At 32.7% G+C, this 144,179-nt stretch overlaps 13 protein-coding genes, 1 long non-coding RNA gene and 1 other non-coding gene across 21 annotated transcripts in view; 9 read left to right on the top strand and 6 right to left on the bottom strand.

Annotated features, from left to right (window-relative positions):
- The window catches only part of LOC144561995 (putative RNA helicase SDE3), a 14,788-nt gene extending 4,667 nt beyond the window's left edge, over window positions 1-10,121 (bottom strand). The window contains exons 1-3 of one of the 2 annotated variants that reach the window (XR_013513952.1): window positions 9,168-10,121; window positions 8,218-8,460; window positions 7,129-8,110 (exon numbers count right to left, since the gene is read on the bottom strand). Coding sequence is in view for 1 of the 2 variants with exons in the window: in XM_078311114.1 (XP_078167240.1) it covers window positions 7,244-8,110; window positions 8,218-8,460; window positions 9,168-10,034 (1,977 nt within the window). In the remaining variant the exon portion in view is untranslated. Of the gene's footprint in view, window positions 1-7,038; window positions 8,111-8,217; window positions 8,461-9,167 lie in introns of those variants that run through there. The other variant, XM_078311114.1, reaches the window with a different exon arrangement.
- Window positions 1-19,011, bottom strand: part of LOC144561994 (putative RNA helicase SDE3) — a 23,567-nt gene extending 4,556 nt beyond the window's left edge. Inside the window, exons 1-3 of one of the 3 annotated variants that reach the window (XM_078311112.1) lie at window positions 17,912-19,011; window positions 17,003-17,245; window positions 15,820-16,895 (exon numbers count right to left, since the gene is read on the bottom strand). In XM_078311112.1, the coding sequence (XP_078167238.1) occupies window positions 16,020-16,895; window positions 17,003-17,245; window positions 17,912-18,961 (2,169 nt within the window). In that variant the 5' untranslated portion in view covers window positions 18,962-19,011 and the 3' untranslated portion in view covers window positions 15,820-16,019. Of the gene's footprint in view, window positions 28-15,819; window positions 16,896-17,002; window positions 17,246-17,911 lie in introns of those variants that run through there. The other 2 variants (XM_078311111.1, XM_078311113.1) reach the window with 2 other exon arrangements.
- Window positions 19,012-19,269: 258 nt separating this feature from the next.
- On the top strand, window positions 19,270-19,341 carry TRNAT-UGU (transfer RNA threonine (anticodon UGU)). Its single transcript has one exon. It is a non-coding gene; the product is annotated as a tRNA-Thr (tRNA).
- A 6,987-nt stretch (window positions 19,342-26,328) lies between these two features.
- On the top strand, window positions 26,329-28,817 carry LOC144562057 (uncharacterized). Its single transcript, XM_078311187.1, has 4 exons — window positions 26,329-26,429; window positions 26,513-26,659; window positions 27,134-28,165; window positions 28,478-28,817. Exons 1-4 carry the CDS (start codon window positions 26,354-26,356, stop codon window positions 28,504-28,506), a joined length of 1,284 nt encoding a protein of 427 aa, XP_078167313.1. The 5' UTR covers window positions 26,329-26,353; the 3' UTR covers window positions 28,507-28,817.
- A 3,078-nt stretch (window positions 28,818-31,895) lies between these two features.
- LOC144562375 (uncharacterized) lies at window positions 31,896-36,289 on the top strand. The gene is made up of 3 exons (XM_078311596.1): window positions 31,896-33,420; window positions 34,579-34,821; window positions 34,936-36,289. The coding sequence occupies exons 1-3, from the start codon at window positions 32,065-32,067 to the stop codon at window positions 35,878-35,880; spliced, it is 2,544 nt and encodes an 847-aa protein (XP_078167722.1). The 5' UTR covers window positions 31,896-32,064; the 3' UTR covers window positions 35,881-36,289.
- Window positions 36,290-52,393: 16,104 nt separating this feature from the next.
- LOC144561396 (uncharacterized) lies at window positions 52,394-53,553 on the top strand. Its single transcript, XM_078310362.1, has 2 exons — window positions 52,394-53,026; window positions 53,182-53,553. Exons 1-2 carry the CDS (start codon window positions 52,394-52,396, stop codon window positions 53,434-53,436), a joined length of 888 nt encoding a protein of 295 aa, XP_078166488.1. The 3' UTR covers window positions 53,437-53,553.
- A 6,561-nt stretch (window positions 53,554-60,114) lies between these two features.
- On the bottom strand, window positions 60,115-64,476 carry EMB1586 (P-loop containing nucleoside triphosphate hydrolases superfamily protein). Its single transcript, XM_078310860.1, has 3 exons — window positions 64,324-64,476; window positions 61,241-62,972; window positions 60,115-60,447 (listed from the first exon to the last, which is right to left on the bottom strand). Exon 2 carries the CDS (start codon window positions 62,942-62,944, stop codon window positions 61,277-61,279), a length of 1,668 nt encoding a protein of 555 aa, XP_078166986.1. The 5' UTR covers window positions 62,945-62,972; window positions 64,324-64,476; the 3' UTR covers window positions 60,115-60,447; window positions 61,241-61,276.
- Window positions 64,477-75,484: 11,008 nt separating this feature from the next.
- LOC144561753 (myosin-1-like) lies at window positions 75,485-84,204 on the top strand. The gene is made up of 23 exons (XM_078310844.1): window positions 75,485-75,966; window positions 76,063-76,164; window positions 76,291-76,434; window positions 76,675-76,825; window positions 76,908-76,935; window positions 77,018-77,183; window positions 77,274-77,337; window positions 77,494-77,507; window positions 77,625-77,709; window positions 77,837-77,940; window positions 78,592-78,730; window positions 79,193-79,311; window positions 79,703-79,855; window positions 79,939-80,028; window positions 80,254-80,331; window positions 80,434-80,592; window positions 81,085-81,288; window positions 81,856-82,061; window positions 82,148-82,283; window positions 82,367-82,496; window positions 82,606-82,752; window positions 82,849-82,940; window positions 83,377-84,204. Exons 1-23 carry the CDS (start codon window positions 75,757-75,759, stop codon window positions 84,022-84,024), a joined length of 3,369 nt encoding a protein of 1,122 aa, XP_078166970.1. The 5' UTR covers window positions 75,485-75,756; the 3' UTR covers window positions 84,025-84,204.
- A 2,590-nt stretch (window positions 84,205-86,794) lies between these two features.
- LOC144562121 (uncharacterized) lies at window positions 86,795-88,723 on the bottom strand. Its single transcript, XM_078311282.1, has 2 exons — window positions 88,293-88,723; window positions 86,795-88,030 (listed from the first exon to the last, which is right to left on the bottom strand). Exons 1-2 carry the CDS (start codon window positions 88,624-88,626, stop codon window positions 87,132-87,134), a joined length of 1,233 nt encoding a protein of 410 aa, XP_078167408.1. The 5' UTR covers window positions 88,627-88,723; the 3' UTR covers window positions 86,795-87,131.
- Window positions 88,724-93,712: 4,989 nt separating this feature from the next.
- LOC144561395 (F-box/FBD/LRR-repeat protein At3g26920-like) lies at window positions 93,713-95,570 on the top strand. The gene is made up of 2 exons (XM_078310361.1): window positions 93,713-94,675; window positions 95,451-95,570. The coding sequence occupies exons 1-2, from the start codon at window positions 93,713-93,715 to the stop codon at window positions 95,568-95,570; spliced, it is 1,083 nt and encodes a 360-aa protein (XP_078166487.1).
- Window positions 95,571-100,271: 4,701 nt separating this feature from the next.
- On the top strand, window positions 100,272-105,131 carry LOC144562248 (uncharacterized). Of its 4 annotated transcripts, none has more exons than XR_013514019.1 (4): window positions 100,272-100,611; window positions 100,662-101,656; window positions 102,229-103,071; window positions 104,889-105,131. It is a non-coding gene; the product is annotated as an uncharacterized LOC144562248 (long non-coding RNA). The 4 variants fall into 4 exon arrangements; XR_013514020.1 differs by having other exon boundaries at window positions 100,272-100,859; window positions 100,979-101,656; XR_013514018.1 differs by having other exon boundaries at window positions 100,272-101,656; window positions 102,933-103,071.
- A 3,339-nt stretch (window positions 105,132-108,470) lies between these two features.
- On the top strand, window positions 108,471-111,807 carry LOC144562032 (FBD-associated F-box protein At5g60610-like). The gene is made up of 3 exons (XM_078311154.1): window positions 108,471-109,470; window positions 110,604-110,774; window positions 111,154-111,807. The coding sequence occupies exons 1-3, from the start codon at window positions 108,547-108,549 to the stop codon at window positions 111,334-111,336; spliced, it is 1,278 nt and encodes a 425-aa protein (XP_078167280.1). The 5' UTR covers window positions 108,471-108,546; the 3' UTR covers window positions 111,337-111,807.
- Window positions 111,808-122,838: 11,031 nt separating this feature from the next.
- Window positions 122,839-123,553, top strand: LOC144562419 (alpha-amylase/subtilisin inhibitor-like). Its single transcript, XM_078311638.1, has one exon. It carries the CDS (start codon window positions 122,916-122,918, stop codon window positions 123,549-123,551), a length of 636 nt encoding a protein of 211 aa, XP_078167764.1. The 5' UTR covers window positions 122,839-122,915; the 3' UTR covers window positions 123,552-123,553.
- A 641-nt stretch (window positions 123,554-124,194) lies between these two features.
- On the bottom strand, window positions 124,195-124,815 carry LOC144561394 (miraculin-like). Its single transcript, XM_078310360.1, has one exon. The coding sequence runs from the start codon at window positions 124,813-124,815 to the stop codon at window positions 124,195-124,197; it is 621 nt and encodes a 206-aa protein (XP_078166486.1).
- Window positions 124,816-133,767: 8,952 nt separating this feature from the next.
- LOC144561706 (GEM-like protein 4) lies at window positions 133,768-134,673 on the bottom strand. The gene is made up of 2 exons (XM_078310771.1): window positions 134,371-134,673; window positions 133,768-134,253 (listed from the first exon to the last, which is right to left on the bottom strand). Exons 1-2 carry the CDS (start codon window positions 134,558-134,560, stop codon window positions 133,799-133,801), a joined length of 645 nt encoding a protein of 214 aa, XP_078166897.1. The 5' UTR covers window positions 134,561-134,673; the 3' UTR covers window positions 133,768-133,798.
- Window positions 134,674-144,179: the final 9,506 nt, after the last annotated feature.

Genomic DNA, 144,179 nt, shown 5'->3' with positions numbered 1-144,179 from the left:
AGTAGTGATTAGAGAGTTTGGGTGAAAATAAGCCGAAAGGAGACTGGTAGTGGGAGGCTGTTCAGCTTTCTTTTTGCCTCTCTTTATTCCTCGCTTTAGTTGTCAGTTTGTCACCTTAACTCCTTAAGGCTTAAGTAAACCAAGGGGGAATTTCATTTTTCCCCTCAAAAACATCAATATTATGTATTTCTCTCTCAAAAATTTATAATATCATATTTACCCTTGAAAATAGTAAATACTCGTATATTTACTCCAGTTAACTCTACACAATATTTGACCACTATATTCTTCTACCCTTCCTTTTCTCATTCTTTCTATCCGATACATTCTCTCTATCTAATGTTCGCTAAACACTCAACTCTCCCGTCAAATTCTCTTCTCCCCGTGCTCAGGGGTGAACCCAAGATTTAAACTCATTAACTAATTGGATACTTGATAAAAAATAATACTTTGACTTATATTTTCCAATGCTCTGATTTATAATTTATAATGCTTTAACTTATAATTCTAATTACCAATCATAATTCAATAAATTTATTTTGATTTTAACAGTAAATTTAACTCGAATTACAAATCAAACATCCAAAGAGGAGCAAAATTTTTTTCAGAGGAACAAAGTCGATCGATACCGATATATCACCACTAAAACTCGAAATCCAAAGGAGAGGGGGCGGCTGCCCCCCTCGTTCTATACTGGATCTGCCCCTACCCGTGCTCGCCCTTCTCTATTTGTTCCACTACCTTAATTTTAGTTATTCTGTCTAGCACCTCTCTAATACGGAGATATAGATGCATAAAGCAAATCAATTTTTTTTATAAGAAAAATAACGAGCTTAATAAATTCTTCCATTGATCATAATATATTTTGTGATAAAATCTCTATTTGAATAACAATATAACAAATAAAGTACATATTGTCAATTGGAATTATTTTTCGGTTGTTAGATCCCAGAGTTTAGTACAAAGTAGCAGTGCCATGAAATTTTACATTGTGTTAATAATATACCATCATTTTATCAGTTTTCTTTAGATCGTGTCGAGTATTGATCCTTAATAAACTTTAACAAAGTACATAAACATATATATCATGGAAGGCCTGATGCTGGACGATCTGCAAGGAAAGAAATGAGAGAACCTTCGCGCGCGCGGAGGAAAAATAGCGCAAATAATTATAAATGAAACACTGCTTCAGATTGAACGATGGAAGGCAAATTGTTAGATGAGAAAAACTGAGAAGAACCCACTAGGTTACCTTCTCATTGTTCATAACGATCCTGTGTAATATTTAAAAGGAAACATTTAATTGTCCACAGAAAAACTATCATTTGATTTGTGCCAATCCAGTAAAATTACTAATTCAATGCTGTAACTTGAGTAAAGCTAGCGTATGACATGTTCACCAAGAAAGTTTGGTGAGCATAACTCCAAAAGTATATCGGATCGACGTCAAATGCTAAATCCAAACCGTTGAAATTCATGTACTTCATGAGTGATGCATATACATGCAAAATTTTGAAAGTTTCGAGTTTATTTGCTACACGGTCAAGTGGTCAAAGAAATAATAAAAATTGAATATATAAAATAACTTATAATAAAATGTTCATTTCTTTGACCACTTGACCGTGTACCAAATAAACTCGAAACTTTCAAAATTTTGCATATATATGCATCACTCATGAAGTACATGGATTTCAACGGTTTGGATTTGACATTTGATGTCGATTCGATATACTTTTGGAGTTATGCTCACCAAACTTTCTTGGTGAGCATGTCACACGCTAGCTTTACTCCTGTAACTTGTATAACAAATCTTATAAAAAACACACTTGTAAGTTTCTACTATTCAGCGGGACAACTTTGTGTACTTGCAACATGCACAACTTGTCAAACTAACTGTACTTGATGCAGGATCACTTGATGTACTTCTCTAACTTACAGTTAATGACAGTTTTAAAACCTTCCATAATATTTTAAAATTGAACCACTCATCAAACTTGCAGTTTTTTCAAAATAATTTCGAAAATTATACAAAATTAATTTTTTTGAATAAAATTTTCTTTTTCAAAATTAAAATTAATTAATTTTTTTTTGAAAGAAACATCATAAATTTTTTCTTCAATTATTAATATTTATATATGCATCTATATCTTATAAATTAAAACTACACATACTGTAAAACATAAAGATGCAAACTATAGAACTTCAATATTGTAAAATTTTCAAATGTATAATATAAAACTAACAAATGCAAACTATAAAACAATAAATCTAAAACCTAAAACACTATAAAACTGAGATAAACATACTGCAAAATTCAATACTATAAATTTAAAAGATGTAAACAGTAAAACACATAGATACAAACTATAAATCATCAATACATCAAATATTCACAACCACATTGTTAAACATTAATAACTGTTCATAAGATAAATACTGTAAAATTACAAAATGAATACTGTAAAATTAACAAGCTGAATACTGTAAAATGACAAGATCAATACTCCATATCGCATCTCTATCATCATTTTTCTCAAGATATTCACAAAATAAATACCGTACAATTACAAGATGAATACTGTAAAATTAGGAGGCAGTTCAGCCTTCTATTCATGTCTGTCTTTATTCATCGCTGTCACTTGATTTATTATTAAAAAACAAAGGACTCCATTGACCCCAAGTCGTTATTTTGGTCATCTCTAGTATTTTAGAACCAGATCATCTCAAGTTAATTACTTACCCGCAAAGATATCGAAATGGATTATTAATTAACACAATTAATGGATGAATTAATATCTTTTTCGGTAATTAAACAAAAGCCCGTATAGCTCAGTGGTAGAGCGTCAGTCTTGTAACTGAAGTTCGATCCTGCACGTGGGAATAATTTTTGTTTTTTTTTTATTATTTTTAAAATTTTTTAAATTGGTTGGCTATATATAGTTTATAATACATTATATGGAATATAAAAAGAAAAAAGAAGCAAAGAAGAATATAAAATATTTAACAAAGTAATAAAATTGTAAACAATATGTACTGCAAATTGAATCCAACCAAACTATACTAGTTAAAATAAAAATTCAAGTCGATCCATTCGTAAACACACTCGATCTATCTAATTTTCTAACTACGAGTTTTTGGGGTTATGCGGATTAAACTTGTTATAAGTTTGATAGAACTTTCTCAAATATACTTTTTGTTTTTTCAGATTTATAGACGGTGAATAAAATAACGATAATTATACGTGAAGAAAGATAAACAGTAACTTAGTCAATGATTATTTACTCGAGGAGAAGGGTTCAAATGCATCATGATTTTGTGTTCTAATATGCTTTACAATTTTTTTGTCTTTGTTTTCAAACTCCAAATTGCTTAACATAATCTTCATAATAAAATATGATTAGAGGTCAAATTTTATATATTTTAGAATTATTTTACTATTTTTTTAAATAGATACAAAATCACTATTTTAAAGAGATTCTGGACTATCCAAAAAAGTGATATTGTATCTATGTAAATAAATAGTAAAAAAATTCTAAATAATATAAAATTTGGTTTTCAAGAATATTATATTATGAAGATCATGTTGAGCGGTTTGGATCGACTGTTCGTACTTTGAAAATAGAAATAAAAGATGTGAAACATATTAGAGCACAAAATCATAGTGCATTTTAACCCTCCTCTATTTACTGTATATTAATTATTTCAAATTTATAACAATTTGTCATTAATTAATTGCATGTTCATGTAATTATTTATATTCTATTGACTAATTAGAGATGCAAATAGTTAAGAAATATATGGGGAAATTTTACAAATTGTCCTACCTTTCAAAATTTTCAAACAAAATATCATTCCTCTAAAATAATTAACAAAATGTCCTTGTGAAGCTCTCATTGCCCCTTCTCTTCCCCTCTCAATCCCTACCTCCTATTTACTCTCAACAAGTTTGATACATACTTATCTCTTATTAAACTTCAATGAGTGCATTAAAGATTTTTAAAAATATATAATTCAAACAAATTAGAAAGATAAACTCTTAAATATATATTTTACTTGTTTGAGGAATAGGATCATATATTTGTTATTTTTTTTAAAAAAATGCTCAATATAATAATCATATTTTGTGAAATTTAAATTATTTGATTACTAATGAGCATACATTAATTTTATGTATTGTGATTCCAAGTTTACAAAAACGATTCTATCATGAATGCAAGAATTAAACACTAATATATATTTCTATTTCTATCTACTAATGACATCATCAGTATCGGAGATAATTGTCATTTTCATATAAGTAATGTCTTATATTGTATCTCATATTTGGTACTTCTTATTTACATCTCAAAAATATTTATATTTTTAAAGTAAAGTTTTCACTATTTTTTTAATGAATATAAGAAAGTCTAATTAAATATGACATGAAGTAAAAGACCAATTTAAGAATTTATCTTTCTAATAATGTACTGTATAATCGTGTAAATAATTTCATCGTGATGCAAATTAGTATAAATACTTAAATTTTTTTTTATTAAATATATATGTTATATAACTGAAAATTTTGGTGCATGTTTATAAAAAAAAATTGTTTGAATTACATATTCTTTAAAAAAATTTATGCACTTATTAAAGTTTAACGAGAGATAAAGAGATGTCAAATATGATGAGAGTAAACAGGAGGTAAGGATAGAGAGGGGGAGAGAGAGGAAAGTGAGGGTCCACAAGGGTATTTTGTTAATTATTTTAGAAGATGGGTATTTTGTTTGAAAATTTTGAAAGATAGGACAATTTGTAAAACTTCCCAAATATATAGTTTAATTTGTCTCTCCTTCATTTTGTTCTCTTTGAGAGCAAGTCCCTCCTCGAGTCTCATCTTTAGTAGGAGGAGCTCTTTCGTTTCGCATTCTCTCTAATCTCTTCTTGAGGATTTGTCTCCCCTTCGTTTTGTGCTCTTTGAAAGGATTCATCTCTCCTTCGTTTCGCATTCCCTCCCTTACATCGTGGCCTGAATTCTCACTCAGCAAAAGAAAGAGATGTGAAGAGAGAGGGAAATAAAACTGCTACGATCCTAAGGGGATTGTAGGGTCCTAAAATTCTAAATCCAACTTTTTATTTTTTGAGTTGTACAAATTTCTATAAAAACTGTTTTTTATGCACGAATCTCAAAAATCAATGAAAGATTGAATTTGAAATTATAGGACCCTACAATTCCCTTAGAATCGTAGCAGGTTTATTTTCGAGAGGGAAATGAAGGTGAGTGTCGTTCTCGTGAATATGAATCGATTTTATATTCAGTGACTGTATAGCCGAAAAGATGAAAGAAGATCTCGCGCATGACAACAAAAGATTTCAACAAAATCTCATCAGTGTCTGTATATTTTACAAGAAATGTTGGCTTTCAATTTTACTGAACCGTCCTGTCCAAGTCAGATACTAATAATTACACCGTATCATATATCATATACAAAAATAAAATTACTAATTTATTATAGATAAATATTTTATATAAAGATAGGAGGTTAGCTACTCTACTTTCATAAGCATATGATTGTAAATCATTTTTACGTTTTCAATATTCAAATGATTGATCTGAAGTGCTCAACATGTTCTCCATATTAATATGTGTTTGGAGACCGAATTTTATATTTTTTGAATTTTTTTTTACTATTTTTTCATAATTTTTCAAAACAATCATAAAAAATACTAAAAAAAAAAAAAAAAATCCAAATTCTCAATCCCCAACTTACCGGTTCGGTTGAGTGCTTCAAATAGACCATTTAGACATTAAAAACACAAAAATAACTTATAAGCATATAGCCTCAAATGCTTATGGAAGTAGAGTAGATAGATTCAAACATCGTTCACATATTAGATATGATCATGTCATATAAAACTAAAACGGTTTTTAAGCACAAGTTTAGAATCTAATTTGAATGAACAATATCATAACTAAATAATAAAAGGATTGAATTGGATACGTGGAATGAGTTGGATTTAATTTTTTTAAAGCGCTACGTCAACGGAAAAACCTAGCTACCGATCTGCCACACCCCTCCGTTTTTTTTTTAAGTACCACCCCAATAAATCAGAATTAAATAAATACCACCGGATTTCATAAATTTAAGATTCCGTCACATTCACAAAATGAATTTGCGCACCTACCCGTTCCCGACTGACCCATTTCCTGACCCGTTCACAAAACCATTCTGCGAACCGACCCGTTCCCGACTGACCCGTTCACAAAACCATTTTGCGGACCGACCCGTGGACCCGTTTTCGACCTGACCCATCCACCGGTACCCGTTCGCGACTGACCCGTTCCATGACCCGTTCACAAAACCATTTTGCGGACGGATCCGTTCACAAAATGGTTTTGCGAACGGGTCATGGAACGGGTCAGCCGGGAACGGGTCGGTTCGCAGAATGGTTTTGTGAACGGGTCAGGAAACGGGTCAGTCGGGAACGGATCGGTGGGCAAATTCATTTTGTGAACGTGGCGGAATCTTAAATTTATGAAATCCGGTGGTATTTATTTAATTCCGATTTATTGGGATGGTACTAAAAAAAAAACGGCACACCCCTCGTTCCCTAGTCTCAATTCTCATTTTAATAGCACAATTATTATTACTTTTCATGGCCTTTGCAATTTTTTTTCCCACTATCCGTTCTCACCTAATATGCTCAGAATTTTTAATTTAAAGAAATTTTATAAAAATAATATAAAGTATTAGATGAAATTGTATTCATATTTGGATTTCCTTTATTATTAATAATAAAGGATAAAATGAGTACTTATAATTTATAAAGTTATTTTGAGTTTTAATAAAAAAAAGACAATAACTTGTGTAAATTTTTGAATTTGTAAAATTTAGGTCGTGATGATATTATGAACTTTAGTACGGGAATACGTAATTTTAAGATATTTGAAGAGTATACGTGAAATTTCCCCTTTTATTTTTTGTCAAGTTCAAAACAATGTGTGATCCAAAGAGAAGCAGAAGTTGCTTGGATAAATCAATGAAAAGATAGAAGCATCCATAGAGCCTAACAAACCTTTTATTTGATATACATATGTGAACATATAGTATAACATGTCTCAAAGTAGAACAAGAATGTAATAATTTCAACCTTAATAAAAGATCCCATGGTTCAAACATCCAAATTAGTAACCAAACAATTGGCTGATCTCACTGGTGATCTTCATAGCTCAAGACAACACTAAGAAGATAATAAAAATGTTTTCTCAGATATTGGTTTTAAGAAGCGGGTTGTCAGACCAATACGGCTCACTCCTACGAAGCCTCTCAAAGAATGACTCCTTCAAACCGTGTTTTCTCCCGATATCGGATCTGACCCACCGTGGTTGATCCTGTACTGAACCTGTTACCACAATAACAGTCTCTTCACTTACCAAATCCACTAAGGCCACTATTGTCTCAGGCTCGATAGCAGAAGAAGCATCCAACAAAAATATGTGGGAAAAATGACCAGCCTTTAGCCCTGCATTATACAATCTAAAGGTGCTAACAAAGGTTGATGTGATTATTCTAAAACGCTGTAGTTCATCCAAAGGTGGACAAGTGAAGCATTCTCTACCAAATATGCATGCTTGCATTATATCATCGGCAACAAGTTCTTTCTCCCGAAAAGCAGCATTAGCACGAAATATATCAAATTCGCAAACCTTTTCCATTATAAGCCTCACTAAGTCATCACAAGTCCTATTTGTCGGGGTGCAAATTAGGATTCGGCTTTCTTTACATGACTCGTAAATTTTGAGGACTATATTCTTGATTAGAGAGGTTACTGTAGATGAGCGTGGGCGGCCTTCATATTCAATGAGGTATGGAATTGGGGCTAATTTGTGATTGAGAATTTGATCCATGGGAGAAACATTGCCCCTTTGTGTTGGTAAGGAGGTTATTTTTGGGAAAAGGATTTTGCTTAAGAGAGGGCTGGTCGCCGCTGAGACTGCACGGTGGGCCCGTTTCAGACAAACCCTGTTGAAGGAGAAGCTGACATTGTATCTCGTTGATGATTTGTGCTGATTGTGAAAGTCATCCTTAAATTGTGCTAAAATAGTGCCACGCTCAACATGAGAGAGAACTCCCTATATATATTTTTGGAAAAAAGAAAAGATAAATGTTATACAAAAAAGAAGTAATATAATCGATAATTCTGAATTTAAGATTTATATTAAAAATTAATAAAACTTACATGAAAGGGTTCAAAATCTCTGCCTTTATCAACTGGCCTCAAGTGAACATGATCTCTTGAGAGGAGGTACGGTCTTTTTTCACGAACCTCCTTGATCTCAAATGCCACAAAAGGATAATCTTTCTGTGTCTTTGAATCTGAACCCCTTTTACTCTTCTTTTTATCAGATTGATCCTGCAACCCTGAGTTAGGTTTTTTCCGCAGTTCTAACGCGACATCCTTGAGCAAATAATCACTGTATTTCTGTAGTATGAATGAAGCCTTGTTAGTTCTTCACATTATAGGGGTTAAAATGATTTTCAGGTAAAAGACCACTGAAGAGTGTGTACTTATAACTTAGTATATGATATTAGATCAAGTGAATAATAATAAAAAAATAATTTATTTTTTATTTCTATCCCACTATGTAACAAATTGAAAAACAAATGTATGTTTAGCACCATAATTCATGCCTCTGGTGTATACTGGTACATAACCAACCTAATGGTTTAGAAACTGAACTCTCTTTGAAACTCTTCAACTCGAAGTGTCAACAAAATGTCTTAAAAGTTAAAACTGTTTCTTAGTCCCATAATTTTGAAAAAAATATATATATATATTTAAGTTGAATATCCAAAAGATTTGAGTGGTAATGTGAACCTGTATGATACAATTAAATATAACAATAAACATATTGAGTAATGATTTTCTTGGTCTATTTGTTAGTGAATCAAAAGTATATTTCAGGAACTAAATTTTCGACCTAAGTTTTCTAACACGAAACCATACTTTGCAATCAAGTTGACTTAAAATTTCAACAGTTTGAAATCAACAACTTTTGATGAGCAATCAAATGAGACCAAAATTAGATGTACACTAAAATTACTCTAATAATATAGGACAAAAATATAGAAAGGGAACTGGTAAAAGACCTGGTTTTAGTTTAAACAAAAATGCAACAAATGAGTTACCTCACAGTAGAAATCCTCTGCATAAAGCAGAGCTGCAAAATAGTCTGCATAGGTATGCGGTGACAACGGCATTTTTAGCACTGGTGGTACAATGTCGTTCTTTATCATCTGCTCTATGTTTTTTGGTATCTCATATCTCTGAGTGCCACCCTTTCCAACTCCCCTTGGATCTTCAATTTCACTCGGACCAGATCCAGCATTTGACGAAGAAGAGGCTATAAACTCTGCTAGTAGAGGCTTTGAAGCCTGAGAATTCTTAGGCGAGTTCGATTTGACATCATATCCAGTGACAATTACGGGTTTAGTAATAAAATTATTAGACAAAGAAGTAGCATCTGGCCTAAGAGGAGATGAAGATTGTACAGTTTTTGTGGAGAAAGAACTCGTCCAAGGGTTTGATTTGATATTTGATTGCTCATAAACAATACCTGGCCTTTGAGGAGATGAAGATCGTACAGTTTTTGTGGATAAAAAACTCGTTGAAGTGTTTGATTTGATATTTGATTGTGCAAAAGAAACAGCACCTGGCCTTTGAGGAGATGAAGATGACACAGATTTTGAAGGAAGATAACTTGTACATATGTTTAACTTGCCATTTGATTGCTCAGAAGGTGATTTGATTTGATTAAACAGAAAAGAACTATTGGATGCATCTGATCCAATATTTGTTGGTTGATGGCGATGAAGGTTTACTTTGATACTGTCATCATTATACTGATAATGATTTGGTCTCTCTGAATTTGCCCTTCCATTGATTTGTAGGTGATCATATTCATTGTTACTATTGGATTGTAAGTGATCAGAATCAGTATCATGATCGCCAGAAGAGAAGACTGTTCCTAGGAAACGAAAGAAGCGACCGATCATGGCGATGAAGGTTTAGTAGTGATAAGAGAATTTGGGTGGAAATAAGCGGAAAGGAGACTGGTAGTGGGAGGCAGTTCAGCTTTCTTTTTGCCTCTGTCTTTATTCCTCTAGTTGTCACCTTAAGGCTTAAGTAAATTAATAAGGGGGAATTTCATTTATCCCCTCAAAAACATCAATATTATGTATTGCTTCCTCAAAAGTTTATAATATCATTATTACCCTTCAAAATAGTAAATACTCACATATTTATTCATTTTAACTTTACACTATATTAAATATATCTAAAACTAATTAAATGACAATATTTAACCACTATATTCTTCTACCCTTCCTTTTCTCTGTCTAATGTTTGCTTAACACTCAACTCTCCCGTCAAATTTTCTTCTCCCCGTGCTCGCCCTTCTCTATTTGTTCCACTACATTAATTTTAGTGTTTCTAGTCTAGCCCCTCTCTAATACGGAGATATAGATGCATAAAGCAAATCAATTTTTGATAAGAAAAATGACGAGTTTAATAAATTCTTCCATTGGTCATAATATATTCTGTGATAAAATCTCTATTTGAATAACAATATAACAAATAAAGTATATATTGTCAATTGGAATTATTTTTCGGTTGTTAGATCCTAGAGCTTAGTACAAAGTAGCAGTGCCATTATTATCATAAGAAAAAACCACAATAAAAATGATGAGAGCATCGATCAGTATAGTTGGGTACAAATAGGGGTGCAAATGGATTGGATATGGATCAGATAGTGGTAAAACCATATCTTTATCTGCTTTTAATTTTCGGATATGGATACAGATCGGATAATAGACAAATGCATGCAGATACGGATTAGATATCGAATTTTCATAGATATATACATAAATATTTTCATAATTTATGATAAACTATATATGGCATACATCTACTATTCAGATATGGATAATTAAAATTCAAAATCATATCCGTATCCGGACGGATATTCGATATTGTATATCCATATCTAATTTCCGGATACGGTTGGATAATATCCGATCCATTTGCACCCCTAGGTACAAATCATATTACCAGGTAGGTATTGGGTAGAAGGGTATGATAGTCAGATATTGTTATTTAATTAGTTTTAGATATATTTAATATATTGTAGAGTTATAATGAGTGAACGTGTGAGATTTCACTATTTTGAAGGATAAATATGATATTATAAATTTTTGAAGAAAAAATACGTAGTCTTGAAGTTTGTGAGGGGAATACCTGAAATTCCATAAAGACTAGTGGAGTTAAGTATTCCATATTCCATGGAAAGGACCGAAAGGAATTTATTCAAAAATAAAGGAATCCATTACCCCGAGTCGTTATTTTTGTCCTCTCTAGTAGTTCAGAACCGGATCATCTCAAGTTCCTTATCCAAAAACTACTCGGAAAGAAATCGAAATCATGATCTAAATGGAGATGATAACAAACGCGCTCCATACTAATTATTAATTAGGTATCAACTAACTATCCCAATTAATTTTTCTCATTCATCATCAGTCAATAACTACATGTGGGGATCACTCATTAACTAGACATCATTAATTACTTGAGAGATCATCTAATATTTGATAGATTTTACAACTGACACGCACAAATATGGATACCTATGCGCACAAGTGTTAATATATAATATATCAAGTATTCATACCTAAGATATCAAGTATTTCGAAAAAAAAATGGACACATCACACACTCATCTTTTACATATTTTTAGAGGTGGATTTTTTTTCTCCGTTCAATCTCACAAATATTTTTGACAATCTATGAGAAAATTTGCAAATCAAATACCATGACCATCTTCTATGCAATATATTTTCTCTTTCAAATGAGATCCATGATGATGTATTTTCAGGTTGTCCGTCGTACAAGTATTTCTATCTTGTAATGTAAGTATTCATACATCGTCATGGATACCTTGTTGTGTAATTATTCATACCTCATCGTGCAAATATTCATATCTCGTAATGCAAGTGTAAATAATTCATGTATGAAGTGTTTGTACCTAACATATTTTATCATTTCTTTTCCATATGGCATTGGATGACGTATAAAAATATTAATATTAAGTATTGAAAGTATTTATATATTATCATGCAAGTGTAAATAGTACATATGTCAAGTGTTAATAACTAATAGAATCTATGAAATTTTTAATTTTTATTTTCATATGGCGCTAGATGATTTATGAAGTATTAATTTCAAGTATTGCAAGTATTCATACATTGTTATGCAAATGTTAATAGTTTATGTATCAAGTGTTTTATCTAAAAGATTTTATCAATAGTTTTTTTTCCTTGTGGTACTAGATGACATTTGAAAGTATTAATATCAAGCATAGTGACAAATAAAAAGTTCGGGTTTGATTCGGAGAGTTCAAAAGTTTGTGATTCGGGTATAATTTGGGAATGATTCGCTACAATAAGGAAGCAAAAAAAAATTCCCAAAAAAACCTTAGCAAAAAAAAAATCCAAAAAGATTTTTCGGTGTTTTTTTGGCGTTCTTCTCATGAATAATATTTGACTCACGTTTTATTTGCGAATAAAATGCATTATACATTTTTTTGCGTTTTATTTGGAGTTCGGTTTGAAAATGTCAAAAAAACGTTTAATACACGAATATCTCGCGTACTACGTCACTATGATATCAACTATTATAAGTATTCATATCTCGTAATGTAAGTATTCATACTTATAACTGAAATATGAATTATTATGTTGAAAACTATCTTAATTTAATTTTTTTTTTTACAAATTACTCTGTTTGTTGCTTGATAATATTTTGAAAAGTAGTGGTTATACTACCAATTTCATATAAAACCCAAAATACCTCATATATGGGATACAAATTGGATACGAAATACAGAGGCACACAAGTCATACATCTGTTTGCTATCATAGTGTATACAAAATTAGCCAGATTATAACAAAAACAACTACAAGTATCCTATAAAACATGCAATCAAAAATTCTAAGTAAGAAGACTATGCCAAAGCATCCCAGTTCACCTCATTTTCTTCACTCAACTCTGCGCCAGACGTTGGATTTGGGTGGTTGCCATCGCCACCACCCTGATTTGAATCACTATGGTTCTCTTTGGCTATTGACATCAATAGGCCCACTGTTTGGGCAATGTCCAGACTGCTTGTCTCATCTTCCTGAATTAAATCTGGGAGATTCTTAACATCAGATGGCAACATTAGACTTAATTTAAGTAAATAGTTACCAAAAATAGAATGACACCAAAAAATGCTAAGGAAATAATCTTAGAACCTATGGTCCTAATAGGAAGGGGAGCAGAGTCATTAAAACATACTCTATTTCTCTCCAAGCAAATTGTCCAAAGAACATATGCCCTTAAAAGTACCACTAGGCATGTATTTTTCAAAGGTATACATGCATCAATTAGCCATAGATCATCTAAGGTACCACAATCAAAAATAAAATTATTGTAAGATACAACCCAGTTCCAAATCAACTTAACATATAAGCAACTAACAAATAGGTGATCTGCACTTTTAGGTTTAGAACAAAATTCACAAGTAATATCTCATGGCCAGCCTTTAGCCATCAAATTAGTCTTTGTAAGAAGTTTATCCCTTCTTAACAGCCATAAGAATATTTTAACTTTAAGAGGTATATATGATTTCCAAATGGAATTATACTCAGAATTTGGGATACCCCCATATTCTAAGCACTTATAAAATGAATTAACAGTAAAAATATAATTTTGAGACCACCTCCAAATTAATCTATCTTCTAATTGAGAAGATGGAGTAAAATGCTGAAATCTATATTTTAAGGATATCCATTCTTCTAAATAAATACCAGTTAACTGTTTATTAAAAGACAACTGTAAATGAGAAAAAGCAAAAGGCTCAGCCACATAAATAAACCTATTAGAAACAATTGAGAATAAATTAGGAACTTGGTTTTGCAAAGCATGCTCTGTACACCATCTGTCAATCCAAAACTCTGTAGTAATGCCATTATCAATTTTCTTATTAAGACCTAAATTAATCACTACATAATCCTTTAGGATTTATTTCCAAAATAGGGAACAAATAGAAGGAGAAGTCCTCCTTCCATATTTACTTAACAAAATATATTTCCACCATTTTGCACCATTAACTAAATTATCATTGAATCTAATCCACCATTTTGCTAAAAGAGATTTATTCATTAATTTCAAATCCAACACACCTGAGCCACCTTAATCTTTGCTTTTGCATACTATTTTTCAAGCTACTAATGAATATTTTCTTCTTGTAAAGTTACCTCCATACCATAAAAATTTCCTTCTAATCTTATCTATCTTATGTCTAATCTTAGCTGGCATTCTATATATAGAAAGCCAATATAAAGGAATGGTAGAGAGAACATAATTTAGAAGGGTGATTCTATCCCCTAAAGAGAGTAAAGAACCCTTCCAACTCTGTAACCTCTTCTCAATTTTATCTATTATAATTTGCCAATCAGTCACATATAATTTAATACTATTAATTGGAACACCTAAGTAAGTGGTAGAGAGGCTACCTTACACAGTAAAATTGATGCTAATGCCTCACTTTCATCATTAGTAAGATTTAAAGGGTACATTTCACTTTTCTCAAAATTAATTTTGAGACCTGACATATTTTCAAAAGCAACAAGCAACCACTTGACATGTAATAAAACCTATTGATCTGCTTTAAGAAATAAGAATGTATCATCTGCAAAATGTAAGTTCAAAACATTACCAATATTTGGAAAATTTCCCAAACCCTCTACATATCCTGCTGATGTAGCATTGGTAAGAATTTTGTTCAATGCATCAGTAACTAAGATAAAAAGAAAAAGGGAGAGGGGATCACCCTACCTCACCCCCATTTTGCATGAAAAATAAGGTCATAAAATACGATTTAGATTAACACAAGTTCTACTCCCCTCCAGAGTTAACTGGATCCATGTGATAAATATTTGTCCAAAACCTATTGCCTTTAAAATTTCTAATAAAAAAATCTCAACTAACATGATTAAAAGCTTTTTCAAAATCCAATTTAAAGAGAACCCCTTTTTTATTTTTTAACCTTAACTTGATGAAGTATCTCATGTGCACAAACTACATTATCTAAAATTAATCTATCTTTAAAATAAGCTATTTGGGAGGAATCAATCAAAGGTCCCATGACACGCACACAAGCCAATCTATCAGCTAATAGTTTTGTAATTAATTTATAACTACAATTAATTAAGCTAATAGGCCTAAAGTTCTAACTGTTGTTGTGGCATGTTCCTTTTTAGGAATTAAGCAAGATTAAATTTGAAAGCATCTAAACTATGATTATAAAAAGCATTTAAGTATATCCTCCTTAATTACTTCCCATAATGAATGATAAAATTGAAAAGACATTCCATCTAATCCAAGTGCTTTAGATGGATTATATTAATACGTAATATAGAAAGTATTAACACCGATTCATTTATGTACTAATATTTACGTTGTAGACTATGTTACATGGATACGGGTACAGATATCATGTCAAATAAGATACGGATATGACGATACGGTAATTTTCAAAATCTAGAATACAATACAGCTCATTTATATATTTTTTTATTGTTTTTATTATATTATTAATTGAACACAACATTACAAATACCTAATTACACATAAGTTTAGGCGCTCTCCAATTTTACCAATTATTGAATAACTTCTTCCTAATACCTAAGCCCAGGAAATCAGAAGTTGCTTGGATAAATCAATGAAAAGAAAGAAGTATCCATAGAGCCTAACAAAACTTTTATTTGATATACATATATGAACATATAGTATAACATTTCTCAAAGTAGAGCAAGAATGTAATTTCAACCTTAATAAAAGATCCCACGGTTCAAACATCCAAACTAGTAACAAAACAATTGGCTGATCTCACTGGTAATCTTCATAGCTCAAGACAATACTAAGAAGATAATAAAAATGTTTTCTCAGATATTGGTTTTAAGAAGCGGGTTGTCAGACCAATAAGGCTCGCTCCTACGGAGCCTCTCAAAGAATGACTCCTTCAAACCGTGTTTTCTCCCGATATCTGATCTGACCCACCGTGGTTGATCCTGTACTGAACCTGTTACCACAATAACAGTCTCGTCACTTACCAGATCCACTAAGGCCACTATTGTCTCAGGCTCGATAGCAGAAGAAGCATCCAACAAAAATATGTGGGAAAAATGACCAGCCTTTAGCCCTGCATTATACAATCTAGAGGTGCTAACAAAGGTTGATGTGATTATTCTAAAACGTTGTAGTTCATCCAAAGGTGGACAAGTGAAGCATTCTCTATGAAATATGCATGCTGGCATTATATCATCGGGAACAAGTTCTTTCTCCCGAAAAGCAGCATTAGCACGAAATATATCAAACTCACAAACCTTTTCCATTATAAGCCTCACTATGTCATCACAAGTTCTATTTTTCAGGGCACAAATTAGAATTCGGCTTTTTTTACATGACTCGTAAATTTTTAGGACTATATTCTTGATTAGAGAGGTTACCGGAGAGGTTACCCTAAATGAGGGTGGGCGATCATATTCAATGAGATATGGAATTGGGGCTAATTTGTGATTGAGAATTTGATCCATGGGAGAAACTTTGCCCCTTTGTGTTGGTAAGGAGGTTATTTTTGGGAAAAGGATTTTTCTTAAGAGAGGGCTAGCCGCGGCTGAGACTGCACGGTGGGCCCGTTTCAGACAAACCCTGTTGAAGGAGAAGCTGACATCGTATCTCGTTGATGATTTGTGCTGATTGTGAAAGTCGTCCTTAAATTCTGCTAAAATAGTGCCACGCTCAACATGAGACAGAACTCCCTATATATATTTTTGTAAAAAAGAAAAGATAAACGTTATACAAAAAAGAAGTAATATAATAGATAATTCTAAATTTAAGATTTATATTAAAAATTAATAAAACTTACATGAAAGGGTTCAAAATCTCTGCCTTTATCAACTGGCCTCAAGTGAACATGATCTCTTGAGAGGAGGTACGGTCTTCTTTCAGGGACCTCCTTGATCTCAAATGCCACAAAAGGATAAAATTTCTGTGTCTTTGAATCTGAACCCCTTTTACTCTTCTTTTTATCAGATTGATCCTGCAACCCTGGGTTTGGTTTTTCCCGCAGTTTTAACGTGACATTCTCGTGTATATAATCACTGTATTTCTATAGTACGAACGAAGTCTTGTTAGTTCTTTACCTTATAGGGGTAAAAAATGATTTTCAAGTAAAAGACCACCAAACATTGTGTACTTAGTATGATATTAGACCAAGTGAATAATAATAAAAAAAATAATTTATTTTTTATTTCTATCCCACTATGTAACAAATTGAAATACAAGTGTATGTTTAGCACCATAATTCATGCCTCTGGTTTATACTGGTACATACCCAACCTAATGGTATAGAAACTGAACTCTCTTTGAAACCCTTCAACTCGAAGTGTCAACAAAATGTCTTAAAGTTAAAACTGTTTCTTAGACCTATAATTTTGAAAAAAAAAATCATTTAACTTGAAAATCCAAAGGGTTTGAGTGGTAATGTGCACCTGTATGATACAATTAAATCTAACAATAAACACATTGTCTGACCGCAATCCAATTGAGTAGTGATTTTTTTTGGTCTATTTGTTAGTGAATCAAAAGTATATTTCAGAAACTAAATTTTAGACCTAAGTTTTCTAACACAAAACCATACTTTGCAATCAAGTTGACTTAAAATTTCAACAGGTTGAAATAAACAACTTTCTCTAATAATATAGGACAGAAATATAGAAAGGGAACTGGTAAAAGACCCAGTTTTCGCTTAAACAAAATGCAACAAATGAAATACCTCATAGTAGAAATCCTCTGCATAAAGCAGAGCTGCAAAATAGTCGGCATAGGTATCCGGTGACAATGGCTTTTTTAGCACTGGTGGTATAATGTCATTCTTTATCATCTCCTCTATGTTTTTCGGTATCTCATATCGCTGAGTGCCACGCTTTCCAACTTCCTTTGGATCTTCAATTTTACTCGGGACAGATCCAGTATTTGACGAAGAAGAGGCTATAAACTCTGCTGGTAGAGGCTTTGAAGCCCTAGAATTCTTAGGCAAGTTCGATTTGACAACATATTGCATACAAGAGCCAATTGCGGGTTTAGTAACAAAATTATTAGACAAAGAAGTAGCATCTGGCCTAAGAGGAGATGAAGATTGTACAGTTTTTCTGGAGAAAGAACTCGTCGAAGTGTTTGATTGCGCAATAGAAACAGCGCCCGGCCTTTGAGGAGATGAAGATGGCACAGCCTTTGATTTGATATTTGATTGCTCAGAAGGTGATTTGATTTGATTAAACAGAAAAGAACTATTGGATGCATCTGGCCTAACAGTTTTTGTGGATAAAGAACTCGTCGAAGTGTTTGATTTGATATTTGATTGCGCAAAAGAAACAGCACCTGGCCTTTGAGGAGATGAAGATGACACAGATTTTGAAGGAAAAGAACTTGTACAAATGTTTAACTTGCCATTTGATTGCTCAAGGGGTGATTTTATTTGATTAGACAGAAGAGAACTATTGGATGCTTCTGATCCAATATTTGTTGGATGAAAACTTCCATGAGCATTTGATTGAAGTTTTGACTGAGAGGACCAATTAGAAGCATTTGATGATTTTACAAATGAATTTACAGATGTGGGAGAAGGTGCAAAGTGGTTTGCTCTGATACTGTCATCATTATAATGATAATGGTTTTGTCTCTTTGAATTTGCCCTTCCATTGGTTTGTAAGTTATCATCATATAATTCATTGTAATAATAGAATCGTAAGTGATCCCGATCATTATCATGATCGCAACAAGAGAACAAGACAGTACCTAGGAAGCGAAAGAAGCGAACGATCATGGCGATGAAGATTTTTAGTAGTGATTAGAGAGTTTGGGTCGAAATAAGCGGAAAGGAGACTGGTAGTGGTAGTCAGTTAAACTTTCTTTTTGTGTCTCTGTATTCATCGCTTTAGTTGTCACTTATTTATTCAAAAATAAAGGACTCCATTGAGCCAAAGTCGTTATCCAGATCATCTCAAGTTACTTACCCGCAAAGAAATCGAAATCATGTTACAAATGGATATGATAATGAACGCGCTCCATTACGGATTATTAATTAACACAATTAATGGATGAATTAATAACTTTTTCGGTAATTAAACAAAAGCCCGTATAGCTCAGTGGTAGAGCGTCAGTCTTGTAAACTGAAGGTCTGTAGTTCGATCCTGCATGTGGGCATTTTTTTTTTTTTTTTGGTGAAATTGGTTGGCTATATATAATTTATAATATATTATATGGGAAAACATAAGAAAAGAAGAATAAAAAAAAATATGATTTAACAAAGTAATAATATTGAAAAATAACAAATACTCCAAATTTAATCCAACCCAATTATACTCCGATTTTTTTATTAATAAAAAATAAAATAAAATAAATATCACGAATTGAGATTGTTTTGTTGGAAAATCAAAATATAGGAAAAACAAGATTGATTATCCCGTCTCCTGGTACAAAATTTCCCATCCAAATTAGTGGCCCGCTAATCTAAATCCACTCCACTAAGCAGGAAAAAATCAAAAAAATCTGGACAGGATAGATTATCACGTCCAACACTAGCAAATTTTTATTTTTAAGTTTGTTTTCATAATAGAATGAAAATAAAAAACTAAAAAAAAACTACTACAGTCATGCACAAGGATGGTTTATCCCGTCCATTTTTTTTAGTTAGATTGCTAATTAGGATAAGATTAACGGGACGTGATACTTTATCCCGTCTAGCTACAGTGTCAGACGTGATAAACCATTCCGTTTTTCCTATATTTTAATTTTTCAGCAAAACGATTTCCTTTCGTGATATTTTTTTATTTTTTTATTAATTAAAAATCAACAATTATACTAGTTAAAATAAAAAAAATCAAGTCCATCCATTCGTAAAAACACTATCTAATTTTCTAACTACGAGTTTTTGGGTTATATGGATTAAACTTGTAATAAGTTTAATAGAACTTTATCAAATATACTTTTGGTTTTTTCAGATTTATAGATGTTGAATAAAATAACCTAACGATAATTATACATGAACAAAGATAAATAAATAGTAACTTCGTCAATAAATATTCACTGTATATTAATCATTTAAAATTTATGGACAACAATTTGTCATTAGTTAATTGCATGTTAATGTAATTATTTATATTCTATTGACTAATTAGAGATGCATAGTGTTGCTCATGAGCTGAGTTGAGTCCAAGATGAGGGCAACTTGAATTCAACTCGTGAGCTCATGAGACGAGTTGAGTCTTAGTTGCTAATCTAATTTCGAGTTAGAAACTCTAACTTGGATTCAACTCGAGTCAACTCGTGACTTGTAGATAATACATAGTTTATCAAATTATAAATTACCAAAACAAGGTCTAACAAAACAAATAGTACATAGTTTATCAAAATAGTACATAATTTAAAACTTTGCATAATGAAACAGTGATAAATACATAATTAAATAGTACAAAATTTACCAAATTACTAAATAGTGCAGAGTCTAACAAAATATTACATAATTTACCAAGTCAATGAGTTAACCGAGTTGGAGACATCTTGGATTCAACTCATGAGACAACTGAGTTAATGAACTCGAATCAGTTTCAACTCGAGTTTTTTTTTTTTTTTTTATGAAAAACTAAAACGGTTTTTAAGCACAAATTTAAAATCTAATTTGAATTAACAAGTTAACTAAAGTTCAAATTTGTATATGGCCAACAATATCTTAACTAAATAATAAACGGATTGAATTGAATACGTGGAATGAGTTGGATTTAATTATTTTAAAGCCCTATCTCAACGAAAAACCTACCAGTCTACCACCCCTCGTTCCCTAGTCTCAATTCTCATTTTAATAGCACAATTATTAGCATTTTTCATGGCCTCTGCAAAAAAATTTTCCCACTATCCGTTCTCACCTAATATGCTCAGAATTTTTAATTTATAGAAACTTTATAAAAATAATATAGAGTACTAGATGAAATTGTATTCATATTTGGATTTCATCGAAGGAACTAATTTTTTTTTTCCGGTTCTTTTAGGGACAAATATGATTGAGATTAGAATTCTTTGCAGCAGTGTTACTAAAACTAACTGGATCGGACAGTTGAACCAAAATAACACAATAAATCGGATCCGAGTTCTTTTTTGGTTTGGTTCGCTTAATAGACCATCTTTATTATTGAACCAATAAAAATAGATGAATTGACCGGTTTATGATAAAAAAAAAATCAGTAATTCGTTTAAAAAAACGGTTTTAAACCGGTTCAGTCTTTGATGTACTTTTGGTGCATTAAATGAGAGAATAATAAATTATGTAGGCTTCTAATTCTAAATAAAATATGTAGGCTTCTAATTCTTTGATAACTATGTAGGCTTCTAATTCTAAATAAAATATTTTAGATGTTATAAAATAATCAATTATGCATATTATGAAAACTCAAGTACATTTAATTTTTAAAAAAATAATAATTGTCATTATTTTATTATTCATTCTAATTCACGTTATTTTGTTTAAGTCCTTCATCTTTTATTGAAGACTCAATTTATTGTTATTACAAAATGGTTAAAAATAAAAATATTGATCTATTCTGTTCTTTTTCTAAAGAAACTATTAATAAATTAATATTTTTTTTGGATGTTAAGTTTTAAAATATGTAACACTATGCAAAAATACAAATATGATATTAATAACTAAAGGTTATATAAGAAATTCTGGTATGTGTTTATAGAAATAAAATATATAACATTTAACGAGTAAATAGTATTTTCTGAACAGATGAATAATTTAGAATTTAAATTACAACAATCAAATATTGTGAATATATAATCAAAATAAAGAGTGTATAATGTTAATTTGGAAATTTGGAAATATTTACAAATACATATTTGAAAGGCAAAATTTTATATAAGATTGAAAATTTATATATAGTAATGTTTATATTTTTTTTAATTAATTAATATTGGAAAATTATAGTGCCAAATAAGAAGTGGATAAATTAAAACTGAAAATTATAAATAATGTAGTTATATTATAAAGTATGGTTAACTTTATTCATTTGTATATTTTGTTTTTCTTTTCTTTCTTAGTGTACATGTCAGTTTTTCCTCTGTCCTGCCTATATGCTGAGTGTGGTGCTTGTATTATCTCTATATGATTCTTGCCCTCTCATATAATTAAGGTATATTATATCTCTCCCTTTATCAACTAAGAAAATTCCAAACAAAACCTAAACGGTGCCAGCAGTGTCCTTGATTCATTGTAAGAGTATGGGTCTACTCTCACCCGATAGATCAGTTATTATTGTCTGTTATTCGGATTGCTTAATTGGTGGTATATATACTTGCTCATTCTCTCATCGCACCCAGTACTATTAATTATTAGGTGTATGCATCCTTCTCTGTTATGTTTCTTTTTAATTTGATTTAAAGTTTCAGAATTTGTTAAACAACTCAAGTCGTGAATAGCTATAATTTATGTAGTGATTGAAATAAAAGGAAAACTTGTTTAATAGTTGAAATTAAGTGTATTTGTTAAATTCTTATGAATGGTTAAGTTCCCATGTCAAGGGATTGAGATGCTAAAACAAAAATATCGCTTAGGTAAAACCCTCTTGTCAGAGGGGTTAAACTACAAAATAAAGAAGTTAACTTTCGGCAGAAAAGTTAGAATATAAACTGGAATTAGGATGGTGAGCCTTTAGGCTTAATTAATTCATAAATTAAATTGGATATTTAAGGTGTTTGAATTGGGCTTCCGGGCTTAGTGAAAAAAATAAATTAGTTAGACTTTACTCCAGGACCCTTATGCACATATGGTGAATGGCCCCAACTGAACCCAGTACCGGTTGGGTAGGGGATATTGAATAAATTGTGAATTGTGACTGTGAGACTAATGAACTGTGGTAACTGTCTTATCATTAATTTTCTTTCTGATAATGACAGTATTGTGATATTGATTTCGTCTTGTTTCCGTTAACAAGTTGTCAAGATAGTTAGAATGGTATAAGCCCTGACACGACATATACATGTTATGGTATCTATCAGTGTTACCAGACTAGAAATTGTAAAGTTAAGAAACCAAACGTTACTAGACTTCGTGGTTGTAAAGATTAGGTCTCAAACATTACCAGACTTAAGGATTAAAATATTTTGACCCAAACCATTTATTATGATACGATCCTTAGTATTCTGATTTATTTATTTAATTTTTGTTGTTCAATTGGATATTATTATTGAGCATTTGCATTCGTCATTATGAAATGAACTGTATAGTTCTCGTGCGGTGATTTAATTCTAAATATGGATTTCCTTCGAATCCAATAATCTGAGTAGCAATCAGCACTGAGAAATAATTTATTACTCACTCGTTTCCTCTTGTGGGTTACAGGTTCATTATGCGAAGTCAGAGAAACGTTTCCGGGTTATAATTGATAGCAGGGTCACCTAAAGGTATGGGATTTGAGTTTATTTTATCTGACATGGTGCAGAGAATATAAAGTGTCAGATAATTATTATTAATAAATTGGGATGTGGCAAAAATAATGGATGCTATTGGCAATTCATAAAAAGATCCATACCTTGTGTTACGTATATTAAATGGTAAATAGATGCGGTAGCATGGTTGCACCTCTGAATCAGGGTATGACAAAATATATCTATAAATTCAATTTTATATGGCAATATTGAATATATATTTGAGAATTTTTGCAAATGTTGTATAAAAATTATGTATATTTCAGAAGAATCTTCATATCTAATATATATGTAAGTATTTAAATAAATTAGTGACTGAACCGGTTGATCTGAAAATTTATGGTCCGGTTTGATTCTAATAACATTGCTTTGCGGTGTTGCGTAGTAAGAATATAATTCATAAAGGAATCAAAACTTTTTTGGGAACTAAAAAAATCAGTTCCTTCTATTGAATCAAAATATTTATACAATTTATCTAATATCTTATATTATTTTTATAAAAAATATTCTGTAAATTGCTTTTGTTCATGGACCCACAAAAAGGTTTAAAGACATAAAAAAGGCACATTATGGGCTAAACAAGCTGATGCCGAGTCACCAGTTCGTCCTTTACAGATACCATGTCAAATCAATGGTCATGGACATTTGCCTAATTGGTATTTTCTTTCTTTCTATTAGCTTCAGTTGTAGAGCTCATGATTTTATAAGTACAATATTGGTGCCTCAAAATTAAGTTCTATAAAGTGCCAAAAGAAGTCAAAAGTAAGTACATTATTGGTGCCATAAAAATTAAGTTGTGTTTGCACTTGGTCGTTTCACTAGCTAATTGAACTATTTTGTGAAATTATTGTGCCGCGTGTTGCAAGTAATAATTCTTTTCATGTATCAATGAGAATGCCAAAATTATTTGCCTTTGTTTTGAACTTCTGGTGCAATCGTTTTGTTTAATTCTCAGTGAACTTCTGGTATAATAAATATGAACTTCTAATTTTCCAGTAAAACAATTTTATTCTTTCTCATTTATACTGGAGTTCGTTTTTGTTTGCTGGATGAAAACCTCAGGTACCTGGGCGTAAAAGGAGGTACTAATGAGACCCATTTTAATTTTAAAATGTATCTCCAAAGTATTTTATTTGAGTGAGTGCTAAATTTCTCAATTTTACACAGTAAAATTAATTGTCGGATCAGACATTGTAAAGGTTTTGATTCCATGAAAAACTTTTTCATGGCTATAGCTTCAATTCAAGTATTTTTTTTTTTTTTTTTTTGGCCTTCAAAACTGTTTCATCTTAAACCCCTTCTAGACAAAAAATTATGTTTCATCACATTATAACTCCCCTTCCATGCAAAAGATGAATCAATGGAAGAAAATGATGAATATTGAGCATACATGCATGTCATAGGAGAACAATTAATCCTGCAAACCTTAATTAATGATTTATGATGAGATCATTAATTTATCTGCTTGCCAGTAGGTATATGGACATATTTGAAATATTCTTAATCAAGGCAGGGTTCATTCTATTGGCAGTACACCGACAGTATAGGTTATTTGTTTCCAAGCTTGCAAGCTAAAGGCAATAATCAATCATTCCTTTTTATTATCCGGAGAAGGCTTATAGATTGGAGCTTTCTCATTTTTCTTATGTCTTATTTTTTATCTATCTTATTTTAATTTATTTTACTGTATTATTGTTTTTTAGGTATCCCTAAATTTCATCTGCTAGGTGGTAACCGGGAAATATTGGTGACTAATTATTAAGATAATTTGGGACTTTGGGCTTAAGGTTTAATGCTAGTGCAGATGATTATTATTACTATTACTACTATTACTATTACTATTATTCTTATTCTTATTCTTATCATCTTTTGATTGTGAGAGTGCACATTATCCACACTGTTTGTTTTTTTATTTGAAAGAAATGAGGATTTTCACCGATTTCCATTCAACATGAAAACCATTACATTGTTTGTGAATATATAATCCATACTGTTATTGTCATGTGTTGTTCAAAGAAAAGCTAGTCATGAAAAATAACATGCAAATAAAAGTAATATTTTAATATTTTTCTTACAATAAAAAGAATACATAAATAACAAAAATACTCACTAATTATTGTTCAAACATTATCATATTACTATTATATTTTATATAATTACCTATAGGGGCAATGTGTACAAAATAGCATTTACCTGTACCCTTTATCATTTAGCTAACGCAAAAAATTCCTTATTTATACCTATACCCAATAAGTTAACGGAAAAAAAAAAAAAACTTATCCATACTCATTTTATCGAATACGGTACGGGTCGGGTCGGATAAACGGTTAAAAGGATTATCATTGACACCCCTATTTGCACGCATGAATAATTATCGTTATTCGTAACTTTTTTTTTATCAAGGTTCGTGCTATAAAAATCTTTTCCAGATAAATAGGCTCTTTAATATAATTATATGGAAAGACCTTTCTACTGCCGAGTTTATGTAACGCCTTGATTACCATCTCCAGTTTCTCTTCGAAATTATATAACTGCATGTTGTCTTGGTTTCTCTTTGGTTCGGTTTTGGATAAGGAACTTGAGATGATCCATTTGGGTAGTTACATGAGATGACCAAATCACAGACATTGGGTCAATGAAGTCCTTTCTTTTTGAATAAATTTATATTATTAGTACAGGTTATAATGGAGTACTTACTCCACAAGTCTCTACTTTAAATCAAGTGGCAACTAAAGGAATGATTAAAGGCAGAGACAAGAAAAGCAGAGGCTCAACTTCCTACCAGTCTCCTTTCCCCTTCCTTCTAATTCAGTGTCAGTCTCTTAATTTGATCAAAACATCTCTAATTACTACTAAATTTTCATTGCTGTGATCGATTGCTTCCTGAGTTTTGTAGGTATTATCATTTTTTTTTTTTTAAATCTTGTTCTCACCATGCTACAACCCAATAGAAGAGCAAATCGTAAGAAAAAGGCACCGGTACCATGCGCAAGTTTTGAATCTCCTGCTGGATCAAATGCTTCTTTGAACAACAATTTGGCAGGTGAATTCACTACTCCCCCAGTTGTGCTATCTTTAATTGAAACATCAAATGCTTCTAAAATCTTCCCTCTTTCAAGAATTGAATCAAATACTCTAACAGTTCCTATCAAACAAAAATTGGATTAGATGCATGTAATGGTTCTCTTCCATCAAAAGTTGTGTCATCTTCTGTTGAGAAATAAAACATGAGCCTCAGAATATTCATCATAGGAATAGTTTAGGCAACATATAAACTAGCATCCATTGTATAGCTGTCCTAGTTTAATTCTAATAATCAAGCAACAATCCAACAGATTAGGAAATGAGCCAACGGCTAATTGTATAGCTTGTTTTATAAGTACCATGCAACAGAGCATTGTAAATTACAACAATCATATAATTCTTCTTCATCTAAAAAATCTTCATGGTATCAGAGCCATAAGATACGTACCAATAATCGGTACAAAATAACAATCCACAATAACAACAATGACAGAAACACCCACAACAGAAGCAAGAAAAGAGGTATCAGTCATGATTGATGCCAATACCTCCTTGAAGCTAACTCCCATGCTACTCAATGGAAAAAATTACCAGTTATGGTCCAAAGGGGCGATAATCTCTCTTAGAGGCAAAGGTAAATTCGGGTATGTCAATGGCGAGAAGAAAAAACCAGACAAGAACTCAGAAGAATGGGAGATTCACGACAATCTGGTAATGTCATGGCTCCTAAATTCTATGGAGCCCCAAATTAGTGAACTGTTCATGATTGGTGCCGAAACCTCAACAAAATTATGGACCGCAATCCACAAAATGTATGGTAAACAAAACAATTTTGCCCATATTTTTCAGATCAAACAAGATATCACTCAAATTAAACAAAACCAGAGATCAATCACACAATATTTTGGAGCAATGAAAGCAAAATGGGATGAGTTAGACATCCACCAACCCGAAATCACAGATCTACAAAAACTCAAAGAAAGAAAAGACCAAGATCGAATTTTTCAGTTTCTAGCAAACCTGGACCCGAGTTATGAACAAGTCCGAACCCAGATTCTCTTCGGAGCCAACCTCCCACCACTTGAATCCATTGTTGCAACCCTAGAACAGGAAGAGTCAAGGAGAAGCGCCATGAACACCGACACCCAATTTGGCGACCAGCCAGAGGGCCAAGCGTTCGGTGCTTTCACCAAGAACCCTAATTCGCACAAGGGAAAGAACCAAGAAAACAGCAACGAGAAGTGCGACAATTGCAAGAAAATGGGGCATACCAGGGAGAGATGTTGGTTTCTATACCCACATCTTCATCCGAAGGCGTGGAAAGGAGGAGACAATCAAAATAGGGAGAAAATAAAGGGAGAGGACGAAGAGCGCCCAAGAGGCTATGCGGTGCAAGGAACCGGGTCGGGTTCTGAAAAAAATGGTCCAGGTGAACCAAGTTCCAGTCATGAGGCATCGGATTCTATGCGGCAGCTGATGGAGCAATTCACTGCAATGCTTGCCAAACAAAATAGCAACACTTGTGGTATTGCTTTAAACTCAGTTAGAATTTTACCCAATAATCAATTAATTATAAACACAGGTGCTACTGATCATATGATATGCAATAAGAATTTTTTTGAGACCCTAGAAATGGTACAGTATGACCAATATATTTTAGTTGCTAATGGAATCAAGGTACCAATCACTGGTGGTAGGAACCATTAATATCTTCTCAAAGAAAATTATAAATGTATTATACATAAAATCTTTTACGACAAATTTAATTTCAGTAAGTAAAATAACATAAGAATTTAATTGTGATGTACTATTTTCAAGAACAAATGTTAAATTTCAGGATCAAACAACAGGGATGATGATTGGTGAGGGATTCTATGACAATGGACTCTATGTTTTGAACTATCAAAAACAAAATTTATCTGCAACTAAAGAGACTAGTGAAAACGGTTTATGGCACAAGAAACTTGGACATTCTCTGATAAAATTTTTAATTCATACTTGAATTTTTCTTTAAATAATTGTGTTAGTTGTGATGTATGCAAACTAGCCAAACAAACTAGGCTTTCTTTTTCTTTATTAACTAGTAGAAGTGAAGTACCATTTGAATTAATCTATTCTGATGTATGGGGACCAGTTCCTATTACTTCTTATAATGAATTTTATTATTTTGTTGTATTTATCGATGATTTTTCTCGTGCTACTTGACTATATTTGCTTAAATCAAAAAGTGAAGTTTTCCAAGTTTTTCAAGAATTTGCCAATTTAGTAGAAAATCAATTTAATTCAAAAATTAAAGTTTTTAGATCTGATAATGGAACAAAGTTTATAAATAATAATTTTTTTTTTTTTGAAAAATAAAGGAATTCTACACCAAACAACATGCATAAATACACTTGAACAAAATGGAGTGTCAGAAAAGGAAAAATAGGCATATATTAAAAATGACAAGAGCACTTTTATCTCAAATGAATGTTCCAAAACAATATTGATCAGATGCAATTCTCACATCTACATATTTAATAAATAGACTTTCGAGTGTTATGTTAAAAAAATAGAAGTCCATTGAAAATTCTTTATCAAAGGAAAATCAATCTTGACCATTTAAAAGTATTTGATTGTGTTTGTTTCATTTACAAAAAAAAAGGAAAAACAAATTTGACTCTACATCAACTAAAGGTATTTTTTTGGGATATTCAAACACAAAAAAGGGATATAAATATTATGATCCAATTAACAAAAAATTATTCATAAAATATTGATCTATTATGTTCTTTTTCTACAAAAATATTAACAAAATTAATATTTTTTTATTGGGATGTTAAGTTTTAAAATATATCTATAAATTCAATTTTATATGACAATATTGGATATGTATTTGAGAATTTTCACAAATGTTGTATAAAAATTATGATTATTTCAGAAGAATCTCCATATCTAATATATATGTAGGTATTTAAATAAATCAGTAACTAAATCGGTTGATATGAAGATTTACGGTCCAGTTCGATTCTGGTAACATTAATTTGTGGTGTTGCGCAGTATGTAAAGGAATCAAAACTTTTTTCTGAACTGAAAAAAAAAATTTAATTAATCGAAATATTTATACAATTTATTTAATATCCTAAATTATTTTTGTACACTTTCCATAAAAAATATTCTGTAAATGCTTTTGTTCATGGACCCACAAAAAGGTTTAAAGACCTAAAAAAAGGTACATTATGGGCTAAACAGGTTTAAACACCAATTGCCGAGTCACCACTCACCCCAGTTCGTCCTTTGCAGATACCATGTCAAATCAATGGTCATGGATATTTGCCTAGTCGGTATTTTCTTTTTATTATCTTCAGTTGTAGTCTGTAGAGCTCATGATTTTATAATTGGTGCCTCAAAATTAAGTTCTAAAGTGCCAAAAGAGGTCAAAAGTTGTGTTTGCACTTGGTCGTTTCACTAGCTAATAATTGAACTATTTTGTGAAATTATTGTGCCACATGTTGCAAGTAATAGTTCTTTTCATGTATCAATGAGAATGACAAAATTATTTGCCTTTGTTTTTTATTTGAATAGAATATGTCTCGTACCAGCATGCTGGTCATGCTGGTGTAAAAGGAAGTACTAATGAGACCCATTTTAATGTCAAAGATGAATCAATGGAAGAAAATGATGAATTGGTTCCGAGAAAACTTGAAAAGGACCCCGTGCTATCATGACAAGCGAACAATCCTGCGCACCTATAGCCTATCAAGCATACATGTCATAGGAGAACAATCCTGCAAACCTTAATTAATGATTTATGATGCGATCATTATCTGATTCGACCAGTGTTGTAAAAAACAGTCTTAACAGCTGATTAAACGGTCGTTTAATTGTTAATGGTGGCTAAACCGTTACGAATATACTTAACGGATGCTTGTTTGCGGATGAAAATGATTAATCGGCCTTTTTCCGTTTAATCTGTCGTTTTACCGTTTAATAGTCCGTTTATTTCAAATTATTCCTGTAAATGTTCTCGTATATTCCAGTAAATATTTATTTTCACATTGATTTTTTCTATAATAGTGTGTGATAATAAAATTTATAAATCATGTATTGCAATTTTATTTGTGCTTAAATATAAATTCAATATTTTTTATCCATGTTTTTTCTTCTTACTTTGAAATTGATTAATTCTTCTATTATTTATATACCATATATTTTTCTTATTTACTGATGTAATTGTTTCAATTAGCACAACGTGTTTATTTATGGAATTAAGTTGTTATCATAAACTAAATTTAGTAATTTTATGTTGAAATGTTTCATTTTTTTTCAAATAATATGTTATTAGTATTTGAAAAAGCTTAATTCTCAAATTTATTTTTTCATTAAATGAAATGTGTTAATTACACATTTAAAAAATTTATGTGTTAAGAAGAAATAAGCGTAGTGTTATGTTATAATAATAAAATTAAGTTAAATTAAGTTTATTTGATAAGTTTAATGAGTTAAATAAATTATTTTTAATAAATTATGATATATATATATATATATATATCCTAAATTTCATCTGCTAGGTGGTAATCGGGAACTTTGGGAACTAATTAAGACAATTTGGAACTTTGGGCTTAAGGTTTAATGCTAGTGCAGATGATTATTATTACTATTACTATTATTTTTATTCTTATTCTTATTCTTATTCTTATTCTCATCTTTTGACTGTGAGAGTGTATATTATCCATACTGTTTGTTTGTTTTTTTTATTTGAAGGAATTGAGGATTTTCATCGATTTCCATTCAACATGAAAGTCATTACATTGTTTTTTAATATATAATCCATACTGTTATTGTCATGTGTTGTTCAAAGAAAGGCTGGTCTAAGTGATCCAAATAACTTTTACGATGCGGTTCGCATGCATGAATAATTATCGTTATTCGTAACTTTATCAAGGTTCGTGCAAAAAAAAACCTTTTCCAGATGCTCTTTAATATAATTATATGGAAAGACCTTTCAATTGCCGAGTCTACTCCGTTATGTAACGCCTTGATTATCATCTCCAGTTCCTCTTCGAAATTACACAACTGTTTTCTTGGTTTCTCTTTGGTTAGGTTTTGGTTAAGGAACTTGAGATGATCCAGTTGGGTAGTTATATGAGATGACCAAATCACAGACATTGGGTCAATGAAGTCCTTTCTTTTTTAATAAACTTATATTATTAGTACAGGTTATAACGGAGTAATTACTCCACAGGTCTCTACTTTAAATCAAGTGACAACTAAAGCAATGAATAGAGACAGAGACAGGAAAAGCAGAGGCTCAGCTTCCTATCAGTCTCCTTTCCCCTTCCTTCTAATCCAGTGTCAGTCACCTTGATCAAAACATCTCTAATTACTACTAAATTTTCATTGCTGTGATCGATTACTTCTTTTTTTTATCTCGTTGTGATCACCATGCCACAACCCAATAGAAGAGCAAATCGTAAAAAAAAGGCACTGGTACCATGCGCAAGTTTTGAATCTCCTGCTGGATCAAATGCTTCTTTGAACAACAATTTGGTAGGTGAATTCAGTACTCTCCCAGTTGTGCAATCTTTTGTTGAAACATCAAATTCTTCTAATAGCTGTCCTTTTTCAAGAATTGAATCAAATACTCCTAACAGTTCCTATCAAACAAAAATTGTATCAGCTGCATTTAATGGTTCTCTTCCATCAAAAGCTGTGTCATCTTCATCTCCTCAAAGGCCAGATGTTGTTTCTTTTGTGCAATTTGATGTCAAATCAGACAATCCTAAGAGTTCTTTGCCCAAAAAAACTGTACCAAATTTATCCCTTAAGCCAAATGTTGTTTCTTCGACTAATAAGTTTATATCTAAAACTGGTACCGTCTCTTCCATGCAATGGGTTGTTAAATCAAAGGCTTCTAAGAATTCTTTGGCTTCAAAGCCTATACCAACTATATCTCCTACACCAAAAGCTGATTCATCCGCCAATTGTTCAACAATAGAAACGTTTAATCCCCCCTGTGTACCTTCAGATGCTGATTCAAATGCTTCGAAAATTTCATTACCTTCCAATGTTGAATCAAATGCACCTAGAAGTTCCCACCCAACAAAAATTGAATCTGAGGCATCGGATAGTTCTCTTCTTTGCAATCCTACACTGAAGATTGTTCCAGGACACATGAAAAACAAACGACCTTCTAAGCAACCGGACTTCAAATTAAACGTTTCGACAAATTATTTTACTCCAAAAGATGTCTCATCTTCATCTCCTCATAGGGTAGATATTGTTTCTTTTGTGCAATCAGATGTCAAATCAAAAACCTCTAAGAGTTCTTTGTCCACAGAAACTGTACTATTTTCATCTCCTATTAATGTACATGCCCCTTCCATGCAATGGGTTGTTAAATCAAAGGCTTCTAAGAATTCTTTGGCTTCGAAGCCTATACCAACTATATCTCCTACACCAAAAGCTGCTTCTTTCCCCACTTGTTCAACAAAAGAAACAATTACTTTCCCCTTGGTGCAATCACGTGCTGAGTTGAATTCTTGCAAAACTGCAGCTTTGTCAAAAATGTCATTGTCAAACGCTGGACCTGGTTCATCAAGCTCTGCTTCATCTACAAACTCTGATTCATCTCCAAAAAAAGTTGTAAAGGGTGACACTCAGAGATATGGAATACCAAAACACATAAAAAGTATGTTAATGAATGGCATTGTGCCACCGGTGTTACGTAAGCCATTGTCACCGGATACCTATGCTGAATATTTTGCGACTCTGCTTTATGCTGAGGATATCTACTGTGAGGTGAGTTTTGTTGAATTTGGTCTAAAGACTAAACCAAAACTGGTTCTTTTCTAATTTTCCTTTTTATGTCCTATATTCTTAAATTGGTACATACAAAATTAGGACCATTCATTTTAGAAGAAAAATCAGTGATAGGGGTGTCAATGATACCCTTTTAACTGTTTACCCGATCAGTACCATATTCGATAAGATGAATATGGGTAAGGTTTTCTTTTCGTTAGCTTATCGGGTACGAGTAAGAAACTTTTTTTGTTAGCCTATTGGGTAAGGGTATGGCTAAAGTCTATTTCGTAATCCTCACTTTATAGGTAATTAATAAATATATAAAAAATATGTGATAATTTTTCTATTTATACATATAACTATATAATTTTATAATTATAATTAAATTGATTTATATTGCATTTCATATAAGTTTTATTTTGTAATTCATGTTGAAACTAATTTATCCAACATATTATATAGTTTTTATTTAGTAATTTATGACAAAATTTGTCTATACAATATTTTATCATTTAATTAATAATATATTTCTTTCAAAAAATGAGATAAAAAATTATAATCTGATAAAAAAAATATAGTTTTTTTAAATTTTGTGATATTAAATACATGATGTATTTAATATATATATTTTTCAGATTAAATTATAGATGCTTTCAATTTACTCGTTAATTACCGTTATTTATTTCGTTACCCATTATCTTAGTAGGTAAGGGTAGGATATGGGTAAGTTAATATTTAATGAGTAAAGTTAGGATACAGGTAAGACAAATTTAAAGTGGCTATGGGTATGAAAATACCTCCACCCATCCTGTACCGTACCCATTGATACCCCTATATATATAGGGGCACATTAATCCCCATATCCTTTAGTTATTCAACTTTTATATTTTTAGCCATCTCAATTTAGCTACAAATACATACATTGATGAAAATCAAACTTTTTCATCGGATTTTAATCCTTAAACTACTCCATCTAAACTATTCTCGGGATTGAATCTGCGTCTCTCCGTAGAGAAACGAGGGTCTGTGCCACTTAAACTAGATACCTGAATCTAAGTTAAGAGTACCATGCAATGATGTTTGCATTGCCATGCACTATTCAATAGAATTTGACAGGGAAAACATTGTTTACTAATGCAAGTCCGTTTGTACTAGAAATGGAGTGAATATTTACTGAAGGATGTCACTATAAAACTACGCATCAGACAGAACTCAAGGTTGTGGGTTCAATCTAATAAAAAGAAGAGTACCAAAAGTTCAGATTCAGAGACACAGAATAATTATTATTTCGTGGTATTTGAGATCAACGAGATCCCCGAAAGAAGACCGTTCCTCCTCTCAAGAGATCATGTTTACTTGAGGCCTATTGATGAAAGCAAGGATTTTGAGCCCTTTCATGTAAGTTGTATTGATTTGCAATATAAATCTTAAATTTAAAATATCTATTATATTACTGTTTATGTATAACATTAATCTTCTTCGCATTTAAAAAAAAAAAAAAAAAATCTACAGGGAGTCCTGGTTCGTGTTCAGAAGAGCAGAACTATTTTAGCAGAATTCAAGGACGATTTTCACGAACAGCACGAAAAGTCAAAGAGATATGATGTCAGTTTCTCCTTCAACAGGGCTTGTCTCAAACGGGCCCACCATGCAGTCGCAGCCGTGGCCAACCAGCCTGTCCTACACAAAATCCTTTTCCCAAACCCAACACCATCACCAACACCATGGGACCAAGTTTCTCCCATTGACCAAATTCTCAATCACAAATTAGCCCCAATTCCATACCTTATTGAAGGCCCCTTATCTCAGAGAACGAAACCCTCTCTCCAGACCCAACGTGTTAACTATCATTGCAGACATACCAGACCACCTAGAGAATGCACTAAAATGCTAATCCTGATCAAGGATACTGTCCTCAAAATTTACGAGTCTTGTAAAGAAAGCCGAATTCTAATTTGTGCTGCCCAAAATAGTGCTTGTGATGCATTAGTGAAACTTATAATGGAAAAGGTTAGCGAATTTGATGTATTCCGTGCTAATGCTGCTTTTCGAGATAAAGAAGAGGTTCCAGATGATATAATGTCGGCATGTCGATATCATAAAGAATGCTTCACTTTTCCACCCTTTGATGAACTATACGATTACAGAATAATCACAACAACCTTTGTTAGCACCTTTCGATTGCATAAAGCTGGGCTAAAGGCTGGTCATTTTTCGCACATTTTTTTGGTTGATGCATCTTCTGTTATCGAGCCTGAGATGCTAGTGGCTTTAGCAGATCTGGTAATTGAGGAGACTGTTGTTGTGGTATCAGGTTCGATAAAAGATAAACCCTACTGGGTCAGATCTGATATTGGGAGAAAGCACGGCTTGAAAAAATCGTTTTTCGGGAGGCTTATAAAAAGTGAGCCCTATCAGTCCGATAACCCGCTTTTTATAACCCGTATCAAAGCATGAGCTTAGCGTGTCTTATATATATATTTCCTATTTACCCCGCTCATGTTTTGTGAAATCGTAGATAAAATACTTCCTGCTTTTTCCTATCTTTTTTTTTTTTATTTAAGGGGCCCACTACAATCAGCATCTTTTAGATGCTATTTTCAAGAATTGAATATGCATCTCTCGGTATAGAGAGGGGAGCTTGAGCCACTGCGCTAAGTTCGTTGTTCTTAGTGTGGTTTTGTGCTCTGAAGATCGTCAGTCAGATCTGCCTTTGCTTGGTTACCAGTTTGGAAGTGTAAATCATGAGATCCTTTATTAGGACTAAAACATGCTCTACTTTGAGAAATGTATATTGTATCTTCATATATATGTTTGTGTGTATCTATGTATGTATTATATGAGATAAAAGGGTTGTTTGGCTTTATGGATGTCTCTATCTTTATGTTTATTGATGCAATTTTTTTATTCTCTTGGATCACACATTGTTTTAAACTTCATAAAATATCAGGACAGTGGACACCATCCTGATGGTATTTTTGGTAGCTTAACAATTTAATCCCTAATCCTAACACAATTCGGTCACAAGCACATGATCTTATCGCTTAGTAATTTGGGTATCGAACCACAAGGAGGTATTGTAAGTACTGGCTTACCGGTTTTCAGTAATCTAGACAAGCAAATATTGAGTGGTTTTCTTTTAAACTAAATTATAAAAATGCTGGATGAATTAACTAAATGCAAGATGAATTATAAACTGATGCAGACTAAATCCAGAACCTCAGCCTGAATTCCAGACAGAATGCAGGATGAATTATCCGAATGCAACTTAAATTGACAGGATGCAGAATGAATTCCAGAAACAGAAAATAACGAGAAAAATCAGAGAGAATGGATATCTAGGGTTATGGTTTCACTATGATACTTTTAATTATGTATTTCTAATTGTTTTTATAATATTTTGGTTGCAATTATTGAGGGGGTGTTATCCTAAGGTAGATGTTTATCCACTTTCGTCGCTTCGCACCGTATCTAGATTAAATAGGTCTCCTACGTTCGTGGCTTACCAGTTTTAATCTAAACCCATTAAGCTATTTGATAACCCGTGTTTTTCCCCAAAAGCCTTTTGGACTACTTTCGTAGCTCCGAGTACTTAAGTTTGTTTATGTTGTTCTAGCAATTTAATTTCTCCTTTCGGTCCATCACCAAATTCACCTAATATTATTTGTATAACTATGACTATTTTAAAAAGTACTTCTAATATAAATTTCTCCTTTCGGTCTCAATTTATTATTAGCGGATCCCTTAATAAAAAAAGAAATAATTAAACAAACCAAGCAAGCGTTCACAAACAAATCAATATCACAACCACAAATAAAATTCAAACAATTAAATTAACATAACTAAAGTATCAAGTTACTCCCACATCCCTAGATAAAATGTTTAGCCAAGCATAATTTCAACACAAACACAAGTCATACTTGATTCCATTAAAATCAGAAAAATAAAAGAAAAAGAGAAGAGTAAGGGCTCCCTTAATCAAGTGCAGATCCTTCTATTTGCTTCTGATTTCTCGTTGTCAAAATGAAATGTGCTCTCTGTTTCCTCTTGTCTCTCACCGAATTTCCTCCCAGAAAACCCAAGTAACCGAACCAAAAATAAAAAATGCTAAAATGAAAGGTGCCTCAATTGATAGCAGCGCCGAATATATATCAGGTCCTCTCCAATTTAATTATTTGGTAAGAAATAAAGGTACTCCATATCAGCCCATCAAATCCTTAATTTGTTTAGATTTCAAATGCTTTAATTGGCAGCATGCTTGCACCAGCCAAAGACATGCCAAATTTAATTGGTGAGAAATAATGCGAAAATAAATTATGAAATCGCTTAATTAGTCGAATTCAAAGATTGATCTCCTCCATTTGTTTCCCCACTCGGCTTGACATTATCGATTTTCTGTGCACATGCAGATCGCGCGGTTTCGTGCTCCAATCCTACAATAATTAACAACTTGCGCAGTATCTTGTGTCTGGACTAACATTAATTAAAACTGAATGAAATGATAAATAAAATGCAATAAAACATGGTAATTATGATACATTTTGGGCTCAACCGTGTGTCAAATAATGCGTCAAATTATGGTTCATCACATCCTTCAATATATACCAGTATCCTCTCTTTTTTTTTTTTTTTTTTTTTTTTTAAGCCGATGGTTTAGTATAAATCTGGTTGGTTTGGTTCAAGAAAAATGTATGAGTTACAGAAAATCTTTCCTTGTTACACCACTAAATTTTGATGCAATATATCCACTGAATGTTTTACCTCTAACAAATAGATTTCTTTCAAATTATAGCAAATTCATTCATTTTCATGAGCCCTGAAGGCAGGAGCAGAGCCAAAAAAATAACATAAGATGGGACAAAAGTGTATAATATTTTTAAAATAGATTTTTGTATATTTATTTCCTAAAAAAACATGACAAAAAAAAAAAAATTAACAATGAGAAGACAAGCGCCTCTGCTGAAAAGGGATTGCCAAACTGCTGTTTAAGAAAAGAAAGAATTGATTGATTTTGCTGATTATTTCATATTTTGTTGTATGCAGGACATGACTTGTGAATTATGATTACAGCATGCAATTAATGGACAGTAGCTTCTATGCTTTATTGTGATTCCATTATATTAATTTTTTTGAAAAGACATACTGGTAAAGTGATCTCTCAACGATTAGACAGCTTATTAATTAGAATATAGAAAGGTAGACTATTCATTTATTTTTGGCTTACATATATTTCTTTTCTTTTCTATTCTCTGTCAACCTGTATACAAGATCGGACCTGAATCTGTTGTAATTCGAGACCAGTGGACAGTGATGATGAAATTCCTGCAATTTGAATTCAGCAGTTGAACTGTTTCGAGATGCGTGCATGAAAAAATCAGTTGTTTCGAGATGCATTCTTAAAAAGAAAATCCGACGGCCAAATTCAGGATTGCAAGGGTTTCAGGGTACTTTCTCCGGATTCGGGATTGCAGCAGATTTATTTTCATACAAGATCACCAAAAATTGTTAAAGGGTGTCAAATGAATTCAACCATAGTAAAATATTTTAACTAAAAGTAGATAAATGCTAAATAAAATTACCTAATAATGATTAAGCATCATCAAAGATAGATATGTACTTCATTAACAAGTAGTTACTGTAAATTAAGCATTTAGAATTTAGATATAAATAACAGCATCCTAATTTTTCAATGATGAATTGCATATTGTACATGTAATTATTAATCTATCAACCAATTAGTGATACAAATATTTAAGAAACATATGGTTTAGTGTTGAATATGAGCAAGTTATATTAAAAAGGTTTTTTTTAAGATAAATTTACAATTCAATTCGAATAAACGAATCAACTAAAGTTCAAGCCCATATGTACCCAATTATATCATAACTCGCTAAAAAGACGAGTTGATTGAGTAGGTAAAATAATTTTGGCGGATTGGAAATTTTATTTTTACTACCCTAGCTTAAGAGTCTTAATCCTCTGCATTACCTCACCGTTTGAGTTTGAATCTGAACAATTCAATCAGAATCTGAACCAATCCGACCCAAAACTGTAATACACAGGACTCCTTTAAAATTCGTGCTAACATATAACGATCGGATTCAAACTCAAATTATCTTAGGTGATATGAATTCCCAGCTCAAAGAAACACCTGCCACCGCTAGAGTGGAAAAAATGGAATGACACAACACGAGTGTCGTAACTTGCGTATTCTGTGCTGGGAGCATTCACATGCCATCATTATTTTTTGAAACTTTGTCATAGCACGTCACGTAAAAGGTCTAGTCACGACACGGTACAGCACGTAGTCACGCGAGTAACGTGTAACTAGGACCATTAGATATTGATTAAATGGTGGATCTTAAATAAATTAATTTAAATTAATTATGATCAAATAGTCACGTCATGAGTCACACGAGGCATGTTTGGTCACAGCACGTTTAGGCACAGCGTGACTCACGTGCCGTGACTCGCGTGTTCTTTGCCGTGAGCATTCGCGTGCTATGATTATCTTTTGAAACTTTATCACGGCACGGCACGTCACATGAAAGATCTAGTCACGACACAGCACGGCATGTGGTCACACGAGTCACGTGTAATTAGGACCATTAGATATTGATTAAATGATGAATCTTGAATAAACTAATTTAAATTATTATGAAATGGTCACGCGAGGCATGTTTGGTCTCAGCACGACGTGACTCACGTGGAGTGACCACTCGCGCCGTGACTTGCGTGTTCTTTACCGTGAGCATTCGCGTGCTGTTATCATCTTTTGAAACTGTGTCACAGCACAACACGTCACGTAAAAGATATAGTCACAACACAACATGGCACGTGATCACGCGAGTCACGTGTAATTAGGACCATTAGATATTGATTAAATGGTGAATATTGAATAAACTAACTTAAATTATAATTAAATGGTCACGGCACGTTTAGACCTGACGTGACTCATGTGTCGTGACCACTCTTTGATATTTTAGTTACGACATGACACGGTACGTAAAAAATTAACTTGATCACGACACAGAACGGCACGGTTTTTGCACTCTAACCACCGCCATTTCCACGTCTCAATTATTACCATTTCTCATTGCCCTTTGCAATTATATTTTGCCCACTATCCAATGTTACCTAACATGCTTTTGCTCATGGACCCACCAAAAATGGCCCAAAGAATCAAAAAAAAAATTGCAATTCATGGGCTATGCCGCAATCAAGCAGCCGACCTCATTGGTTGAAACAAACCTTGTCAAATCAAAGGCCATTATGCATTTTATCTTATTATCCCTAATATTTGAAACCCTAGAATTAGATGAGGAGACATGGATATTTGCCTATTTGGTATTTTCTTTTGGATAGCTTCCATCTCTAGACTAGAGCTTGTGATTTTATAATTGATGCCTCATAGTTTTGGTTTAAAAAGTGCCAAAAGAAAAGTCAAAAAGTAAGTACATTATTGGTGTGATAAAAGTCATCTTTGCACTTGGTCGTTTCACTCAATTGATTGAATCAAATATATATCTTGTAATATGATTGTGCTACATGTTACATGTTACAAGTTATAGTTCTTCTCTTCATGTATCAATCAATAATGGTCTCAAATACCTAGGTGACAATTTATTTCATCTTTATCTATACCGGGGTTTATTTATGTTTGTTGGATAAAAACCTCTTAGCCAAACCTTTAATTGATTGAAGAAACCTATTTTGTTGCTCCTGCCTAGCATTTATTTTATGCACTTTATTGGTGGGTTGTTTAAATGAAAATGTAATTTTTTTTTTTTATGGGAGGTTGCAGGTTGAAAGATTTTTTGTGAATATTAAAAATATTTGAGTTTCATGACTCCTAACTTTACTAAATATATATGTCTACACTTGTGAACATGAGCCGAACAAAAAAAAATGAGATTGAAGATTGAATAAGTGTCATATTATTTTATTTTATGAGAAAGATTACTAGTAATATTTTTTGCAAAAACTATAAATTTAAGAATAAAAATGTAAAATTCTATTTTATGAGAAAAACTACTAGTAATATATTTTGCCCTTGCATGTGAAAATTTGTTCATCATACATTTGAAAATTTGCACGATTCAAAAGAAATTCACAAGACAATTCCAATAATTAAATGCAATTACAAATGTGTGCATGATCAAATACTCTTTCCACATATGCTACGATTAATATGCTCACGAGTGATTATGATTCTAACTTTCTAAGCATCATGAATCATTCATAGGTGCACATTTTCATTTTTCTAAGTTCAAATATACAAAAAATTCTTCAAAGTTTGCTCAGGAATACAGTTAGAAGAGGAAAGGGAGAGGAGCGTAGGGACACCTACACTTCTTTTCTTTTCCTCTTCTAATTGTATTTTTTAGCACGCTTTAATAAAAAATTTGACTCAATTCAATTCTTGAATCTTTTTTTACTACAATAATATGTCACCATCTGCGAGAATAAAAAATGATTATTCAGAGTACACCGACAAAAATTAATTATTATTTTCGAACGTATCGGTATTATCGACAAAAATATCCGTGAAGATACTATCAACAAAAAATATTTTTATTCTCACAAATAGTGATAGATTTTTGTAGTATCCGGTGGTAAACAAAGATATGAATACAATCCAATTAGTTGTGCCGGAACTTACGGAAATTTTGAAGGAAAGTGAATAGAAAAGAAGAGGACAGGAGAATTTAACGGACTTTTGTAACTTCTGATTTGAAGGTAAACTCGGTATCTTCTCGTGGTCTCTCATCTCCTTACTCCTTTCAAGAAACACACTCTTAATTACTAGGTACGGTACCATGTTAATTAAGTTCCATCCAGTGTTGTAAATAACGGTATGCGGTCATCAGACAGGTATGGTACCGTTAAACGATTAATAGAAAAAATCTGTGACGGTTTGATTAACACCAACAACCAATCGGTTGATTAATTGGCTTAATTAAACGGACGTTTTTTACAGCACTGGTTCCAACTACACGATTGCAGCTAATTCTAAAGCACGCTCTTAACCATGACAAGCCCTAATTAGATACCATTTATTTTAGGGTCATGTCATGGACAATCCATCAAATGGAGAATTTAGAAAGTGCCAATTGATAGACATGCATTATCTAAATGTGGATATTTACGGTAATTTTGCACATGCGGTAGTAGCCTCTTTGGAAATTGGAATAGGCAAATAAAAATATGGTTAGACAAGCACCCATGTTAGAAACTTTGCTCGAGGTTTTATTAGCAAACGACCTTGTTCTAAATTTACAAGATTTCCTCTTTAAGCAAAGTACCGTGGATCAGTGCTTAACTACTTTCATGCATGGTTTTAAAATTTTAATCATATTAATTAAAATTTAATTGAATATTTTTTGTATATTTTTAAAGGTTTTATATAGTTAATCTCTCTCATAAAATATTAATGTGTATTTGTAACTTGTTGGTTATTACTTTGTGATTGTAAAAATTTGAATTCAAGTTTTAATTATCACATATTATGCATTTTCATGCATGTGTGACCTGTTTGAAATGCAATTAAAGAACACTAAATTTTAGGATTGCCATTTTGAAAAAAAAAAATTGTGGAAATTGTTAGCGTAAATGAAAAGTAGAGGAGAGAAATAAAAAAAGCACAGTATGTTAATTAATTGGATTTATGGGGACATGGTTATTGGGACCCAAATAAAGTCTACTCTAAATTGTGTGTAGAATCTAGCACTCCAATCAGAGAACAAAGTTTCTGGCCCAAATAAGCAAATACTAATTAACAATTCAAGAAAAGAGAACTTTGGAGCTAACAATTCCTGGAAAATGAAATTGTTTTCTAAATTCTTTCCCAGTAAGAAATTTTAACAAGGTAGAAACACGGATACATTTTCAAATTTCCCTTTTAAACTCTGTTCAACAAGCCGAAATTTTTATTAATACACTGTAAAAAAAAACTATCAATTACGAGGAATTTGAAAAATACTAGGGCCTTCAATTAAATCTGTGACTCCATTGAATTGGGGGATCGCAGATTGAATTGGAAGTCCTCTAAAATTTCAAAAATACACTGTAATATACTAATATTTATGTTTTTTACGGGTCTCCAATTCAATATGCGGCCCTCCAAGAATAGAGCCGCAAATTGAGTTGAAAGCCTTGATATTTTTCGAATTCTCCAATTTTAGTGATTATTTTTAGAGGAGGATTCAAATGCACCCAAATTTTTGTGCACCAAAATGCACTCTATCTTTCAAATCTTTTTTCTCCATTTTCAAAGACCGAATAGTCAATCCAAACCGTTAGATGCGATCTATATATTAAGATGTGCTTGGAGACCAAATTTTATATTTTTTGAAATTTTTTTACTATTTATTAAGCTACTTTGAAAATCGCTAATTTTACATTTTCTGGACCATTGGATCAGAAATTTTCAAAGCGGCTTAATAAATAGTAAAAAAATTCTAAAAAATGTAAAATTTGGTCTCCAAGCACATCTTAATATATAGATCGCATCTAACGGTTCGGATTGACTATTCAGACTTTGAAAATAGAGAAAAAAGATAGGGTGCATTTGGGTGCATTTGAACCCTCCTCTTTTTTTTAATAGTATTAATAAAATGTTCGGGTTCAACAGGTGCACAAATTCGACTTAGATAGTGTTTCTCGAGTTAGTAAATAATTTAAGATTTAAAACACAGTGTCATATTATAATTTATGTTCGTTATTATATATTAAAAATAATTAACTTTTTATTAAAGATAACTTGTTAAGTATAATTATAATATATCTATTACAAAAAGGAAGCATTGAATGATTCCATAAATGAATACTAAGATTAACTAGGATATCAACAAATTTATATTTCTCATTTTATTACAGAAAGATAAAATAATTAGAAACATCATGTAACTACAAAAAAAACTATCAAAAACCTTGTTGCGAAAGAAATTAATCAGAATCTAATTAACTTTAATTGGGTCCCCCGTGATGTTGAAATTAACTAATTTAAAAACAATGTGCCATTAATTTAACATTTTTTCTCTTTCTCAACTTGGTACGGTAATGGGCCTAATGATTGTGCCTGACCGAGTCGACTCGCATCAAATTTAATTTTACTTCTTTTTCATTACATGACCACTGGTAGGGCTGTGGACGAATTCAACCGAATCAAATTTAACTCAGTTCGAGTTCAATTTCGAACTAATTTCGAATCGAATTGATTCGAAATTAAAGTGGAGTTTTGAGCTGACAAAACAAATTCGAGTTTGATTTAGTTTTTTTTTATTTTGAAAAAAAGCCTGAGCTCATTTCATTACCATGAAACATCCAGTCTTACAAACAAACTAAAGCAAAAATAGTAGCAAAAGAACAACAACAGAGTAGACACTTTTTTTGCGAGAGAAAAAAACACATTTATAACGGTACTCCGTCGCGAAAAGAAAAAGCTGAACAATGACGGTACTCCGTCGCGAAAAGTCATTTTTTTATCCTCGCAAAAAGTGTCTCACTCTTGTTGCGGTCAACATACAAGCACAATGCAAAACACAGCAAGCAGTTCAGTGTATATAAGCACTTGGCTAACTACTAACATATGACATATTGAGTTTGATTTAGTGCGATTCAAATCAATTTCGAACCGAACTAGTTCGAAATTGAAGCAAGATTTAGAACTAAAAAGAAGAGTTTCGAACCGAGTCAGATTTAGTTCGAGTTCGATTCGAATAAATTTTGAAACAAACTAGATTTGATTAATTTCAGACTGAGTTGGTTTGATTCATTTCGTATAAAAAAAAATTTCAAATCAAACTCAATTAAATCACGAGCTACGAGCTTTTTGTGAAATTTAAAAAAATATTTTAAGGATTGTATTCTTCTGAGGCACTCGCTTGTCTCATGTTCGGAAGAAATTTTAAAAAATATTTTTTTGAAGAAAAGAAATTCAGAATTTTTTTACGAAATATGTTTGTGTTTAAAATAATTTTATAATTATGTGTTATTGTGAAAATTTTGTCTTATCCTAGTTTTTTTCTGACTAATTAGTCCCTAATTGTTAATTATTATAGAATTTAAAACTATATGTCATATAATTCACCGGTTGAAGTACCTTAATTTTGATACATGATCATGAACTCAAGCATATACATACTTATCCCCACACCTACATTCAAATTCAAATTTTCAATCTAACCTCTGTCAAATTTTGATTCTAAATTTACAACCATATCAAATATCCAAAATATATATACATAGGTGTGTGTGTGTGTGTGTATAACAGTCCAGTAAAATGCTTCCTGGTAACGTGAAAAGTGGAATATATATATTCATATATATTGTGAGTGAGGCTATGGTACTATGTATAGCGCATATTGGCTTGCATTATAAACTCAAATTTTTTATTTGAAAGTTTTAACGGTCGATCAAAACCGTTTAATATAATCTCAATATAAATATGTACTTGTAAACTAAATTTAACATTTTTAGAATTTTTTACTACATTAAATCACTTGATTTGAAAATTCTGGGCAATTCAAAAACAGTAATTTTCTACCAATTAAAAAAACAAATAGTAAAAAAATCTAAAATTTAGTTTGCTAGTATATATTCATATGGAGACCATGTTAAATGGTGCAAATTGATAATTAGTGTTTTGAAAACAGAAATATTTTATGTGGTCTCTTCAGAACCTAAAATTGTTTATAGTTACAAAAATTAGAGTGAAAGAATTGGTTATACTTCGTTTGCATTCTTAAACTCAAAGCAACATATTTTTTTTATACTAACTTTACAAATACAATGATTAAGCGTTTAATTAATTAGTATAGACTGAATGGTTTGAAACAATCATTCAGAAATATATTATGATCACCAGTGCTTAATAATTAGTTCTATCGACTGAATGATTTGAACAGGGGAGTATGTAAAGTAAATACTCTTCTTTATTTTTTATTTATATATTAATATTTTACTGATAAAACCTTAAATTTTTTTAATTTCAACTAAATATCTACGTAGTATTTTTTTTTATGAATAATTATATTATTTTCCTCACCCCTGTTCCTCCATTTATCCCTGCACTCTCTCTCTTAATATTAACTTCCTTAACTGTTATTTATCCCCCCATTTATTCCGTTAATAATTTTTATTTATCCCCGCATTAAATTATACTGTCTTTTAATAACAATCACCGCATTAATTATACTGTCCTTTAATAACAATCCCCGCTAATAAATATTTATTTGTTTATTGATATTGAAGAAAGTATTTATCATTGCTTGTAACAAGTATTTATCATAATGTCTGAGAAGTATTTATCATTGTTTCTGACGTAATGATACTTTGTTTTGATTAAACATTACTTATTGACAAGTTCGAGAAAGTATTTATTATTATTTCTGATAAGTATTTATCATTAATTCTGAGAAATATTTATCATTAATTGTCTCTGACATGATGATATATTTATTTGATTAAACATTACTTGTTGACAAGTCCAAGAACAAAGTTCAAAAAAATAATTATCATTATGTCTGAGAAGTATTTATCATTACCACTGACATGATAATATATTGATTTGATTAAATATTACTTATTAACAAATTCAAGAACAAATTATTCATTTTTGTATCGTCAAGTATTTATCCATGTAACATAAAATATTTATCTAAACTATTTAAGTCACAGATGTTTTACTAAAAGTTACAATTATGTCGAAGAAGTATTTATCCATGTAACATAAAGTATTTATTAATACTTACAAATTTAACATAAATACTTTTATGCTTCAATTTAAACACTAACAGTTTCTTACAGCTTATAAATATTGAGCGGTCCCCTCATGATTATTTTGAAAGTTTTTGCAATATTTTTTTGCGGGGATTGTTATCAGGATCCATATAATTATTAGTATACTTCAAAAAATTATCTCAAAATAAATGATACAGTTCATTCAGGATAATTTCGCCCTGAGCTAGCTCATTAGTAAATTTTTGTCACACATTTACTTCGAAAAATGTCCCAAAAAACCACACACTAGCACGAAATTTTGTTAACAAAAAAGTGTCAAAAGTTGTAATTTATAAAAACATTTGGAGCATGAATGTAAACAAAAATTATCTCTGTTAAGAAAGTTGATCTTCGTCCACCTTGCACTAAAATAAACCTCATTAATGTCTTAGTAAACTTAGAAAAGTCATAATGCTAACGCACATATTATTGAGTCAATGCCGTGTTTTTTACGGAGCATTAATTAAAATTGAATCGCGAGTTTAGTCCAATAATAATAATAACGAGAGGAATACATATTTAATTTTCGAAAATAACAGTTAAGAAATATTATATGTACTGAATTGTTTTAGCAAAAATCTAATAAAATTATTCAAATGATGATTTTTATTTTAAATTTTTTTTTGCAAAAGCTGTAAAATTGTGAGTGGAAATCAAACTCTAATTTTTTTCTAGCCAATTGTACTATTTCATTCTTTGAACTGCAAATTTAGTCCAATAATAATAATAACAAGAGGAATATGTATTTAATTTTCGAAAATAACAGCTAAAAAATATTATGTACTGAATTGTTTTAACAAAAATCTAATACAATTATCCAAATGATGATTTTTATTTTGAAAAATCTTTGCAAAAGCTGTAAAATTGTGAATGAAAATCAAACACTAAATTTTTTTCGAGCCAACTATGCTATCTCATTTTTCTCATCCAAATGATACAACAATACGTCACAAGTAGGGGTGTTTATCGATTCAGTTCGGTTGAAATCAATCCGAATTAGGCGAACCAAAGTTATAATTCGGTTTTCAAAGTAGAACCGAACCAAACCGATTTAGCATTGCAACTAAACCAAACCAAACCAAAGTTTTATTTCGGTTTGTTCGGTTCAAACCGAAATATATTAATTGTTTTATTTAAAGTAATTGATTTATAATAAATCGAAGTATATTAAGAAATAAACCGGGGCATTAAGAAATAAATTGTGATATTAAGAAGTAAACCGAAGTATTTAAAGCAATTGATTATGAAATAAACCGGGGTATTAAGAAATAAATTAGGACGGTCCTTATCAAATTCATAATATATAAAAGTTCGGTCGGTTCGGTTATTTCGGTTTGGAAAATTTTCAAACCGAATCGAACTGAAGTTATAATTCGGTTTAAAAAGCAAACATAACCGAACCGTTTAGTCTAAACTAATTCGGTTCGGTTCAAAACCGATTAAACTAGACCCAATGAACACCCCAAGTCACAAGAAACCAAGCATTTTCTAGTATCTTATTTTTAACGGATATACTTTACATGTAAGCACTTATTTATTTGCACATTTTATTTAAAATGAGCATTAGTTTCAAAATAAGCATGAACTTCTACTCTGTAAATTGTTAAAAAAAAATTCTATTTTAGTTCAAACATGCAAGTGTAAATTTTTGCATGAATAATAGATTGGAGGTGAAGTCACTAACCATTTAATATCTTTTTTAATTTTAAAGTTATAACTTTTTATAAAAAAAAATATTTATTATTTTTTGTCACTAAATTGAAGAACGATTTTCGTATGAAAATCTAAAATGTCTCCGTTGAAAATAAAGTATATATAAATAGATTCATTTTCTTAAAATGGTTTCTTTCATTGTATGAATTCGGCGTGACTGCTTAATGGACTCACACAAAATAAGAAAAATGAAAAAAAAAGAAATTCAACAAGTCAAAACTGTCAGAGTCATGCATGAATCCTCCCTTGGACTTCTCACTTTGAAAAATTGAAACTTTTAAAATTAACAGTGATTGACATCCGAAAAAAAGAAGATTATTTCAATTTCTCTGCGTGGAATTAACAAACATTAATAAACATGTAAATCTTTTTTTTTAAGATAATCTACTTATAATTTTGTTGATAAAAGACATATTTACAATTTACAAATGACTATAATTTTTAAATCTATTCTATTATTCTCATAAAATCATCTAAACTAATATAATATTCTAATCCTCTCATAAGATACCTTAATCATCATCTCGCTCCACGATCAGATCCGCTTCTTCGACCACCGCCGCGTTCTGACGACAATCGGATCTACTTACAGTCGCGCTCCAATCGAGATGTTGATCACTCTAATACTTTAATCGCCATCTCGCTCTACGATCAGATTGGCTTCTTCAACCGCCGCCACGCTCCAATGAAGATCAAATCTAATCACCGTCGCCAGGGGCGGATCCACTGTAGCACAGGGGGGTTCAGCTGCCCCCCACTGGATTTTTCAAAATAGTGCTAAAAATATGCTTTTCGGACCTCTGCCCCTCCCTGGAATTCAAATTGCCCCCTTGTAGCCCATTCTGGAATTCTAATAGACGGAACGGAGCTCATATAAACTCTGAGCGAAACAAATTAGCAGAGCCCAAATAGGCGCTGATCCCAAATATCGAAAATTAGTTGAACCAAAATATTTTTTTTTTAATTCAAAGGCAGAGGCTGCCAAGTTGAACCAAAATGTTGATTTCAAATGCCCTATAGATGTTGAATTGTTGATTTTTTTCAAGTAATTTAGGATTTTTTTTATAATGATTGGTAGTTTTTTTTTGTTATGTTGAATTATACCCGATAAGCTATTGGATTTGAACCCGATAAGCTATTTGCATCCGATTATTGCCCCGCCCTGACAAAAATCCTGCGTCCGCCCCTGACCATCGCACTCTAATCGAGATAAAAACTTTACGCTCTGAACTTCGATGATACTGCACTTTTGGCTCTGATCGACTCTAATCGGCTCTGTTCGACTCCGGTTCCTCTCCTCTCCCTCATTCTCATCTCCGCTGAAGAAGATCGAATTGAGAGAGAGGAGGTGTTGCTTTAGAATGAAGATTTTAGGAAGTGAAAATGGTAGAATCGAATGAAGTGAGAAGAAGGGGAGTCAGAGGAGAGTCGCGGTTGTTAAAAACCCTAGGTTTTCATGAATCGCCAAACATGTAAATCTTTCATGCATCCATAAATCCATGGTTACGTATTGAATATTGTTCGTTCGAATTTGAACTGAAATTTTTATTTATAGCATAAGAAAAAAAATAAACCAAATTATTCCAGAATTTTGGAAATTCAACGAATTCTCAAGTCGTAGAGACATTTGATGGATCCAAAGACTGGGGTTCACCAAATATCCCTATGGCTCCAGCCAGAGGTCCGTCAAACGGTTTGGCGGCCCCAATTTTTTATTATTTTTAAAAAAAAAATTATTAACTAAAAAATAAAAATAAAAAGTGGTTTCTATGCTAGCGAAGGATTGCTAAACTTGGGCCCTTTTTTTATTTTTTTAGTTAATAATTTTTCTGTAAAAAAAAGTTGGGGCCGCTAAACAACGGCGGACTTCAAACTGAAGCCGCAGGGGCATTTGGCGGCCCCCAGTCTTTGGGGCTACCAAACTATATAACGGTCTCGGTATTATTAGAAATCTAATCAACAGAAGTGTTTTGGTTTATTTTTTTTATTATGGTATAAATAAAAATTTCAGAAATCTGAATGTGTATTTGAATTTTTGTGAAATTAGATATTCATATACATACAGTTTGGGGTTCAGCATCTCTGTAGGAGAAGAAAATCGGGCCAGCATCTCTTTAGGAGAATTTATTCTTGAAGCACAATTTCTAGGCTAATATTTTGTTATTTTTTTAGTGTAGAGATTAGAGAACTTGCAGGTTGGAGAATTTGTTGCAAGCGTTATATCTCCGTCTCTTTAATTCCAAAAATCTTATGCATAACATAACCTGCCATGTTTCTCTTTTGTTTTTCTTTTACAATGAGAGGGTATAATTGTCATTTTAATTTTTAAAATAACTAAATCATGAGTTAAATAAATAAAAGAGAATAAAGGAAAATATGTTAATTTTTTGTGAGGATATTGGATATTATTGTGTTTTGATGGGAAAATAAGGTATTTTAAAAGTTTTTATGGGTACACTAGAAATTTTTTCTTTATTTTTTATTTATATATTTATATTTTACTGATAAAACCTTAATTTTTTTTTAACTTCAACTAAATATCTACAGAGTAAATTTTTTATTATATCAACAGGCTTGTTTGTCGTACATAATGTTATAAAATATCTTAGATCTCTCAGCATAAACAAATATATCTACAAGCAGCTGATTAAAAAAATGAATCCAAGTAATCATTTATATATATATAAGGATTTGACCTTAGTACGACATTAATTTCAATGAAAATTAATGCATGCATCCAAAGCCATCATCTTGTATATATTTGCAGAATGAGGCTATATATGGAAATTAATACATCCAACGACCAACGCCACATATGTGTGTGTGTCATATATTACGGTAAATTGATAATATCTATATTATAGATTAATTCATGCTATGAATTTATATATATTATTTTTTTATTTTAAATAGATGATTCAAAACGTTAAATGTGATATTTATATAAAAATATATTGAAAGACCAAATTTAATTTACAATATATTTTAGAATATTTATACTATCATGCACTTTAGATAAGTATAAAATTACTGTTTTCGAATGATCTCAAAATTTTAGATCAAATTTTATCAAGCTAAAATAAAATAGTAAAAATATTATAAATGTTATGAAATTTGAGCTCCAAATATATTTTTTCATATGAATATTATATTTTTTTTCAATATATTTTCATATGAATATCATATTTAACAGTTTAAATATATTGTTAGAATTAAAAAAATATATATATACATATGATTCTTATTTTTTCTAAAAAAAATAAAAATATGAATTCATAACACATATATACATTTTTGTACTCATTATTCAAGAATGCACTCTTTAACAATCCGTCTGTAATATTCCTTTTTGTATAAAAATCTATATATAAAAAAAAATCTAAATTTTCACCGATCACAAATCCCCTCTTACTTTCTCCTCCTGCTATATATATAATAGCACCATTCTCACACCTTCCACACCATCTCTCATGCCATGGATACTCTATCCACTTTGATCACCTCCAAACCCAATTGCTCCTCTTTCAAAACAATCTACTCAACTATACTGTGCATCGCCACCTTCTCTTCTCTCCTCCTACTCCGCTACTCTCCCCTCGTTCTCTGGTTCGCAGCCAACGCCATTATATTCTCAGTATACAAGCTTTCTTCATCCCGGCATCCAAACCACTCGGACCCACAAGCTGACTCGGTACACCCGATACTTGCATCCCTTCCTTTGGACAGGTGGCATGATTATTTATCCCCTCATGCTGAGCGAGGTCCTAGAGAGAAGGAAGTAATAACACATGTAAATACAGTTGAAGAAGACGGTAAGAAGGTGTCCACAAATGAGAAAAATATGGCCGGAAACACGTGCAAAGCGATCATGATGCGGTGTTCTGATGATCTATCCTCTCCTCCTGAGACTCCAGGGCTGAGAAAGAAGGAAGTAACACATGTATATACAGTTGGAGAAGAGGATCAGAAGGTGACAAAGGAGAAAAACATGGACGACACGTGGAAGGCGATCATGATGCGGCGTTCAAGAGCTTCAGCGCGGAAGCCATCACTCAGGAAAAGTGACACATGGGAGAGGAGCCAACGGCGTCTGCAGAGAGCAGATGAGGTATAATATATAGATCATTTGATGTTTTAGATAATGATCAGATCTTCATGTTATGATTAATGGAAACATCGAACTTATTAAGGCGCCCCTTAATATGCATATGTATCATGTTATGATTACATAGCGAATCGTGAACTAAGCTTAGTAAATAACAGGTTGGAATGAAGCCAGAGCTGAAGAAGTCGGCCACTTACAAGGACGGAAGAGAAGAACCAGAAGCACATGACCAGCAAATGGAGGAGACAGCAAGCAAAGAAGATACAGGCTGGAGAACTAGAGATGTGTTGGTGGTGGCCAACGGTGATCTATTCACACGTGTTGAGAACTTCATCAAGAAACAACACGACAACCTCCGCCTCCAGCGCCAGGAATCAGAGTACCGTCGCTTCTTAGAACGCTTCCGCAAATAAATAATGTTAAACTATAAATGAAAAAAAAATTAATAAGGTAGCAGCTATCTAAGTGCTTTATCAATCTTGTGTTTTGTTTAGTTTATCATACACTGTGTTTTTGTAGATTAAAATAGAATGGTAAAAATGTATAGAATGTTGTAAAATATGAACTGGCAGACCAAATGCTCGTAGAATTATAAGAATGAAATTAAGGGTGGATTATTACAGTTCATAAATCTTCTCTAGTTGTTAAATTTTTTAGAGTGTGTGTGTATATACTGATTCTGTTTAATTAATTGTTTAGTATTAATGCATGGCATGCCTAATTAATTACCCATTTCACCAAGGTGCTTGCTAAAAAGATGCAGCTATATGCCTCTCTTCTTTCTCAAAAAAAAAACTACATGCATGCCTCTCTTTTTTCAGTATATATAAATTAATTAAGTTATCATCTGTTGAAGGAATTCAACTTTTCTGTTAAAAATATGGCTGTGAAAATTACAAGGCCCATGTTGTTGATATAATGATATTACTCGTCTGTTTAAACTTATAGTTTGCATGCAAATATCCGAGTTCTATCACATGATTGATTTCAAATATTAATGACCAATATAGTGCTATGCTTATGTTCCTCTGCCTCCTATATTTTGCAAATAATTTCAACTTTTTTGATGTGATACCCTAGGGGTGGCAAAAAAAATTCCTAGTTTGTGATTTGACTTGAGTTTAGTTCGATTCGATATTAGTTTGTTTTGAAATAAATCAAATCTAGTTCGGTTCGAATCTTATTCAAATCAAACTCAAATTGGATAATTCGTTTGAAATTAATTCGCGAACTATTTAGGTTCGAATCTCAAATAATACAACTAACGGATTCAACCATTAATTTTAATAATGCAAAAAACCAAACTTATATCATAACTCAAAATTGTTAATATAATAGTAACTCGTAATAGAAAAGTATTTCAGCAGCGTAACAAACTAACATTGGAATAAGTTCCATTTGACTAGATCCATGTCATGATTTTAATCAATCTAGCAGTGTAAAAGGTAAGAAAATCTTAAACTAGCCTATAATACATTAGTGTGAATACCATGTGAGTTTTGTCTCGTGAGAAGAACACTAATGCATAAATTACCGGTATAACTAGAGCTGTTAAAAAAATTTGTAGTTCATAATTTGATTGACTTCGATTTGAAAAATGTGTAGTTCGCAATTAATTTGATTTGAAATAAATCAAACCCAGTTTGATTCGAATCTTATTCAAACTCAAACTCAAACTAAAATAAGTTTGATTCGGTTCGATTCATTGCCACCCCTGTGATACCCCTTTGATTCGGTGCGATTCATTTACCATAAATTAGCTAACAAGTAGATGGGGAGGGGGGCGAGCCGGCGAGGTTTACTAGAAGCTAGGGATATATAAAAGTATTATCCTGAACCATTTGTGAGTGGAGGTGGTTGTACAATCATTTTTATAGCCCATAATTAATTAAAGTGATTGACACCTGATGGTTTTAGTAAGTAACATAATATAAAAGAAACTAGCTAGGAATGATGAAACGTTAATTGTTTGCTCTTCGATAATATATTGCTAGGGATTGTTTACCTTAATTACCTATATGAGCATCTGAATTTTGTACATGAGTGACAAAAAGAACGCTTGCACTAGTAATTTGACACTATTTTTTTGTCTTTTACTCCATAATCAATTGCTACATCATCCACCTTAAATTTATTTAATTACTTGCCTAATGATCAATAAGTAGTTGTAATAATCAAAAGTTGCTTGGGAAACAAAAGGACCACACAAAATCTTCCAAAAAAATATATACATATTGAAGTGCTACAATACTTAATAAAAAAAAAAGTGGAGTGAGATATGATAATTTGCAATGAGCACATCGCTATGTGCTGTGGATCCATATCTTAGTTTTTAAAAAATTTAAAGTTCAAACAGTTGATCCAAATAATATATACTTATAGAGCAAATTTAATTTATTTTAGAATTTTTTTACTCTAGAAAACCTCTACTTTCGAATGGTCCAAAATCTGTAAATACAGTTATTTTTCTACCTATCTAAGAGCATCTACATCTCAACAACTCAAATGATCGAGTTTCTAAATAACTGTTAATCACTTTTTAAAAATTAAGATCTTTAAAATTTCTAACTCTCACATCTCTAAAATTAATTTTAAAGTTCTATTAAGCCACGTCATCAATAAATTATAAAGGAGAAATAATTTGAGCCAATCATTTAGTCAGCATGGAGTTTATAAACAGTTTCTTAATAAGAAACTCTCTCATATCCCTGAAACTGAATTAAAAACTACCACATTAGATTATGAACTCTCATAATACCAGAGATGTAGATGCTATAAAGAATAATAAAATAATATAAAAAGTATAAAACTTCATCTCCAAGTATATACATTCACATACGAAATCATGTTGAATATTTGGATTGATTATTTGAACTTTAAAAACAAAAATATGAATTCATAGTCCAGGCTTATGTGCAATTTGCATAGTACCATAACCTCACTTGGGGCTGTAAATGAGCTGAGTTTGAGCGAGTTACCTCCAACTCATGCTCGACTCATTTAGTAAATGAGCGAGTCAACTCGAGTTGGGATGTCAATAACGAGCTATAAAGCCAACTCGAGTTTAGCTCATTACCAACTCGAGTTGGCTTACAACTAGTTTATAACTCATTTAACCAGTCAATTTTCTTAGTTATAGTTATATACTAATAAGAGTTTATCTAAATACAAACAATAATCAAATGATTTAGTAAGAGTTAATTAAACACAAACAATTCAAAAATAATTAACAAAACAAAAAAATCCAAACAGCATGCAACTTAGAAGTCATTTAGAAGTGAATAAGATTTATTGTGACGAATTTTGTGTAACTTGAGTTGCTAATGAGCGAGTTAGGGTATGCTCAAACTCAGCTCATTTATTAAACGAGTCAACCAACTCAAGTTGAAATTGACTCGAGTTGTAAATGAGCGAATTAAAGCGAGTTACGAGTTTGAGCGGTTTTGTACGGCCCTAACCTCACTCAATAAAAGTGCTTAAAATAGAAAGCCACAGTCATCGCGGTAAATATTTTATTAAATCAATGATCAGCAACAACTGCAAGTTGAACTAGACTGAACCACTTGGGTTAAGTTTCTTCACCAGGAGGCAATCGTTTCTTGCATGCGCAGTGTGTGTGTGTATATGCCTATATATTTACGAACAACCGGTGGCATGAATGTGACTAGCTACTATCAAAACAAACCTTTCACATCTCTACTTGTTTTCATCCTCTCGGTACTTCTTATTTAGACATTCTATTTGCTTTTCTAAAGATGTGGATGGACATAGAATAGGTAGCTAGTTAAATTAGGTCCTGTGCCATGTTCTGATTTGGAAATTAATTAGGAGGTAGTTGAGCTCGGAAAAAAAAAATTATTCCTCAAAAAAAAAGCTCGGAAAATAGGCTTTACAGAGAAAATTGACCATTTTGGGGCTATATAATTCGTGATATATATATAGTTGCTATAGAGATAAGCTACGGTGAGTTGCGAAGTAAAATGTGTTTTTACTTTACGCCGTATTTTTATTTTGAAAGTCCAAACGACCGATCCGAACCGTTAGATGTGATCTCCATATTGAAATGTGCTTGGAGACCAAATTTTACATTTTTTGGAATTTATTTACTATTTATTAAGCAATTTTGAAAACTGCTGTTTTGCTTTGAACAGTAAAAAACAGTAAAAATTTCTGGACCATCGGATCAGCGATTTTCAAAATTGCTTAATAAATAGTAAAAAAATTCCAAAAAATATAAAATTTGGTCTCCAAGCACATTTCAATATGGAGATCATGTTGAACAGTTCGGATCGGTCGTTTGGATTTTCAAATCGCAAATTATGAGTGTGAAGTAAAATAGTCGCTTTATTTCGCAACTCACCGTAGCCCATCTCTTATGTCATTGAGATTATTGCAATTGGTGCACTACCAATAACGAGCAAGGATTAGTACATGGCAATGCGCATGATTACCTGAATAATAATTTTTTAAGTTAATTTAAATAAAATTGCACAGAACAAAACAAAAAAATTGTTTTAAAATATATAAATAGCCTATTAATTTGAATATCATTTGATAATACATTAAGACTGCTAATTTTGAACCATTAGAACTTCAAAGACTTCATGTTAAACCTTGCCATTTTTTTATAAACTTGATAAATATAAATCATGTTTATAATGATGAATATTTAAATTTGATTTTTAAAGATTGTTAAAATTATAAAAATAATAATAATAATAAATGCCAAATTATCCCTCTCAAAGTTCAATTTTTCTCTATTTTTGGCTCTTTTCGAGTATCCATTTGAATTAATGAAAACTAAGCTTTAATATCTTACAATTAAATAGTATTTTAAATTTCTGACAATAGCTTGACTTGGTCAGGGCCAATTTAAATATTAATGTGAGTTGACCGGTGACGACTCTTGAAACTTGACACGGAGGCAACTAAGGGTGCAAACGGATCAGATACGGATCAGATAGTGGTAAAATCATATCCGTATCCGTTTTTATTTTTCAAATACATATTAGACGGATACGGATCAGATATAGAATCTGTAGATATATACATAAATAATTTTATAATATATATATATATATATATATATATATATATATATATATATATATATATATATATATATATATATATATATATATATATATATATATATATATATATATATATATATATATATATATATTAAATGAGGAGGGTTCCAATGCCTCATTTTTTTTATACCTCATCATACTTCATATTTTATATCTTTATTTTCTTCATATTCAAAGTCTAAATTGTCGATCCGAACCGTTCAACATGATATCCATACTAAAATATGATTAGGGATGAAATTTTATATTTTTTGGAATTTTTTTGTTATTTTTTAAGATGGGTAGGAAATCATTGTTTTTTGAACGGTTCAAAAATAGTGATTTTGTACCTATCTTAAAAAATAGCAAAAAAATTACAAAAAATATAAAATTTCATCTCCATGCATATTTTAGTATAAATATTTTATTGAACGGTTCGGATTGACAATTTGGACTTTGAAAACGAAAATATAAAATATGAGGTATTTTGAGGTATGAAAAAAAATGAGGCATTGGAACCCTCCTCATATTAAATTATATGATATATATCTATTGTTTGGATACGAATTATTAAAATTTAAAATTATATATGTATATGTATCCGTATCAAATTTTCGGATACGGATCCGGATCGGATATTATCCAATCCGTTTGCATCCCTAGAGGCAACTGAAGTACGAGTTTACTGATTATTCAAAAGAAAAGAAAAAATAAAGAGGATTGGTACACATTATTAATTCAATATGAAATTTTGAAGCCCAAAATTCCCGGGATGATAGTTTAGGGGTCTAATTCCCGGGATATTATCCAAGCTATCTTACTTACCTAACAATAGATTACAAATCTAAGTTGAGTGAAAATAAGCATAAATTCTTGATCTGTTGGATCCACTGATTCAGCTTGATTTCATGCGCCACTTAATTGCAACATAATTATTTAACACTCAGTTGCTACATACATAGCAATCTTCTATGAGTGAGGCTATGGTACTATGCATATTACGGATTGGGCCGTAATACGGATCAATATTTTTATTTTCAAAATTCTAACGATCGATCCGAACCGTTCAACATGTTCCACATATGAATATGTACTTGCAGACCAAATATTATATTTTTTTTGAATTTTTTTACTATTTTTTAAGATAGTTAGAAAATCACTTGATCTAAAAATTCTAGACCATCCAAAAACAGTGATTTTCTATGTATCTTAAAAAATAGTAAAAAAATTCTAAAAAATATAAAATTTGGTCTGCAAGTACATATTCATATGGAAAATATGTTGAACGGTTCGAATCGACCGTTAGGATTTTGAAAATAAAAATATTGATCCGTATTATAAACAAAATCGTAATATGCATATTACCATAGACTCACTCATCTTCTATTCACGAGGTAGGTACATCATACATGTCTATATGTACTTCGTGAATGGAAATTTCAAAACAAACCAAAACACCCTGATTTTGGGAGAGTTTCACATCTACCCGGCCGCCAAGTCAATCTACAGTCTTTTTTTTTTTTTTTTTTTTTTTGGAGGGGGGGGCATAGATTGGCTTGACGGCTCCCTAAGAACCCAAAAATACACTGTAATATGAAATATATTTAGGTTTTGATAAACCTTCAAACTAATCTGCGCATCCTCCCCCCGCCCCACAAAGAATAGGGCAGATTGGTTTGGAGGCCTCGGTATATGTGGAATTCCCCATAATTTATGGTGTGTGTGTGTGTTTTTTTTTTTAAATGGATTAAAAAAATGCTCAATGGTATATATTAAGTTATCATTTTTGATATATTTCAGGATAAAGAGAAGGATTAAGTGCTTTTCACTTGAATTATTATACTGATATATTTCTGCCACCAAAATGTCAAATCCTCAATTTAATTAGACCATCAAACTGATTCCCAAGTCAATTTAAAGTAACGGCTTTTTTTTAATTCTTTGTGCTGATCATTACAGAATTAGTTCACATCTGATTTATGAAATTTTACAATATGATATTCAGTTCAAAACTACTCATTTCTAGTCAATAAAAATGAAGCATACAATAACATTCCTTCTATAAGTATGGTTTACAATTAACAACTCCTAATACTAATTCTCTTTTAGTTCACTCCAAAACCTGTTCTAATATTACTAATATTTGACACATGTTTTGAAATTATAGTCCCTTACCGTTGCAAGTTCTTACTTAACAAATAAAAGAGCAATATTCTTCTCAAAACAAACAAAAGAGCAACAAAACTAGTACTTCCTGCAATGCAAAGCGCCACTAACGCGTTGACCGGTTGAGGAGTGGAAAGATGGCAAATAAAGGCCCCAAATATACACTCTGTATCTGGCTAGGCCTTCCTATAAAAGTTCAGATAAAAGCAACATATTATCCAAAATGCATAAATAATTGTAAGAAATAAATGAAATTGGTATAGTTGAACAACACCTCCAGGCCTCTTTGGATACAAGTAGTTGAACAACATAGTACCACATATAAGAGCAGGGTTCAAATGACTCCTGCCTTTCATGACTCAATTGTGTCTCGCATCCTTATTTCTTTTTTCAAAGTCCAAATAGTCAATCCGAACCGCTCAACATGATCTCCAATTAAAGTGTGCTTGCAGACCACATTTTATATTTTATTTTTTTTTGAAAATTTTTTACTATTTTTTTAGATAGGTACAAAATCATTGTATTTCAAAAGATTCTGGACCATCCAAAATCAGTAATTTTGTATTTATCTAAAAAGATAGTAAAAAAATTTCCAAAAAATATAAAACTTGGTCTTTGCTTACATTTTAATATGGAGATCATGTTGAACGGTTCAAGTCGACTGTTTAGACTTTGAAAACGGATATAAGAATGTGAAAGACAAGGCATTTCAACCCTACTCCACATATAATTAAAGAAAAATAAATGAAATTAGTATAGTTGACTTAAGTGACTTCCCAGTCCCTATGATTACAGATTTACAGGTAAAGTATTTACTAGTATCATTCATGCATTGTTGGAAGTGAACTAAAGCTATCAGACTTATACTTGCTACAACTAATTATATTGCCCAATATAAAATAGATATAAAATTCACAGTATAGAGCCACAAGATTATGTTTTTTATTAACTTGTAAAAAAAAAGATTGAAGTATCTTACTCGTAATAAACCTTATCAAACAAGTACGCCAAATCTCTACTCCACATTCTCTTCTTTTAGAATAAGCATCTTTCCTTCCTTGAACTCACAAGGCTTAATTCCCACCCCCAATTGCCGCCTCAATTTTTTCACAATAAAAACCTCCCTCTCTTCACAAATCGATAACACACTTCCTTTCCGGCCAAGCCGACCCGTTCGACCCGCTCGATGTGCGTAATGAACTGAGTCAGTCGGCATGTCCAAATTGACTACCAAGTCGCACTCAGGCACATCCAACCCTCTTGCTGACAGCTCGTTTGTCACTAAAACCCTAATTTCACCACTTTTCAATTTTTTCAAAATTGTCGACCTGGTCAACTTTCCTAGATCTCCGTGCAACTCAGCTGCCTTCATTCCACGTGCCTCGAGTTTATGAACCACATCTTTAATTGGCCTGGTATTATTCATAAACACAATAACAGTTTTTGCATCCAATGCATGCACGCACTTCCGTATTGTATCGACCTTGTGTTGATGCTTAGATAAAGAGTAATAATGTTCTAGTGAAGGCGGCAAGCTATCTATTGTTCCTTGTGTAACAGCATTAGAAGAAGCTGTGTCAGGGAGGGACCCAGGCCCGGGCCCAGAACCTAGTGAATCTAGAGAAACCACACTCTTAGCCCGCACCAAAACTGGGTCCTGTCCCCAGCTCCTTGCAGCCCGAACTACCGAGAAAGGAACTGTTGCTGATACCAGAATTGTCTGACGTTCAACCCGTTTGGCAAGTGGTCCTAGTATATCACCTGACCGGGAAGACCCGGATCTTCTTTTCCCAACATGCTCCAAAATTCTATGCATATCCTCTCTATAATTGAAAGACAATAACTGGTCAACCTCATCCAAGACCAGAAACCGGCACGTATGGGTATGTAATTTACCAGCTGCTGATATTTCAGCTAAGCGACCTGGTGTACCAACAACAATTAATGGTCTGTTTTTCTTCAAAGCTTCTTCTTGCCTCGACCGATTTGCACCACCAACAAGCTGCTGTACTAATCTCTTATCTTCAGGGCCCAGTAGCTTCTCAACCTCTCTGACAATTTGCATACCGAGCTCTCTTGAAGGAGCAACTATCACCGCCTCTACACCTTGTTTCTTGTCAAAAGCTTCTTTTTCCTCCCCTTCAAGTTTCTTCAGTGGGCCAATTTCAGAGAGAATGGGCAAGAGGTATGCTAGGGTTTTACCAGACCCAGTGTATGATTGAATTACTACATCATGATTCTGAGAAATGGTTGGAATTGCAGTTGATTGTACCTCAGTTGGTACAGTTAGACCAACCTTCTCAAGCCGATCGATTAACAAAGGAGGGAGACCGAGCTCAGCGAAAGTCTTTGCAGAGAATAGAGAGTCATCTATTATAAGATCCCTTTTTAGCTCTGGTGGATTGTCTTTGGTCAGAGGTGAACTGGTCAAAGGTCTTAACTTTGCAGGGTTAAAAACTTTAACCCTCTTTATGGAGCTTGGCCTCTCGTCTAGGCTTGAGAGGTTAAGTGTTGCATTATGGGAATTGTTGGGATTGTTGCTGGCATAGCTTGATTTATTGTATGCAGAAACACTTGAAATAGGCAGTCTTTTCAGGAGAAGACAGTTTTTTAAAAAAGGATGTGACTGCCTAGATGCAAATGCAAGCGCATGTCTATGAGAATGACCAATAATTATTTCCATGAGGGACCAATTTGGTAAAAAGTTTTACCTGTGAAAAGAAGAAATTACTGTTTTAATAAAAGTACTAAAATCAAATTGAAAATGAAATTATGTGTTATGAAACTCAATTGGCAGCTTAGGGAAATGAAACTTATTAGCAAGGACTGAAAAGCTTTAGAGTTGATACTTGCTTACACTTGTCAGTACAGCATTTCTATAAATAATGAAAAAAATAGCTAATCGATGAACTTTTTAGTATCATCCATCCTAGAGTTTATCTAATTTATACACATAATAAATCTTGCTTAGATCAAAATAGACGAAATTGCTATTTACTACAAAAGCAAAAGAATTTACTGTCAGTAAAAACATTGAATCTTGTTCTCTACCAAAGCCATGTTTAAAACATTGAATTTGTCAGTAAAAACACTACAAGTACTTCAAACAAAAACCAAAATTGGAATAACTTGGACTTAATAAAGACCAGATAATTATCTCTACCTCTACGAAAGTTGCTTAGACCCATCTTAAACCTTACAAAGTTACGAAAAGAGGAGCACACCGTTAAAATAGGAAAGCAATACCAGATCAACAAAAGCGCGCGCTGGGAAAAGTAAATATATTGTATAGTATGTTTTAGATCTAACAGTAAGCATCTTCATAACCAGGTGATGGACAATCCACGTTTATCCGTCTGATTTGGGAGACCAATATTCCAGTCAATCTTGCACGTATACTCATATGGTTTTTATCCACTAGGATGCGGATACAGCAATATAAAAATTTCAAAAACCTAGGATATGATAAACTTATACATATATAATATTTTATTATATTTTTTTTTCCTTGGATGTAAGCAGACATATTAAGTCTCTAAATTCCTTACAAATTCATAAAATAAAACAAAAGACCATAAGCTAGATTTAAGGTGAACAACTACACATCTAATAAGTACCAGGAGAACTGATGCACCCAGCTCGATATAGACAACATATACTGCAGGGTTTTAAGAAAAACTAGGGATGGTCTCGCAAATATCCAGTGTAAAATATTGACGCATATACAAATGTAAACACATTTGCAGCGAGAAACAAATTATAAGCACATAGACCATATGGATAATTTTGGCTTGATATAATGCTACTCGCTCTGATACTGGTATGCTGTACTGTACCCGTTCTTTTATTTAGGAACAATTGCAATAGATTAAAACACTGGAGAAATTACGAAAAGTAATATAGTCGAAGATCTAAGCAGGTCGAATTCTGTAATGATTGTAAACATGAAACCTTCAAACAAATCAGTTACACACAGTCACCATTTTATCTCAAATCAACACGCTATTGACGGAAAATAGAGAGAAGTGGAGTGAGTAAAATCAATGAGAACTGAGAAATTACCTTCAGAATTCAATGCGCAGAGTACTGAGGTCGGTGGTGCGCGGAGCCAAATAAGCGGCTACTGTTGCATGGCACGGAGAGGCGAAGAGAGAGCTATGCAGTAGCTTCTTTGCTGCTTCAGATAAAGGGTAAGTATTTTAACAGAGATATTTTGGCTTCACGTAGCGCACGGACTATAGAGTTGAAACAGTACTGCATATGGTTTGTGCGCTGCTTGAAGCGAAAAATACTCTGTTAAAATCTGTACTCTCAGATAAATAACCAGGTATGAGTCGCATGCGGATAATACTTTTTTTTGATGAACTTGCAGGCTGTAGAAACAGTAGCTATGTTTCTTGCGTTGCCACAATTGGACTTTCCTGTGGGCCAATAAAGGGCTTAACTTGGGCCGAACTTGAACAAATTTTTAATATGGACTTTCTGTGTAGGCTTCTTGCAAATCTTATATGGACCGGGCTTTGCGGAGCGAGGATTAACTATTTGAATGTAATGCTGAAGAAGTTTCTTTGTTTGAAGGCATAAATGCCGTCAGATACACTTTTATGACAAATAATTTTCATAACTTTATGAGGCGTATTACATAATTTGTTATAATAATTTTTCGAACAATGAATTTAGCATTAGATGGTCAATTCTGTTTATAGTATAACATTCAAATATGTATGATTTATGAGAAAAAAGTATAGCTATATGTGACAGTGTAGTTTTGTTTATTTTTTACAGAAAATATTAATTTTATTTGACATGTTTACTTTTTATATATAAATGAAAGATAATTATAGTTCCAATCACAAAGATATTTAAATTCATAAAAATATTTGAATAAAAAGAAAATTTATCAAAAATGTGACAATTCAACTGCGTACGAGTTTTTACACGAACTTAACGACTCAACCGAACACCAAATCAAATTTGGTCTGATGACCATCATACCACCTCCCACTCCATAAAATTGAAATTCGATATGATTCATGATCGGAGCCGTTCAATATGTATCAATATCCATGCAAACAACTTCAAAAATTTTGCATATCAACTATCCACGAATTTTGACACAAATCTAACTTCTCCGGTCGCACATTGAACAAAATTTGGACCATTAGATCGAATTTGTATCCTCTGTATTAACCCAAAAAATAATCTTTTGAGTTAATACATCTGAACTGTTCAATATGCTTTAAGATTTGTGCGGACTAGATCCACACTAATATTAAAGAGTCCCTAAATTATAAACTGTGGTCGGATTGACTCAGTTTAATATCAGACGACCAAAATGTGCGTTAACTCAAAACATACTCTTCAAAAGAACATCTTTTGAGTTAATGCATGCATTTCGGTCGTCTGATTTTAAACGGAGTTAATCCAGTCACAGCCGGTAATTCAGGAGCCTTTTAATATTAGTGTGGATCAAGTCCGCACAAATCTTAAAGCAGATCGGACGGTTCAGATGAAATGAAGTGTCACACATGAAATGAGGAGCCTCCCACTACATGAAATGAAGTGTCACACATGACATTTTTTGAAAAGCGCAGGCAAGGAAAAAGTTGTGAAGTCTGGACAAGCATGTGGGGCTGCAACAGTCGGATCTCACATCTTAATTTTTGTTGAACTGGAAAAAGGATCTGTACCTATTCAATGATTCAAGTAGTTTGTGCAGGGAAATTTTCTCTGATCGGTTGGGTTGTCCCCTTCAAATACAGTCTGATGGCTAGCTAGAAAGCGGTGGATCGGTGGTGCACGCCCCTTGCATTATTGCTAATTATGATCTTATGGGTTAGGTAACTTAGGTTAGCATAGGAGTTCCGAGTCTCCCTTCGCATTTTGTGGAAACAAGTTTCTCTGAGGCGGCCATCGGTGCACCGTCTTGTGTGGTATGTTCTGCAAGGAAGCGCGCCGGATCATACTGACAAACGAATAGTTCGGGTTCTATTCGGTGGGGTCAAAAATTTGTAATTCGGATATAATTTGGGAACTATTCAGTGCAAGAAGAAAAAAAAAACTAAAAAAAACTCCAAAATAAAATTTCTAAAAAAAATTAAAAAAATTGTGTTTTTTTCTCGTGAATAATTTGTGACTCGCGTTTTATTCGTGAGCAAAACGTATTATGCGTTTTTTTGCGTTTTTTTTTTTGGAATTTGATTTGAAAACATCAAAAAAATGAATAAAACATAAATAATTCGTAAATTAAATGCGAGTTATGTGATTATGCACTGGATCGACACATTTTACGTTACAAGTTCAGTTGACAAAAAAGACGGTTACTGTGATAAATAAATCATTTTTTATGCTTCAAGGGGACTGATCAGTCATAATTTTTTATTTATAAAAAATATTAAAATAATATAGATGAATTTTTTATTTATAAATGAGCTGACTTCGAGTGAGTTACTCTAAACTTGTGCTCAATTCATTTAGTAAGTGAGCGAGACAACTCGAGTTGGAATGTCAATAACGACCTGTAAAGCTAATTCAAGTTCAACTCATTATCAACTCGAGTTGGCTCACAACTCGTTTGACCAGTCAATTTTCTTAGTTGTAATTATATACTAGTAAGAGTTTATCTAAACACAAACAATTCAAATGATTTAGTAAAAATTTATTTAAATACAAACAATTCAAAAATAATTAACAAGACAACTAACAAAACAAAAAAATTCAAACAGCAACTTAGAAGGTCATGAGATTTATTGTGACGAATTTTGTGTAACTCGAGTTGTTAATGAACGAATTATGTATGCTAAAATTTAGTCAATTCGAATTGGAACTAACTCAAATTGTAAATGAACAAGTTAAAACGAGTAGTTAACGAGTGAATTATGAATGAGTTAGGAATTTGAACGACTTTGAACAGCCTTAATTGTCAGGAAAAAATTGTACGCTTCAAGTAGCTGCACTATTATTTTCACAAAAACAATACATTCATCGTTGGCACGCCTCCAAACAAAACAATTGACTCAATTGTTACTCCCTCACCAAGTCACCATGCTTCAAACAAAATCAGGCAAAGTAACTGAATGCCCTTTGAGATAGTTGGTTCTACTAATTAAGGTAACAGAGTACTAAATGAATATGTAAAGCAATTAAGCTCTTATCTCTCTCTAAAGAAAACCTCAAAAATCAAAACTGAATTGCATCTACAGTAAAAAAATTGAGAATGGATGAATGTGAGAAATAAAATTCTGTCGCTGAATATGTTTGATATAGTAAAAAATAAGGTTTGCTATTTCATTTGAAGGACCTATCAGGATCCGCTATTTCAATTGCAGGACTCAGACTGGATCCGCTAAGCCGTTGGGCAGATCTCAGTCTTTGGGGAGTGAGTCTATGGTACTATGCATATCACAGGTTGTTTTTTTTTGAGGAAAAATATCACGGGTTGTTACAGTGCTACGGTTCTATATTCGAGTTTTCAAATCCTAACGGTCGATCCGAACCGTTCATCTTGTTCTCCATATTAATATGTGTTTGGAGACCAAATTTTACATTTTTTGAAAAAAATTTACTATTTTTTTAGATATTTAGAAAATCACTTGATCTGAAAATTCTGGACCATCCAAAAACAGTGATTTTCAATAAATCTAAAAAAATAGTAAAAAAATTTCAAAAAATGTAAAATTTGGTCTCCAAACACATATTAATATGGAGAACAAGATGAACGGTTCGGATCGACTGTTAGGATTTGAAAACTCAAATATAGAGCCGTAGCATGGTAACAAATCGTAATGTGCATAGTACTATAGACTCACTCGTCTTTGGTCCACCAATTGAAATGGCAGCTGTGATATTTGTGAAATTTCACGTAAAATGTAGCATTTTGGTTTATTTATTTTTTAAAATAGCATAAATAAAAATTTCAGAAAAATAACACTAGATATTTGTATACAACTCCTGGTGACGCAAACTATGCAGTTTCCCTTGTGCAATCGGTGATCCATCATAGAATTGTGGAATTTCCATTCCTTACATCAATCTATATTCTTTTGGGCGCCACAAAAAATCTACACAGACACTTGCAGATATGAGAGAGGAATTCGTATCCTCTGAGATATCTCAAACTTTGCGTGACTTCATGGAAAATCCTAACCGTTTAAATACGTTCTACACAAATCTCAAAGCACACATAATTCTGACCCCCCATCTCCCCGAATAGACACCGGACACGTCAATCACGCAAAAGTTGAGATATCTCAGAGGATACGCACTCTATGAGAGAGATATCGAGTGCGTATCCTCTGAGATATCTCATATTTTGCGTGACCGACGTATCCGGTGCCTATTAAGGGGTGATGTAGGGGCCAGTATTATTTGAGCTTTGAAATTCGCACATAACGTATTGCAACGGTTCAAATTTTGCAAAAAGTCACGCAAAATATGAGATATCTCAAATGATGCGAATTCCAGACGGAACGAAATGGAGGTTGGTTTGTTGTGACTAAAACTATGTGCTTATATGTATGTCGAATCATGTTTACAAGAATGGCAAGTTCTACTACGTATTACAATTTGAAGCGGAACTAGAAAATTTAGATAGCGGGAGCTAGAATTTTAAATGCAAAATGTATGGCAGGACTTAAACTCTAATCTTCATAATAATAAATTAGAATTCAGACCACTAAATTATAAATACACATGTGATAATTTACGAGGGTAATTGAACTATATAAAAACTAAAAAAAAAATTAATAAATATAATTAAAAAAGTAAAATTATAGGAATAACTAAACATTCCCGAACTATATTTTTTGTAAGTTTGAAACGTGAGGATTGTAGTTTATCTTAATGAAGTTTGCGTTGCAGAACTCTGATTTAACATCTCTTAAAAAAGTATGGATTTTTTTTGTTTTGATCAGACGACGTGCATTGTTTTCTTGAAATTCATCTGCTTTAATAGCAGCTTTTGCAATGGTTCGTTGCAGGAGCGACAGACTTTCAAATTATGAGTATCAAACACATATAGAAGTCAATCATATAATTTTTTTATGAAGAAATGAGAGTCAACTTTGCTTTCATGTTATTTTATTTACAATTATATAGAAAATCATACATAAATACAAAATTAAAAAAACAAAATAGCAGTTAATTGCCGAAATTTTTAAATATACCATGGTTCAAAAAAAGATAAACCCAAACACCATTTTTTTGAAAATTTTCGAATTTTGACAGGGCCGCATCCCGAGGGAGCGGCCACCCTATTTTCAGTTCAAAGTCACATGAGAAAAAAGCAAAAAAAAAAAATGGGCCGCTGCCCCTAGATGCGGCCCGCAGAAAAGTGGCCGCATCTGGGCGATGCGGTCATGTCAAAATTAGAAAATTTTCAAAACCGGGGTGTTTGGGTTTATTTTTTTTGGGATGATGGTATATTTAAAAATTTCGGAGTTAATTGACTTCATTACTCCTTCCTCACTCCGTCTCTGAATCTTTGGATATCAATCCGATGGTTCTAACTAGTTCAGTACTCACGGATATATTCCTCAGATAACTGATGGAATTTTAAGCAATAAATATATTGAAAATAGAATGAAGAATATTAAAAACGTCTTTCACTTAATTATGTAATAATGTTCCATCAGAAAGCATTACGAGCCCTCCAACAAATCATGGTCTCGATTCTAAAAAAATCTTTTACAAAACGCATTTCCGACCATAATTTGCTTCAATTACGGAGTTCTATGATTTTATTTTTGAGTGAGGCCATGGTATATAAGATAAAAGAGGAGGGTTTAAATGCATCTTGAATTTGTGCTCTAATATGCTTCATATTTTTTATTTTTGTTTTTAAAATACTAACAATCGATTTGAACCGCTCAACATGATCTTCGTAATAAATATGAATAAATATGCTTAGAGACCAAATTTTATATTATTTAAAAAAAATTTACTATTTTTTTAGATAGGTACAAAATCATTGTTTTAAGGAGATTCTGGACCATCCGAAAAAGTGACATTATACCTATGTAAAAAAATAGTAAAAAAAAATATAAAAAATATAAAATTTGGTCTCCAAGAAAATTTTATTATAAAGATTATATTAAGCGGTTCGGATTGACTATTTGAACTTTGAAAACAGAAATAAAAGACGTGAAGCATATTGAAGCACAAAATCATGATGTATTTTAATCCTCCTCGTAAGATAATATATTTTTCTTGCTACGGTATATTTAAAGAATAATCATTTCTGTACCCGCGCTACTGTAACTGCATTTAGATGAATAATGTATTATGGTCCCCACTAATTATATTGTGTCCACTAATTATTATTCTAAAAAGATATTATATAGTCTCAACTAATTATTATTCTAAAATCCCAGTAGCACCCTTTCAAAGCCTCAGCACTAATTCCGTGTCAACATTTCTCCAACAAAAATAGTTGACCTCATAAAAATAAATACTTCAGTACATAGATATAAATACTTTTAATGCTTAGATATTAATATTTTCAGTGTCATATGTAAAAAGAGGAGGGATCCAATTACAACATTATGACAGTTTAGTTCTCTACAAGCAGTTATGTAAAAATTACAACATTGTTTACTATATAGATATAAATACTTGTGTTCTTTGAACTATATACTTCAAGATTTTACTATTAATATTAAAAAAAGTTATAGATCTGGAACGGTTGCGGTCGCCACAAGCAATTATGGCAGTTTAGGTGCGGGTGCGATGTCAAAAATTTCAAAAAAAGGTGCGGGTACGATTATTTAAAAATAATCAATTTATCATTTACATTGTTTACTATATAGATATATATACTTGTGTTCTTTAAACTATATACTTCAAGATTTGACTATTAATATTTTAAAATAAAGTTACAGATCTAGAACAGTTGTGGTCTCCACAAGCAATTACGACAGCTTAGGTGCGGGTACGACATCAGAAATTAAAAAAAAAAGTGTGGATATGATTATTTAAAAATAATTAATTTATCATTTACATTGTTTACTATATAGATATAAATACTTGTGTTATTTGGACTACATACTTCAAGATTTGACTATTAATATTAAAAAAAAGTTACAGATCTGAAGTGCAGTTATGGCAATTTAGGTGCGGATACTGTGTGGGTACTGTAGTGCGGGTACTCATATCAGCTTCCATATTTAAATCTTTCTTGAATCCCTCCAATCTAACATTTCCCAAAAATCCATCTAAAAATATGCAAGCTAACATTTTACAGGTACTATTTATAGTGCATATTTGTTCTTATTATGGATCAATATTTTTATTTTTAAAGTTTAAATAATAGATCAGAAGTGTTGAACGTACAAATGGATTGCAGTATAAGAACGGTGAAAAATTTCAAAATTCAAAGAAAATATTTATTTAAAAAAAAATTATAATGACCTTGAGTGAGTCTATGGTACTATGTATGGCATGGATTGGTCCGTAATATGAATCAATATTTTTGTTTTTAAAATTCTAACAGTCAATCCGAACTGTTCAATATGATTCCCATATAAATATGTACTTACAGACCAAATTTTATATTTTTTAGATTTTTTTGTACTATTTTTCAAGATAGGTAGAAAATCACTTGATTTGAAAATTCCGGATCATCCAAAACAATGATTTTCTACCTATAAAAAAATAGTACAAATATTATAAAAATATAAAATTTGGTCAGTAAGTACATATTCATACGAGAATCATATTAGATAGTTCGGATCAACCACTAATATCTTGAAAACGAAAATATTAATCAATATTACAGACCAATCCGTGATATACATAGTACCATAGACTCACTCAATGACTTCTCCATATTTTCATCCGGTTTCAAACATCTCTTGCATTATTCACAGTACAAATATCTCTTGTATTTTCTAAATAGTTGCAAACATTCTTTCATTGATACTATTCATTGAAGAATTTTAAGATTGTACAGATTGCTTATTTATGTGTAAAATTTGAAAGATGCTTCCTTTTTTATTTGAAATAATTTTTGTTATTATTATTATTCATAAATCGATATTAATATATTTCTTACATTAAGAATATAATTAGTATTATATCAATCAAACTTATATCTGATTATCATATTACATCACTTCAAAGTTGCCAGACCAATTAATTTTGCTTATGCGTTAAAAAAAAAGAAATTTCATACTACATTTGATAACAAACCTTTCGCATCTAGTATTTTGGGACTGGATAAATCATTTTTCTTGAAAATTATAATTTTTGGTCTTCTTTTTTTAAACGTTTTTCATGAAATATTATATTGCCATCTATTCTAAATTAAAAGCACTGCTCTGAATCAAAATTTAATTCTCGATCGTTATAATATAACGCAAATTTGATATAAAAATTAAAATAACAACTCCAAATCCAAACTGTAAATCTATCTATTAAAATATTAAGTAGACTTTATAGACAAAATATTTTAGAATTCGAGAGAGAGAGAGAGGAGACATAAATAAGAAATATTAGCAATTTTTTATCATCTTACTATTTATTTGAGGATCATTAACTAAATCATAAATGTTAATATATTAGCATTACACCAGGTCCGAATTTGGATCAGGTAGGTCGATTAAAATCATATCCTACACATCATAGTGTTGGGTTCTGAGTATAATCTGGATTGAACATTGGATTTTTTTTCTTTCTATAGTGGTATCTATAATTTAATCCTTTTTTTTTTTTTGTGTGAAACCATACTCTGTTTAATTTAATCAGATCCATTTCTAGTCTGAGTTGGTTTGGTTCGGATCTGATTCAGGATCGGATGGGACCTGAGAACTAGATAAAAGTTGCATCTCTAATGAGTTGTTGTTGTTGTATTAATTGACTTAACTATGTTGTGTTGAAAAAAAAGTATATTAATTTTTAATAAAAGACTATATTTTATTTATATATTTTTAATAAAAATTTAATGAAGGAGGCTACTTAACCCGACATTTTTATTTTTACCCAATTAAAAAATTATTTTAATAATAATAACTAAGGTTTATCAAAAATTTTAAAAATACCCAACCCGTGGAATTTTTTCACGGGTTGGAATTTTAATTCCCACCCGTGGAAAAATTCCACGGCCCAACTTTTTAAAAAAAAAAAAAAAAAAAGTTGTATTATTTTTTATTTTTTGTATTGAAATATTAGAAATATTGGATATATTTCTTTGAAAATAGATGGAATACAATATAATTTGATTTATTAGAAAGACTGCAACAAATAACCCGGATCAATATTTTTCAGGTCGGATTTTTCGTGGCTGTAAGAAAAATTAATATATTTCTTTATGTGTTATTGGAAAAAAATAAAAATGCTTAGATTCCGAGTTATTGATCCCGGTTCAAAAGTCACTTCTATGTAATCTAGAAAATATTATGATCTTTCTAGTACATTTAATTTATTAAAAGTTATATCTATTTTTAAAAAAACAAAAACTTTAATTTATTTAATGATTATTATTCAAAAATAATTCTCAAAATAGATAAAACTTTTAATAAATTAAATGTACTAGAAAGATCATAATATTTTCTAGATTACATAGAAGTGACTTTTGAACCGGGATCAATAACTCGAAATCTAAGCATTTTTATGTTTTTCCAATAACACATAAAGAAATATATTAATTTTTCTTACAGCCGCGAAAAATCCGACCTGAAAAATATTGATCCGGTTATTTGTTGCAGTATTTCTAATAAATCAAATTATATTGTATTCCATCTATTTTCAAAGAAATATATCCAATATTTCTAATATTTCAATACAAAAAATAAATACAAATTTAAAAAAAAAAAAAAAAAAAAAAAGTTGGGCCCGTGGAATTTTTCCACGGGTGGGAATTAAAATTCCAATCCGTAAAAAATTCCACGGGTTGGGTATTTTTAAAATTTTTGATAAACCTTGGTTATTATTATTAAAATAATTTTTTAATTGGGTAAAAATAAAAATGTCGGCTACTTAACTTACAACTTTTAGAAAATTTTAAAAATATTATGTTTAGTCTGAAAATGAAAGAAGTGTTTGAGTCTTGGATATAGATATAAGGGTTTTTGTTATTAATTTTTTTTACTTCCATCAAATGAAAGGAATGTTTAGTTAAATATTAAATAGAAAAGAAGAGAAGTTAAATGAAGATGATTTTAAATTGATTTTTTTTTATCCAAATTAAATCTGATAAAGAAAAAATCATTATTAAATAATTGGATAAACGCAAATAATTTTGAATATATTTTTTTTCATTAAAACTCTAGTTAAGATTTGAAAGAGAGACACCATTTGCATCTAGAATAAGAAATCAAATACTAGTTTCCTGACAGCCGTCGGATTAAGATCTCACCATACAGATTTGAAATGTCCATATGCTCTGAGGTAACATAATATTTCTATTTAGATCCGGATCGTCTAATCAAAATCCAAACCAATTTGTCCGAAATAGAAAGCACAAGATCTCTGTAATATTCCTACAGATTATGATCGAATAATTCGAATTTAAACACAGATATCATGTTGCCTCATGTGATATGAATTCGATTTGAAAACGGACCCTACAAACTCGGCTTGTCGGATCCCCTCTTGTCACGCCTTCACCACTTGATTTGTCAGGCAAATTAGTCTTTTCAATTAATCGTAAATTAAATGCAATTAAACATATAAACACACCATTTAAGTCTATGAAAGAATTAATAAGAGATAGCCGTTAACCCAGTTTTAGCTTATTTAATCTGTGATAAGATTTTTATCCAAAGACCTTCGAACAAAGCCTCATCCGAAGCTGCCTAAACCGTCGATCCGCATCAAAATTCGTGCGGACGCACAGATTGCGAACTCAAACGCAGATCGGACGGTTTATTGTCGACTTTGAATAAAGTTTGTCCAACGGACTTTGGACAAAACCTAATTCTTGAAAATGTCTATTCGAAATGGGATCATGTGTGTTTGTCTCGGAGGGCGGAGGCTAACCCATGACCAACTTAAAACCTTTCCCCAAAAGAAAAGAAATACATATGACATATCACATCTCCCTCCAACTGAGTGCGTATCCTCTGAGATATCTCAAATTTTGCGTGACCGACGTGTCCGGTGCCTATTCGGGGGTGGCGGTGGGGGCCAGTATTATTTGAGCTCTGATATTCGCGCAGAACGTATTGCAACGGTTGAGATTTTCCAAAAAGTCACGCAAAATATGAGATATCTCAGAGGATGCGAATTCCCTCCAACTAATCTTAAATCTTAAAAAACTATTTTTGTACAATAAAGAAATCGAACCGAGAACGGGAGTAGAGGAGAGAGAAACAAGGCAAGCGCTCCAGTGTCAGTGTCTCAGTACCACTACCAGCGTACAGATCGAAGCTCTCTCTCTCTCTTTCTCTCTGCCTCTCTCCTCTCACCATTGTACTTGTACTGTTGTACAGATCCAATTTCTAGGGAGTTCATATCTCTTTCCTGGTACGCGAAATAGATCCGACGAGAGGTTGCAGCTCAATGGCGCTAGTTGGAGCTAGTAAACTCGCTGAGTTACCGGAAGTGGAGTTGCAGGAGGTGGAGTCGCCGTACAGCTCGAAGAGTGTGTCAAGAGAAGAGAGGCTTTTGGATGAAGGAGAGGAGGCCTCTTCAGCCTCTGTTAATAAATCACTGTTTCCCATAAGAAATGAAGCTAAATGGGGAGACACCAGTTCATATGGCACTAAGAAGGCAAGCTTCTTTTGTTAAAGTTGGAATCTTTGATCTCCATTTTTGTCAGAAATAAACGATTTAGTTGAAATTGATGCATTCCTTTCATTGTTTCAGAAGCTTCAAGCTTGGTTTCAGCTCCCAAATGGGGAATGGCAATTAGGGAAAATAATTAAATCGTCTGGTGCTGATACCGTGCTTTCTCTTCCTAATGGACAAGTACGAATCTTGTTTTTTTCTTGTAAAGAATGAGTGTGAATTTTTTTTTTTTTTACTACCGTTAGGTTAGTGTAATACTATTTAAAATCTCAGCTTACTGTTTTCTATATTATTATCTTCATATAGGTGGTAAGGCCAAAAACGGAGACTCTTTTACCGGCGAATCCTGAAATTCTTGATGGGGTTGATGATCTAATGCAACTGAGCTACTTGCATGAACCATCTGTATTGTACAACTTGCAATATAGATATTCCCAGGATATGATCTATGTAAGTTCTCATAATGTATCACAATTTAAATAAAGTTGTCACAATAAAGCAAAAGTCTAGAATTTGATATCAAATAATGAATTAGAAAAACCCTATCTGCAATTATAAAATTTTGTTTTGAAACCATTTCGTAGATTGTTGTGGTTGTGTAATAAGTTTTAGTCAATATATTCATTCTTTATAAAAAGATATAAGAAATGCCTAACTTCAACTGTTTTTATCTGTGTACTTTTGCTATAGACTAAAGCTGGTCCAGTTTTGGTTGCGGTAAACCCATTTAAGGAGGTTCATCTTTATGGGAAGCGTTTTATTGAGCGGTATAAAAGGAAGAGTATGGACAGCCCCCATGTATATGCAATTGCTGATGCCGCAATTAAAGAGATGATAAGAGGTGACATAAAATTAGAATTTGTTTTGACTTTTAGAATGTACTGTTTTTCACCTTTAACCAAATTTTCTTACCTAAATTGCAGATGAAGTGAACCAGTCAATTATTATAAGGTTGGTCCCTCTATTTTGAAATTCTGGTATATCATATGAATTTCAACTCTTTACAAACAATAACACCATAATTGTTCTTTAGTGGTGAGAGTGGTGCAGGAAAAACAGAAACAGCAAAAATTGCAATGCAGTATTTGGCTGCCCTTGGTGGGGGCAGTGGAATTGAGAATGAAATTCTACAAACAAACCCAATTCTTGAAGCATTTGGCAATGCAAAAACACTGAGAAATGATAATTCCAGTCGTTTTGTAAGTCATCTTCTTTCACTCTTGTTCCTCTTGTTATTTCCCATGTAGAAATTTAACCTTATGGTTCTTACTTTCTCATTGAAATTTCAGGGAAAACTGATTGAAATCCATTTTAATTCTGCTGGAAAGATATCTGGTGCCTTGATTCAGACCTGTAAGTTGGCATTGCCATTACTCAACCATAAGCACTTAATTATTAATCTTTGTAAATTATAATTCTTTTTGGAATTAGACAATAATCCTTTGAATCGTAAAATTAAAATATTTCTTTGCTTTTGCGTTTGGCATGGCTGGATTTAACTCGTGACAGTTCTACTCGAGAAGGTACTACTATCTCTCACTTCTTACCTGAATTTGATTCAAATTATTAGCAACTTGTACTCTTTTTGTTAGTTTAATATTCTCTTCCCCTATTCTCACAATTAATTTTGTCTGATGCAGTCGAGAGTTGTACAGTGTGCAGTTGGTGAACGATCATATCATATCTTCTATCAGCTTCTTGCTGGAGCTTCCTTACCACTTAAAGGTTATATCAAATAAAACTAAAATTATGTTAAAATTTCTCATAAATCTGCCGATAATCTGCCTACCCCAACTTGTTTGCTGTAAATCTGCCGATAATATTTCCTCTTTTACCCATTTGTGGTGAACAGAAAAACTGAATTTGAAAAATGTACAAGACTACAAGTACCTGAACCAGAGCACTTGCTATTCTATTCCGGGAGTGGATGATGCCGATAGGTTTCGTTCCGTACTGGTAAAATTCTTTGGAATACTTCTAATATGCACTTCCAGAAGATCTAGGTATCATGTAGATCCCTAAGAAATGAAAATTATAGCTTAGTGGTTTTGGGTAAATTTGAGGTAATGGAATATTTATATCTTTTTTCTTCTGAAAAGAAGTGGCCTAAAGGGTCACTCTTCCATTAAAGGGTTATTATCAAGATGTTATGGAGTACTATAGCACAGAACAACAAACTATAGCACAAACCCTTTCTCTTGATATCATGTAGATCCCTAAGAAACGAAAATTATAGCTTAGTGGTTTGGGCAAACTTGAGGTCATGGAATATTTATATCTTTTTTTTTTTCTGAAAAGAAGTGGCCTAAAGAGTCACCTCTTTCCATTAAAGGGTGGGTATCAAGATGTTATGCAATACTATAGCACAAACCCTTTCTCTCGATATTTAAATTCCCAAACTATCTTTTGCTTTATACTATTTCTGTAGTAATAAACATTGTACAAGGAGGTAGCATCCTTGTCTTTTGAAGTGCACAGGGTACTGAAAATGTTCAAAACATTTATTTTCACCCTGAAGTATCTTGACTGTAGAATATATTTTTGGCTTGTATATTGGTCAAATGAAGCCAAGCTTATATCTAATGAGCTAAATATTTTTTAATTTAGGAAGCTATGAATGTGGTGCATATAAGCAAAGAGAATCAAGATCTTGTATTTTCAATGCTAGCAGCAGTTCTATGGTTGGGAAATGTTGCTTTCATAGTTATTGATAATGAAGATCATGTAGAACTTGTTCAAGACGAAGGTATATAATTCAGGATGTCTTTAATCTCGTAGCAATTCTTGTCACTTTCTTAGGGTCCTTTTCAAACTTAACCTAATGCATTTTCATATTTGCAGACCATATGTCACATTTATTTGAATTTAAGATGGAGAACCAAGATCTGTTAAGCTTTTGTTCAAATAGCACTCTAGTGTTAAACTACGGTTAAAGAAAACAAAATGTCCGAATCCTCCTTTGGTATTTTGATGTTTGCATACTGGATGTTGGGCCGCATTTGCGAAGACAATAAAAATACTTAATATTGTTACAATAATGATAATAGTAGTAATTAAATGATGAGATGACTGCAACTACAACAATAAAGTAATAAATGTCAAGTCTTTTTTTTTTTTCGAGTTTTCAGGTGCACAGAAATGACAACAACAAAATAATATCAGTAACAAAGAAATAAGAACATTTACTCCTTTTTTTTTCCAATTTCAGGTGCACAAACTGTGGCTAGACTTATTGGATGTAATGTTGACGATCTTAATTTAACTCTCACTACTCGTAAAATGAAAGTGAGCAATGAAAGTATTGTGCAGAAACTTACCTTTTCTCAGGTACTAACTAACATTTAGCAAACCTCCTTTTAAGATGCAATCACAAAGTGGTACCGAAGATATGACCCATTTTCCATCTGGTCCCTTATGTTGGCCTCTATATATCCCACCATTCACTGTTTAGGTGCCTATTAATAATTTTGTTGAACTGGATGGATATCTTATTAAAAGCTATTGGGCTGTGAGGTATTTTGGTTATAAATCATTCCACATCAGCACTTATTATGACTTGCACACAATTTTTGTACTAGAAGATGACAATGGTGACCAAAGAAGTTCAAATTGAAAAATATATATAGAACTTTAAGCTACATGGACCAAAATGGGAACTGAATGGTACACTAATCATACAACAGTTTTAGTCTGAAAGACTGTCTAAATTTTTATCCAGGCTTTGGATGCAAGGGATGCACTTGCTAAATCTCTTTATGCTAGTCTCTTTGATTGGCTTGTGGGACAGATCAACAAGTCTCTTGCCGTGGGAAAAGCATGCACTGGGAAATCAATTAGTATTCTTGATATATATGGTTTTGAATCTTTTAATGTAATGTTGTACTTCTAATTTCATTTCATTTTGGCCATTCTCACTTGGATTCACTCAATTAAACAAGTATTTTTATATGACAGAAAAACAGTTTTGAGCAATTCTGTATCAACTATGCAAACGAGAGGCTACAACAGCATTTTAACCGCCATTTATTTAAGTTGGAACAGGAGGTAAACATACCAACTCTTCTGTGAAACATAATATAACATTGCAAGAACAACTGAATTGTTGTGATCTTGTGTCACCTCATAAATATACTAATTACCCTGACCTGCGCAGCTATGTAGTGATGTTTTCGTATGTGTTTCTATAAGAAACAGCTGGGAGTTGCCCACTTTTGTCAAAAAAAAAAAATATAGTGATGTTTTCATTCATTGTATACTGCTCTGTTGTAGGAGTATGTCCAGGATGGCATAGATTGGACAAAGGTCGAGTTTGAGGATAATCAAGATTGCCTAAATCTCTTTGAGAAAGTATGACCTAACTTTCTAACCATATATTTTCTATAATTTTCTTTCTTTGAAAAGATTAGTTTTCTTGAAAATGTTTTTATAGTCTTATTTTACCACATGCAGAAACCATTAGGGCTCTTATCTCTATTGGATGAAGAATCAACTTTCCCTAATGGCACTGATCTCACATTAGCAAACAAACTCAAGCAGCATCTTAGCTCCAATTCTTGCTTTAGAGGGGAGAGAGGAAAGTCTTTTGCCGTTCAACATTATGCTGGGGAGGTATAGTTTAACATATGGAACAAATAAATCTGTCCCCCCCAAAAGGAAAAAAACTGAGAATAATCCAAATTAAACCATATTTGCTGAGAACACTCAATATTACTTGTATTTGCTTAGAATGTCCAGCATAAATTGTTATCAGAAAAAACACACCAAATGATTAAAATTAAAGCTAGCCCAAGCAACAAATTTTTAAATTGGCCTTAACTTTTGAATCTCCTTAATCTAATTACTAAATAACTACTCAATTTAAATTTATTTCAATTTGGGTTTATGAGACAACCCTGAAATTCTTATGATGATTCCAATTTATCTGTAATGTAATGTATGGTGCCTGTTGCAAATTCCCAAAAGAATTTAGGCTGTAGGATATATATGGAATCTAAGTGGAAATTAATTAAAATATCTGATTGTAATTTCCAAATGGCCCAATGGGAAAAAGGTGATCAGAATAAAGTCTAAGAAGTTATACTAATTGCTATTTGTTCCCAGGTAGCATATGATACGACCGGGTTTTTAGAGAAAAACCGGGATCTGTTGCACATGGATTCAATTCAACTCCTTAGCTCATGCAACTGCAGCCTTCCCCAGATATTTGCATCAAAAATGCTTGAGCAATCTGATAATATGCCACCAAATCCATACAGATCAAGTGTGGCTGATTGCCAAAAGTTAAGTGTAGCAACTAAATTCAAGGTAAATCCCTCAAACTAAGTAATTCTACTCTTGTCGCATTATGTATCAAGAATTACACTACCTAACTGTAGGATTCCCGTTTTGTTTGACTTTACGAAGCTTTTGTTCTTTTTGAAAAAGGTGTTCCGCGGATAGCACCAAATTACAGTATTTGCAAAGGCATGCAGTACTCCTTGTATTTGCAATCAATCTATACAATTATTTAAATTATTAGGCCAAGGCTAAGTCGAGCTAAATTTGGTTGCAGTCCCATGATTTTTTTTGTACTAAATTGAAAGAATGTCTTGATGGACACACAAACCAGAACACCAATATCTAAATTATATGGGCTCACTTATTCCAATGTGTGCCAATTGTAGGGCACAGCATCATAGGGACTGATATGCTAGTCTGATTTCCTTAAGTGTAATCTTAAAATATAGGAAATCATCATAGATGTTAGTGACAAAGATAGAAACAATCAGTGTATTATTGCAAAGAATATTGGGTCTGGTTTGTAAAAGACCTTTTAAACTCTTATATTCATTGTCTGAGATATATTATCACTTTTCTGCTTCTGCTTTGCAGGGACAACTGTTCCAATTAATGCAAAGACTTGAGAACACAACTCCCCACTTTATACGGTGCATCAAGCCAAATAACTCTCAACTTCCCTCGATATATGAACAGGCCCTTGTACTGCAACAATTAAGGTGTTGTGGTGTCCTTGAAGTGGTCCGCATTTCTAGGTCAGGCTACCCCACAAGAATGTCTCACCAAAAGTTTGCGAAAAGGTAAGCATTAGAGATAAATTAAATAGAGCAGCTAAAGTTAAAGCCAAGATAGTTCGAGTTATCTAACAGTGGGCTTATTGCACTAGATATGGGTTTCTTTTACTTGAGAGTGCTGCATCTCAAGAACCGCTAAGTGTCTCAATTGCAATCCTTCAACAATTTAACATATTGCCTGACATGTATCAAGTTGGCTACACCAAGTTGTTTTTTCGAACGGGTCAGGTGAGATTTGTCAATCATAAACTAATAAGCAGCTCTGACATGTGCATCTGTATTTAATATCTTCTTTCATTTTCTAAATGAAGATTGGTGCACTTGAGGATACAAGGAGCCGTACACTTCATGGAATATTAAGGGTACAGAGTTGCTTTAGAGGTCATAAAGCCCGCTCCTATGTGAAGAAACTTAGAAAAGGAATTGTTACACTGCAATCATGTAAGTTCTGTTCTCTATTTTAGGCCATCTGATTATATTGTTCAAGTGTGCAACTGTTCACAAGTTTTCTTTTACAGGTAACTTACTATATTCAAATATTCCTTTGCAGATATTTTAGGGGAGAGAACAAGAAAAGTGTACAGAGAATTATTGCTAAGGCATAGATCTGCGATAGTTATTCAAAAAAATATAAAATGCAAACTCACCAGGGATCGATTCCTGAATATTTACGATGCGTCGGTGCTTATTCAATCTGGTAACAAGCTAACAGTTTTCTTTTGCAAGTTTCATATCACATAGTACTCTTTGGAATTAATCTCAAGTCTAAAATACTATTTTTGAATTTTGGCAGCAATTCGTGGTATGCTTGTCAGAAGGTGCTCTGGTGACATGCGATCGCTGGTCCTGGAAACTCCAAAGAGGAATGAAAGCACAAAACCCAAGGTAATATACTGGCTAATTTACTAGGTGGCAAATGGGCTGTTCAAGTTGAGTTGGTCAATCTGGTTTCAGGTCAGTGTCAGATGAATGTTGCATTTTGGGCCTTCAGATATTTTTGTTGGGCCATTTTTAGGTTCCGATCAATAAGATTTTTTGCTCCAATTCAAGGGTAAGATATGGTGTCAGTTTTCAGTCTGTACTGTTTGGGGGATTATACCCCAAATTAGTATGCCATATCAGTTCAGAAGCAATGTGAATCCCTTTTATTAGAAGTTGGCCAGCTTCCAGTTAGACCTAATTGGCAGGTTAATCCCGTAATTAGTTGATTGGTGATTGGGTGGATGGTATTATAAAAGGTCGACATAGGATTGAATAAGATTCTTTTCAGCATCTCATATGTTTCAGACCTTAGGCATGCTAATGCTTTTAACATTTTCAGGTCCAGTTGACTGAGTCAAATGAAACACCGATAAATCAACCTGTCCTTGCCGAGCTACAAAGACGGATGCTAAAAGCCGAGGCTGCATTACGAGAGAAAGAAGAGGAAAATGATTTGCTGCACCAAAGACTTACCCAATACGAAGGCCGATGGTCAGAGTATGAGCACAAGATGCGATCCATGGAGGAAGTCTGGCAGAAACAGATGCGCTCACTCCAGTCCAGCCTCTCAATTGCAAAGAAGAGCCTATCCCTAGAGGAAAAAACCCCAGAAAGGGATTCCACTGCCACATTAGACCGTAATACCCTTGTCCTGCCCCGTGGATCGCGGACCACTGTTGACCGTGAAATGAGTGCTGGTTTCAGTATAATAAATAGGTTAACCGAGGAGTTTGACCAGAGGAGCCAGGTTTTTGCCGATGACGTCAAATTTTTGGTGGAGGTAAAATCGGGTAAAACAGATGCTGGTTTGAACCCGGATAGGGAGTTAAGGCGGCTTAAACAGAATTTTGAATCTTGGAAGAAGGATTTCGGCATTCGGTTAAGAGAGGCCAAGGTCATTCTGAATAAACTTGGAAGTGATGAGATCAACTTGGAGAAAGTTAAGAGGAGATGGTGGGCGAGGTTAAACAACACCAAGGTTGCATGATGATTATAACGCGCGATCAAATTTCCATGTAAACATGGTGCCGTGGGGATTGATTGTGTTATACTCAGCTGACGACGTCATCATGTAAGAAGGAAGTTGTGTTAAAATGATAATGTACGTGGATTTAGTAATACCATGTAATTACTTTTACTAAATTTGTATAAGAAAGATGAGACTTACTATCTGTATTTTTTTAGCAGATAATAAATTACATACAGCCAGTTTATCTATGAAGTATCATTGGCCAGAGCCCAGCAGTCAAATAATTATTAAAAAGCGGAAGTAAATTTTCAACAATTTAAAAATAAAAATAAAAAAATAAACAAGTAATTTCTATAAATTTAATATTTTTTGTTAAATCAAATTAAGTTCGAGACTTATTTATCTGGTACACCGAGCAATCGACTCTGCATCTGTCCTAAAAGAATAGAGGGGCATCGTCTCGTGCAGAATTATGCATCTTATGCCAGAACATATAATTACTATAATATTTAGTGGGTAATATAAAGAAATTATTACTTATGTGAATAATATATTGAATAATATATTCTCTCTTTTTTGGTTCTTTTATTCACTCTTAGAGTGGGAAAAATAGCATGCGGAGCCGGTTCGGTTACAAAACGGCATGGTTACAGTAGGAAATGACTGTAACTGGTATAATACGCGTATCGGCTACGTACTTACTGTGACTCGCGTGTTCTGTGGGTGACTATTCACGCACCGTGATCATCTTTTAAAAATTTGACACAGTACGTCACACAAGATTTAATCACGACATGACACGGCACGTGATTACACAAGTCACGTGTAATTAGAACCATTAAATCTTGATCAAGTGGTGAATCTTAAATAAACTAATCAAATAGTCACATGAATTATATGAATCATATTTAATCACAGCAAGTTTAAATATAGTATAAATGTATAATTCATGTGACGTAATTATTTATGTAACCTGCTTTTAATATTTTAATCACTACAGGACACAATACGTTAATTACAGGACAGTACGTTTTTATCCAATATTCACTCTTTTTCTTGCGTACAATAAAGAGAATTTTTTATATATATTAATGCACACATACTAATAGAGGTAGTTAGAAAGTTAGTTAGTGCTAATAATATTGTTAGGAAGTTGTTACAACATATTAGGATTAGTTGGATTGTAACAACTCTATGTCATAGCTCTCTTATAAATAGATGATGCATATGTAATCAAATTATATCAATGAAATACATTTCTCTTATTCTATCTTAGTTTAGACATACACATGTTCTAATTTAAGCACACGTGTAATCTGCTCTTGTACCAAAGATCAAACGAGAAAGACATTTAATTTTCATTAATAGGCTTTTCATTTATTTTTTGTAACCGAGAGAATGAGACTTAATTGTATTCTTAGAGCATCCGTATTGAAATTTCTTTTAAATTTTTTATATCATACGTGATATTTTCTATTCTAGCTTTTTGAAATGTAGCATAATTTTTTAATTTAAAAAGTTTTTTTTATTTAAAGAAATTGTTTTTCAACTATTTTTATTAGCTCTGGGTTTTCAGTCATAGTATAATTGTCGAGGTGGTTATTGAGAAAAACAAAATTAAAAATTAATTGTATGAGCGTAGTCTTAAAATTAACATTAAATAAATTTTTATTTAATACTTAACAACTGTTTTTAAAGCAACTAAATTTCACTAGTGAACAATTTCTTTACTTCTAAAGCAACTAAATTTCCCCACTTAACAAATAACCCACAGTACTTATTTCCCTTTACAGTTTTCTAAAAAATCCACAATAGTTTTAATCAAGGGTATTTAGCATAAGAAGTTCGACCTTTCAAATTTTGATTTTATTTAAAAATTAATTATCTGGTATGATTTATTTATTAGATTTCTAGAAGTAGCATATTGTTTGTTATTGTTTGATCATCTAACATATTTGGAAAATATTGTTTTGGTCAACTATAGGAGTTATTATTTTGATGATTTGATCATAACGATATTTTCATGTTGATTCGTTTTGGATTGCAGCGATGGTTGATAAAGATAGGTAAACATCATTTTGCATGTTATCTCCAATTGTTTACTTCCCGTCCAATTTAGAGTGAAGTATCTAATCACAGTCGGGTCACAATTAATTTTGTGTCTATTTGAAATATAAAAAAAATTCATTTTGAAATTCGTACTATATTAACACAGACGACTCAAGATCACATTCTATACGGTCCGGTATTGCACTGAATCCCAATTCCCAATTTGCACACCAACTTGTATGGATTGCTACAGACTACGGCCATGTTTGATTGTGGAGTAAGAGGTGGAGTAAACCCCTTACTCCACGCTTAAGGAGCCAAACGAGAAGTAAAATTGATGAAGTAAAATGGAGTAAGATTTGAATTAAACCGGTGTAACTTGCTCCATCTAGAAAGATGGTTTAGCTTACTCCGGTTAACTTGGAGTAAGCAATTTACTCCGGTTTAAAGTTACTCCACAACCAAACAAGACCTACAGGTTTAAGCCAGATTACACGAGTCATGTCCAGTACAGAACTACAGATCAACACCAGTCCCAGTTTGTAACAGCCGTTCAAGGCGATTATAGAAATTCCATTTCAATAAAAACTACATTCACAACATTCCAGTCATTGCCCCATGGGTGCTCCTACGAAGAGCAACACCGTCAAATTTTAGTTCTCTAGCGAAATTTCATAGCACTAGATAGCTTGAAATTGCCACTGCAGCTATACCATGTATAATCAAGTACAAGTGCCTCATGCAGAATGCTGTAGCAGTTTCCAAATGGAACCAATTAATCATACACTACAAATGTTACAAGTACTTTATTACAAAAAAGAAAAAGAAAAAAACAAAGCTAGTTGATACAAAGGAATCCATAATACATAACACACAACATGAAAATATATATGACCTTCCAAACACAGCAATCTGCTATGATTATTAAAACCTAGCTTATCAAATACAACAGCCATAATACACGACACATGCAAATAAACATGCATTATTACATCTAATACAACAGAAGTTTTAGATTGAGAAGTACAATGAACATACCATATGTAAGTTTCATGTTAATCTGGTTGCCGCTCTTTCTAGAAATACAGCTCAACCATCATTTCTTGCATTGACAAGCTATTACCAAAATTCACACTACAACCACTTGGAAACCGTATATCAGCTATGTCGTACAGAAATCTGGAGACATTTGGGCATGACCTAAGATCAACGTACTCCATGTCTTTGCAAAACTCTGATATAATGTGAACCCCCATAAGAGTAAAACCCACACGGGTTGCCTTCAAGACCCTCAATTTCGAATCAAAATCATTCTCAGTCAGAGTCCTAAATGTTACATCAGTTACCTTATCACAAAATCCAATATCAAGAGCTTCAAGGTTCTCACAGTTAGATATCACTGACTTCAAAGAAAGGTCAGTTAACTTCTCACAGCGATCAAGCCTCAAGCTCCTTAAATTTTTACCACAACTATATACAATGGCATTCAATGATTCGTCAGTAATATCACAACAGCCACCGATTACTAGGACTTCTAGATTAGGGCACGACTTGGCCACAGCAAAAACAGTTACATCAGTAACTTTTGAGCAGTCCAATAACTTAATTGATAACAAAGACTCGCCAGAGGAACTTATAATTTTGCCAATCCCTAAGTCACTAACATTAGTGCACTTGCTTAAATCTATAGTTTTAATACAGCGAGGCCCCTCCGACAGGTGGCAGAGGCCTGAGTCAGTTATTTTGGGGCAAGATCCAAGGCCTAGTTCTTCTAGCTTTGAACAGTTTGAGAGAGTTCGTAATAGAGAATCTGTAACTAATCTGCAACCAGTAAGGTGAAGCCTTTTCAAATTACGGCAACCTGATACAACTGCCGTGAAACCCTTGTCAGTTAATTTTCTACATTGAGACACGTCAAGGGATTCAAGTGAAGGGAGGCTGACGCCTATTGCAACCAATCCGGTATCTGAGATGGCTACAAAAGCAAAGACAAAATCACAAATTAGGGGCAAATCTTTTATTTTTCTAAACACCAACACTTAAATTAATATATAAATGACCATCTGATTTCAACAAACAATCAGATTTAATTATTAACTTGCAGTTAAAGCTTACAGATCATTGTAAGAGTCGATAAATCCCACAGTAAAAACAGCTTTCAATCAAGCACAAGGTCACAAAACAAAGTCAAAGGGAACAGATTAGTAATTTTCAACTGTGTCTAAGAAATTACTAACATTTACAATTCTGCAAATCGAGAACCCGCAACCCTGGAAGTGCCTCAACAATCAAATCTAGATCCGAATCCGTGACACCCGGATAGAAGGTTCTGGTAACTGACTGGGACAAATCAAGCTCGATGAGACCGGTAAAACGTGCGAGAAGGCGGCGGAGCCTGGCGGGTCCCGGAGGGGCGATGAGGCGGCGCCGCTCTGCGCTTTGTACTTTACACCAGCGCTTGCACACGAGCCCGTAACAGTCCTTCTCCGGCTGTTTCTCGAGCTTGGATAGTATCGTGAGCAGCTCATCGTCTGTGAGGATGTCGTTGATGCACGGCGCCGATTCTGCCATTGATGAGATTCGATCGGTGAAGGTTTGTAGTGGATTAGCGGGGTGCTTTATACAGTGTTTCCTTGCGCATTGGTTGTGGTTGTGGAGATCCTTTTCTCTCCCTAATTTAACTTTTTACACCTCGCTATTTAGTATTTTACATTAGCTTTTTACATAAATATATTATTACCGTCTCCACCGACTCTCCAGTCCTTCAAAAAGTTTCCAATCCAGTAAAGTCACTACTCTCTTTTAATTTTTTTAATTGTTAATTTTTTAGAAAAACCCGTAGGCAGTCAAGTCAATACTCAAAGTGGCGAGTGGCGAGTGGCGAGTGGCGAGTTCTTCCAATATGTGTTCTAAGCCAAATCATCCCTCCGTACTTTCATTTTCTTCCAATTCATACTTAATTGCTTAGTTAGTTTGCAATATACTTTCTTACTAGACCTCAGATATGTTCTCTCTTTGAGACTATTTGAAATCCACTAAACGGTTAAAACTCGAGCACAAAATCAAGATCTTACTTAGTGCGTGAGAAGAATTGCTCCGTTTAGTGAAGCACGAGCCATCAAATATCCACAAGCAACAGTTCAGATGGGAGATAGGAGAAGAGGAAGGAAACAAGGAACCAAATGTTATTCATTAAAATCTACTTCAAAAAAATGTTATTCATTAAAATCGATTTTTTTTTTCTAAATGGTTGCCGGTTTTGAAATAAAACCAAGAAAAAATCGGGTTTGAACCGGTTCAGTTACATAAACGATCCTATTAAAGAACCAAATCGGACTGGAGTCCGATTCCGGTTTTTTCTGGCTGAACCGTCTGATCCGGTCCGGTTTTAATAACATTGATATCTAGTGTGTATGAATTCTAAAATAGATCGGATGATTGAAATTTAGTAACTAAAATGTTCCTCTTTTGAATTAATACAGAGAATACGATTTCCTCTTCTAGTCTAAATCCCTCTTAGAAACATAAAAAATAAATCTAGCAATCTTTCTACTCAGCGGTCTCCATCATTTGACATTCCTCATTAGCAGTCCTCAGAATGCTCTCTCCCCCCTCACTTTTCCCGCTTTCGTCTCTCGCATCTCCGCTAAATTACCTCTTAGTTCTGATCAGGACAAATGTAAATTGAAACAATATAATCAACTGACCTCTGTATATTTTTTTCTTATACTTTTACATAATTTAATATATAATTTATAGTAAAATATTGTGATATTATAAAATTAATTTGCATTCTCAATAGACAATTTTTATATGGTTGATTCTCGTATATATTCAACTTTCATAGTTTGAAAGTTTTGACTCCGTTTTTAATCGTGATACCGTTCCGACGATCTCGGTTGTGCCCCGCTCTGACTGATCACCCTGGTCACGTGTCCGATGGATGCCTCTCGCTTGCAACCTTTCTTATTATTGAAAGTTTCTACTCGCTCCTGAAAGAGAAGAATCCTGACAAAATAATGAGAATCAATGCTTAATGAACCAAACCAGCAGCATTATATTTATTCAAAATTGAATAATTTGATTAATATTAATTGAACTTCTCTCAGATTTACTATTGAACTTATTTGATTTAATTTGTCATTTGAATAATCATGTCGGAGCTGGTTGTTAATTTGAATAATGCATGTTGTTTTCTTTGTTCAAATTATTCAATTTTGTCTATTAAGATATAATTAAACACTTGGAACAAATACTTTTCAGTGTAATCTATTGAGTTCAAAATACTTATAAGTGTCGATATGACGAGTTGCAGGCGTCAATCAATGTCAACTTATAAAAGTTCAAAATTTGATAGATTATCTTATAGAAGTTTATTTACACTTCAATAACAAGATATAAATACTTGTAATATTTGATACTAATACGTTAAGGCATAAACAGACACCATATGTAAAAAAAAAAAAATTGAGAAAAATATTAAGTAAAAATACTTGACATGAACTATTTAATTATTCTTGTATGGCGAGATATAAATACTTACAATATTTAATATTAATACGTTCAGGTGCTGGTGTTATAGACATTCTAAATAGTGGTCTAGATCAAAAGTTATTAGAGTTGATATATATATATATATATATAGAGAGAGAGAGATGGGCTATGGTGCATTGCAATGCATAGGCCATGGTGTGCATTGGACCATAAATCACCGATTAAAAGTCCAAATGACCGATCCAAACCGTTCATCTTGTTCTCCATATTAATATGTGCTTGGAGACCAAATTTTACATTTTTTGGAATTTTTTTAATATTTATTAAGCCACTTTGAAAATCGCTGATCCAACGGTGACTGTTTGGAACAGTAAAATCAGAAGCCACCGTTGGATCAGCGATTTTCAAAGTGGCTTAATAAATAGTAAAAAAATTCCAAAAAATGTAAAATTTGGTCTCCAAGCACATATTAATATGGAGAACAAGATGAACGGTTTGGATCGGTCATTTGGACTTTTAATCGGTGATTTATGGTCCAATGCACACCATGGCCTATGCATTGCAATGCACCATAGCCCATCTCTCTCTCTCTCTCTCTCTATATATATATATATATGTCTAGTTTTCATATAGGTTTGAAATGTTAGGTATAAAGACTAGATGTTATATACCATCACTTGCATAATATCTATCAACAAATTGCTTGTGCCAATGCCCAATAGTAAATTTGTTGGCGACCTTCTATAAGGTGATCCCAATCCAAAATTGTTAATTCGAAAAATTTCTGAAGAAATTTGTTGGAGACCATTATCAGTTTCCATGACATTACCATTTTTAAATTATAACTTAAATTAATTCATTTGCAGAAAAAAAATATTAAAAAATATTTTTAAGGTAAATTAATTTATTCTAAATTAATTCATTACTTCATCTTATTTTTATTTTACTATTTGTTTCATAAAGTCTAGTCCAACTCTAATTCTCACGAAGAATCATTATCTAACTTCTTCCCATCCACATCAATAAAAGAAAATTCTACCTCTCTCTAGTGATACTAAAGTAGAAAGGATTCCTTCATAATTTTTTAATATTCTTGAAAATAAATTTGAAATTTTAATATTATAAGTATGATTAGTTTTGTGTTTATAATTATATATGATTTTCTTGTCCATTTTTAACCATAACATTTAAGAAAAATAAATAAAAATAGACATGAATATTATTTTTGAGAATTTATCACTGCACGCAAATGATTACATAACTTTAATAATTTTAATTAATATTTTTTTTTGTATTTGTATTGTTAATATTTTGAATATTATTTATATACGTATTAGTATTATAAATAATTCAAATAAATTTTAACTAATGTTTTGAGACACTTAATGACATCTTTTTTTTGAACTTTTGATTCCATCAGCTGATTTAAATTTTTCTAGGGATCAGTGGAGAGAGAATTAAAATTTTGTTTTAGCTTCTAAGGAATCTGTGTTGGTCATTTCTACTTATTCCTCCCTCCACCGATTCTCATGGAGTTGCTTTTTATAATCAATGATATTATTCTGTTAAAATAATTAAAATTAATTCTACTTTAAAAACAAATCCGGACAATAATAATGACGCAAACTCAACATGCTCCATTTCTTCAGAAACTTGTCAAATTGAGAGTTTCCTATCAAATGTTATAGCGGTTTAAACTTTTAGAAACAGTGTATCGACATATTTTAAAAACATCAATGAGCACAGATGCAGATGTTTTATATCATTATTAATTTTGACACGTGAATACTTTGTACACTCGTATAAAACTTTAATTTATTTATATAAACAAAATCAACTCGGAATTAAAAAGAAAGTGCGAAGACATATTTATTGCATTATCTTTGTGTCAACCACAAGTGTTGTGCGCGTTCAATTTTTTCAAGTAATGCCAACTAAAAAAATTCTGCTCGGTCAATCAAATTTCTGGGAATTTTTTTTGATAAAAAGAACAGTACAAATTTATTATTGGTAAAAAGAACGGTACAAATTTATCGATCTTAAAAATTAAAATAGTTTAGAAAGGTAAGAGAATCACCGATCATAATACAATTTTTTTTATGTTTTATTTTGGAGTTTAGATCAATATATAACTCATACTCATCTAAACTTTGATCCTTTTTGGTGGTCCGTCTTTCCCCTGCCTCTCTTTCGAATCCGTATCCTCTGTAGTATTGTAGAGGATCACCCTCACTTTACGGTTTGAGATTCGGGTCGCAATAGGTGTCTGTATTTTTGGGCTTTGAGATTCATGCCAAGTTAAAAAGAATAGTTCAGATCTAGTAACTCTACATAACAATATCTCTGTAGTACTCAGAGGATACGAATTCCTCTCTTTCTCCTCTCTCACTCTCTCTTTTCTCTTTGAAAGTTAGAGCTCAAGAGGAATATTTTAATAAAACAAAAAAGCTCTAATGTTTAGATCCGTAAGAAAAATACGTACCTATCTAAACTCCAATTTTTTTTTATTTTTGCAATGAATTTGTAATAGCTTGAATTGTCGCCGGCAAAAACTAAAAGAAATAAAAAAAGAGTTAAAAACGGTGAATCCGTTACCATTTTAAATGCTTTTGAATTTTAGAATCGATAAAATTTGTTCCGATTTTTCTATCAATAATAAAACTGTTATACTCTTCCTTATTCTCTCTCTCTACTTTTTTTTTTGTTAATTTCTACCAAACAAAAATTTCCAAATTTCTGCGTTCATTTTTCTCTTGTTTTTTTTATTTTGTTTATCTTTGAAATCAAGCCCAAAGCTTTAGTTATGAAAACATATATAGCCCGCCCAAACGGTAATAATATATTCAGCCCGGATATTATAACATTCACATAGAACTCAAAGTCAGACCTAGACCTAGGGTTCAGAGCCTGTCCGATCTCACCGTACAAATAAAATTACATTATTTGTGATTATAACATCTGTCAATCTGTCCGTTAGACAAAATAAAAACAGTCCATTTCGTCTCTTTCCCCAATCTCTCTCCACTGCCACCTCACCAGTCACCACCTCTGTTTAAACAAAATCTCTCGTCCGTAAACCTACGAAGTCAGACAGTGGGTTTTATTATCTCGATTTTGTCGCCGTTTCAGTAAACCTTTCCGCTTCCTTCCGATTCCTTCAGACATGGCGAAGCGCCGATCCGATTCCCTCCCAATCCCCCCTGTCACAGCCAAGAAGCCACGAACACACCCCTCTAGACGGAGGCGGGTGGTAGTTGACAGAATCTCACAACTTCCTGACGTACTTTTAGTGACAATTCTTTCCCTCCTCCCTATCAAAGATGCTGCTGGTACCTCAGTTCTCTCTCGCCGGTTCCGCGCCATCTGGACCACCTGTCCATCATTAGAGATTTCTCGAGCTGAGTTCCGCAATGGCTGGCGTTTTAGAGAAGCCACCAACAAATGCCTCCAACAGCATGACACTGATTTGAAGCTTCTGAGATTTTCCCTCAATCTAGGCCGCATTGATCGGATTGTTCCGGTATCTATGATCTCGAGCTGGCTGACCCGTGCACACTCTCTGGGTCTCCGTCATCTCAGCCTTCACACATTTGCTGACCCTTTTGGCACCCTCTTACCTCTCATCTTATCTCTCCCCTTCATTCAGTCACTTTCCTTTAGCACCGATTCTTTCAGACATCATGATGTAGTTCGACCCATTCTCCCTGCCTTATTTCTCCTGACCCAACTTAGATACCTACATCTTAGAGAAGACATGCATCACTCAGACCTCACTCGCCTCCTAAAAGCACAAACAAAATTAGAATATTTATTCTTGGAGGATGTTAATGTGGAAAATATGAATATACAGTCACAGACCCTGAAGAGACTGAAGCTGACCTGGTCATTGTATTCACCAGCTGAGATGAAATTAACCTTTCCTAAGTTGGAGTTTCTTTACATGAACTTGTGTGTTCATGGGATGCTGAATCGGTTCTATGGCGAAATGCCTCTTCTGAAGAAGGCAGTCCTCAAGATCTCAAGACTTTGTGAGAACTGCATGCTGCAATTAAGGGACATCTTGAGGAGTCTTGTTAATGTAGAAGAATTGACAATTTATGTAGCGAGCATGTTGATAATGGCCCGCGTAAGTTGTTTCTATATTTTATGCAAATTCTTTAATTATACTATCTAATTATTTACAATGAAACCATACTATTTATATTGCATATGCAATAAAAATAGAAATCATCAGTTAATATAGCCTTTATTTGTATTGAGGGCTTTTTTGAGAAACTTATGTTGAGGGTTTTGAATCATATATCTATCATTTTATGATTTGGTCACCAGTACAGTGGGTTTTGAATCATCTATCACCAGTGTGAAAGGGAAATCTTTGTTTTCCTATCCATATAATTTTATGATTTGGTCACCAGTGTGGAATTCTGATATCCGTTCCGACTTTATATGCTCATATGAATCCTCATTTTCTCAAGTACTCATAGAAGTCGTATTGAATATTTACAGCGTGACCTTTTCGTTTTGCAACTAATGAATGCAAACCTTATGACAATGTTTTGGAGGTATCACGTAATCAACTATTCATGATTGCATATTATGGGGGTATACTTAAACAGGGCTATTTTAGAAATTAGTAAACTGCTAGTTCAACTCTACCTTCCATAATCAGACTTGAACTAATTAGGTTAGCTAGATGTTACTAGCAAAAGTCTGGGAAAGCAATAATATCGTATAAGTTGCGGCTTAAAATAGTTTAGCTATTTGAAGAATTTTGCAACTATAAAAGTATTGAAACAGTCACCAGAAGTCCAGAACTCTAGTATGAGTTCAGTAAAGTTTTTTGAAGTGCATGACTGTACCACAAATTTTGTATTCAACATTATAATCATATGCGTTATTAGCTACCAGAGAGTAAAGTTGATTCTATGATTCTATCCATGGCTGGTAAACAATTTGCAGTGCAAGAGGACATGATACGTATGTACTGCAAAAATTTTGTATTCAACATTAGAAGTTTATAACTGATAACTCTATTCTTCGGATTATTTGGCTTCTAGAAAATAAGTTCACGACTTCAACTTTATATTCCATATATAATCAGACTTCAAGTAATTGGACTAGCTAAAATATATGTTACCAGCAAATCTGGGAAACTAGAATATTGTAGAAGTTGATAGCTTAAAATAGTTTTGCTATTTGAAGATCTTGCAAGTTGCAACTACAAAGGCCTTGAAATAGTCACAGAACTCTGGTAATAATTCAGTAAACCTTTTGCAGTGCATGACATAAATATGTAGTTATGTGCCGCAAAATTTATATTCGACATTATAATCATGTGCATTAGAATTACTTAGCTACTAGAAACTAAAGTGGCTGTTTTGTTGCCAACAAACTTTTTGGTGCGCATGACGTTTATATGTAACGCAAATTTTGTATTCGACACTATATGTGTTGGATTACTTGGCTACTTGAAAATAAAGCTAACTTTCTTGTGGCTTTTAGGAAGTAATATACATATCTCTTGAGTAACATTCAAATTCTTCATAAATGACATCATTAATTCTAAGCTGACAAATTTGCATATGCAATCACCTTAATCTGCATGCCTATTCACATTCTAAATGTAGGAATCATGTTTCTTCTCCCTATTTTTTCAAGGGTTGTTTCTTCTCTCTATTAAGTATAAATAAAGTGAATTAACCCACTCAGATAAACCATTGTTGTCAAATAAGTTCAACCATCATGAGTGAGAAATAGGGGTTAATAGCTGTTATTTTCTTTTATCTTTGTAGAAACGGACTTTTCATCCTCTGGTGGAGCAAGGACAGGAACTGCAAACTTTCCCTAATTTGAGAAAGCTGAAGATCTCTGTGTTATTTCATGATGAAAGCATTCACGACTTAATTTGTTTGCTCCATCACGCTCCTGTTCTTGAATCTCTCAAGCTTGTTCATGTGGTAATTTAAAAAGAACTCTTCATTTTTGAGGTTCATAGTTGATTAATTACTTTTGCCATATAGTCTCATATATAGTAGCTCAGTATGCTATCGTAAAGGGTGTACCCCCACCAGTACTATACTGATTTAGTCATTCATCAGAAGTTAAAAAGGGTGTATGTATCCACCAGTACTATACTGATTTAGTCATTCCAAAATGTTTGAGAAAACACTATAAATGAAAGTGTTTGTGTCATAGGTGAAAATCAGTCTTTTAAACTCAAGGTTTACTACATCTCTCTCTCTCTCTCTCTATATATATATATATATATATATTCATAAAAAATATGGAGGTCTAGGCCTCATTTTCTATTGATTCGGACACCAGTGGTGTCAATTGTTTGCAGGAAAAAAAAAACTACGCACAATGGAAGAAGTTGTTGGAAGTAATCATTTATAATATAATTTGCTTTTGTTTTCTTAGGATCAACCTTTCAATCGCAAGAAAAATGGTTGGCCATCTAAACTACCTCGAGACGCTCAAGGGAACAATGACCGGGCTTACTTTACTAATCTTCAAACTGATGGCAAGAAAGATGTTCTCATAAAGCTTCTTTCCAAGAAGGGTCCGAGGGGGAAACGGGGCAAACGACGTCGTTCCAACAAATAGAAGTCATGTAATAGTTATATTTTTGCTCTGAGACATTGATTGACCCATAACCGTGCATCTACTGGAATATTGTCCAGTTCAACCTCTCTTCTTTGCTATTTTGACAAACAAATATTATAGATGGCTATTAATGGAACCATTTTCTGTTAAATTGTGCTTTACTTCTATAGTTTAAAATTTGGTTGACTTTCGTGCTTTCTTTTTAGTTTTGGAGGATACTCATTTTCGGTACACTCAGTTGCATTTGGGTCATTAGTAGTTGATATTTTATTTTAACTTTAATGTAAGGATCTATGCATGTCTTATATTGTTGCGAGATTAGAGCTAAAACGAGAAAGTTATGTTCTTTAGAATTTTCTTCTGTGCTAAACTGGAGCTAAGTCTTGTTTGTTTATATACTATCTAGGGACTATATATTGCCTGGAGTCCCTCCCTTGCATTAATGGAATTCTATCTTAGCTCTTTACTTAATAAGTTTGGATCGATGCAGGCAATGTTTTATATTATTCCATATTAATATATGTCTTGAAAAATTAGAATTGCAGCAAGTAATTAATAAGGCATATATATTAGGTCATTAAATTAATAAATAACAAATTTGAGAATTGTGGGAGTAAATAGATTGAATGCTAGCTGTAAAGGGATTGATATGGAAATAGCTAGTGAGTGCATTTCAGAGGTAAATGTTATAGATCGCAATAAAGAAAAAGAAAAGAAAAGAATGAACAATAAAGAAACGCTTCTCTGGTAAGGATATTTTCTGCAATAGTTTATATCTGTTATGAATTTTGAATCTATGAGTATATACATATATATCTGTTAAAAATAACTAGCGTATATATTCAGTGGAGATGCATTTCTTGGGAACATTTATCAAAACATCAAGGATATTTGCATCTTGCCCCCTAATTTCCTTTCCTGGCTCCATGAGCTCCCATATCAATTCTAATTGGTGACAGCTGCTCCTACTATTTGTGCTACTCCAGAAGATTACAATCTATCTATAATCAGCACCATAATCTTTCTATTAATTATTTGTATATTCACTTTCTTTATTAGTTCCAACGGCTATTTAGCCTAAGTGTGTATAAATAGAATAGCTACTGTACATTGTAAAGTATGATTTGATAATCAATAAAATCTAGAAATTCCCCTTATCAGAAATTTCAATATCCAGTGGTTCATATTACTTCATTACTTGGAGAATAAATTAAAAGAAATTAGAAAATTGTGATGTGAGGAAATTCGTTTGCTTTATTTAGTGATGGATATCTAATAGAGCAATTAGGACATTTGATGACCCCAAAAATTGTGTGTGTGTGTGTGTGTTTATGTACAATTGAGTACCATGCTCGTATATTTTGGAGCGTTGAATACTTGATCAATTCAAAATAAATTGGCCCGCCTTAAAAAAGAAATATACCTGTGCCAGTACTACTAACAGATAGACTACAACGGGATTGAAATGTTAAATATTAGTTCAGAGTTCAAACTGTTAACATTCTAAATTGAAGAATATTAATTATTGTCTAAAAGAAAGAAAAAATACAATACTTTTAAAATGCAGTAGAGTTTATTGGCCAGTTTCACAAGAAAGCAACTAAACTGGTTTTACATTAAGCATTTCGGTCATTCAAAAACAATGTTTGCGTTAAATAAAAGTTCCTAACCATGCATTGTCGAGAAAGCCCGATCTCTCCTCGGATATAACCCCCACATCAGTGCAACTACTACCTCCAAGGTTCCTATTAGGATATATCTCATCTTGCTGCATACTTATACTGTAAATTAAGCTTCACTGTAACCATCTGAGATGCGTGGCAAGTATATGTATATATATTATGATCAAGGCAAGTAAATTATACAAAATTATCCATCACACAGTTCTCAAACGAGTTCTTTAATTTTTTTCCTTGAGAAGGTAGCAAATTTGCTATCTGTTTCTTTACACGTACGAGATGGTTGTCCCACTAATGCTTGCAAGTACGTATGCCATTGGGAGCTGCTACATACATGGAGAAACGTATAGGATTTCAGTAAGTGAGATATACAGTAGATGCTCCAGTAGACTAATAGGATGTTTGAACAATCCCGGTCAAAATAGAGAATGCTAGATTCCTAGAGACGACCTTATTATTAAGATAAGAATAAGATGATGCAGTAGGAAAAGAGCTTATTTATTTACTTTTTCATTAAAGGGGCCAAAGGGCTCTCGATCGTAGACTCCCAACATCTTTTAAATGCTTTTCGCAAGAATTGAACTTGCATCTCTATGTTGAGAGATAGGGTTTACATCACTACACTAAGTCTGCGGTTCCAAGAAAGATCTTATTAATTAAGATTTTATTAATGACAGAGCTAGCGAAAGTGTATTACACAAAAATTGGGAGCTAGTCTTGAGCTGGTACTGGATTCCTCGATCTTCTTCTATGAGTTCTGACTCATGCATGTAACTAATTAATGTAATTTCTTTTAGTCTATCTTTCTGCATGGGAAAGAAAAAGTAATGGAATAAAAAGTTAATTCTTATATATTTCATTCGAAAGTAATGATAAGAGTTATCTCGATCCTCATCTCTCTACTTTATTCTTCTACTGCAGAAGAATTTTAACGAGTTTAAGAAAAAAAATAATCTAAAGCTTTGAATCAATTGGAGAGAAAATAATCATCAAGTGTGATGTACAACTATTTGTTTCCAATTGAGGACCACATTGTTTTCCATTTTTATCTTATTCTATATATGCTGATGTAATTTGCATTTCTTCTAAAGCCCGTTCTTTCTCCTATCATATATAGTCAAATACTTCTTCAATAAAAGAAATTCTCATGTATCCATAATAAATGAAATAAAAACCATACGAAGTTGATTTATTGATCTTTTTAGGAACTATTAATATTTTTAATTTATACCAATGATAGGCAGAACAATTGTCTTATAATATTTTAGTTGTCTACTTTTGCATAAATCACTACTCAATCTAATATTTAATCATGTATCATTGACGTAGTAGTTTATCTAGATTCATATGCTCAGCCCAAGTTATCAAAAGCCCAATCACTTGTAGTTGGTTAATGTCTACTGGGCTTTCGGCCCAATAATCTTCCATCTCTCGCGCTCTAACATTTACATCCAGTTATTCCCCAAATTTTTTGCAATTTCCCTTGCAATCGCTCTCCTAAACCCCAAAATGCTCGAAATTAGTTGCTCGGAACCCTAAACCCAGCCCCTGTTACCTGACCATGGCAATGGCGGACATCACCTGCCATCCTCCACCTATCCTCGGGTTCGGATCCCTAAGTAACTCAAAATTTAAATTTAGATTCGGACCGTCCGATCAGAATCCGGCCAATCAGGTTCGCAGTAGAATGCACAGGGTTGCTTTAATCTTCGTGCCAAAGTAGATCAGACGGTCCAGATATAAACACAAAATTTGAGTTACTTTAGAGGATCCGAAGGTTGGGTGGATCTCCATCTAGTCCCTCGAGTCTCTCTTCAGGTAGTGAAGACTGTTGCAAATGTCCAAGGCTTGCTCGTTGATTTTGAGGAGGATTGGGTAAATCCAGTGTTACTTTGTTGTTGTTTTTATTTTCTTATTGTCCTACTAAGCATCTTGAAATGTAAGTATGCTTTGTTCTTTGGGTTTAGATAAGGTGTGGTAGAAGTCTGATATGCCAATTGAATGTAAATTGTTCCTTTCTAGTAGGTCATTCTGTAAGTAAAACAAATTTTTGGAGAAGCAGGAAGTATGTTTTGTTGTTATTAAGATAAGATGTGGTAGCAGTCTGATATGCCAATCGAATACAAATTGTTCCTTTCTAGTAGGTCTTCTGTAAGTAAAATCCAATAAAAAACAATTTTTGGAGAAGCAGGACATTATTTAGGTAATAATGGAAATGTTGATGATATTTAGATTTGTGAAAATTTTCAAAAATATATAGAAACAAACAAGACTTATTTTGCAAGGAGTTAGTTAGGCATGGGATAATTGTAGTAGGTTTACTGGTTGTATGATGTAAAAATCTTGATGGGTCGAAGTAGTCAAATACAATATACTTGAAGATTAAGATATAAAACAAAAATAATATAAATGTTGTGATTCTTGTCTGTTTTTAGGTTTTGAAGTACCCTTTTTAAGATATTTAACTTTCAAATATTTTTCATTTTTGGAGAGGTGAAATTATATTGTATGAGTAGCAAGTTTGTTGCTCATTGCATTTGTTATGCTTTCATATGCTTTGAGTTGTCAACTTGTCATGCATTTATGTTCATGTTAAAATTTGAGGGTGCTTATCTTCTCCTTTACCTACTACTTTTTACATGTCTTCATGATTAATTTGCTATCCATTTCATAAATTATCAGAGCCAGACATGGACCTGTCGATATTCCCTAATCTGAAACAGTTGGATCTTAGCCTCTGCTTCCATTATGACAACATTGATGACTTGGTTAATTTGCTTTAGCACTCCCCTGCTCTTGAAACAATGAAGTTCGTTTATATGGTATGTAATTTCAACATCTATTTTTGTGTTAAGTCATGGGCAGTAAACAACGTATTATGCAGAGATTCTTAAACTGGTGACTATGTCTAATAAAAGAGAAATTATGGTTGGTATCTTTTACACATCTTTTTATTACCATTACACTTCCTTTTATTACATATGAAGAATTACACAGTGGAATTCTTAGTATTGGAGGCTTAGGCTAATAATGGGCCGCTGCAAAATTAATATTAACTAGATGTAGCTCGTCTACCTAGTTTTTATAAGAAAGGAACAGTGTTCCTTCCTAGGCACTGAATTGCATGGGTTGCATATGACTTTTCTTGAAATGAAACGTAATTGATGTCAAGATCCAAATCATTGGTTATGACTTATGATGGAAATACATTTCTTACAAAGTTATGTGATTATTATTATTACAAGAATTTGCATTGCTTACACATCAATTTACACTTTTATTCTTGAAAAAAAGAAGAGGAACTGAGTTTTTAAATACTGAGAACCAGATTTGAAAATTTTCAAATATTAAAAGATTGTACGCATTATTCATGGCACTGATGGGGGTTTTTTAGCTGTTATTTGAGCATGAGGTGAATGGGTTTGTTATAGGATGGTTGTCCCTGGGATTAAAGGCAAGGTGCATGACCCAAACCCATAGTTTTGTGTCGACAAGAGCTTGATTTACACAAGATAGACAATAGCTACTGCTTTTTTAATGATAATGATTAGGTTTAATGTTGGTATTGTGGTTTGGAAGAGGCAATTTGGAAGAAAGTGAGAGATGGAGGGGCTGATTCTTTTGTGGTTGTGGTGCGGGTGGGCGTGGGCGTGGGGAAGAGGGAGAATGACAATGAGAGAAGAAAAATGTGGAGTTAGGACAATTATAGGCGAGAATTGAACAATAGTAAGAGTTAGAGGCCCAAAGGGAACCTTCAGGAAATTTTGCATTATAGACCATACATGCCAATGCTTAATTATGCAGGAATTAGGCCCAATTTAAGGCCTTCCAGGTTATGAACATTATTATAGAAAGAATCGACCATACATGGTCATATAGACCGCATGCAAATGGCACATGAATTTTATCATTTTGTAGAAATAACTGAGCATGGTCATGTAGACCGCGTGCAAATGGGTAAACCAAATGTGCAAATGGTTTTCTAAAACCATGTGCTCATTCTAGAATGGTCTTTGAGTTTGTCACACGCGGCAACCATCTGGCTCATGGATCCAATGGTTGTCATGAGTCATCTTTTCCTATATATATATCCGGTAGGAGGATTAGGGTTTTAGAAGGCGCCGCATGCATTATCAAGACTTGATATTCGGGCAACATAGATGAAATATGTTTATCTCCTTTGAAGCCAACATTTCTGTCCTAAGGCTATGGATGTTTTGGCTAAATCGTTATCACTGTAAGTACTACCTTATAGGTTTTCTGAATTATTTCTAATTTTAGATCTATTATTTCTTTTTGTAAGTCATATGTGTGTTGCACCAATAAATTTATAATTCACGGTAGTAATGATATTCCAGTTCTTTTCCTTAATTTTTTGTAGAAATATGTATTAAAAAATCGTTTGTTTCTTGTGCTCATTTTGTCAATCGAAAGCAGACCAAGGTGTTTGGTAGTATATTGAAGATAGATGTAGTAGTTAGATCAAGGAAATCTTGTTTGGCAACTAGCTAGACTAGGGGGAATAGAACTGTTCCAACCCATGGAACTCTTGCACTATCTTATCTCCAGATGGGATATTCCATTCTATCTGGTGGAATAGGAAGGGGTCGTCAATTCTTTTACTGCAAATTTTCATCCCAATTCCAGTTCTCTATTTTTCACGATATATTCAATTTCACTTATGTTCAGTAACTATTCCACTATAATTTCACGCTCTTCAATAACCCTTGCTTACTGAACATGCCCAAAGTGTTCATCTGTGAATTTTAAGGGTAATACTTACTAATAGTATTATCTTTAAAAGACAAAATACTGCCATGTGTAATATTGAAAGGTGAAGCAACAAAGTTAAGATTGTCAGAAGTTAAATTTTGTTGCTTTAGATCACCTACTATAATGCTTCAACTTCGCCGGAATTAATTGCTTACCTTAAAGCACACAAAAGCACCTTCATTTGGCATGAGTGCCTAAATGGTATATCAGTGTTATTGTTGCTGCCAAACACAACTTATTTTGCAAAAGGACAATCAATATTTGTCAAGATTTTAGCCTCCTTGTTTATACAATTCTTTTTTACAGATGTGCTGATTAGGCCTGCTTTATTTCGGGATGTTGTACCAAATAGATAGTTTTGAGTTTATAACCCATATCAACTAGCTTACAAATCATTAATTGGTAGACTTTGAAGCCCACACATACATGTTGGTTCAATCACTGTAAGTGTTAACATGTAAAAATTCTGTCAGTTCAGCCCAATAATACTTGTTTTTGCAACTGCAAAGGAGTTGATCCATGCCACTCCAATCCTTTAAACCCTAATGAAGTGTTTGGTTTTCAATCCTATACCAACTTACTCCTCATTTTTGTTGGTGCCATGGCTATACTCGTTCCGTCGTTGCTGGATCAAGTGGCGAGGGATCAGTTGACTGTTCATCTCACCCGCCTGATCAAGCTGTTCCATATCAAAGGATCATATACATTGTTCAAAACCCAGATTTTATTTCAGCCGCTAATGGGGTCTGAGGTGCCACACATTTAGTTTTAAGACGTCGACCCTTTGGTTTTGTGCGAAGTGCATGACCCAAAGCCATGCCTTTTGTGTTGACCAGAGTTTAACACACACAAATAGATGAGGGCTCTAACTTCATAAAGTGTAAAGTTTATGATTAGCGTTACAGTTTGGATTGGGCAACTAAAGGAGTGAGAGATGTCTAAAATTAGGGTTAGTATTAGAGGGCATTCTGTTTAGTACCTGTTTGGCATTTCCCGTTTTGGGTTGTGAACAGTGCACATGCCGTTAGAGAGTTTGTTTACTTCTAGTTTATTTTTTAGTACATCTAATATTTGACACATAGATTTGTTTTGTAATTTCTTAGGATCATTTTTGTAAAATATACTAAAAAAGATATTAGGATGATTAAGGGGCCAGGTGAAGATAGGATCGACCCCTTCTCTTCAATTTTCTCTTTGTTTCTCTCAAATCTCAATTAAAGTCAGTTCACTGTTTGATTAAATCCATTAACTGCAATATTTTATATTCATTTTTCTCATCAGTGTCATGGCGAAGCGCCGATCTGACTTCCTCCCAAACCCCCCTGTCACCGCGAAGAAGCCCGATCACATCCCACTAGACGGAGGTGGGTGGTGGTAGACAGGATCTCTCAACCTCCTGATGCGCTTCTAGTCACAATCCTCTCCCTACTCCCTATCAAAGATGCTGCTGGTACCTCAGTCCTCTCCCGCCGGTTCCGTGCCATCTGGACCACCTGTCCGTCATTAGAGATTTCTCGAGCTGAGTTCCGCAATGGCCGTCTTGCTTTCTAGGAGATGCTGAGCGAAGTGTTGCCAAAGGAAATGGAGGTGATACGAGTTGCATGGGAAAATGGGTAGTCAGAGACACCAAACATGATCAAGGATTGTCCCTCTTACCCATTCTACCGATTTGTGAGAGAGGAGTTGGGTGTCAGGTACCTGACCGGTGAGAAGGTTAGGTCCCCGGGTGAAGAGTGTGACAAAGTTTTTATGGTTATCAATGAGGGTAAGGTGATAGACCCACTACTCGAGTGTCTCAAGGAGTGGAATGGTGAACCAGTCCCTATTAAGTATTAACTAAACTAAAAGGGAACCAGGGAATCAGATAAAAACCGGGGTTGGAGTTTTGTTAATAATTGATTAGTTTTTTTTTTGGTTGATTTAGAAACTAACCATTGTTGTAATCTGTGTTGTATTTAAGTGACGAAGCATTCTATTAATGAAAAATAACTATTATTGTAATCTGTGCTTTGTTTTGCTTGTGTTCGTGGCTTCGTGCCTTGTTACTGGTTTTCTAATGCAACCCGATTGTGAATGTACTCTGCGGCCCATGTATTTGCATTAGTATTGGCGTTCGTAGAATTTTATATACACCACAAAATTGAACATGTTGTTCAGATCTCTAAATTCCTTCAATTAAGTTTAAAATTTTGTAGTAATTTTTAAATGATAAAAGATATTTTAAGAGGAAAACACAATAAAAGAGTAAGTCCATAGGTGCGGCTCTATAATTCAGTCGCTTCTAAAACTATCATTATAAGTAGGGGGAATTTCACGTATACCCCTCAAAAACTTCAATTAGGATTGTATTTCACTTTGAAAAAATAATATTATTTTAAAAAATAACTTTTGTTATTAATTTTTACAGAAAATTTAAAGTCAAATAAATCTTGAATATAATTAGTAATTTTTAAAATTTCTAAAAATTTAGAAATTCTTGGAAGGTATCCGTTAAATTTTACAATATTTTTTGTTTTCTAATGATATAAGATGGAATTTTAGAAATTCTGGCACTGCCAGCGTTGTTATAGTTCTAAACGGGCTGACCATTACTTTTACTCCGAAATTTTTATTAATATCCAAATTTAATAAATAATTTCAAAATCTACACCTCTGACAAAAAAATTTTAAAATCTGTTCAAATCAGAGATTAAATTCTTAGTTTTAGATCAAATTATCAGAAATTTATTTTCCAGTTCTAGATAATTCAAAACCAGAGATTAAATTTTTGGTTCTATTTTTTTTATTATAATTAGATAATTCAAAACAATTATCTGTGATAAATCGAGTTAAACCAGTGTTCTAAATAGCGCGCTATAGCGTTTTTGGACCCTAAACGCTAAGCTATACAATTAAAACACGCTATTTGAGCTACAGACGCTATAGTGGTAATAGCGGTCCGCTATAGCGCATAGCGTGTAGCGCAAATAGCGCCCGCTATGCAACATGCTGTTTTTTTTTCTTTTCAATTTATATGGGCTTTAAATAAAGACTCAGATTGGATTTTAACCGTGATTTTTTTTTTATAATTGACGTACTAAGCTTTATATTAAATTATTAATTATTATTTTGATAAAAAAATTATTAATTATTAAATGAGATCAAATAAGCAAGCTACAGCGCGCTATGCAACATGAGCTGTTTTTTTTTTTTTAATTTATATGGGCTTTAAATAAAGGGTCAAATTAAATATATTAAGATATTTCTTGAAGTAACAAAATGATACTTACTATATGGTAGTTTGAATAGATTAAGATAATTAATTATGCCATGATGTCTAGGTTATTTTGAAATTTAAATAGAAAAAAGATAGATTATGTCATGATGCTGAATATATTTTGAATAGAAAAAGATCGATAGTTTATGATATTAGTAATACTATGGATATTTTGAGTCGCAATTTGGACTTTGTATTGGTTCAATATGAATACTATAATTTTTTAATCAATTTGATGTTATTTATTATTCTATGAGACTTAGATAATGTTGATATTTAGTACAAATATATGATATAATTTTTATAAAAAAAAACGCTATGTGGCATAGCTTTCGCTATAGCGACGCTATTCGCTATAGCTTTTTTTTTCGGCTTCCCGCTATGACGCGATAAACGCTACTTAGAACCTTGAGTTAAACAATTCTCTGTGACAACACGTATTTTATATCTAAGCTTTTTCTTTTTGGAACTCGGAAGTGCTCTGGAGAATAAATTCATTTTAAAGAATACGTGTCAAACAATGTTCGGCATTTGTCTTTCTCCTGACCACGTATTTAATTTGTACAGTTAGACGTATTCTGTACAGTTATGACAATTCATTAAAAAAAAAGACTAGAATCGGGGATTGGAACCGGAAATTTAACCTCAAGTTTCGAACTGTTTATAACTGAGAAATAAATTTCCAATAATTTGACCTAAAATCGAAAATTTAATTTTCGGTTTGGATAAATTTCAAAATTCCTCTATATACACTATCCAATACACTAGCTATGTTATCCAAATACAGCCCTTTGGGACACGGGTGCATATCGGATACGGATATGTGCACGATATGTAGCTGGTGTATCGGCTTACGTGACGTATCCTTTCTCTCTTGAGACGATATGGGTTGACTCGTCTGGATACGTCTAAGATACGCTTGGGATACGTTTGAACTACCGTGGACCGCGCACCACACTGCGTGGTCTACTGTGAACCGCGCCAAAATTTCTTTTTTTTTTGCTGCTAAGGGGATTTGAAGAGGGATCCTGCGCCATATCGAGTGCGTATCCTCTGAGATATCTCAACTTTTAATTGTGTGATTGACGTGTTTAGTGCCTATTTGGAGGTGATGTAGGGGTCAGTATTATGTGTGTTTTGAGATTCGTGCAGAACGTATTTAAACGGTTGGGATTTTCCATAAAGTCACGCAAAGTTTGAGATATCTCAGAGGATACGAATTCGTGCCATATCACCCATAAGCCTCTACCATTGCACTATTTCAAACTTGTTGTTATAAGAGAGTTTTTATTCTATTTAATATATATTTTGCTATAGTGTTATATTTTGATATTTAATTTTTATAGTACAAGTATTTGAATTAATAATATAGTTAAAAATATTATATATAATAGGCGTATTGTATCTTTAATTTTTGAAAAATACCGTATCATCGTATATGTATCATATTCGATACGATAACTGTATTTGTATCCATACAACATAGGTATACAGTGTAGATTTTAAAATTAAATATTTTTTTTGGATATTAAAATTTTTTTCGGACTTTTCCTTATAATATAGAAGGTATCGAATCCATCTACTAGGCAAGTTCGCCCCTTTCTAATTGAGCCTTTCGAAAAAGAATATAACCGTCTAAAACCCTTCCTCGTTCCCCTTCTCCTCCGTCTACCTTACTCAACAATGTCGAACAACAATCTCGAAGAAGTCGACCGGCTTTCCGAACTTCCCGAGCCGCTCCTTCTGCTGATACTCTCTTTCCTTCCCACCAAATTTGCGGTACGTACATCCCTCCTCGCTCGCCGCTTCCGCCATCTCTGGACCGCTTCCCCCTCGTTTGATCTCGACCGCTCCGATTTCCCACCGGGTCGCCGCTTCAATGACGTAACCTCCCGCTGTCTCCGTCTTCGTGATCCTTCTGCTTCCCTACTGAGTTTTTGTCTCAAGACAAAGTCCTGGAGACCTATCCCGATCAAACTCATTTCAAACTGGCTCAATCGTGCCCATTCGCTAGGCCTCAGAGATCTCTCCCTTCATATCCATACTGATACCATTGAGTCACTTTTCCCACTTATCCTATCCTTTGGATCTCTCCACTCTCTTCTCATCAACTGTGTGGACTCGGTCAGCGCATTCTCTTTTCAACCTCTTGTTCCCCGCACTTACCCCCTAACTCAACTCAAGTACCTCTATATTAAAGCAAGAATTTCTAACTCTGAGTTAAAAACTTTCATCATGGAGCAAAGAAATCTGGAATATTTATGCATTGAGCCCCTTGGCAGTTGTAGTGTTGATCTGTCTTCGCAATCAGTGAAGAAACTGAAATTATGCTCTAAATGGACAAGTTCTAAGATTTATTTATCCTTCCCTAAACTTGAGTTTCTCGACTTGAGCATCAGCGTGGGCATGCAACTGAACCAATTTCAATTTCATGGAGAGATGCCTGTATTGAGAAAGGCACTGGTTGAAATCTCATCACTGCCGGAAGAGGGTGTACCAGATTTACATGAGATCTTGAAATCTATTACAAAAGTGTCGGAGTTGACTCTTCATATTGGGACACCTTACCCAAAGCATATACCTGCAGCAACCCGTTTGCGGAAGCTGGTAAGTTCTTTCTACACTAGTCTAATTGCTCTTTATATAGTAAATTGGATGTATATGCTAGGATATTAGGGGGAAATGATATTGGTAATGTACTCACTATCCTCTTAGAAGTTAATGAAGATTGTTCAATAACAAACATAAAGTCCTTGCATTCTTAGTTTTCTTTCATTGGGTTTTAAATAGAATCTGAATCAATTTATTTAATCAAGCTTAGTTTCATTACATTTTATCATTGATTTCTCTCTCTTAGCTGATTTGGACTTGATAAGGTCTGTATCAAACCTTACGTCACTAAAATTACCTAGTTGGTACTAAATCCTTGTAAATTAACCACTCAATTGATTGTGGATATTTCAAAGGATATAATGAGATATCTGACTACCCAACCTAGGGCATAGTTGAATTAATTCACTTGAATAGCCAAAAAAATTATAATAGAAAAAAGCGCTTGTTACTGTGTTACTTATTACTTTCTGCTGGCTTTTTGAATTAGCATATGGAGGAACGTGTAATTTTTTACTTCATGGAATAACATCACTTGACTTCCAACTTCATTACCAACAATTAAGTAGGCTACACCTAAACCCTAAATATAACATGCAGTTGGTTGGGCATCATGTTTACACCACAGATAGTTCCATAGTATATAATTTATCTGCACTCAATGTTCCAAGAGTTGGTACTAACTTGTTAATTAAAAGAATGATTTATAGAATAACAAAATGGTCTGAAGAACGTGTCCAAATTATGCCTGTACTAGTCTTTTTCACTACCTTATTATGTCTGTACTGTATTACCAGATAAATAATTATTAGGATTTAGTATGTTTATCATATTTTGCTAAAGAAAGATGTTGGTTTGTTACTTTATCGGATAATATACAATGTACATCATTACTAAGATGGTTTTCTGGCAGCTAAGCCTGTGCATCTTTATCTGAAACCCACAATATAGCAAGTAAATTGTTGACCTGGCATTGAGAAACATTGTTTTTTGTGCTATATTGACTCTCAAATCTGATTATTTGTTTTTTTATCTTAATTTGATCTTTATGGTTTCTTTTAGCATTAATCATTGCATATGTAGATTTGATTTGGTTTGGGCCTAATTGGAACTGATATTTTAATTTATAGAATAGCTTGGATCTATTTCACCCATTGTTGGAGCCAGGAAAAGATATTCTGATGTTTCATAATTTGAGAAGTCTCAAACTCTCAATGTGCTTCTACGAAAATGCCTTGCAAGACCTAGTTTGTTTGCTTCATCATTCCCCTGTTATTGATTCTCTACACCTAGTTCATGTGGTAATATTAGATATACCTTTTCAATTAGTTAACTTTCTCTTGTTTTGTTTGTTTTCAGTATTTAGAGGTAATGTCACTTTTTTGCCCACTCCCAATTGAAAAGAAAAAAAAGAGAACATGAAAAGAAGTTTTAATATGAATATAAATATGGGTACTATTGGGAATTTTTGCACAATAATAATGTAGTTTCTATTTGCCTCGGTCCAAAGAAACTGCACAAAACGGTGATTATGTGGTTCAAGATGATGCATATGTTAAGGCAAAGGCAGTAGGACCGCACAATTAGAATAGCAATAGCTTTCTCATAATGACATCATAGTCGGAAGGTAATGCTTGTGTGGTTCCACAGAATAACAGAACTATGTTATATTCAAATTAGGAGGGACCGTCTAACCATCAACGGTACCGTTGGGCGCTTGAAGTTTGGCATTCTAAACTCCCACTTAACTCTGAAGGCAACAGGAAATATGCAGATTTTATGAACCTTCAAAGTGGTGATAAGAAAAGTGAAGTTATCAAGTTGCTGTCCGGTGAGAAGTCATCCAAGAGGCTGAAAACATGATATTCCCTGGTCATTTGATCTGAAAGTTTGATGTAATTCGCTCCTTTTTTTTCTATGGGTTTGATTATGCTCTATGGATCACTTGCGGGTTACGTGTCAATGCTCAGCCAGATAACTAACCGCTTGACTGCAGTACATTGGACTATGATACCAAATCAGCTTAATGTACCTTGTTAAGTATATGCTTTTGTAATGGAGCTTTATTTGAACTGGTACCATAATTCTCAGTAAATCAAATACTGATGTTTCCTTTCTGGGAACAGTATTTAAAATCTACTACAAGTTTCTTTTTAAAGATGTGTCAAATCTGATATATTCACATAAATTTGTAACATGAATATGCTGAAAACTGAAACTCTGTTCTCTTTTAGTAATTGTTGATTGGTCATGTACTCTCTAAATTGTAATTGAAATGATTTATTGGTAATAGTAACTGTTTTGAAGATTTCTTAACGGTCAATAATCGGTATATACTTTTCTGTGACCATAATCGGCACAATTGTGCTTTTGTTGAGATTGATCAGAAGTCCTGATATGTTGACCTATTTTTTGTGTATATATTATGGATGGTTTGATGCATTAGAGGCTACATGGATGAGCCTCATAAACTCATTACTGAATAGGATTTCATTTGTAATTTGAGTGCGCTATTTGGACAATGGGTGGGGCGAATGTGTATATATTAGTAGGGATTCCACCGCTGTGTAATTCTTCACAAGTAATAAAAGGAAGTGTAACAGATACGTACCTATACCAAAGATTTATCTTTTATTAGACATAACCATAAGTTCACTAATGCGAAGTTTACTGCCAACTTAACACAAAAATAGATGTCAAGAATGCATAACTTATGAACTAACTTCAGTGTTCCAAGAGCAGGGGAGTGCTGAAGCAAACTAACCAAGTCATCAATGTTGTCGTAATGGAAGCAAAGGCTAAGATCCAACTTTTTCAGATTAGGGAATATCGGTGGGTCCTTGTCCGGCTCTGCTAAGTTATGAAATGGATTTCCATGGTTCTGCAAAACTCGAATGAAAAAGTTGCAATTTACTCAAAGACAAGTAAAAGATTGTAGGTAAAAGAGACGATAAGAAGCCTCATTATTTTAACATGAACACAAATGCATGACAGATCAAGGCATTTTCGGTAAGGACAAAGCATAACAAATGCAATGTGCAACAAACCTGCTACTCAAACAATATAATTTCACCTCAAAAAATATAAATATCTCAAAGACAAATATCTTAAAAAAGGTTATTCAAAACCTAAAAACAGACAAGAATCACAACATTATTTTATTTTTTTTCTTTTTATTTATAATCATGAGATAGATTGTAAGTTTTTGACTGCTTTTGACCCATCCAGATTTTTACATTGTATGATCAATAAAATTATTACAACCCATGTCTTGTGTGTTTCTATCTATTTTTCATAAACATTTCCATTATCACCTAAATCTATGTCTTGCTTCTCCAAAGATTTTATTTTGTTGGATTTACTTATAGAAAGACATCGTAGACAGGAACAATGTGTATTTAATTGGCATATCATACTCCTACCAGGCTACCACACCTCATATTAATGAGAACAAAGCAAACTCATCAGTCAGTATCTTAGCAGGACAATAAGAAAATAAAAACAAAAACAATGTAACACTGGATTTACCCAATCCTCCTCAATATCAATAAGCAAGTCTTGGACATTTGCAACAGTCTTCAATATCTCATAAATGGTAAAAGCACTGTTCTGTTCTCAGAGATCCTATTAATTTTTATTACTGCTTTTTCCAACAAAGGCATCTCTCCCTCAAAGTCCCCCATGAATCCCGAGTGAGAGAAGTCTAGCGACTCCAAACTCGAAATACATATTTTCACATAACTGGAAAAAACCTCTAAATCCAGTGTCAACCTCTTGATTGTCTGAGAGCAAAGGTTAACAGTGTCCATGATTCTCAGAATCTCAGTTCGAGGTCTTCTAAAAGGGGCAACTAATTAGAAATAATCACACTCAGCACAGCAGGTTCAATTGAATATAAAGAAAGAGAAAGACTCCTTAGGCCAGCAGGAGCTATCAGAGAGGGATCAATCTGTTTTTCTATGGAGGACGAAGATTTCACCGAGAGAGACTCGAGTGAGGGAATAGAGAGGATGGTGGGAAGAAAATGATCTCCCAACTCATAACCTAGCTCGATCACAAGGTGGAGAATGCCAAAGGAACTAGCTTTGACAAGCAAGGTTGGGATCAAGGAGAAGGTCAGAAGAGGTTTCAGATGGAGGCTGAGGTGGAGAACAGGGGAGGGAGAGTTTCGTTGGAGGAAGGAACGATCAACCATGATTCGGAAGTCATCGAAACGACGGTCAAAAGTGGAAAGTTCGAAGTGAATGGAAGGAGAGTCTTCCCAAAGATGGCAGAAACGACGGGAGAGGAGGGAGGTTCGGGCAGCTATGTGAGTGGGAAGAAAGGAAAGGGTTTGGAGAAGGACATGATCTGGCAGGTCAGATAAACGGTCGATCTGACCTCCCAACGCTTCATCTGGCACCGGAGACGGAGGATTGACGTGATTCGCCATGTCCGAAAGTGAAATGGGGACTAAGGTGGCGCAGGTTCGGGGATTTGAAAATAGACGTCCGAGATCACAACTCACATCCTCTCCTTTACCTTGAAAAGGGAATCTTTTACAATTAGTGGATCCGAACCGTTCATTTAACTTGGCACGAATCTCGAAGCCTAGATCTGAACAGACGAAAGCAAATGGTCGCCTAGCCAGGTGCTCGGGTCTGAGTGCGTATCGTCTGAGATATCTCAACTTTTGCGTGACCGACGTGTACGGTGCCTATTCGGGGATAGCGCAGGGGGCCAGTACTATCTGTGCTTTGAAATTCGTGGAGAACGTATTTAAACGGTTGAGATATAAAAAAAAAAAACACTCAAAGTTTGAGATATCTCAGAGAATTCGGATTCAAGGGTTTTAGAAAAAGACTTGGGTCAATTCAGGACCGTTCAGGATGGATCAAGCGGTCTAAAGTGCATTTCAATTGGTGCTTGTACTTGAGGCTTGTAGAGCTGCATGTAGTCCTTACTTTTTTGCAACCTTGCGAATATCACTGGACCGTATGAGGCGATCTAGGACGTCTATTTCAGATCAACGGTGCGTATCAGATACAAACATATACCTTCTTCAGGTGTATCATTCCAACTGAAAGTGCTATTCTTTTTTACTCTGCTACATGTCAAATATATCTTGAATTTAAATTTTATATATTTCATTTGTTCTAGACTATTTTTTAATTCGTACAGAAAATATTCACAATATCATTTAGGCTTCAAATTTTGATGCAAACACAAAATTCGTGAAATGCAAGCTTTCAATATTATACGTATGGTAATATCAGAAAAATTAATTTAACAAGTCAAGAACAATTTATATAATGAAAAGATCAAAGATTATGTGCATGTTACATTTTAATTCAGTTATGAGATGAAGAGAAAATTTTGCGTGATCAAAACACTTATTTGGAGGTAAAATAGAGAACAAATTCAAAGAGTTATGCATCTTTAAAATTATTCCGTAAGCAATCATAATTTTGCTCTAAAAATAATTAATTTTGATAAAAACAAATTTTTAATTTTCAGATGCCTCTGAAACTACCATTTTTTATTGTTTAAGAAATATCAAAATTATATTTTAAAAAATGTAGTTTCTCAAATAATTTTGAGATGAAGAGTTTTTTGCCTTATAATTAAGGTGAGATTGAGTATAAATTTTTTATTGCAGTTGATTTTAAATGTGAATAAATTTTTGGTACATGCTGAGAAAAAAGTACTTTAGCTGGGGGGAAAAGGAATATATATGTATCCTTCCATCTACCTGACTGTCACTGAGTACAATAACTTTAACGACCTTTCAGCTGAGCCATTGAAATTCCATGTTAAATTAAAACTGACGATTCAGATCTAATTGTACACAGTCTGGTATTGCACTGGATATGAATTCAGAAAAAAATGGGGAGGAGCAAGAGTCGATATCGGTAGTTCATGTACAAGTTGATGGCAAGAGAGTGAAGAGATTCAAAGGATAGGTTAAGTGGGAAAAGAGACTCGATGGTTTCACAATGGATATGAAGAGAAAGATCTCTAAGGCCTAGCGAATGGGCATTCCTCTCATAGAAAGGTTTTGAGGAGAAGATAGTACAGGAGAAGAGTAGAGAAAGGTAAGGATTGTAGTCCTGGTTTCATAGAGCAAGGAAGGAATAGTCGGACATTTTAGCGAACAAGTGTGCATTCCTCTCAATCTACTTGTTTTATTTCAAAGGTAACAGTTTTAGCAGGCTTGCTTCTCGAGTTCAGATTCAGTGAAGTAACTCAAAGATTGGGTTTTAAATTAGGACCTTTTGATTTGAATCTGTGATAATCTATCCGAAGTGGAGCGCACACATCTCGAGAGGTGAATTCGAATCGCGAAGTAATCTCGAGCGATGGATTCGAATCAGACGGTCTCAATCCAAAACCCAAATATTGGGTTGCTTTAGGGGATCCGGACCCAGGAGACTTCTTTACACAGGAGTAGGATCGTAATATTAATTAAGTGATTAATTAATCGTATTTTATAGAAGATTAACATAATTAAGCTGAGTTTTAAGTAAATTGGGTATGTTTGTGAGTTTTGTAAGTTTAGAAGGGTAAATATGAAATTATAAATTTTAGAGGAAAAATATGTAATTTCAATGTTTTTGAGGGGTATACACGAAATTCCCCCAAACACAAAATATGCTGTTGGTAGAAATTGAACCAAGCTTTCCACAACCATAAAATAAACTCTAATCACTAGACTACAAGTATACATATAATATTTTATGAGGGGTTTGAACTATATTAATAGTTTTAAAATAATAACATTCAATTAAATTTTAATATATATAATTAAAATTTGAAAATTATAGGAGTAACTTAGTACATAAATGTAGATCCGCTTCTGAATAAGAGTCTTTACTTTTGTCTTTCATAATTAATTTTCTTATGAATAAAAGAAGATGTACACTGCTTCCATGTAATAGCTTTCCTGCGGAGTACAGCATGTTGCTTGTTTGAATTTTTTTTTTTTGTATATTCTAATTTCGATAATCCTGAGTTATAAAGAAACTAGGTTTTCACAACTTTTTATTTGGTATAATGTATATTACATTTAACTAACAAAATGCTAAAAAAAAAAAATGAAGCGAGCAAATGTACAGAAGCAATCTATGTTTTTTCATTCCACGTTAAGTATTAAAAAAATTGCAAGCCATTTGTTTTTTTTTTTTTTTTTTTTTTCTATCTTTCTTTCTTTCTTTCCAATTGATTTAGAGCCACGACCAAATCTGACTCATTGCAAATTGGAAAAGGTAAATATATGACAATCCAACAAGAATTCTTTATCAAAGCAAACGAGAGTAAGGATAGTTTTGATTTTATACTTTTTAATGAAGGTGGGAAGAGGATTCTAGAGTGCTAGAATTAAGGAATTCATATCACCTGAGGTAACATATAATATTTTTGTTTAGATCTAGATTGTCTGATTAGAATTCACACAAATATTAAAGGGCCCGTGCATTCTACTCACTTTGAATTGGTTCGGATTTTGATTGGACGGTCCTGATCTAAAGAGAAGTATTATGTTACCTCCGAGGATAGGACTCAGGCTAGGGATAATATCCGACCGTACTTAGATCCATATTCAAAAATTAAATAAGAATATCTAATATTCAAATATCCTTATGAATATAATTTTAAATTTTAATTATCCGTATTCGAATAGTAGATATATATTATAAAAATATTTGTGTATATATCTATAAATATCCGATATTCAATTCGTATCTGTATCTAAAAAATAAAAATGGATACATATATAGTTTTACTACTATCCGATCCGTTTGCACTCCTAATTACGGAAGCAGATCACCTGCCCCTTGGGGTGCAGGAAAATCCTGCCCCCTCAGTCACTGCGGGGTGGGGCCAGGTTTAGAGTTTAGGGTTTAGGATTTAGAATTTAGGGTTTAGGGGGCCCACCAACAGTGACTCTGGGGGCAGGAGATTCGGTCCCCCTAATTACTTAGGCTTTAATTGAGTGGTGTGTTTAATGAAGGTGCACGTGGGAAGAGGTGGCTTGAGCGGTGACTCTTTCCCAGTTATGTTCAAGAAAAAAGATTCATGATTTTAATAGTAATTATGTAATTGTGTTTTGTTAGAATAAAAAGTTTTATGTTGAGGAAATAAAATTGGATTTTTTTTTTATACCGCTCTCTTTTTATTTTGATGGCATTTTTCCTGAATAATTGTATGTTAAGATAATTGAGTAAACTTTACAAATTATGAAGCTTTATCTTTTGAAAATATAAATTAACTTTACTAAATAGATTTTGCCATATAGGAAATTCCCCCTGTGAAACTAAAACATGGTCAATAAATTTTCTTGCAGAAAGAGAATTTTTCTATAGAAATTAATAAAATAGAAGAGAGAGAAACAAAAAGAGTTCATTAGATTTTTCATTGATAGAAAGATTGGTAGGATTTCTACCGATCATAACTATTAAAATGTCCCGATAGGGTAGGAATTCTACTTATTTAAACTTAATTTTTTTTTTTAATTTCATGTATATATGGAGATAATTCTTCTATTGGATCTCTAGTAAAATATAAAAAGGTTTTAAAAAGTAGATGAAATGTTTCTATTATATCTAAATTTCAAGACACTATTTATTTTTGCAAAAAAAAATATTTTATTAGAGAAAATCAAAAGGTAAAAAAGAAAAATTGGTTTGGATCGGTAGAATCCTACCATCCAAACTTCTTGATTTTTAAAATTGATAGAAATTCTACCGATCTTTTTACCAATAAAAAATTTAATGTACTTTTTTGTTTCTCTCTCTGTTTTCATTATTCTCTAAAACAAAAAATTCTCTCCAAAAAGTGAAGTACACTAGAGGTTTAAAAAAGCCCCAGTTGGGTACACCCGACCCTGCCCGCCCGTACCCGATACCCGAGCCCGAGTATAGGTCGGGTACGCGGGTAGGCGGGTACGGGCAAAGGACGGACCGGACCGCTATTTTTGGACAAATACTCGAGTATACCCGGACCGCCTTGAACCCGTGCTCGCCCGGACCGGACCGGGAACCCGGTTTACCCGTACTCGTGCCCGTACCCGTATACCCGTGTACCCTACCCGTTATACCCTACCCGTATACCCTACCCTTATACCCGACCCGTATAAAATTTGAAATTCAAAACCCATTTCCCACTGGTTCAAGTCCAATCCGGACCGGTCAAATCGGACCCGACCGGCCGGACCCACCCGTGCCCAACCGGACCCACCCATGCCCGACCGGACCGACCGGATTTGACCAATTTTTTTTTTTCCTGTTTCTTTTAAAATTTAAATTTTTTCCCTCCATCCAATCAAATCTCTTTAAATACACCCCTCTTCCTCCCTTCATTTTCACATCTCCATATCCATTCTCAAATTCTCAATATCTATATTCTCTCAATCTCAAAATTTATTATTCTCAAATTTTAAATTTATTTAAAAAAAAAATATATAGTTCTAAATTTAATTCCTTCAACAAATACGCAAACGGAATTACGAAGTTCGGCACCTCCTGCAAGATTTTTTTGCGAGATTTAAAGGTTACATTTATTTCATGTATTATTTTTGTAGAGTAAATTTAGTTTATGCTAGATTTATTGAATGTTAAATAATTAGATTTGTTAGATTTATTTTATGTTAAATTTGTTAAGTAATTAGATGTGTTAGATTTATTGAATATGTTACATTTATTTAATTTATGTTAGATTTGTTAGATGTGAAGTAATTAGATTTGCTTTGAATAGGTTAGATTTTATTTTTCAAATTTGGATTTATTTTTAATAGGTTAAAAAAAGATGTTAGATTTATTTTTGTGAATATGTGAAGTAATTAGATTTATTTTGAATAGGTTAGATTTTATTTTTGAAATTCGGATTTATTTTTAATAGGTTGAAAAAAGATGTTAGATTTATTTTTGTGAATATCTGAAGTAATTAGATTTGTTTTCAATAGGTTAGATTTTATTTTTGAAATTCGGATTTATTTTTAATAGGTTCAAAAAAGATGTTAGATTTATTTTTGTGATTATGTGAAGTAATTAGATTTGTTTTGAAAATGTTATATTTATTTTGAAATTCGGATTTATTTTTAATAGGTTAAAAAAAGATGTTAGATTTATTTTTGTGAATATGTGAAGTAATTAGATTTGTTTTGAAAAGGTTAGATTTTATTTTTGAAATTCGGATTTATTTTTAATAGGTTAAAAAAAGATGTTAGATTTATTTTTGTGAATATGTGAAGTAATTAGATTTGTTTTGAATAGGTTAGATTTTATTTTTGAAATTCGGATTTATTTAGGTTAAAAAAAGATGTTAGATTTATTTTTGTGATTATGTGAAGTAATTAGATTTGTTTTGAAAATGTTAGATTTTATTTTTCAAATTCGGATTTATTTTTAATAGGTTAAAAAAGATGTTAGATTTATTTTTGTGAATATGTGAAGTAATTAGATTTATTTAATAGGTTGAAAATATGTGAAGTAATTAGATTTGTTTTGAATATGTTAGATTTTATTTTTTTCAAATTCGGATTTATTTTTAATAGGTTAAATTTCTGTTTTTTAAATTATGTTGTTTAAATTATGTTTTTTAATTTCTGTTTTTTTAATTTCTGTTTTTTAATTTCTGTTTGTTAATATCTGTTTTTAAAATTTCTGTTTTTTAAATTCTGTTTTTTAAATTCTGTTTTTTAAATTTCTGTTTTTTAAAATCTGTTTTTTAATTTCTGTATTTTAATTTCTGTATTTTAATTTCTGTTTTTTAATTTCTGTTTTTAATTTCTGTTTTTTAAATTTATGTTTTTTAAATTTATGTTTTTTAAATTCTGTCTTTTAAATTTCGTTTTTTAATTTCTGTTTTTTAAATTTCGTTTTTTAATTTATGTTTTTTAATTTCTGTTTTTGAATTTCTGTTTTTTAAATTCTGTTTTTTAATTTCTGTTTTTTAATTTCTGTTTTATAATTTCTGTTTTTAAATTTCTGTTTTTTAAATTTCTGTTTTTTAAATTCTGTTTTTTAAATTTCGTTTTTTAATTTCTGTTTTTTAATTTCTGTTTTTTAAATTCTGTTTTTTAATTTCTGTTTTTTAAATTCTGTTTTTTAATTTCTGTTTTTTAAATTCTGTTTTTTAATTTCTGTTTTTTAATTTCTGTTTTTTAATTTCTGTTTTTAAATTTCTGTTTTTTAAATTTCTGTTTTTTAATTTCTGTTTTAAAAATATGTTTTTTAATTTCTGTTTTTTAATTTCTGTTTTTTAATTTCTATTTTTAAATTTCTGTTTTTAAATTTCTGTTTTTAAATTTCTGTTTTTTAAATTCTGTTTTTTAATTTCTGTTTTTAAATTTCTGATTTTTACATTTCTGTTTTTAAATTTCTGTTTTTAAATTTCTGTTTTTAAATTTCTGTTTTTTAAATTTCTATTTTATGGAATATGTGAAGTAATTTATGTTTATTTTTCTCAATAGGTTTAAAAAAATGACAACTCCTCATCGCGACTCGGGGGAAGATTTTGCTTCGAGATTGTCGGCCTCACTTTTTGGCCCCGCTATGCCACCGCCTAATTATTCAGAAAACTATCCACTTAATTATCTTGATAGTTCTTCCTCCCAAATACCACCACCTAATTATCCACTAAATTATCCACAAGATTATCAAAGAAGAGACCAAATGCTACAAACAAATTATCAACAACCCCCCCAAATGAGTGCACCATATTATACAAATAACGATCCAAATGCATACATTCCACAAGAAACACTTCAACCGACACCACCGTATTCATATGGAGGCATGGGCTCATCTTCTGTAGCAGTAAGTTGTTTTAGTTCGGCGAACATGATCCTCTCCGATAAACTCAGTAAGTTGGATCCACATGTTTTTGAGAGACTTGTGTGCTTGAAAGATTGGATTCAGGCTGAAGAGCGCAAGCAACATACGCATCAACAAGCATCATCATCCGAAGTCGACACTGAAGAAAGTGGTACCGAGGCGTGGCACGAGGCTAATTTGGATTCAGACGGTGCAGAAGAGAGTGAAGAATGGTATAGGAATGCGAACTTCTAGATAGGTAGTGTCGGTATAAATTTCTAACCTCTTTTAATCTTTATGGTTATTTCTTAAATTATAAATTTCTAAACATTTTAATTAGTTTTTAAATTATTTATTTTAAAGAAAAATTACTAACAAAAAAAAGTTAGAACTCCGCCTATGTTATTTTACATACCCGGTCCCAAATCCGGAATAAAGGAGGAAGGTAACTTTTATTTTTTAATCTATTGTTTTAAAATAATTCATAATTATTTTTAAAGTAATTGATTTAAGAAATTTTTTATTTTTATTTTATTGTTTTAAAGTAATTGATTTAAGATATTTTTTATTTATATTTTATTTAACCTATTGAAAATAAATGAACGTTTCCAAAATATATTATTAATTTAAAATGAACGTTTAGAAAATATATTAACAATTTAAAATGTAAACTAAAAATTTCGAGATATAAATAAATTATGAAACTATATAATTAGAATGAGAATTTAAAAATAAAATAAAATGACTCGGGTAAAGAAATAAATAAATACATTTGTACTTAGCCGAATAAATATATAAATTTCCGCACGAATAATTTTTATATATAAGTTAAATTTTTTATTTATTTAGAAATTATAAAGATGTGACTTGATAATTATATATATATATATTTACACTATTTCATATTGAACTATTATGTCTATTCAGATTTTAAAAGTCGAATTATAAACACGTATTAATATTCGTACGACACTGTAAAAAAAAACACAAAAAAACACAAAAAAAAAACACAAAAAAAAACACAAAAAAAAACACAAAAAAAAACAGTTTTGAAAAAAAAAACCGGACTTTACACTATTTGATATTGAACTATTATGTCTATTCAGATTTTAAAAGTCGAATTATAAACACGTATTAATATTCGTACGACACCGTAAAAAAACAGAAAAAAAAACAGATAAAAAAAACAGTTTTGAAAAAAAAAAACCGGACCAGACCGGCCCCTACCCGGACCGCCCTGCCCCATGCGGGTACTGCGGGCAAGGGTATAGGACGGGCAGGGCACGGTTTTTGGAAAAAAAACCTGAGGATGCCCGGTCCGTGATACCCGTCTACCCGAGATACCCGTGCCTGAGCCTTGCCTATGCCCGTGCCCGAGTATGCCCGGTCCGTCCGGCCCGGCCCGATAATTAATACACTAAAGTACACACCTTCAATAATTTTTTTCAGTAAAATGCAGAAGCGGCAATCATTGTTGTCAGAGTAGGTACACCTTCAATTATTGATTGCGGCAACTGCCTATACGGCTATATACACCCCTCTTAATTAACTTGCTGCACCGTTCCCTCTTAATTAACTTGCTGCACCGCCACCGTTCCCTCTAAATTTAGAACTCGAAATTTGAGCTAAAATTATGTAAGCTAACACATATCAATGCAGCAGCTCCATATTCTAGTTTGTCTTCCAGCCATCTTCCTCATTTTATTCATTTTACTTCATTCCAGATTCAGAAAACCATTAGAACCGATCTACGATACCGAAGGAAATGAATTAATCCAGGGAGAGAAATACTACATCATTCCATCCGATTGCGGTTCAGAAGGCGGGTTAATCGTTACGCAAAAGAACACCTCTTGGCCTCTCTTTGTAGCACAAGATATCTCTTCTCTCAACAATGGCAACCCAGTCACCATTATTCCTGTCACAAACACCCATCCTGTCAGGCTATCAAGCGGTGTTTATATTCAATTCGTATCATGTGCATTTTGCTTAGAGTCAATGGTATGGAAAATTGGAGATCCAGAAGGGGCTTATGGCAGGCGACACGTTGTAGTGGCTGGTGAAGTTAGAGGAGACACGGGACACGGTGTCGGTCAATTTAGAATAGAAAAAGTTGAGACAGGACACGGAGGGTATATAATTATTTTTTGTCCTAAAGTTTGCAAGTTATGTCGGTCGGCGTGTCAAAATGTAGGTGCTTTTATGGAAGGTGGGAAAAGTTGGTTGGGGTTAGAAGGCTTGCCCTTGATTATTGCTTTTAAGAAGAATAATTCATTCAATGATGTTTGATAGATTGTAATATGTGTGAATAATCCAGTGTTGTAAAAAACATTTATTTAGACTGATTAATCGGCCGATTAGTTATTGGCAGTGATCAAATTGTTATGGATTTTTCTGACTAATTGACTAATTAGTTTTGATTATGGTCAATTATTTCTGATTAATCGTTTGGTAGTATCCCATCCGTTCGACGACCGCATACCGTTATTTACAACACTGGAATAAACACAACAATTAATCAATAAATGTTGTAAATCAATTCAGTTCAGTAACGTTTCATATACGCTGTTTCCTGTTTACTGTGATTTTGTTTAACACTAATTAATTAATTCGAGCTGCTTGAGAACAACACACAGAAATTTCATTACCAGAGACAATTGTGTGTTTCACAATTCAATAATTCTTGCTTTAGTATCAAGTTTTAAACCCTCAAGTTTGAATTGGACATTTGTTTTTGACAAATGCTTGGCAAAATATTAAGGAAGGCGCAAATGACCAGAGAGCATTTATGGAAAGAAACAATTGGAACAGGAAAAATCTGTTTATTTCATACCAGTTATGTGCAAAATACTGTCTGCTACTCTGCTAGCACACTGCACATATTATTTCCTTTACATGCATGATTCTAATAAAATACAATTACTAATTACAATCACGAATCTTTTAATTTCTTGAACATAACTGGGAAATGCTCACCACTCAAGCCTAGAAGTCTCTTCCCACCACCTTCATTGAACACACCCACATCTCCGCACACCACCTTACAAGTGGTACAAACACTCGGACAGAATACCAACTTGTAGGCTTTATTTCCCAATTTCTCTATCTTAAACCAAATATTCACTGTCTCCCTCCCCGGCTTCCCTCTTAACCCTCCAGTAGTTATATATCGCTTACCTGCTCCTTCGATATTTCTGAGTTGCCATGTCGTTGGCATCACACATGTTGTAATAATCGCAAACTCTATGTTGATGTCGGTGGAGAGGCGAACAACTTTGTCTTTCGGATTTGCGGGACGGAAGATCAAAGGGATGCCTTTTTTTACCTCCATGTTCTCTTGAGCTACATAAAGAGGGCAATGTAGATAATTGTGTGTGGTCATGGTTAGGCCGCCGCCATGGCCACGGACTACCGGGATGATGTAATATTGTTTTCCTGAGATCAAAGGATGGCCGTCGGTGTCACGCACTGAGTCTAATGTGGCAGCATTGGAGGTGAAAGAGAAGAATAGGAGGGTTACAAGTAGAGAGATGGAAAAGAGTAGAAACTTCATTGTATAAAGTTTCGATGAAAGTAGTATAATCTTGATGGGTATATATATATAAAAAAGAATAAAATTTTTTATCCTCCGTCTCCGATCCTTCAAAAATCCTCACATTATCTAATTCTATTCTAACAAACTCAATAACGACAAATACTAACTGTCATTTCTCTTCCACCGTTCAAATTTAGAAAAAAAAAATGAAAATCCAAATATAACTATCACCATTATTTTGTCTACTTCCTCTCTCTCTCCTTGCTGCTGTCATGATATAATATAGGAGAAATTGGATCCATGCCACTCCAAAACTTCAAAAATGCCACCTCAAAGTTTTGATTTTGTTAAATGCCACTCCAAATCTCAATTATTAAGAAAATTGCCACCATTACCAAATTATTATACATTTGTAATTAGAAATAAACAAAATATATTGTATTTTGAGCAGTATTTTCGTATATTTCAAAAATACCCTTACTCAGTTACTCTTTCATTTCTACACCCATTAGGGTCCAATCCGATCCGACATTCCTCTCTTCTCTTCCGACGAAATAAAAAGAAATCTCCTCTCCCGTTTCAAATCTCTTCTCTTCCGACATTAATTCCTCTCTTCTCATCCGCCTCTCCTCCCAGTCGCAGGTGGTTGCCGTCGTCCGCCTCTCCTCCCATACCATGTTCTCTCAGTCGTTGCTGTCGTCCGCCTCTCCTCCCAGTCGCAGCCACCCAACCGATTCCTCATTGCCGAGTATGAGGTGCCCGGACTGCGGGAAGCAAATGCTAAGGCTCGTGAGCGGTACAGACGACAATCCAGGAAGGGTGTTCTACAAATGCTTGGCTAATAAAACGGTATCGTGTTCTAATTTCAATTTGTTAGGTATTTCGAATTTTGGGTTGAAATTAGACTACATATTTTACACTGTCAAGAAATCAAAAGGAAGCAAATAAAAAGTATATTAAAGCTATAATGGAATTTATCATATTAATTCAGATAGTTCATGCATGTAATTAATATGATCCATGAATGATTTAAAATATTAACGGTTTAAAATAATCGATTATAAATTTCGTTTTTGTTTTAATCGATTACTAGTCTGTACTGGGTAATACCTGCTCTTTACAAGTTAAGTGGATTAGTTTATAATCGATTACAATTTTTTTATTTTTGGAAGAAAAACCATTTAAGGGGTTTCTTCATCAAGACTAGTAATCAAGTATTAGAACGCCTAATCATTATATTGGACATAATATACACTATTATAATCCAACCTAATTTACCACCTTACATATCTCAATTATGGTACTGGTACCGGGACAGCAATTCCAATGTACTAGTGTGAAGCAGTGAACTGGGTTAAGGACTCATTATGCAATCACCAGCTTAGGTTTTCTACAAACTCAATTAAATATCTTTCTAAAAGAACCCTTAATTTTTCATGCTATTTTGGTTGGTTGTACTTCACTCTCCCTAAGTCTCTTTCAAAACAGTGTGCATATAGACCCCTATAAAACTTGAAAATTATTGCAAATACATTTTCCTTCCACATTTTCCCCTAAATACTTGCACTGGTTTGTGGGTCCGGTATTTCAGGTTCCCCTAGATTTTTTAGGGTTTAGGATCATCTTGGCTTATGACTTGGCTTATGCAAGTCATAAGATTGGTATTGTTTAGATTTTTTAGGATCATCTTGGCTTATGCAAGTCATAAGATTTTGCAGGTCAATTTCTAATTGTTTTTTATTTTTTATTTTTTTGAAATTACAGCAGATGCCAAAATGCAAGTTCTACATGTGGGATTGGTATTGTACTATTGTTGCATTAGCGAAGCAGATTAAGATACTTGTTGCAATATTATTGGCATTGTATTATTGTACTATGATTGGTATATTTATTGCAATAATATGCAAGTAATGTATTATGTATTTGAGGTCACATTTCTTTTCATTCCTGTACTCTTTAAGTGTTTCTGTAATTGTTTCTGAGATGAATCTTGAATGAATCTTGAATGTATAACTAATGTAATTGTTTCTTGAATGAATCAAATTATTGATTTGGTACCACTACTAATATAGAAGCCACATTTCATACATAACCATGTGAATAGAGAAAAAAAAAACTTGATTATGATTTGGCACAGATAAGGTATCAGTTGCAAAATAAAATAAAACAACGACTAAATGAAGTGGTTCCAAAAGAGATAATCATGGCAAATCTGAAGGTCAGTTCGCAACAAAGAAATATGCAAAATAAAATAAAACAAATAGTGCCTCGAGTACATATCACAAGTAGCTACAAGTTTAATCATACAAAGGCACCGATAACAATATAACCAAGGCCTAAATGAAGGCCTAATAATTTCACTTCTCCTCGCTTTTATCTGGCTTGTCTTCCTTTTTCTCTTGCTGAAGGAAAAAATATAACCAAAGTCAAAAAAGAAGAAGAGAAGGACAGGTCATAAAACAATTCTTAAAACAAGCCATAGAACATTTATTGAATATGCACCTTATATGAATATGCACCCTTTTCCAAGTTACATCAGCAGGATCATGAAATTACAAGAGAGATTAGTATTTTCATGTACCTTATATTATGCTTCCAGATGTTAGTATTTTCATGTATGCAATCCAGATACTTAGTATTTACAGGAGAGATTTTCCCTAAACTAAGTTAAGCTAAATATGGGTTAAACTGTGTCACAATTCAGATTGCTTTCGTAGCCCTTTGCAAAGACAGTAAAAATCAGATAATTATTTGCAAAAAAAGTAAAATCAAGCATATCGATCTAAACCGATCTAAACCGATGTCTATGCAATTTATGCTATCAAATACAAATTGCAAACTAACAGATCATACAAATTGAATTGAAATACAAATTTTATTCTTACCCACTAGGCACCCAAGACAGATCCATGGATTCCGATAGGTTATCTGGGTTTTGAAGTCGGAGAGGAAGCCACGGAGGGGAAGAAGAAGAAGCCACGGAGAGGAAGCCAATGAAAAGAGAGAGTTTGCTATTGCAACAGCCACGGAGAGGAAGCCTACCGGGTGGTCCAAACAGAAATCAGATTCCGATAGGAAATTTTGAAGAAGAAGCCACAGAGAGGAAGCCGCGTGCGGAGAAGAGAAAGGAATTCCGATAGAAGAGGAAGCCACGGATGGGGCTCTGTCGCGTTAGAAGAGAAAGGAATTTGATAAGGCTATTTCTGTCACTTTACATATATTGCAAATTGTTTATTGAAAATTATACATGTATTTGGTAATGGTGGCAATTTTCTTAATAATTGAGATTTGGAATGACATTTAACAAAATTAAAACTTTGAGGTGGCATTTTTCTAATTTTGAAGTTTTGGAGTGGCATAGATCCAATTTCCCCTGTAATATATGATCATAGCTTCTCTTTCGCCCTCTCATCGATGCTCTCAACTGGCTCAAAAAATATGCGGAGGAGAGAGAAACCCTAAAAAGCTTCCATCTCTGCTTCTACCTTACAGTGGCGGGTCACCTCACTATGAAGGAAAGAGATGCCTTTATCCACTACCTTCTCTGCCAGGCCCAGAACAGACCTGATTTTGCCAAGCCAGCTCATGGTCAACAGTCAACACTATGAAAAGTAAAGCCCATTATTAGGCCGAAGCTCCTCTGCTCTAAATTTTCATTCTTACACGAAGTTCAAATTGTAGCATGGATGCATCATATCAGAACAAAAAAAAATCACATAGAAGACCATCAAATTGTATGGTAGTAACTTACATTTATTATATACTATTTTAGTCGAATTCAATTTAAAATGAAAAAATAAAATAGTAAAAGAGTGAAAAAAATATCAATAAATGAGTCAATTTCATCCCTTGAAAAAATTCATTTCCTTTATTCCACCGTACTCACAAAATTAAAAAAAAAATGGATTCAATTTGTAAAAAGTATAAATTTAGCTGTAAAGATTTAAATTCAATTTTATTTTTCTAACATTTACAATTTCACACACTTTTAATTAATTTTCCTTATTCCTTCCACGGAACAAGCCCATCCAAAATAATCGTTCCAATGAGACAAAAATCACAATATCTGAAAACAAGGATATACAAAAGAGAGTCAAAAGCACACAAAAAAAAAAAGAAAAAGAGAAGAAGAGAAAGTTGATCTCTTGAATGAAGACGAAACGGGTGGTAGCTCAAGTCAATGGGCATCTTGTAATTTCGGCCCAATCTGTTTGGAAACAATACAAGTTCTGCCGCAGTGCCGCTTGACATTGTTTGCGTAGGTTAACAAGGCGGAGACAGAATTTTAATAAATGACAAATTTATAAAATTAGAAAATTTTAATTTTTTTTAAAGAAATATGAAGGTTAGTTCAAAACTTTTAGAAATTAGCTTTTTCGGATCTGTAATTTTATACTAATATGATTGAAACAAATTAATTGTACTATTTGGTTCAGATTCTAATTTGATTGATTTTCTTTTTAAATTATTAACTAAATTTAAGATCCGAGCTACATTGTATTTTATACTAATATGACTATAATGTTTCTTTTATATATTCAAAAGTGATTTCTTTAACTGGGATCAATAATTCAGATGTAAAATATTTTTTTAATTTTTTTCAATAACGTATCAAGAAATAATTTAACTTTTTTTATAGTCAAGAAAAATCATGTTTGAAAAAAGTTTCTTAATGCTTATAGTGTATCTAAATTATAAGATACCGTATCTATTTTGTTTAATGCTCCTTTTAACATATTCAAATTATAAGTCATTCTTTCTATGTTTGAAAATTAATAAACAAATATATTCATTTAACGACTGAAATTGAGAATTTTGAGATTTTTTGTTGTCAGCAACTTCAGAGTGAGGACACCTCTTTGGTGTGCGCAAACTCAAATGGCGGACATGCTAACTTTCAAAATTTAGGATTCAATGATTTTTTTGTTTATCTTTTTTTTTAGACGAGAGTATATTTAAAATTTTTAGAATTTAAGAGGAGGGTTTCATAGGACAAGATCATTATCACTCTTTTTATTGTATTATCTTCAAAAGAAAAATCTGCCCCATCTTCATCATCCATAGAAGAATCGTTCTAATTAAACAATGTTTAATGAGAACTTGACATAATCTTGTAATACGAAAAAAAAAAAATTAAACAGATTAATGAATTCAATTTTTGAACTATACGTAAAACCGGTTGCTTGAGTCAGGTACCTGCGGTGATCCGAATTCTGCTGAATGGTCCGTGGTATATTGGAAGCGTATCCTCTGCGGAGTTTTTCTGTGCGGAGCTTTTAATCTGATCCGTTCGTTTCGAATCGGACGGACCAGATCAGATCTTGCCCGAATTAAAAAAAAAATTTCTCAAAATTTGCGGAACTTTTAATCCGGTCCGTCCGATCCAAAACGAATGGACCAGATTAAAAGCTCCGCACAGAAAATCACGGAAAAACTCCGCAGAGAATATCATTTCGTGGTATACTTGAATGTTGGTCCAGACCTCTAAATTAAGTAACTTAAATTTTGAGTTTGAATCCTGGCCATTAGAATTCAGTCCAATTTGACTGAAATTGCAAATTCACAGTTTCCTTTAATAGTTATGCCGATTCAAATCGGATGGTTTGAATCCAAACTTAAAATTGAAATTATTTTAAGAAATCCGAACTCTTATCAATCGATCAGAACTTTGACGGCCACGGTCAAGATTTTCAAAAGAAAAAAAGAATCCGAAGTCGTAAAAAAATGGATATTGTGATGCGGTGGATCACGAATCCGGCCCGTTAAAGGTACTTCAGAATAATTGGACCCAAAAAGATTCATTAATTACGGATAACCCAACATCACTTCATGTTTGGGATCCACAAATCAGGCTCCTAAATTATTCGGAGATGCAGATATTTTTTCATATATATGTTCCACGGTGGCAAAAAAAGCACGGAGCTCGTGGCTCGATCGTGACTCGCATCTAACTCGCTAGCTAACAATTCGTTCGTTATTAGATTGAGCTGTTAACGAGCCAACTCACCACTATCTTGATTTAGAATTAACGAGTTTAAGTTGGGGCTTAGCTTGCTCGCTAGCTTACGAGCTAGTTCGACTAGGCATCAATTTGTGAATTTTTACGAATTTTTGAGCATTTTATATTGTCCAATTCGGTTCAGCTCGATTCAATTCAGTTCAAAAAGTTTGTAGAACTTATTTTCTTTTTGAAACAAGGTCCAGCCAGACTCAGCGAGCCAGATTGCCAGTTCGCGAACTAGTTCGGTCCAGCTCGTGATGATTTCAAATTGAGATTTCAGTTCAAATCTCTAAAGTCAACTCGCTCTTGACTCAGATGAGCCAGCTCGTTGCCACCCCTCTAATATGTTCTGTTCGGTTGGATTTCATTTGTACGGAATGAAATTTTGATGGGTATTAGTCTATTAGATCTCACAGATCAATTTATTGAAGTTATAAATTGTAAGAAATGATTGTAGTAATATGCAAAAATGACTGTTCAGCTATGTTACGAGAATAATTATTGAAATTTTATTTTTATGAAATGTGATTTTGGTACATGCCGAAATACATCAATACATTTACTTCAAACGGTATGTAAATGTAACCGTACTAAATTTATGATGCTCAATAATTTAAAATAGCACGTTCTTTCAGAAAGGGAATGGGGGACAGTCTCAGGGGCGGATTCAAGATTTTCGGCGTGAAGGAACAAAAAAATATCGAATCGGATTTAAATAGTTAATCAGATTTAACTCATTAATTAATTAGATACTCAATAAAAAAAATAATTTATCTGACATTTTCCATGCTCTAACTTAAAATTAATTCTAATTACTAATCATAATTAAAGACATTTATTTTGATTTTAACACTAAATTTAACCTGAATTACAAATCAAACATTCAAAAAGGGGGACAAAAAAAATTTCGGAGGGGAGAGGGCAAAATCGATCGGAACTGATAGATCACCACTAAAATTCAAAATTCAGAGGGAGAGGGGGTTGACCCCCTGGCACCATGTGGGTCTGTCTGTGGACAGTCTGATGTCAAGCTAGCTAGAGCTGTCCGATATGCAACAAGATTTGTGTTGACAATTTAATGATTCGTGCGGATCAAGTATGTAAGATATTTTGATGCGAATCAAACACTTTTGAGTAATGTACCTTATAGGGATTAATTTAAATTTTGCACGAATCTTAAAACAAATATTTTATATTCTATCCGATTTTTTTTTTTTTTTTTTTTTTGACTCGGCTCGAAATATTGGATGTAGTACCGCAGAAATATTCCCGCAATACCGATCGCTTGGCGGTGGATAATATTTCTCAATCGAACCTCTTTTTCTTTTTCCTTCTTTTATATCTGAGCAAAAAGTTGATTATTCTAAGACAAAACTAACAAAATGCTTCTGTACAGTCATCAACATCTCATCAGGATTAGAACTTAGAAGTAATCATCAAAAGAATTGATCCGACGAGAGCATAATAGAAAGTTAAAGGGGCCCAGGCCCCTTTTTTCTGACATTTCACGTTAGATTGGATTAATCCAAAATTGTCAAGGAAGGTCACAAATAGACGATCAATAGTTCACAAAATGTGCTTTTTATGTGGAATCTTATGTGTCAATGAGGTCTGTTAGGTTCGTGGCTGATGCATCAATAGACCAAACTGATGTGTAAATCCACCTACTTTCCACAAGATTTCATTAATCTTGCTATGTTCTTTCTGCCCATTTGAAAACTGGATCTCCATCGGTGCACATGCAGCGCCTAGTCAGGCATTCCTTTTTGCCTGATTAATTATAAATTTACAACATGGCTATGACTTGGGAAAGCATAATACATTATAATTCTGAGCTTCCTTTGTTTTTCCTGCATGACACAATTACAATATTGCTCTATAAACAGATAGTCAACACAAAATCAATATCATGATGATCGAGAGCTTACATCGATCGTTGTTTCTCTCTCTAACTGCTAACTGCATTTACAGGGTCTTTTGAGTTATTTAGACCATTTTCCAAAGATATTGTGGATAGGATAACTTGTCTCAAATTTCAATCCATATATCTAGCTTGAACCTTACAACAAAAAGGATATTGTATTAAGAATACCGACAGCGCAGTTCCCTGATTATATTCTTTTTCCGATTAATTAGAAATCTCATTAAAATTTTTCTCAAAAAGGAGAAAATGAAATCTGACATATGACGCTCAATTAAACATTACCAGGAAATTCATATGCCCCTCAAATAATTATCGAGGAAATTAAGGTAGCGAAATCAAGCTCTGCAGCTAATATGTTACAATGATTTGTCAACCTTACAAAAGTACACTTTTCAGGTTTACCGATCTATCATTTACATGTATTTATTGTATGGACCTGACTGGGATTTTCACTGTCGGGCGTGAAACCTTACAGCCTAGTACAATGATCCTCAATGCTGTTCAGTATTTTTTGTTCAAGAAAAAACATTAGGAGATCGACCACTGAAGAACTCAATCTGAAAATATTACTATTTTTATTTTCTTTTTATAATTATTTTCATTTGATAAGGGGATATGCTCAACTAATTATACTAGTAATCTAATCCAGATTACATTCAACTATAGTAACATATGCTAAATCACACAGTCAAATTGATCCAGATTACATATACTAATCCAGTCACATACATATATATGCAGATTCATTCAGTTAAAATAAAATTAAACTATTTTTTTTCATGAGAAGTTTTCTTGTTATGTCAATTATAATATTGATAAACTGGAAATATCATATATATATATTTTTTTCATGATTGAAGCTGCAAGAGCAATGACCCTTGGATTGAATACTTGAATTATTTTATGATAAATTTTACAAGCTCTAGTTTTCTTCCATTTTATTTACCAAAAAACATGGCTATTTCCCAAGGTATTCCATTTTATTGAGATGTCAAAGGTGAAATCATTCCAAAACACAAATTTTCATGAAAATATGTCTGCCTCTTCTCAAAAATAAAATAATTAAAGGTTCGCTGTTATTGTTGCTCAGATATAGCTACATGTAGTGACTCAAAAGATCTCTGGTAATTAACAAAACCCGTGAACCAAAATTCGAAGTCATCTATGGTAACTATTTGCATATACTTCTCTTCAGGCTTGTTTAGATTCTCGCTCGGTGTTGTTTTCTTGACCTTTCCCAGTGGAATCGACACCTTGTATGGAACTTTGGCAACTTCTCCTTTAGAAGTATTCAGTTTCAAGGATTTGTTGCTATGAAATGCCATCCTTTCAGAAGTAATGAAAAGTCTTCCTTGTATAGGACCCGCTGTAGTAAAGAGAGAACATTCATAGGCCTCTAATAATCTCTCATTCTTATTAAGAGTGAAGGATTTTCTAAGAAAATTTTCAACTCTGCCCGCTTGAAATATTTGTTTGCGTAGGTTCAACATCTTCTTCTTGCTTTCCGAAACATTTCTAGTGCTCAATGCCACTGCAAAATTAAACAAATGGAGAAATATTTAATATACAAAAATTTGAAGCATATATTTTTTCTACATTCAGATCATACTGAGAAATTTTGATGAGGGTAAAAATGAACTTGAATTACCTTTTCCATGAGAGGAATCATCTGATTCTTTTCTGAATTTCTTTGTCCAACTAAAGCTTGAATCCTGGGATCCTTTGATTGAACTACCAGGCTCACAATCATAATACGATACGCTAGGCAATTCCTCTTCTACATAAGTCTTAGAAGAACCAAAGATCCCGATTATGTGGTACTGGCACAAGTTCTTCATAGTCAATGGAAATGTGCAAACTACTTTCCTCTCCCCTTTGTCCTCTTTGAGCTTTCTCACTCTCGTTAGAGATGGTATTTGGTTTAATGCTCGAAATGCTCTCTCTATGGGTCCTTTTATAGATGATGTAAAAATAAAAAAATAGGGTGAGGGCATTTAAAATTCAATATGGATAATGACTAATGAGTACCATTACAGTCAGCATAGAGTCAATGGAATTCAAAGCTACAAGAGAATTTTGATTGAATAATGATTTCTTTTACTTTTTATTTTGAAGGTTGGAAGCTTTAATTTCTTTTACTTGGAGTAATTTCTTTGTAACTTGCCCACTGATTCTAATATGATACGTGTAAATCTTGTAAAAGTTCCTAGCATATGTTAACCGAGCATTTTGAATTTGTCTAGGGTCCACACTTACAGGCGAAGACACATGGGAACATGGTACATTGAATTTGATAGGCATACGCAGGGTGAAATTAACATGATGACACAGTTATCAATTCTCTATTTGATAGCTTGTTGGAGGTTAAATACCTAAAAAAGCTACTGGATTTTCATTTTGAATATAGTCTTGCAGAATTCTAAAAATTTTATAGTCAACAAAGCCCGGGAATCAAAATTTTGGATCATCAAACATTAATTACTATAAATCATAAAGTATATCTGTTCTGGTTAGTTAGCAGTTACATTTACTCCTATTGGATTAAGTTGAAACGAAAAGAATTAATGAACGGCTGTTGTACACATGTCAACCTTAGAAGAACCAACAAAAATATCAATTGCCTCGCTATATATAATGTACTTGGTTGCTTCAAATTGAAGCTCTCTTTTCTTACCTTTCTTTTTCTTTTAGATTCGTGGCTATCTCTTTTTTCTTAGTCTCCTTTCTATAAATGACTAGACCAACCGAAATGGCCTAAACGAAAAGTTGATTAATATTCCTTATCAAAGAAACAAACCACTGTTATCACTTATCACCAACTTACAGATTAAGAATCTGATCCAATAGGATAATATAGTAGACAACTGAAGGGCCCCAGACCATTACCAATTAACATCCAAAATTCTCTAATAACAGCAATTCTGTCATCTTTATCGTCTAATCACATGATTGGTAGGAGTAATCCAATTAAATTATATGAAGATTAGTCATGTCACAGAGACGACCAAGTTCGGGGCAGAGGATTTAGGTGCATTATTTGGAACCCCATGTGGCAGTGGGGTATGTTAGCTAGGCTTATGGTCATGGTTGATGCATTAACAATACAAAGTGATGTGTAAATCCACCTACTTTCCACAAGATTTCATTAATCTTGCTACTTTCATTTTTGGTGTCCTAGACAAAGGAATATCCAGCAATACACATGCAGAGCCTTGTCAGCTAGGCCCTTTTTTTGCCTGATTACAAATCTACAACATGGCTATGACTTGGGAAAGCATATACATTGAAAGTCTTAGCCACCTTTGGTTTTCAAGGAAATAAATCAACAAGAGCACATTGTATTAGTACATTTTTTCTGGATAATGGAATTATATTGCTTTATAAACAGATAGTCAACAAAAAAAAATTCAATATCACGATGATCGATAGCTTACATCATTGGTTCTCTCTATAACTGCTAACATTGGTAGTGGGTTTGATCTGAGGTCCTCAAATTTGTTCTTCTTTTTACCACGTAACTAGAACTCTAATTAGAATATTCCTCAAAAAGGAAAAAAGAAATGAAATCTGATATATGACACTCAATTAAACATTACTAGGAAATTCATACACCCTTTAAAAAATTATCAAGGAAAAAGGTAGCGATGTATTTCCTAATGTATGAGTTCAACTAAGTTAAGCTCTGCTGCTAATTTTAACAAATATTTGTCAGCATTACAGAAGTAGAGTTTTCATGTTTACCAATCGAACAACTACATGCATGTATGGATCCAACTGGGATTTTCAATGTCAGACAAGTACAATGATCCTCAATGGCCAGTCTGTCCAGTATTTTTGTTCAAGAAATGACATAAGCAGACTACTTAGGAATTGAATCTAGAAATATTACCCTTTTCTTGTTTATTTTTTTTAATTATTTCATTTGATAAGTATATGGTCAACTAATATGAGTAATTTAATTTAGATTGCATTTAAATTATAGGGATGTGTGCTAAATCACACTGTCAAATTGATAAAGATTATTACATCTATTAATCCAGTCAAATACATATATAATTTCACTAAGATTAAATAAAATTAAGTTAATACTATTCATGATAAGTTTCTTGCTATTTCAGTTGCAAAATTGTTAAGCTAGAAATATCATATTATTTATTTATTTTCCTGGGACTTCTCTGTACAATTAGGTATAATTGTTGATTGAAATTGCGCAAGAGCAATGACCCTTGTATTGAATATTTGAATTATTTTGTCCTCTATATTTTACAAGTTATAATTTCGCGCCTCAACTCCCCCCCCATGGATATTCATAAGGTGGCCCATGCAGTCAAAGGTAAAATTATTTAAAAAGCAGAACAATCTGATTTTTTTTTTTTTTTTATTATCCTGAAGAGATTCACATGTACATAAAAAAAAAAAATTTCATGAGAGGATATCAGCCCCTTCTAAAAATAAATAAAAAAAGGTTCAATCTTATTGATGATCAGATATAGCTAGATGTAGAGACTCAAAAGATCTTTGGTAATTAACAAACCCTGTGAACCAAAATTCAAGTCATCTATGGTAACTATTTGCATGTACTTCTCTTCAGGCTTGATCAGATTCTCACTCGGTGTTATTTTCTTAACCTTTCCCAGAGGGATCGACACCTTGTACTCAGTAGTACTTTGGCAACTCCTCCTTGAGTAGTACTCAGTTTCAAGGATTTGATGCTCTGAAATTCCATCCTTTCAGAAGTAACGAAAAATCTTCCTTGTATAGAACCAGCTGTGGTAAAGAGAGAACAACGATAGGCCTCTAATAATCTCTCTTCCTTGTTAAGTGCGAAAGATTTTCTGATAAACTTTTCAACGCTGCCCGCTTGAAATATTTGTTTGCTTAGACACAACATCCTCTTCATGCTTTCCGATACATTCCGAGTGCTCAATACCACTACACAAACAAATCCACAAAGATTTAATTGACAATAATTTGAACCATATAATCTTCTACATATTGATGAGGGGAAAATTGAACTAGAATTACCTTTTCCATTAGAGAAATCATCTGATCCTTTTCTGAATTTCTTCATCCAACTAAAGCTAAAATCCTTGGCTCCTTCGATTGAACTAACATGTTGACAATCTGATACGATACACTAGGCAACTCCTCTTCTACATATGTCTTAGAAGAACCAAGAATCCCAATAACGTGGCAATGGCAGAAATTCTTCATGGTTAAATGGAAATGTGCAAACTACTTTGTTTCCCTTTGTCCTCTTTGAGCTTTCTCACTCTTGTTAGAGATAGTATTTGGTTAGATGCTCGAAATGATATCTATGGGTCCTTTTATAGATGAGGTAGAAAATGAGGTGAAGGACATGAAAGTTCAACCATAAATTGTAGTGCCATTACAGTCAGCTAGCAGAGCGTCATTGGAATTCAAAGCTAGCTGGAATTTTTGATAAAATAATTATTTCTTTTATCTGGAGCTATTTCATTCCAACATGTCCACCGATACTAGTAGGATTCAAGTTCGTGTAAATCTTATAAAAATTCCTTAGTTATGTGAACCACGTACTTTGAATTTCTGCAGGATTCAAATTTGGAGGCCAAGACACATGGCAACATGGTAAATTGAATTTGATAGGCGACCTGGGGTGAAATTAACCTAATGACAGTTATCATTTATCAACCCTCAAATAGATACTTTTGGCTGAAATGCCTAAAAAGATCCCAGATTTTCTTTTTGATTATAGTCCTGTAGAATTCTGAAAGCCCAGGAACCAGAAATTGTAATCAGTAAACATTATTATATATCATTAAATACATCTATTCTGGTTAGTTAACGTTTTTTCTTTGCTTCTATTTTTTCACATTTCAACCTTAGTACGGGACTCTTACTGTTTCTCCTATTGGATTAAGTTGAAACAAAAAGAAAAGGGAACGGTTGTTGTACACATGTCAACCTTAGAAGAACCAACCAAAATTGAAGCTATCTATTTCCTTTCCTTTCTTTTTTCATTTTGATCCCTAGCTAGCAAGCTCTTTTTCGTAGTCTCCTTGCTTCAAATGACTAGACCAAGGCATCTTTACCGAAATGGCCTGATCAAAGAGTTGATTAATATTCCTTATCACACAAACAAAGCACTGTTATCACTTATCACCAATTTACAGATAAAAGACCTGATAGCAGATAAGTTGTGCGGCCTAGACCTTTTCCAACAAGGCCCGGGAACCAGAAATTGTAATCATCAAAACAGTACTACATATCTGTGAAATAATCCTATGGGATCTGAATAAAACTAGGAAGGGGAACAAATTGATTTGATATAGAGAAAAGAAGGAATGGAATCAATCACAGGATTATATATTAGTGGAGAACATACAATTAGTGTCGCCTTAAAAAACCGACACTAATACTTTAGTATCGGCTGTTTATAAAAAGGCAACACTAATACATTAGTGTCGGCTATTTAGATGTAGGCGATACTAATAACTGAGAATTAGTGTCGGTTGTTTATAAATAGCCAACACTAATACAGTTTATAAATAGCCGACACTAATGTATTAGTGTCGGCTATTTATAAACAACCGACACTAATACTTAACAATTAGTGTCGGCTATTTATAAACAGCCGACACTAATGTATTAGTGTCGCCTTTTTATAAACAGTCGACACTAATTCTCAGTTATTAGTGTCGCCTATTTATAAACAGCCGACACTAAAGCTAAAAAAATTTCATTTTAAGTCCCGCGCACCTCTTTCAAACGCATGCCTAGGGTTTAAACATTCACTTCGCTTCACGCTTCTCTCCGATCTGATCTTCTCAGCCGCTTCTTCTGCGCATGCTTCACGAAAAGCGCTTCTCTCCGATCTGATCTTCTCAGCCGCTTCTTCTGCGCATGCTTCACGAAAAGGGGCGTAACTTTTGATCCGTCCGTTGGATCGGGCTGAAATTTTGACAGGAACTCCACAGCCCAAAACCGGATCAGAAACAATCTATGATTTGTTTCACCATTCTACGGGCTCAGATTCGCGATCCGAGTCTTCCTTCATGGACTTTTGGTATAGTCTTTATAATTTTAGAGTTTTTAGGGTCTTTTATGTATCTTTTATGTATGTATTTTCTGTTTTAGGGTTTGTATGATAACAATAAATGGTCTTTTATGTATCTTTTATGTATTTTCTGTTTTAGGATTTGTATGATAACAATAAATGAGCAATTTGGATGATATTTTATTTAGTGAGTGTTATTTGTAAATTATGATGAATTATTTGATATCTTTGTTTTATATATAGTTCAGTAAAAATATATGAGCATTCTAGAATACAAATTTTCATTTTTAGAATTTTCTATGATTTATAGTGAATTTTTGAAATTTATTTTTAAAAAAAAAAAAACATTAGTGTCGGCTATTTATTAAAAAGCCGACACTAATAAGTATTAGTGTCGGCCATTTAATAAATAGCCGACACTAATGCCTTACTTTTAGTGTCGGCTATTTACAAAGTATTAGTATCAGCCCGATTAGTGTCGCCTAATGTCCGACACTAATACCCATAAACAGCCGACACTAATTCCAAGTTCTCCACTAGTGTAACAAAATATTATTTGATTAAATAAAACTTGGGAGGGAAGGGTGATTCATGGGAGTTCTGTGTTATCTAATCTCATACTAGTAAAACTGTCAATGTCATCAAAAACATCTGTTCTGGTTAGTTAACTATTTTGCTTGGCTTCTATTTTTAATTTGAACGACTAATCACAATCTTAATATGACACTGTTACTATTTGTCCTAGTGGACTAAGTTGAAACGAAAAGAAATGGGAGTGGCTGTTATACAGATTTATGTCAACCTAGATGATCCAACCAAAATATCAAATCATTGCTATATATATGCATTTGGTTGCTTCATATTGAAGCTCCCTCTTTTCTTTCCTTCTTTTTTCATTTAGATTCCTAGCTAGCTCTTTTTCTTAGTCTCCTTGCTCCAAGTAACTAGATTAAGTCATCTTTACCGAAATGGCTTGCGCAAAAAGTTGATTAAATTCCTTATCAAACAAACAAATCACTGCTATAACTTATCACCAACTTACAGATAAAAAAAAAAAAAAAATCTGATCCAATAATAACAGCATAACAGAGAAGTGAAGGGGCCCAGACCTTTTCCACATCCAAAACTCTCTAATAACTGCAGTTCTCGTCTTTATTGTTCAATCACAGGATCGATTGGTGTATTCTAATTTAAATTAGGAAGATTGTCAGAAAAGTTTGTTAAGTGTTATGTCACAGAGACGACCAAGTTTGTGGCAGAGGATCTAGGTGCTTTATTTGGAACCCCATGTGGCAGTGGGGCCTGTTAGGTTCATGGTCAGGGATGATGCATTAACAAATCAAAGTGATGTGTAAATCCACCAACTTTATATATACAAGATTTCATTAATCTTTCTACTTTCCTTTTTGGTGTCTTAGACAAAGGAATATCCAGCGGTACACATGCAGAGCCTAGTCAGCTGCGGCCCCTTTTTTTCCTGATTACAAATTTACAACATGATCTAACTTAGGAAAGCATTATAATAAAAAAAGACGGACTGCTATTGGTTTCTGACTGATAATTTATTTCTGATAAGAAGAGCACTTTTTGAAAAGCAGATAATCAACAAAATGTGATGCCATGATGAAAGCTATAACTGCTTTGTTCTTTCTAACTGCTAACAGAGTTCTACAGATTCTTTCTAGTAGACTCAGCGGTATCTTCACATGCCATAGAAAGGGTGTTATATTTTTAATCAGACCATTTCTAATATATGGACAGAGCAGCTCTATTTTTTTTTTTTATGATATATTGGTCAAAACTTGAAGTATTTTACAGGAAAAAGAAAAGAGAAAAAAATATCTTAAGAATTTTTACGATAATTTATTGATGACATAATAATATCACTAATATGGAATCTTGCTTATGAAAGTGTGAACCATGTACAAAGCTTATTCAGTGCCTTATTTAGACACAACTTTAGGGAGAAAGGTACTTTAAATTAGTTTCATTATGTTTTAATTAAACTAAGTTTATGCTTTTCATAAAAAAATTCTTACTATTTCGTTGTTGTTGTTTTTTTTTTTTTTTCAAGTTAATTGGTTATTGGAACTGTTAATGCAATAAGTCTTCGATTACTCATTTGAAAAAATTCACTGTTCATGTGATAGTTTTTTTTTTCCCGAAAAGTTAGGGTGATGATATTAACACTACTTATATTTTTTGAAGAACATAACATTATTTAGATATTTACTATATAGACAATTTTATCTTTTATTAAGTATTTTCTTTAAAAGATGAATCTGTTTCATATCTTATGGTAGATCATAGGTTTTTTTTCTTAAATAATATGTTTACAAAATAAGTTATTTTGTTTGAAATCTATTTATCTCCCATATATTATTGAATGGCTTTTTTTTTTTCCTAAAAAGTCAGATTTATAAAATTAGCAAATAGTCTATTGTTATCATTATTTGTTTTCATCGCATCCTCGGATTAAAAAAAAAGCATTGAAATATTTAATTATATTATTGAAAATTTAGAAACATTGTATATATGAATTTATTTTACTTAGTTCCAAAAATTTTATTGACAATTTACTTTAAATTTGAGTAACATTAATTTATCTAACTACACAAATTTTCTGAAAACTTACCCCAACAATTAATTTTAAGCGTATTCCCTAATTCGGATAGTATTTGTATAATTTATTATTATGATTTTCATATCTAAATTTAGTAATTATATTAATAAAATTATTATTATTCAGAAATTGCATTAAATTATTATTTATAATTAAATTACAATCAGTGGTATAGGAGAATAGAAAACTGAATAATAAACTAGATGATTCTAAATTCATGTACTTGTTCATCTATGTTATATTATAAAATTGAAATTGTAATTTCAAATTACAAGAAAGTAATTCAGTATTTTTATACGACGAGGTTTTGTGATGATATTAGCTCAATTGCTAAATATTTTATTATATAGTTTCAACCAGGAGATATCATCATTAATTCAAAATTATTTTTTGATTCATTCATTGTAACATATATAAGTTTGTTCAGTGTTTTATATTTGGATGTATAGGAATTAGATCGAAGTTATGCACTATAATATCAAATCGATTAATTTAATATTTGCATTTATTTGATATAATAATTTATTTGTTTCATTTATCTGGCATCGGATTCTAATGAACAAAGAGGATATTAAATTTTATGATCTCCGAACTTGATTAAATTGGGAAATTTTAAAGTAGGCAATTATTAAAATCAAATCATCAATAAATGATCACAATATTAAGTATATTATGTAAAATTATTTAAAAAGCAGAACAATCTGATTTTTTTTTTTTTTTTTAATCCTCAAGAGATTCTCATATACATTAAAAAGTTTTCATGAGAGGATATCAGCTTCCCCTAAAAATAAATAAAAAAGGTTCAATGTTATTGATGCTCAGATATAGCTAGATGTAGAGACTCAAAAGATCTCTGGTAATTAACAAACCCTGTGAACCAAAATTCAAAGTCATCTATGGTAACTATTTGCATGTACTTCTCTTCAGGCTTGATCAGATTCTCACTCGGTGTTATTTTCTTAACCTTTCCCAGCGGAATCAACACCTTGTATGGAACTTTGGCAACTCCTCCTTTAGTAGTACTCAGTTTCAAGGATTTGATGCTATGAAATGCCATCCTTTCAGATGTAATGAAAAATCTTCCTTGTATAGAACCAGCTGTGGTAAAGAGAGAACAGGGACAGGCCTCTAATAATCTCTCTTCCTTGTTAAGTGCGAAAGATTTTCTGAGAAAATTTTCACTGCTGCCCGCTTGAAATATTCGTTTGCTTAGATTCAACATCTTCTTCATGCTTTCCGATACATTCCGAGTGCTCAATACCACTGCATGAACAAATTCACAAAGATTTAATTTACAATAATTTAAACCATATAATTTCTACATTCATATCAGAGTGAGAAATTTTGATGAGGGGAAAATTGAACCAGAATTACCTTTTCCATTAGAGAAATCATCTGATCCTTTTCTGAATTTCTTCATCCAACTAAAGCTTAAATCTTTGGCTCCTTTGATTGAACTAACAGGTTCACAATCTGAATACGATACACTCGGCAACTCCTCTTCTACATATGTCTTAGAAGAACCAATAATCCCAATAACGTGGCAATGGCAGAAATTTTTCATGGTTAACTGGAAATGTGCAAACTACTTTGTTTCCCTCTTTGTTCTCTTTGAGATTTCTCACTCTTTTTAGAGATAGTATTTGGTTAGATGCTCGAAATGATCTCTATGGGTCCTTTTATAGATGAGGTAGAAAATGAGGTGAAGGACATGAAAGTTCAACCATAAATTGTAGTGCCATTACAGTCAGCAGAGCGTCATTGGAATTCAAAGCTAGCTGGGATTTTTGATAAA

Source organism: Carex rostrata, chromosome 11 (genome assembly GCF_964058835.1).
Source record: "Carex rostrata chromosome 11, lpCarRost1.2, whole genome shotgun sequence".
Classification (NCBI taxonomy): domain Eukaryota; kingdom Viridiplantae; phylum Streptophyta; class Magnoliopsida; order Poales; family Cyperaceae; genus Carex; species Carex rostrata.
This window is presented reverse-complemented; position numbering and strand designations above follow the sequence as displayed.

What these genes read in the sequence shown, in the direction of transcription:
- LOC144562057 (XM_078311187.1), top strand. Translation starts at nt 26,354, where the DNA reads ATGATTAAAGGCAGAGACAAGAAAAGCAGAGGCTCAACTTCCTACCAG. An exon ending in CCCCTTCCTTCTAATTCAGT is followed by an intron (nt 26,430 to 26,512) that starts GTCAGTCTCTTA and finishes TGAGTTTTGTAG; the next exon opens with GTATTATCATTTTTTTTTTT. An exon ending in TTTGAACAACAATTTGGCAG is followed by an intron (nt 26,660 to 27,133) that starts GTGAATTCACTA and finishes CAACAATGACAG; the next exon opens with AAACACCCACAACAGAAGCA.
- LOC144562375 (XM_078311596.1), top strand. Translation starts at nt 32,065, where the DNA reads ATGCCACAACCCAATAGAAGAGCAAATCGTAAAAAAAAGGCACTGGTA. An exon ending in CTGAGGATATCTACTGTGAG is followed by an intron (nt 33,421 to 34,578) that starts GTGAGTTTTGTT and finishes CGTTTGTACTAG; the next exon opens with AAATGGAGTGAATATTTACT. An exon ending in AGGATTTTGAGCCCTTTCAT is followed by an intron (nt 34,822 to 34,935) that starts GTAAGTTGTATT and finishes AAAAATCTACAG; the next exon opens with GGAGTCCTGGTTCGTGTTCA.
- LOC144561396 (XM_078310362.1), top strand. Translation starts at nt 52,394, where the DNA reads ATGGATACTCTATCCACTTTGATCACCTCCAAACCCAATTGCTCCTCT. An exon ending in GTCTGCAGAGAGCAGATGAG is followed by an intron (nt 53,027 to 53,181) that starts GTATAATATATA and finishes AGTAAATAACAG; the next exon opens with GTTGGAATGAAGCCAGAGCT.
- EMB1586 (XM_078310860.1), bottom strand. Translation starts at nt 62,944, where the DNA reads ATGGAAATAATTATTGGTCATTCTCATAGACATGCGCTTGCATTTGCA.
- LOC144561753 (XM_078310844.1), top strand. Translation starts at nt 75,757, where the DNA reads ATGGCGCTAGTTGGAGCTAGTAAACTCGCTGAGTTACCGGAAGTGGAG. An exon ending in GTTCATATGGCACTAAGAAG is followed by an intron (nt 75,967 to 76,062) that starts GCAAGCTTCTTT and finishes TCATTGTTTCAG; the next exon opens with AAGCTTCAAGCTTGGTTTCA. An exon ending in TGTTTTTTCGAACGGGTCAG is followed by an intron (nt 82,284 to 82,366) that starts GTGAGATTTGTC and finishes TTCTAAATGAAG; the next exon opens with ATTGGTGCACTTGAGGATAC.
- LOC144562121 (XM_078311282.1), bottom strand. Translation starts at nt 88,626, where the DNA reads ATGGCAGAATCGGCGCCGTGCATCAACGACATCCTCACAGACGATGAG. An exon ending in CGATTTGCAGAATTGTAAAT is followed by an intron (nt 88,031 to 88,292) that starts GTTAGTAATTTC and finishes TTGCTTTTGTAG; the next exon opens with CCATCTCAGATACCGGATTG.
- LOC144561395 (XM_078310361.1), top strand. Translation starts at nt 93,713, where the DNA reads ATGGCGAAGCGCCGATCCGATTCCCTCCCAATCCCCCCTGTCACAGCC. An exon ending in GCATGTTGATAATGGCCCGC is followed by an intron (nt 94,676 to 95,450) that starts GTAAGTTGTTTC and finishes ATGCGTTATTAG; the next exon opens with CTACCAGAGAGTAAAGTTGA.
- LOC144562032 (XM_078311154.1), top strand. Translation starts at nt 108,547, where the DNA reads ATGTCGAACAACAATCTCGAAGAAGTCGACCGGCTTTCCGAACTTCCC. An exon ending in CAACCCGTTTGCGGAAGCTG is followed by an intron (nt 109,471 to 110,603) that starts GTAAGTTCTTTC and finishes TTTAATTTATAG; the next exon opens with AATAGCTTGGATCTATTTCA. An exon ending in CTCTACACCTAGTTCATGTG is followed by an intron (nt 110,775 to 111,153) that starts GTAATATTAGAT and finishes TATTCAAATTAG; the next exon opens with GAGGGACCGTCTAACCATCA.
- LOC144562419 (XM_078311638.1), top strand. Translation starts at nt 122,916, where the DNA reads ATGCAGCAGCTCCATATTCTAGTTTGTCTTCCAGCCATCTTCCTCATT.
- LOC144561394 (XM_078310360.1), bottom strand. Translation starts at nt 124,815, where the DNA reads ATGAAGTTTCTACTCTTTTCCATCTCTCTACTTGTAACCCTCCTATTC.
- LOC144561706 (XM_078310771.1), bottom strand. Translation starts at nt 134,560, where the DNA reads ATGAAGAACTTGTGCCAGTACCACATAATCGGGATCTTTGGTTCTTCT. An exon ending in TGATTCCTCTCATGGAAAAG is followed by an intron (nt 134,254 to 134,370) that starts GTAATTCAAGTT and finishes TTAATTTTGCAG; the next exon opens with TGGCATTGAGCACTAGAAAT.